Source organism: Saccostrea echinata, unplaced genomic scaffold, assembly GCF_033153115.1.
Source record: "Saccostrea echinata isolate AGI-Se365-2 ecotype Australia unplaced genomic scaffold, CSIRO_AGI_Sech_v1 ptg000054l, whole genome shotgun sequence".
Lineage (NCBI taxonomy): Eukaryota > Metazoa > Mollusca > Bivalvia > Ostreida > Ostreidae > Saccostrea > Saccostrea echinata.
The window spans coordinates 52,459,214-52,580,786 of NW_026889803.1; the positions used below are offsets into that span (position 1 = coordinate 52,459,214).

The 121,573-nt window shown below is 33.1% G+C and overlaps 8 protein-coding genes across 9 annotated transcripts; 4 read left to right on the plus strand and 4 right to left on the minus strand.

The window, feature by feature from the left end:
- Window positions 1-1,302: 1,302 nt before the first annotated feature.
- On the minus strand, window positions 1,303-12,703 carry LOC133205615 (P2X purinoceptor 4-like). Its single transcript, XM_061341455.1, has 11 exons — window positions 12,537-12,703; window positions 11,908-12,061; window positions 11,628-11,699; window positions 11,076-11,151; window positions 9,937-10,021; window positions 8,958-9,044; window positions 7,913-8,057; window positions 5,332-5,462; window positions 4,732-4,891; window positions 3,139-3,240; window positions 1,303-1,387 (listed from the first exon to the last, which is right to left on the minus strand). The coding sequence occupies exons 1-11, from the start codon at window positions 12,665-12,667 to the stop codon at window positions 1,322-1,324; spliced, it is 1,209 nt and encodes a 402-aa protein (XP_061197439.1). The 5' UTR covers window positions 12,668-12,703; the 3' UTR covers window positions 1,303-1,321.
- Window positions 12,704-12,769: 66 nt separating this feature from the next.
- On the plus strand, window positions 12,770-19,659 carry LOC133206027 (uncharacterized). The gene is made up of 3 exons (XM_061341931.1): window positions 12,770-12,855; window positions 17,857-18,073; window positions 18,163-19,659. The coding sequence occupies exons 2-3, from the start codon at window positions 17,881-17,883 to the stop codon at window positions 19,059-19,061; spliced, it is 1,092 nt and encodes a 363-aa protein (XP_061197915.1). The 5' UTR covers window positions 12,770-12,855; window positions 17,857-17,880; the 3' UTR covers window positions 19,062-19,659.
- Window positions 19,660-35,777: 16,118 nt separating this feature from the next.
- On the plus strand, window positions 35,778-37,647 carry LOC133205008 (potassium voltage-gated channel protein egl-36-like). Its single transcript, XM_061340749.1, has 2 exons — window positions 35,778-36,230; window positions 36,754-37,647. The coding sequence occupies exons 1-2, from the start codon at window positions 35,778-35,780 to the stop codon at window positions 37,645-37,647; spliced, it is 1,347 nt and encodes a 448-aa protein (XP_061196733.1).
- Window positions 37,648-51,559: 13,912 nt separating this feature from the next.
- LOC133172227 (electron transfer flavoprotein beta subunit lysine methyltransferase-like) lies at window positions 51,560-53,134 on the minus strand. The gene is made up of 3 exons (XM_061307077.1): window positions 52,818-53,134; window positions 52,235-52,365; window positions 51,560-51,944 (listed from the first exon to the last, which is right to left on the minus strand). The coding sequence occupies exons 1-3, from the start codon at window positions 53,087-53,089 to the stop codon at window positions 51,607-51,609; spliced, it is 741 nt and encodes a 246-aa protein (XP_061163061.1). The 5' UTR covers window positions 53,090-53,134; the 3' UTR covers window positions 51,560-51,606.
- LOC133172226 (switch-associated protein 70-like) lies at window positions 52,325-59,653 on the plus strand. 2 transcript variants are annotated; one of them, XM_061307076.1, is made up of 10 exons: window positions 52,325-52,430; window positions 54,920-55,100; window positions 55,649-56,209; window positions 56,469-56,615; window positions 57,487-57,598; window positions 57,770-57,942; window positions 58,047-58,109; window positions 58,241-58,407; window positions 58,648-58,846; window positions 59,113-59,652. In XM_061307076.1, the coding sequence occupies exons 2-10, from the start codon at window positions 54,933-54,935 to the stop codon at window positions 59,587-59,589; spliced, it is 2,067 nt and encodes a 688-aa protein (XP_061163060.1). In that variant the 5' UTR covers window positions 52,325-52,430; window positions 54,920-54,932; the 3' UTR covers window positions 59,590-59,652. The 2 variants fall into 2 exon arrangements, with proteins under 2 accessions (XP_061163060.1, XP_061163059.1); XM_061307075.1 differs by lacking the exon at window positions 52,325-52,430 and adding an exon at window positions 53,473-53,523 and having other exon boundaries at window positions 59,113-59,653.
- A 776-nt stretch (window positions 59,654-60,429) lies between these two features.
- On the minus strand, window positions 60,430-70,318 carry LOC133205950 (splicing factor ESS-2 homolog). The gene is made up of 8 exons (XM_061341849.1): window positions 70,130-70,318; window positions 66,657-66,816; window positions 66,329-66,442; window positions 65,771-65,916; window positions 64,968-65,088; window positions 63,974-64,329; window positions 63,645-63,760; window positions 60,430-61,066 (listed from the first exon to the last, which is right to left on the minus strand). Exons 1-8 carry the CDS (start codon window positions 70,235-70,237, stop codon window positions 60,745-60,747), a joined length of 1,443 nt encoding a protein of 480 aa, XP_061197833.1. The 5' UTR covers window positions 70,238-70,318; the 3' UTR covers window positions 60,430-60,744.
- Window positions 70,319-77,839: 7,521 nt separating this feature from the next.
- LOC133205009 (uncharacterized) lies at window positions 77,840-88,905 on the plus strand. The gene is made up of 16 exons (XM_061340750.1): window positions 77,840-77,870; window positions 78,463-78,546; window positions 78,668-78,729; window positions 79,169-79,244; window positions 80,956-81,073; window positions 81,360-81,535; window positions 81,694-81,909; window positions 82,013-82,264; window positions 82,588-82,869; window positions 83,918-84,091; window positions 84,294-84,484; window positions 84,772-84,937; window positions 87,628-87,843; window positions 88,073-88,216; window positions 88,304-88,569; window positions 88,804-88,905. The coding sequence occupies exons 1-16, from the start codon at window positions 77,840-77,842 to the stop codon at window positions 88,903-88,905; spliced, it is 2,556 nt and encodes an 851-aa protein (XP_061196734.1).
- Window positions 88,906-88,987: 82 nt separating this feature from the next.
- Window positions 88,988-105,317, minus strand: LOC133172425 (retinal-binding protein-like). Its single transcript, XM_061307306.1, has 14 exons — window positions 105,090-105,317; window positions 103,112-103,180; window positions 99,910-100,014; window positions 99,549-99,618; window positions 99,385-99,428; window positions 99,102-99,164; window positions 98,708-98,896; window positions 97,274-97,349; window positions 96,902-96,982; window positions 96,708-96,791; window positions 96,027-96,133; window positions 94,171-94,310; window positions 92,300-92,448; window positions 88,988-90,235 (listed from the first exon to the last, which is right to left on the minus strand). The coding sequence occupies exons 2-14, from the start codon at window positions 103,124-103,126 to the stop codon at window positions 90,066-90,068; spliced, it is 1,293 nt and encodes a 430-aa protein (XP_061163290.1). The 5' UTR covers window positions 103,127-103,180; window positions 105,090-105,317; the 3' UTR covers window positions 88,988-90,065.
- Window positions 105,318-121,573: the final 16,256 nt, after the last annotated feature.

The following is a 121,573-nucleotide window of genomic DNA, read 5'->3' on the forward strand; positions in this document are numbered from 1 at the left end:
GTTACATGGTAATTAAATGCTTATACTCAAGTATTTTATCATATTATTCTTCAAGCAAAATAACATTCATGGAAAATGGATAGGGATATTTTAAATTCATATTGGATATTGTTCGCTTAAAAATTTTGCTAATAATTCTTTACCGTTGATTTTTTTTTTTTTTTTTTTTTTTTGTTTGTTTTGAAGTTCATTAATGGCAGCTTTAATTTGAGATGGAGTCATGAAAGTGTTGAAAAAATGGCAACAGCAGAAGAATAGAATATGAATATTAAGGGTAATTTATCTGCAAAATCTTCAGCTACATATAGAAAAACAGCATTTCTAAAGTATAATACAAATTACCACTGTAAGAACAGTACCCCATTGCATGATTTTAACGTATTTCAAATATGTATAAAATCATTTTAAGTTTCAAAAAAAAAAAAACTCTACAAAAAATAAACATAAAAGTAGATAAAAGTACATCATTTTGATATGAATATATATAGATCCCTTCATGCACACTGTATTTACTGTTTACTTGGCATTCCTTGAAGATGACTCAAAAGATATATACTACTTGCAATTATCATCTACAAATAACTAGTTCTACTTTCCCATGGCACATAAACATTTTCTGCAAAATTAAAAAAAATGTGTTTAAAGTGTGGTGTTCTTTTTTTCACATTCTAGCCTATAAAGTTTGCCAAAACACAAATATATACTCACTATTTTAATACAAGTTGTGTAACTCTAGTCTATTTCCTGCAACAAATTATATGGAAAATGTATCAAACATGAGTGAAAGTGATACATGTAATGTTTTTATATTACTCAACTTCAAAGACAATATATATACCTGGTATATAATTAAGGACACAAGTCTTAATGAAAAGTGGATTTTGTAGAATTTTTTTTCAGTCATGGAATCTGTGTTTGTACATAAGATTACACAAGTATATACATTGTTTTTTATAGTTGCCAACAAGCTATATCCAATACACTGTAGTTTATTTTTCCTTTAAAATGAAGCTCTATCATTTTTCAGTTTAAGAAATTTAAGTCCTGAATTCTTAAAAAAAATGAAATGACTTCATTTGTAAAAAAAAAATCACTTTCCAAATATTGTCAATGATCTTGATGAATAAAAGTAGTAAAATGTTCTGGCAAGCAGATACATGTACTAGTAAAATACTAGGGCAAATGTAGGAAAACATGTAGGTGTTGCAGATATGATTAATAAAATGTGACCATTACAAGCAATGCTTCATTTCATTTTAGGGCTGGGTTGAAACACAGACATGTAACATATTTGACACCAACCTAGATAAAAGCACCCAATTTAAAGGTCATTGTCTGATGTTGCTTGATAATTTGGCATAGACCTCTCGTCTTCATTCACAAGTCCCTAGTGAAATTTTGGATTGTATATTATACCTATCAACACTGACTGACTGTGTTTAGTAATTTACATGTATGTGTAGAATTTATCTTGCATTTTTTGGTTACTTATGAATTTATTTAAAAGAAAATGATTTGTTTAATATTTTGAACACAATGAAAATTTTCATTGATAATAATAGGCTAAACCTTTCTAAACACAAGTATAGATGAGAGGCTTTTTTAACTTAATTTTCTAATTCATATATTTTCTATACTTGGTCATATCAAAAAATTTTGAGACGTGATAAAAAACCTTGAATTATATTACCTAACACACACACACACATATATATATATATATATATATATATACATACATACATACATACATACATATATATATATATATATATATATATATATATATATATATATATAAAGCACTAAAAATGACCAACGACACGAACAATAATAATTGTCAAAGAAATCTGGAATGCTATGAATTGTGTCCGTTCTATCGGGTGTACTCTGGTCTTCACTCTGGTGTTCAGTAGTTTAGTAGTAGTGCTAGTTGTTTTTGTTTCTCTATTTCCTTTGTTTTTATGACTTCTTAACTTTTTTCTTTGTCCTGAGGAAGGGACAGGTTGTCCCGAAAATTTGACAATTATTATTATTCGTGTCGTTGGTCATTTTTAGTGCTTTATATAAATTTCCTTCCGTGACCTTGTAGCTACTTAGTAGATCCGACACTTAGGATATACAGTGTTGTTGGTTTTTAGTGCTTATATATATATATATATATATATATATATATATATATATATATATATATATATATATATATATATATATATATATATATATATATATATATATTCCCAGGAATTTTCTGTTTTACAGATTGAACAAGATTTATATAATTGAAAAATGCCTTGAGACTATGAGAGTTGGGTATTCTGTTTTCAAGTACTCTGAGGTTTTAAAAGAAAAAAAGAAACTTGAAATAAGAAAATTACATTTATTTATTTACTTGTAGCAATTTTACATTTTCAAGTTGTATCTCTAATATGTCCATGAGCTACAGGCACAAAGTCTAGATTGACAATTATTGCAAATCTTTCACATAGCCTAATGCTGAAATAAGGAACATTGTTTGAGAATATCTATTCCTGCTATTTTTAAAATTAAATAGTAATTTTCAAATGAATCTCTTCAATTAAACTTTATTCCAAAAAAATAAGTTCTTCATTGTTGTTCCCGAAAAAATTCATTGAAATCATGAATATTAGTCTGACAAAAACTAATTATCCTCATATTAAATATTAAACTTCATATATTTTTAAGTGGAAGGTTCTGAGATTCAAAAAAGATAAAAAAAATTGCTGTCAGTGGTCTTCAACACTGTAGAAAAGTAGCATTTCTTGCATTTTGATATTTGTGATCAATTTTAGACTCCTCTTGTCAATAAAATATAGTAATTAGTTGTCTGATTTTTTTCCTTATATAATTCATAGAGAGGAATTTCTTACACATGTACTAGTATACCCTCATGTAAAAAGCTATATATTTTTCATCCTTGATAAACATGGTAGAAACATGTATATCTAAAAGGAGTCAATTTAAAGATATCATATATATGATCCTTCGTAATTCATGCTTGTTTGTGTGTGTGTGTTTTTTTTAAATCATCTCACTACTGTTACATTTTTTATAACAGTATAAAGATGTTTCGCGAAAATAATGTACTTTATAAAAAAACATATTAATGCAACCTACTTTATATGCATCATCTCCAACAACTTGCAAGTATTTCTTCTCCTTGTAAAGATGTCTGGCCTTTAGAATATAAAGTACTGCTATGTCACAAATGACTGTAGCCTACAAAATAAGACATAAAGTTCAAGATTACACACTTATTATAACAAAATATCTAGAGATTGAAATAATTGCAGATTAATATATTATACATGTATATATGTAAAGTAGATAAAGAGATTCACTGACCAATATGCTATTCATAAAGTTTTCTATCAAAATTTGGACAAATATTATTTTCCTTTACTATATGTTCTGTCATTTGTAACTGATCTCAACTACAACCTTTATGTCAATCATGTTAAAGTTTCTTTAATTTTTCTAATTTAAATTTTTGTTTTACATTTAATAGTATATACACTGTACATGCAGACCTGTACAAATTGTTTTATTCAGAAAACTTATATTGCAATCCCTTCTTGACCCCATGTACCATGAGTTTAAACAATTTGGAATCTACATGATACATTAAATGCAAATATCATCACTTCGACATATATTTATTACCAGTACATTGCCCTTAAGACTGTTCAATGTTTTGGTCAAAATTTCTTCTACAAATTTTTTACAAATTTTACCCTTGCCTCTTCGGGGGGGGGGGGGGGGGGGGGGGGGGGGGGGGGGGTAAAAAAAACTAACAAACTTGAATTTATATCTGGGTCTCATTTATGATGTATAGTGAAATATTCTCACAACTGGTCTAGATATTACTGTATAAAGGTTCATTTTTGCCCTTCCACACACATAAAAATTTTGCCTCATTTTAAATTTGCCTGACACAGTTGTTTTACAGAAATACATTGCAACTCTGTCTTCTATAAATTTGCACCGTTCATGGTAGCTCATTCGGTAGAGCACTCCCTCCGTGATCGGAAGGTCATGAATTCGAATCTCAGGCGGCTGACCTAAGTCGATAAAAAATGGGTTGCAACTGTTCCTTCGCCATACGCTCGGCACTTTGAAGTGAAAGTTGCGGGTCCTTCAGATGAGACCTTAAGAACCAAGGTCCCGTGTCACGGAAGCATTGGCACGATAAAGATCCCTCACTGCTCAATGGCCCTGAGTGCCGAGTAAAGGTAAAAATTTGAAGCCCTTCACCGGTATATGGTGACGTCTCTATATGAGTGAAAAATTCTTGAATGGGATGTAAAACAACATACAATCAATCAATCTATGAATTTGCCTCATTTTAAATTTATTCACTTGTGAGGATCAGGGCAAAAAGGGGTGAAAACAAAAATAGGGCAAAAAAAAATCCACATAAACAGAACATCTGTTTTTAATCTTTTTATTTCTTCCATTATTTCCTAAATATCTCCCTTAGGTAAGGACATGATTCTTCCTTAAATCTACTCTTTTACCCTAAATTTCTGTGAACCAAATTGATAGTTCTGAAATAAGACAAATTACATACAAAAAGCAATGACGGATTACAAATAAGAACCATAAAAAAAGGCTTCATATATGCTTTAGCTTAAAAAACTGTCAAAATGGTTAAGTTAAACTTTCTTTTAATCATCCATTCATTCAATAAATAAAAACTCAATGACTTACTATGGACAAAAGGGCAAGACCACTTCCAATATTGGTAAAAAATGGAACAGGTGCAAATTTGCGCCCCTGACCGGACACAGAAATCACAAACTTTATTCCATAGGCTTTATAAAGTGTCCTGTATTCTGTTCCATTTTCAAATTTAAAATTTTTGGAATACCTACAAAATATGTATTCTTGGCTTAAATTATGCTTTAAAGTGAATATTGTATTACTCATAGTCTCCTGTAGAAAAAAAACCCACATAAAATCCAGGAAATACATGAATATATAAAGGTTTAAAATTTAAACAAGGGCACTGTAAAGAGGAGCATCCCCTCACAAGGAGCATATCTATAAATCAAGTCAGCATTTGACATCGATTCCGATGCAAATTATGTCACTTCCATTTTGCACAAGGACAAACTTACACATACACACAAGCGCGTAACTATATCCCCTCCAACTCCACTGTGAGGGGATAAAAAGAATACAATCAACATTACACATTTTTACCACCTTTTCACAATTAATACATGCATTATATTTGCAGACTATAATCTTAAACAGACTTTCATTGGAATAAATACATAGCATTATAGCGTAAAAGAGAGAGGGCACCTGAAGTTGTATCCCTTAGATATTTTGTAGGTACTACTGTCCAATCTCCTGAAGCTGTATTCAGGTAGACATTCATCCACTGACAAATCCAAGTTACAGTTCCACTTTATCTTCACTTGAATCACACCTCCCTAGTCAAAATAATTATATTCTTAATCAAAGTAAAATAGAAAAAAAAGATTAAGACCTATACATTTAATTAGAAAGAAGAAATAATGCTCAAACCATAAAACAAATATCAATACAAACTCTGACTGTCTTTCATTGAAAACCCACAGAGTCCTATTTCTACCTATTTCTTGCAGTAACACAGTTGAAGAATTTATGTTTATATTTTCAGCATTGTTGACATAAAGATTTACAAACCATATTTTCACGATTTGTAATTTTAAAAAATATTAAACATTCAGCCCCCCTTTGACTTTAGGGATTAATTTTAAATTGGAGGGGTTCTAAATACATGTATATAATTTATTATGGCCGTGAAATACGAACCACCCTAGTTTTATTGTTGTGCTAACAAAAATATTACCCTGCATTAAAACTACTTTATGTGTATACAAGCACCTCCATTCACTCAAGGGATAATATGGTAAATTCAATTAACTACTTCAATACTCATCCTTCATTTTCAAGAAATGAGTTTTGGATAATGAAAACAAAATACTGAATTTCAACCAGAGTGTGAATGTAAATGTTTCCATTATAAAACTTACCATAGTAAATTATTCAAAAATGCATGGGCTTTTTTTATATTTATGATTGAAATTTTAAAAATATGTGTCTGAAAGCACTAGAACTGAATTACCTCTGTAGCTAATTCTTCATATCTACCTCCTGCACGATTACAATATCACTCAACACAAATATAGGACAATACTTCGATACTGGATCGTCCAGATTGTTTCGACAATTTGACAACTCTTCATTTGATTGAAACCCTAAGACATTTCTCCTGCAAATGCACACATTCACCTCAATTCAATAGTAAGTTTTCAAAAATTGAATTAAAAACAAGACAATCTCCTTATCAGCCAAACAATTTTACTGCTTAATCTGAAAAAGAAAGAAAACTGTTGTCATCTCAAAAACCTGCACTCTGAATATTTTAAGTGTGCACTAAAATTAAGTCTCCTCTTTTAATATACTTGACCAAAAATATAATATATTTTTTTCTTCTTGCATTTAAATTATATATAATCCTCTTTTTATGGGAACATTCTCAAGGAAATTCAATGAAATGATACAAATTAATGATTAAGCCTGAATGACGGTGATGTTCAATTTTATTTAATGAGAGGCAATCTTTACATTTAAAGTTGTGAAACCAAAAAGCACTGTTTTTTCATGCAGGGTGAAATGTGCATATGCAGGAAAAATAATGTTTTTTTTTTTTCATTTAAAGCTAATTAGTCCATAAACTTAAATTATAAATACACTAGACTACAAATGACAACATTCTGTTGAACTGGTGAAACTATGTTTAACAGGAAGGTAGTTTATAGGCCATAATACATTTTTCATCTAAATTCTTGGATTGTTAATCATAATAATTATATATGTTTTACACTGGAGAATGCTGGTCTTATAGTAGGTTACTTTCTTAATATGCATGAAGACTGTGGATTTATATTTTTCAAAAAAAAAAAAAAAAAAAAAAAAAAAAAAAACAACAAAATAACTTTACAAAAGAAATTCACTTCCACGTCTGCTATATTTCTTCACTGTTCAGTTCAACATAGATTACAGCTAAGAAATCATCATTTTAAAAATCTAAATCTGGACATATCACTTTTTTGGAATGGTATGTGTTAGCTGTGATACTGAAACTGCACCTTCAGAACTTTACAAAGGAATTTTCTTGTCACACTCTGTTCGAATACATAACCAATTCAAGATTGGAATTAACAAATGCAGCATTCACAACTGTATACTATGGTTGAAACATTTGAAAATTGCAAAAAGTTATGGTATAAAGAAGCAATGCATCTTGTTAATAAAATAAACAAAATTAAGTAGTTAAATAAATATCAAATATATATGTAAAAATCATTCCTATTCCTTCAGTGAACAAGGAGATACTTAATATATATACATGTACATGTATACGACCATGCTTAAAAAAAATGCTTGATTTGTCTCTTTCTTTTAAAGCAGCATGTTGGAGGGAAAAGAAGATATTTAATATTTATCTTAATAAGACAATTAAACACATCTGATCTAATCCAGCTGTATAAGAGAAAAAAAGTTCAAAAGTTTGACAAAGAACAAAAACAGATAGCAATGGATCACTACAAAGTGACAATTATGAGCCCTAAAAAGTAGATTTTTTGGATTCTTTTCATATCAGTAAGTTCCAAATTTCTTTGAGATGATGATTTTAAGAACATACTCAACTCTGTGAAGATTTTTGAGATGAATAATCATTAGTTATGCAAATGCACTTTTGGTTAACTTCAAAATAATAAACATGCAACTATAACTAATGTCTTAACATTTTGGTTTTTTTTTTCTTCTTGATCTCACTGATCAAAATCAAAAGATGTACAATGGCAGAAAATGATTCAGATTTCAGATGTACCTCCACTGCTATATCACGGTAAGATCCACTATTAGCGCCCTCTACAATGGACTGAAGAGTAAAAATTGGACATCTTGAGTTGGGTCCTCCATCATATCTACAGTTCTGTAGATATTCATCACTGACATTGTCTGGTAAATTACGCCTGTATCATTTAAATCTTCATCATTATGTGTCATCCAACAGAAAAAAAAAATATTAAAAGGGAAGATCAAAAGATTCATGTCTGTCTAATAAAACAATACTTAATTTACATGGAGGCTGTAAAGATACCTAATAATTTTGGTGTCCGACATCGATAATTATATGCAAAAGAGTACATCAAATGTATTTGTACATAACACTTTGTTATTAGTTTTTGAAATTTTTCTCCTTACGAATAAAGAAATGAAATAAAAGTTATTTTTAGTGTGATTAACAATAGTACTTGATAATCACATTTGAACCAACATTCTGCAAGGGATATTGGCTTCTTGAGGAAAACAAAGTGAAATTAGTTTTTTTTGGTCAGACATAAAACCTTTGTTCTCGCCCTAACATACATGTACTATGTTAACACAAATCAAGGGTTCCATTGTCAAACAGTATCTTTTCTTGGGATCAAAACATAATCAATGGTGAAAGCAAATTAAAGAAAGATGCTGCAAGGACAGTCATTGAATCATATTATACAAATCTAGTCAGTCAAGAACATCATGCATCTTAAACATTGTACATGAAAAGGTGTATATTTAAAATTGGAAATACAAATGTATTATCAATATACCAAAACATGCTTATCAGAAACACTTGCTGAAAATAATCATTTGTCATCGAGAAGTTCAAAGGCAATAAAATATAAGCAGATAATCATATTAATAGATAAAACAGAGTGATTTTGGCTATTCCTGGTGGTTCATCATCATAACTATATTAACCTTGTTTCACTCTGCATTTCATGAATAGGAAGGATATTTTACATTCAACATACTTAGTTAAGGATTATTCAATAGTTAAAAAATTAAAATTTCATGACAAAATGTACACTTTACAATAAACTACCTACCTTTTGACATTATATTTTGGAAATTCTATGTTATTTTTAATGAATACGGTAAAATCTTTAGAGTTCTCCAAAATTGCTGGTTTTGGTCTGAAATACAAAATTAGATTTATATTTTTAGCATTTCTACTACAGCACGAGTATGCCATAAATGTTAAATTTTATTTTCACAACACTTTTTGATGCTTTTAAAGTGGCTTGGTCCAATTGAGGTGCATTTTTTCTTACACAATAAATGTATATGTTTGCAAAATATGTGCAAAAATAAATCATGTGACTACTTTCGAATTTTTGTTTTTCATTTAACAACAAAATTTATCAAGAGAAATCTCAGCATAAACTATGTCGCCAAAACAAACTCCGGTAGTTCAATCAATGTGTTCTGAATGTCAGTTCACCCCTGATGATTCCAGCAGGTACTCTTCTGCGTGCTTTCTTAATAAATATGCTGCTTTTGGACCTTTTTCCACTTTGGGGTTCTTTTTTTATGACAATTAAGAGTCTGTCAGGTATTTTTGACTACCACATGTTTGTTTGTCTTCCATCGTGTGATTTATTTATGAAGTCACTGCACAAGCTTTGCATTCTCTCTATATTTTTTTGTTATCCAACAAAAATTACTTTTTTAAGATTTAATATATTAATATCTTTTAAAAGAAACTGACTCCGAGAATATAATTTTTATAAAGTGGAAACTGTTTACAGAGAATTATTTTTTATGAACAACCAGAAATATCTTTTTTTACCATAACAATTGGACCAAGCACCTTAATCTATCTAGCAAGCTAACTTGAAAAATAGAGAGAGATATCAATTTTGTACAGAAAATACATTATCAATTCAGCAAAATCATACATATTACTTATACTTTTAGGTTTGCTGGTTGTAAAATTAAAAAAAAATCTTTGAAGTTACTTTATCTTGAATTAAATTTTAGCTGACTGTGAATAGAGGAATAATGAAAAAAGGAAACCAAACCTACGCCTTTAAAGTCCCATTTTCTACTGGACACCAGGCAGTAATTTCACAGGTGTTTACATCAGTATCACATTTTCCTGTTAGAACTCCTAAAAATAAAATACAAGTTAATCAATTTATTGAATAAAAATATCTCATATTCCATTCAGAAAAATTTCATGAAAAATGTAGAAATATATTCATAGTACATTAATGTCCTAGCTGCCCATTGGTAAAGGTAACTTTGAATGTACCTTGTTTCTTTGGTCAGAGATACATGTAATAACATTTTCATTTTTTTTTTCACATACATAAGTACAGTTGTATCCTTTTGTAACAAGTTATTTACTGATGATTCATTGTATCTAGATCTAAGTGATCAAAGAAGTCTCATTGATTCAAGTTCATTCTTTTCATATATGTAGCAAATTTATATAAAATCTCTTAAGTATAGGTATGGTTGAAATGCTCAAACAGATACCTGTCACTGTATGGAGTTGTAATTATTTATTTGAAGTATAATTCAAGGACAAATAACTATGACATCATGCTCTTACCAATTTGTACCAGTGTTTAAAGTTTGATGAAAATTCTTTGATACTGAGCTAAACACAAACTGAGAAATAGTGAGATCATGGTCATAGGGACTGTCAACATCAGAAACAAATTAATATATGACACAATTGAATTTTTTTCACCAATATCTTATCTTTGTTTTGAAGTTTGATATAAAAAAATTCTTGAATAGTTTCTTTGAAACTGAGCTCAAAATGCAGTGTGAAGGGTGAAAAGACAGAGAAATGAAGGATAGAAAAGATTTTTTTGAGTTAAAGTGAGATTTAAAACACAAAATTGTCTGTCTTAAAAACAGTTTGTTTGTATGTTGTTTAACTTCCCTCTCGAGAATTTTTCACTCATATGGAGACGCCACCGCTTGCCGGTGGAGAGCTGCAAATTTTGTCCTATACTCGGCACTTATGGCCATTGAGCAGTGAGGGATCTTTTTCGTGCCAGCACCTACTGCGATGCAGGACCTCGGTTTATACGGTCTCATCCGAAGGACCGGTCTCCACGTCCCACAGTGGGATTCAAACCCGCAAGGTAAGGATCAACTCCTTACTCCACGACTCTAGAGCGCCACGGTACAACAACTTATGCCCTTACCATTTCCTACTGGAAGTACTGTTCCATTTTTACAGTCTGTGTCTGAAGTGCAATTGGAACCTTTTATTGAACTATCCTATAAAAGAAATAATTTTTAAAAATATCTGTTCATTATAGTTGCTAAAACAATTAACTATTTTCAAAATTGACAATTTAACATTTTGAAATTCATCACATTTTTTCTGAAATATGTTTAATTTTTTTTTTTTAAATGAGTGAGTCAGGCGACCAAATGAATCAATCTTGCAAATGTAGAGAAATATAATACCATAATATTTAAGTAGTTGAAAATAAACAGTTAAATGAATATATTTTATGTTCTTATTTATATGTACATTATTATGTACATCTCACTCTAAATCAATGTAAGTACTTTACTCAGTTCTATTCAGATTGCAATTTTTATTCAGTATATATATATATATATATATATATATATATATATATATAATATATATATATATATATATATATATATATATATATATATATATATATATATATAAAACATCATCATCATCTCATCAAAACTGCATGTATAGCAATACTCACCTCTGGACATTTGCCAATTGATTGGAAAGGAGTGACAATCAAATTTGTAACAACAAAAAAGGCATTGTTCTCCTGAAAACAAACATGTAATTTGAAATAAAGTAAGAATTACACTTAAATATTTCTTTTTAACGAAATTTTTAAAATATTTCACTTTTAAAAATGTAGGTGCTGGCAAAACAATTTCTAAGGAACATACTTGAGCAGATAGAAGTTTAAAACAAGATCTAATTCAATGTTGTTTACCCTTCCTCATTCACAACACATTGATTTCTGTTACCTGAGGGGGTACAATATAGTCTGCCACATCCCAGATGCGTTGGATGTCAGGATGAATTGATTCATCTACCATGACAATTCCCTTGACTTTTGTTGTAACCACACTCTGCACATTGTCAAAGTCTTGATAACCCTTTTTGAAAATGATGGCATACCTACAATTTGTCATGGAAAACAATTGTTGTAATTTAAAAAACATATTCAATAGTTTTAACAGTTTTTTTTCTGTGATCTTTCAAATGAAGTTTTTCGATCCTGCCTGTTATTCATGCCAAGTGATCAATAGTATTAATGACACCATCTGTTATTCACATTATTACAATTACTGACTAACTTTCATGGTATAGCAACAAACAAACTTTTTTCCAAAAAATCATGTTAACAATATCTTAAGTCATGTTTACAAAAGTAAAATGAACAAGTTTAACCAAATCAATTTTTCATTCTCAGTTTCACAAAAATGTCCTAGAAAGTGATAAAATGTTGCATAGATTTATAAGGGTGATTTCAGAAAGGTAGAATTTTGAACAAAGTAGAAAATTTATAAATTCTTAATATTTTAGAAATTTGATATTTATAAAAGAATTGAACACTTTCTCTTTGTAAATATCACACTGTTACATTACATACCCGATGACGTAGCCGATGATACAGAGCTGAATAAAACGGTTTATCACACCAACCTTCTTGCTTTTTATGTGGACGATTCGTGGAGTGTCATACTCAAAAAACACGCCAATGGCAGCACGAATATACTTCATGATTTTAAAACGAGCTTTCCTGCTTTCTCACATGACTTTTCACGATGACAGTGGCTCAGATAAGGACGGATCCCGATCTCGACCCAAAATAAGTAGAGCAGACGACCCGGTGTTGTTAGTGGCCAGGAAATATTTACAGACGAACAAAACTTAATTGGAAGCAAAGGAAGATAAACTAGTCTATATAGGTAAACAGTACCTTCTTCTAAGTCTTTACTGGATGGGATATGAGGGGAAAAGCTGTGTGATTTAGGCCTTACATTAATATAATTGAGCTCAGCGTGTGAATATTGGGTAACGTAGAGAGTTCTTTAAAATGTCTTAAAAATTTGTTTCCTGTCACTTTTATTATTATTGCTTCTTTCAAATAATTAGTGTCTCTAATTCTGAACAAGTTATAGAAAGGCCTATATATAAATGTCGGGCTTGGGTAGGTTGACGCTGTGCACGTTGATGACAGTATAATGTATTTATTTATTAATATAAACTGTTAAAAATATGATCCTTCGTTTTATTATTTGCTTTGAAAAATATTAATTAGACAATTCTCATGAAATCAATAATATAATCATAATCATGTAGTTGAACACTTGCAAACACCACCATGATTTTGTATGAAAAAAGCCCCCACATGATCATGATGGCAAGAAAATAAAGATAGAATGAAACATCAATTTTAACGGATGCAATTCAGCTAAATTTACTTTGGACACCCCGAATAGGGCCAAATCAATATATATTCAAATATGAATTACCTATAGTTTCAAGTATTTGTACTTATTTTTAGCTCACCTGAGCCGAAGGCTCAAGTGAGCTTTTCTGATCACATTTTGTCTGTAGTCCGTCTGTCTGTCCGTCTGTAAACTTTTCACATTTTCGACTTCTTCTCAAGAACCACTGGGCCAATTTCAACCAAACTTGCCACAAAGTATCCTTGGGTAAAGGAGATTCAAGTTTGTACAAATGAAGGGCCACGCCTTCTTCCAAGGGGAGATAATTAAGAATTTGTGAAAAATTAATGGCATCATTAAAAAATCTTCTTCTCAAGAACCACTGTGCTTGAAAACATGAAACTTATGTGGAAGCATCCTCAGGTAGTGTAGATTCAAGTTTGTTCAAATCATGACCCCCGGGGGTAGGGTGGGGCCGCAATGGGCGATCAAAGTTTTACATAGGAAATATACAGGAAAAATCTTTAAAAATCTTCTTCTCAAGAACAGCAAAGCCGTGATTGGTCAGATTTATATGGTAGCATCCTCAGATAGTGTAGATTCAAGTTTCTTCAAATCATGACCCCCGGGGTCGGGTGGGGCCACAATGGGCGATCAAAGTTTTACATAGGAATATATGGGAAAATCTTCAAAAATCTTCTTCTCAAGAACAGCAAAGCCAAGATTGGTCATATTTACTTGGAAGCATCCTCAGGTAGTGTAGATTCAAGTTTGTTCAAATCATGACCCCCGGGGGTCGGGTGGGGCCACAATGGGCGATCAAAGTTTTACATAGGAATATATAGGAAAAATCTTCAAAAATCTTCTTCTCAAGAACAGCAAAGCCATAATTGGTCACATTTACATGGAAGCATCCTCAGGTAGTGTAGATTCAAGTTTGTTCAAATCATGACCCCCGGGGGTCGGGTGGGGCCACAATGGGCGATCAAAGTTTTACATAGGAATATATAGGAAAAAATCTTTAAAAATCTTCTTCTCAAGAACAGCAAAGCCATAATTGGTCATATTTACATGGAAGCATCCTCAGGTAGTGTAGATTCAAGTTTGTTCAAATCATGACCCCTGGGGGTCGGGTGGGGCCACAATGGGCGATCAAAGTTTTACATAGGAATATATGGGAAAATCTTCAAAAATCTTCTTCTCAAGAACAGCAAAGCCATGATTGGTCACATTTACATGGAAGCATCCTCAGATAGTGTACATTCAAATTTGTTCAAATCATGACCCCCAGGGGTCGGATGGGTCCACAATGGGCGATCAAAGTTTTACATGGGAATATATGGGAAAATCTTAAAAAAAACTATTTGTTAAGAATAGCAGAGCCATGATTGGTCATATTTATATGGTAGCATCCTCAGATAGTGTACATACAAATTTGTTCGAATCATGACCCCCGGGGGTCGGGTGAGGCCACAATGGGCGATCAAAGTTTTACATAGGAACATATAGTAAAAATCTTTGAAAAAAACTATTTGTTAAGAATAGCAAAGCCATGATTGGTCATATTTATATGGAAGCATTCTTAGATAGTGTACATTCAAGTTTGTTCAAACATGACCCCTGGGGGTCGGGTGGGGCCACAATGGGTGATCAAAGTTTTACATAGGAATACATAGGTTAAATCTTTAAAAATCTTCTACTCAAGAACAGCAAAGCCATGATTGGTCATATTTAAATGGAAGCATCCTCAGATAATGTAGATTCAAATTTGTTCAATTCATGACACACCCCCCCCCCCCCCCAACCACTTTTATATTTAAACTTTTCAACCTTTCAAGATTGAAGTGATTTCTGCTTTTTCCTAGCCATAGTGCTCAGGTGAGCGATGTGGCCCCTGGGCCTCTTGTGTTTAAAGGTTATGCAGGGGCAGAGCGAACAATTTTTGAAAGGGGGGTTCCAGGGTGCTGACCCTCTACCCCCCCCCCCCCCCCCCCCCACACACACACACACACACACAGAGAAAATTCTTAGGTTGTGGTAAATACCGGTAAAATCTTTGTTTTACATACATGTACGTTGAAATGGTTACCCTTCCCTCCTCTTCACCAGTCCGAATAAAAAAAAAACTCATTCCAAAAAAACCACTGAAGTCTTAAAATTGAATGCATTTGCAGCATTTCCATAATACTAATTAGTAATACATAGAATTTTTCTTTTAAGAATTTGAAAAACTTTTTTTTTCTTCGGAAGGTTTTTGAAAACCTATAGAAGTAAAACAGAAAATGAAATATATAATTTACTGTGGCCTTGCGCATATTCCCTTTATTGACTTATTTAATTTAGTTCCTTCAAAAACTTATCCGAAAATGGTACGTATATACACAGGTGCTTGTGGACAGGACCCCCCCCCCCCCCCCAATCATACCCGCGGTATTATAAAATAAAACGTTAATTCTACGTTATTTTTTGGATTTTTCATATGGAATACTTGTAAATGTGTACTAGAAGATTAATTTATGGAAAAAGACGAATAAAAATGTCCTTGGACCAGGGTGTATATTCGGAGGGGTGGGGGTTCCTGTTCACAAGCACCTGTGCGTATATATAGCCAAAGACCGTCGGAATCCGATATCAAATTAAACCTCGCATGTTACTTATCATACATGTAGATTGAAATAAGTAGAATATTTTATTCCATTCAGACACCCATAAATAAAAAACTGAAAGAGAGGAATAGAAGCTAAATAGAATGTAAGTGGGGGAAAGAAAAATTTATGAGACTTCATCTAATAGCAAGTGGAATATGACCAACCGTTCGAGTTGTTTTGAACAACGTACGTGAGTTAGACGTACAAATACATGTATCTATTCCAGCAAACGTTTTATCCTCTCTCTCTCTCTCTCTCATCTCGGCAAAAAATAAAGGGGGGTCCAACCCACAAAACCCCCCTCTGGATCCGCCATTGTTATGTTTAAACAAAAGTGGCAGACAAACCCCCTCCCCTTGCCCCCCTCCCCCCCCCCCCCCGGTGCCTGAAAATGCAGCTGAGCATATTTAGTTTGAACATTAAAAAGTGGCCACGCTAGATTTCTGAATGCTATGAATGAATACCTATATACCTTTGAATACCTCTATATATATATATATATATATATATATATATATATATATATATATATATATATATATATATATAGAAAGCACAAAGAAATTCACTTTTATAAGGATACCCACTTCCGCCCCAGCCCGGGGTTGTTCCTGTACTGCTAGGAGACAGATTCCGGAGGACGGTCGAGAGTTCAACCCCGGGCTGGGGCGGAAGTGGGTATCCTTATAAAAGTGAATTTCTTTGTGCTTTCTATATTAATATTTCTTCACTTAGGGCAGTTATGTTAGTTTAAGAGTTGTTGTAAAATGTGCTTTATAAATAAAAATTAATTTCATTACAACGTGTATTGGTAACGATCCTCTAATAAAACTAATGTCCAAATAACTGTATTTCACCTCCATTCTAAATGACCGTGTAGTGTAGAGCAGCGCCGCGAGAATTCCATCGGCATCGAAAGCAAGTTTTTTAACTTGCCTAAATAGCCGAGCGGTCTAGCGTGCTGTTCTTGTACTGCTAGGAGACAGATTCCTTAGGTCGAGAGTTCAACCCCGGGCTAGGGCGGAAGTGGGTATCCTTATATATAATATTTCTTCACTTAGGGCAGTTATGTTAGTTTAAGAGTTGTTGTAAAATTGCTTTATATATATATATATATATATATATATATATATATATATATATATATATATTTATATATATAAAGCACTAGAATGACCAACGACACGAGCAATTAAAAATTGTCAAATTCTCGAAACGCACTGTCCCTTCCTCAGGTCAAAGAAATAAAAGTTAAGAAGTCATAAAAACAAAGGAAATAGAGAAACAAAAAACAACTAGCACTACTACTAAACTACCAAACACTATATATTTACAATGTTACATGTTTGTTTTTTTTATTTGAAGTTTATAACCAGTTGTAAAGAAAGAAATCCGCACCGCTATGAAATACGTCCGATCTGTCGGGTGTACTCTGGTGAAGTGCGATTTACATAATTGAACGGATTAATTATCGACAATTAATTACGACCATGTAGTAAATCATACAATGGACTTATAATAAGTGTCTTGGAAATATTTTGTATATAACTATTTATCTATAACTTCACGTTTTCATTACAATCATTATTATCATTATATTACAGGGAAAGGTTTTTTTAAGTTGTTAGACCTTGTAACCAATCCCTTTGTATTTCTTTTACAATAAAATATTTTGAAAACAAACATCAATGTACTCACTGTAAATTGTAATTTTTACCATTATTCCTATTCCAGGTTTTTTTTATGAGTCTTTGCATTCAGCTTGCCTTGCACTTACATGTAAAATAAAGGATATCAATCTTGCATGCAGCATGAAGTCTACAGCCATTGCTAATACTAATAGCTCAGAATTTTTTTTGGATTCTTATAGTTCGTTGTCGCTAGAAAGACCAAAATGGAGTTTGAAATTGATAGCCAAAATAGTCTTGTTTCTAACTTAAAACAAGACGAAAATGGAAATGAAGTGAAATCATTGATGGAGATTTCTAGCAACCCTCAACTTGGTCAAGGAAGGGAAGAGGAAAATGACAGAGAAAACAAAGCACCCAGTACAAGTGACATGAATAGCAAACAGAAAACTAAGAAAGGTAGGACATGGTTAATTAATCAGCTTTAATAACTGAATCAGGTAAATCTATAATAAGAATCAAGTGAAATTTATTTTGTCTTTTTACAGTGAAAATACCCCATCATAAAAGCACAACTGACCAAATGAAGAAATGTAAGAGAGAGAATCGTGTAGGAAAACCCGAGAGAACTGCATGTAAAGGTACAAAGTCGAAAATCAAGATTGAAAGCAATGGAAACAATGACACAATTTCTGTCAGGAGATTCGAAACAAAATTGCAAAGGTTTTGCAATGTAGTGCAAGTTAAGAAAACAAGGGCAGGAAAATTACATTTTTTTACGGGTTGTATCCCAATTTTTTTAATGTGTGGTACAGAACAAATGTTATTTTTAAATGAGACAGTGGAAGACACCGTCGTCTTTTTCCTGATGAAAGAAAATGGCCAAATAATATCTATTCTTACAGATTTTCTTCTTCCTGGAAATTACCTTATAAATAGATTTTTTTCTGATAACAAGTTTGACTCTTGTCCAGATGAATTTTTGAACTTGTACCCCGAAAGCAGGTTATCATTACAAGTGAAAATACTGTCTCCATATTTATCTTCCACAACGGACCCAATAAAGGGTCACCATTTCATTATGATTGGTCATATTACACAGGAGCCAGTTCATTACATTGTTGACGAAAATTCTAACCTGAAAGCAGTGGTTGAAGAATTTGAAAAGGAGAATTTGGAGAGTTGTTTTGAAGTCTCCGTGGAAAAAGATGCTAATAAATGTGATCATCTGTTTTATTGTATGACTATGTCCGTGTTGAGGAAGGTAAAGGCACAGTCTGGCGTCAGAAAGAGAACATTTCAAATGAGGATACAGTTTATTGACGAACTAATGTTGAAGAGAAAAAAGAAAAAGTCTGGAAACAATCTAAAGACAAAGGACGTTGTAGAAGTCACAGGGGATGATAAAGAGGAAGATCTATCTGAACTTGAAGATGATTCTATATGATCAAAAGAGGACCTAGAACAAAATCAGTAATGTGTTGGGAGGCGATTAATTTATACTGGAAGAGTCTGTGCAGGGTGTTTACATATGATGAAATAAGAAATGATTCAAACTTGTTTTACAGTCACCCTCCACTAAAAAATAGGAATTACAATGCCTTTAATAATTATATGTTTTTTTTAAAAATTATTTTTATTGAAACATCTGACAATTTCAAATCAACATGTATAATTTTGACCAGATTTGTGCCAAATTTCCTCTCTGATATTTTTTATGCATGAAAAGTTTTACTCTGAGTTACATACTGTATTTACATTAATTTTATAAACTTAACTCTTTGTTTATTGTCACAGCTCAGCTTACAAATGGTGTTACATACACTAATATACTTAGTAAGTATATATCGACTACGATGATACTTTAAATTTCTGTTCGAACAGGTGTGATATTTATTTAAAAGTATGTAATTTGTACTTAATCAATACTTGACTTTGTTCTACTCAATTCTTTTACCTTTATGTTGTATATGGTCTATGCTTTTACCCCCATGTTGTATAGTCTTTGCTTTTAGATTTATGTTGTTTGCCTTTACTTTGATGTTTTATGCCTATAAAAAGAATAAATTGAAAAAAATTACTCATTTTCAATTTTCACTGTAATGAAAGATATTTTGACTCAGTTATTCTTTACATGGTATGAAAATGGAATATATTTAAATGTCAGGTTAAAAAAAGTGAGAAATAAAATTCTAGTGAATTCCCTGTCAAGAAGAGTAAGGTTGGTGGATTAGTTGTACTAAATGGAAGAATTGCTCTTCATTATATGTTGTATTCTGTCTGTTACTTAATCTGTAATTTATTTTTATGCCCATTGGGCCCTGATTTAAGGAATAGCTGTCTAATTTTTTGGTTTCATGACGTGATCAAGCAATTGGCTTGTGTGATAATTTGCATAAACGTCGAGTGCGTTTATGCATAAAATTATCACGCAAGCCAATTGCTTGATCATCGCCATGAAACCAAAAAATCTGACAGTTATTCCTTATATTTACACGCTCTTTAGTCCGTAAGTTCACGTGCCACAAGTCCCACCCACTTCTGTCTCTCTCTGCCTCGACCCTCACGCGATTTTTTTTAACCACGCCTATCGATTAATCAGTAGCATTATGTAGAAATCAAGTATTTTCACTATTTGTAGTTTTATCTCTCACAGAGAAAATTAAAAATGTAAATACATGTATTTGGTAATAAACCCTATTCTATTCTATTCTATAATCATGCCATCTGTCTGAACTAATAAAGCAAATAATGATTAAGCGAAATTCAATGCTCTAAATATATTATCGGTAATTAATGAGAATAAAAACGGACCCTTGAGTACTTCAATAATTTTAAATGATGATGATAACTTCTTTGTTGACTGCCAGTTACGGCTGTTATCTGCTTTATACGCTTCTTAACTGACGCGGGAGCCTTGAACAGCGGCGGGGACGACTTTCAATTACAGAATACCAGAGGATTGCGTTAGATGTGACTGAGACACGAAGAGAACAGTATACAGTCACATCAAGAGCCACTGTAATGTAATATTATACTTTCATGTAAATTAGTTGAATCTGATTCTTCGAGAAACATTTGTTAAATAACACTATTACCCGCTGATTAATGAAGCCACGCCCTCCAGCATTGCAACAGTCAATATTACTTGACGGCGAGTGATATTCCAAAAAATATTGACTGCGCAGAATTTATGCGCTCAAGGTTCACTGTAATATGTATTTGTATAAAACATTCAATATAATATAATAAATATTGCATGTAGTTGATTGTAACATTGAAAAATTTCACCCCTCGAAAAACATTGTCAACCTCCGCTGCGCCTCGGTTGACAATGGTTTTCTTGGGGTGAAAATTTTCAATGTTACACTCAAATACATGCAATATTTATATAATGTGCATTCAAGTTTACAGGAAATAAGAAGGTTGAGTACTGTAAATCTTAATTTGAGAGAACTTTATTTTAGCATAATTTAGCGAGAACGTCTGCTCGCGAAAATTTCATTCTCGTTTATATTTCTGTAATTAAATAAATATTTTAATACAGCAATTACCAACATTCGTGGAAAAAATATTATAAATACCATACAACTATCGCAAAAATAAGGTGTCGCAGAAATTTTGGTGATCTACCCAAAATAAGACGATTGACCTTCCTTATACTCTTCCTATTTAATAGGTCAAGACCACTAGATTTTCTGACGTCAGCATAAATTTGCAAGTTAAATTAGGTATCTGTTTACTTTATCGAACAACCGATCAGCTGAATGAGTCGCAATGCATTATTGGCTACTACAAATTTTAGTACAAACGCAATGTATTGAAAATGAATAGCAATTTAAACTGTCCCTTGGAAATTCATTTTCCATTCTTTTTCGATATTTATGAAATAGATATTGAAAATGGTGTGTAATCTTTCATTTCTATGCTCACATTTACAAAATTTTGTTTATCAAGCCTTATATGAACTTGTTTAAATAATGGACCAGCGTAAACCAGCGTAATGGACCAGCGTAAACCGTACATGTAAGTGCTATTGTGTAGAAGAGGCAGTGAGTATTCTTTCGTATGGTTTTAGAGAGCAAGAAAGAAAATTTTAATTGACAGAATGCGCTTTGAAATATTTTTACGGTAATTTACACAATGCTTAGAATATAAAGCTTTTTTCTTGGTAATAGATTATGATCATATTATATTCCAATGCCATTTAAAAAAAAAATAGTACTCATTTGCGACTAAGAATGATTTCTTTTTGATTTTGTATTGACAAACAACAAGAAAAGCGTATTTTTCTGTCTTTGAATGCATTTGTGTATCTACATATATCTATTCATGTATGTCGATTGACGAAAGTAATATCTTGTATTTAAGGTATTCAATGTATAATGACTCTATTTTGTGCCTAATAAATGAATGGTCCGATATTTTTAATCATGGGGGCATTTTGAAGGTGTTATTAAATAAAAATACTCCACCAAAGGAATTTACAAAATTTTTATTATTATCAAATAAATTTCACCTTGAATTTTACATTGAAGTCTATGGGCAGCGCAGGTTTTATTAAGGTTTTACAAGAGAAATACCGACATCTTACGAACGAACGTAACCAAAAAAGGGGATCGTTCATTGTATTCACATTTGCATTATTTAATTCTTCAATGTTATTGCGATTTCAAAAGATAAAATCCCCGCAGGATACCTCAAAACTACTTCTTGTCGTAGTCGCTACCGTGACGCTACAATACATTTCAATGGACATTTAAACGAGCAAAGGTGTTCCGAAAAGGGAAATACACATGTAAAAGAAAAATGAAAAATGTCTCATTTTGAGGCATGTAGTCAGAGATTCTGTCTTACGAAAACGAAAAAGAGGGCGAGGGAGAGTTAAAAAAAAAATAAACATAAAACAATGGCCTTTTTATTCATGCTACTGGCTAAACTTTGGACATGTAAATCATATATGGTGCCAATTTTGATGCACCAGAGGCGCATTTAAAGTTACATAGTGAGTCAATATCATGGGTTTCTTTTAAGTTTTCTTTTTCGTGTTGGGGCAAACTAAAATTAGTTTTACTTATATTTTTCTCCACAAAAGTAGATTTTTTAGGTTCTGAAACCTGTAATTTTCTTAAATCTAATACTTTCAAGAATTGAATTAAATCTGCATGTGTCTTGCAAAAATTTTACTTCTGTCAGTTTTCCCGTTAGTCCTTCACAGTGTCTCTTTAAACAAATTATGTCTCTTAAGTAGATTCCTTATTTTACGCGAGTACTTAATATCGCAAAATGGCCGAAGGGCGTCAAATCGCGAGAACAATAATTCGCGAATGGGTGATTTATTTAGAGATTTTACATACAGTAAAGCACCATAAAATAAAAGCGAGTAATTTTATTTCGCGAATGGCGCTTCTCGCGTAATTACGCGATAATTTATTCCTCGCGTATATTTAGGAATCTACAGTAATGCTCATGCTGAATCGTTGGAAATCCGAAATATTTAATTTAAAAAAATCAAAGAGCTGAAAAGGGGGGGGGGGGACAAAGACTGGAGCAAAATTACATCGAAGGATCGTATATATCTAAGAAGAAGCTTTATCAACCGAAAAATTACGAACCGGCTTTTTTTCCCACGGATTCATGATATGGTTATAATACATGTACATGTATATTGAAGCCGGGTTTAATTTTATTTTGATAGTTTTCTTAGCCATTACAAGGAATTATCATCTCTGACAATATCTGTGTAGAAAATTAATCAATAGCCATTCCTGGCGTGACATATATGAGAATGTTTTTGTAAATGAAACTCACACACACTCATTTTAAAATATTCAGTTTTTTACAAAGAAAAATGCAATGCAATTAAATCAGCTGAACAGAAATTGGCCTTAGTAACCCCTGTCCACATGAATGCTGCTTCGGTGAGTAATTTCCAGACACGTGGTATCAACCAAATTAGGTTAGACCATCTTTAAAAAATTGTTTCTTTGCCCTCACCGACTGGCTAAAAATGACCCGACTCAAAACTTGTTTAATCAGGGGAAACGATAATTTTTCCTCCTGAATTTTCTTTCTCCATCAATAAGAATGGTGACATTTTCTGGAAAAAAATTTATAACCTATCTACCGACCCAATTTTTATATGATAATGTATAAAGAAAATTTTTTTCCGAAAAAAGTTGGACCACCCCACATGAAAAAAGGATTTTCGAGTTTAAACCTCACCCCCTTTTTTTCTCTGGCGCCCCAAACCCCTCCCACTTCTAAAAACGAAAATTATATGTTTCTAATTCGACTAATGAATAATAAATAAATCTGCAGCAATATAACTTTTACCAGAAAGAATTTATGACTGTTTTAAAAAATGAAGAAAAAAAAAATATCAGTAGAATCAGTGAAAACTCGTCTGTTCTGTTTATTTGCCTGTGTGTGCAGGTACATTTGAAGCATGCCTTGACAACTCAGTGAATTAGCGTCATGCACTTGATGTCTTCAAATTATTCACAATTAGAAAAACTACAGTATCTTTTTGTCAGTGTACTTGAATAAATCAAGGATTTTTTTTTCTTAGAGGTGACGCAAGTTATAATTTCGACTATAGTTTTTTTTCTGTACATTAGAGCTTCGGTCGAAATTACTCTGAGTGCGGGGTCAAAGTTACCCTTCACGTATACAGTGTATCTTGTAATTTTATATTCTGACGAATAATGCATGCTTAACAAACAATGATATAATGGTACATAGCTTGAGTACAAAGAAAATTTAATAAATATACACCACCCAGAGGGGCCTGCCCCCACCTTTTCCACACATTACTTTTTACTGTTGGAAATGTTCATTGAAAGGCTCGTTGCCCCCCCCCCCCCCCCTTTGTTGCATTACAGTCAAATAAGGCTAATGTAGTAATGTATGGGGAAAAAATGGTACCGAAAGAAGGTTTTTTTTTATTATTATTTTGCTTGTCAGGTTTTTTCAGGTAAGTTGAATTTTTTTCTCTGGCTGCCCCCCCCCCCCCAGCTTTAAATCTGTGAACCTACCCAAATACATAATTTGCAGCTTTTATAATCCTCATATCTATACAGATATAACATATATCATGAAAGGCAGCCGAAAGATAAATTAAGTGAAGATTGCAACATAATACATCATCCAAGAAGATACTGTCTATCATATAAATGCTCGTTTATTTTTTTGAAGTGATATTTCACATAAAGAAAACCCTTTATGAAGTTACTTTTTCTTTTACTAGATACGATATGGGGAAAAAACATTGCATATGCATGCATTGCCCCATTCCACTTTTATAAGGATTGTAGTATATGGATCGTAGTATTCCATGTATTTAGTTAAATGTAATGAAAATGGACATTCAATTCGATTAGTTGAGCTTCGACCCCCTCTCCCTTCCCAAGTACACAAACATCTACGCGCGATCACTTTAAAAATATTACGTTTTCCGGAGAAGTGCCAACTATTTTCTGATTTTTAATGGTTGATTTCTGAAACGTTGGAAAACAATGCTACATCGTATAATTCATTACAACAATTATTGTCCATTGCATCTGCTCTCTCTCTCTCTCTCTCTCTCTCTCTCTCTCTCACACACAAGCACATAAATGTATACTTTCAAATACAAGACACTATATAATCGCATCATCTGGTAACTTGTTGCCTTTGCATGGATTTATACAGGGTGTGAGTTTAGATTTCATCCATGCTATAAAACGTAACTTTCCCCAAATGAACACAGCTCACACTAGTATATACGTATAACCACTGACGCATGACAAATGTGTTTCCTAACCCGTCATAGGTATTTTGGCGTATTTTCTTCTATTTGTCCGCTTTTAATTACATTGTAAGTGATTACAGAAAATTAGACAGAAGAAATTATCATTTACAAAGTCATTAACATACTGTCCGGTCTATTATACACATATACTTAATTTTTCTGATTTATTAATTTTAAACTAGGTGCAATAACTGGTCCCGGGAAAACTACCAAGATACGGGAAGTTAGGGCGAGTTACGTTCGTTCGTAAGATGTCGGTTTTTCTCTACTAAGTTATTGCAAAAAGTAATTTGAATTTCATACAGATCTCTTGATGGAAATATGCATAAACTCTCTATTTATTAAAATATGAAATAAAATAAATCATATACCACAGATATTTTGACAAAATTAAAATTTTCTTTTTTTTCGTCAAGGGCAGATAATCCTTTAAAAAGTTTTAAGGTGCAAAATGGCCAGCTTCTTTCATGATATCTGTAATGTGAATTTTGTTCATTTCCCTTTCATCCTTATCTAGCAATGCATTTTTAACTAGTTTAAAATGACCAAAAATGGTTCAGAATCCATTCATTATACACTGAATACCTTAAGGTTTTTTTCTTAAATCTAAACATCAATACAAATTTTGTGTTTATTATTTTCAAAACGAATAATTTTAATGTATGCATACGCCAAAGAGTTTAGAGTTTAGACGGTATTTGACGTAACTATTAATCATCTAATACTACTTCAATATTTAATGTTAGCATTGAACGTTGTCTTTGGTATATACTCTTTAAATTTCAGCCATATAAAGTGAAAAATAAGTTGTTAAGTTTTTCCGGTGATCAACTAAATATTATGCACTATAACGACGAAAACCACATGTACATGTAGCTGTTAAATCGTAATCACGTAGTAGAGAAAAACCGACATCTTACGAACGAACGTAACTCGCCCTAACTTCCCGTATCTTGGTAGTTTTCCCGGGACCAGTTATTGCACCTAGTTTAAAATTAATAAATCAGAAAAATTAAGTATATGTGTATAATAGACCGGACAGTATGTTAATGACTTTGTAAATGATAATTTCTTCTGTCTAATTTTCTGTAATCACTTACAATGTAATTAAAAGCGGACAAATAGAAGAAAATACGCCAAAATACCTATGACGGGTTAGGAAACACATTTGTCATGCGTCAGTGGTTATACGTATATACTAGTGTGAGCTGTGTTCATTTGGGGAAAGTTACGTTTTATAGCATGGATGAAATCTAAACTCACACCCTGTATAAATCCATGCAAAGGCAACAAGTTACCAGATGATGCGATTATATAGTGTCTTGTATTTGAAAGTATACATTTATGTGCTTGTGTGTGTGTGAGAGAGAGAGAGAGAGAGAGAGAGAGAGAGAGAGAGAGAGAGAGCAGATGCAATGGACAATAATTGTTGTAATGAATTATACGATGTAGCATTGTTTTCCAACGTTTCAGAAATCAACCATTAAAAATCAGAAAATAGTTGGCACTTCTCCGGAAAACGTAATATTTTTAAAGTGATCGCGCGTAGATGTTTGTGTACTTGGGAAGGGAGAGGGGGTCGAAGCTCAACTAATCGAATTGAATGTCCATTTTCATTACATTTAACTAAATACATGGAATACTACGATCCATATACTACAATCCTTATAAAAGTGGAATGGGGCAATGCATGCATATGCAATGTTTTTTCCCCATATCGTATCTAGTAAAAGAAAAAGTAACTTCATAAAGGGTTTTCTTTATGTGAAATATCACTTCAAAAAAATAAACGAGCATTTATATGATAGACAGTATCTTCTTGGATGATGTATTATGTTGCAATCTTCACTTAATTTATCTTTCGGCTGCCTTTCATGATATATGTTATATCTGTATAGATATGAGGATTATAAAAGCTGCAAATTATGTATTTGGGTAGGTTCACAGATTTAAAGCTGGGGGGGGGGGGGCAGCCAGAGAAAAAATTCAACTTACCTGAAAAAACCTGACAAGCAAAATAATAATAAAAAAAAACCTTCTTTCGGTACCATTTTTTCCCCATACATTACTACATTAGCCTTATTTGACTGTAATGCAACAAAGGGGGGGGGGGGGGCAACGAGCCTTTCAATGAACATTTCCAACAGTAAAAAGTAATGTGTGGAAAAGGTGGGGGCAGGCCCCTCTGGGTGGTGTATATTTATTAAATTTTCTTTGTACTCAAGCTATGTACCATTATATCATTGTTTGTTAAGCATGCATTATTCGTCAGAATATAAAATTACAAGATACACTGTATACGTGAAGGGTAACTTTGACCCCGCACTCAGAGTAATTTCGACCGAAGCTCTAATGTACAGAAAAAAAACTATAGTCGAAATTATAACTTGCGTCACCTCTAAGAAAAAAAAATCCTTGATTTATTCAAGTACACTGACAAAAAGATACTGTAGTTTTTCTAATTGTGAATAATTTGAAGACATCAAGTGCATGACGCTAATTCACTGAGTTGTCAAGGCATGCTTCAAATGTACCTGCACACACAGGCAAATAAACAGAACAGACGAGTTTTCACTGATTCTACTGATATTTTTTTTTTTCTTCATTTTTTAAAACAGTCATAAATTCTTTCTGGTAAAAGTTATATTGCTGCAGATTTATTTATTATTCATTAGTCGAATTAGAAACATATAATTTTCGTTTTTAGAAGTGGGAGGGGTTTGGGGCGCCAGAGAAAAAAAGGGGGTGAGGTTTAAACTCGAAAATCCTTTTTTCATGTGGGGTGGTCCAACTTTTTTCGGAAAAAAATTTTCTTTATACATTATCATATAAAAATTGGGTCGGTAGATAGGTTATAAATTTTTTTCCAGAAAATGTCACCATTCTTATTGATGGAGAAAGAAAATTCAGGAGGAAAAATTATCGTTTCCCCTGATTAAACAAGTTTTGAGTCGGGTCATTTTTAGCCAGTCGGTGAGGGCAAAGAAACAATTTTTTAAAGATGGTCTAACCTAATTTGGTTGATACCACGTGTCTGGAAATTACTCACCGAAGCAGCATTCATGTGGACAGGGGTTACTAAGGCCAATTTCTGTTCAGCTGATTTAATTGCATTGCATTTTTCTTTGTAAAAAACTGAATATTTTAAAATGAGTGTGTGTGAGTTTCATTTACAAAAACATTCTCATATATGTCACGCCAGGAATGGCTATTGATTAATTTTCTACACAGATATTGTCAGAGATGATAATTCCTTGTAATGGCTAAGAAAACTATCAAAATAAAATTAAACCCGGCTTCAATATACATGTACATGTATTATAACCATATCATGAATCCGTGGGAAAAAAAGCCGGTTCGTAATTTTTCGGTTGATAAAGCTTCTTCTTAGATATATACGATCCTTCGATGTAATTTTGCTCCAGTCTTTGCCCCCCCCCCCTTTTCAGCTCTTTGATTTTTTAAAATTAAATATTTCGGATTTCCAACGATTCAGCATGAGCATTACTGTAGATTCCTAAATATACGCGAGGAATAAATTATCGCGTAATTACGCGAGAAGCGCCATTCGCGAAATAAAATTACTCGCTTTTATTTTATGGTGCTTTACTGTATGTAAAATCTCTAAATAAATCACCCATTCGCGAATTATTGTTCTCGCGATTTGACGCCCTTCGGCCATTTTGCGATATTAAGTACTCGCGTAAAATAAGGAATCTACTTAAGAGACATAATTTGTTTAAAGAGACACTGTGAAGGACTAACGGGAAAACTGACAGAAGTAAAATTTTTGCAAGACACATGCAGATTTAATTCAATTCTTGAAAGTATTAGATTTAAGAAAATTACAGGTTTCAGAACCTAAAAAATCTACTTTTGTGGAGAAAAATATAAGTAAAACTAATTTTAGTTTGCCCCAACACGAAAAAGAAAACTTAAAAGAAACCCATGATATTGACTCACTATGTAACTTTAAATGCGCCTCTGGTGCATCAAAATTGGCACCATATATGATTTACATGTCCAAAGTTTAGCCAGTAGCATGAATAAAAAGGCCATTGTTTTATGTTTATTTTTTTTTTTAACTCTCCCTCGCCCTCTTTTTCGTTTTCGTAAGACAGAATCTCTGACTACATGCCTCAAAATGAGACATTTTTCATTTTTCTTTTACATGTGTATTTCCCTTTTCGGAACACCTTTGCTCGTTTAAATGTCCATTGAAATGTATTGTAGCGTCACGGTAGCGACTACGACAAGAAGTAGTTTTGAGGTATCCTGCGGGGATTTTATCTTTTGAAATCGCAATAACATTGAAGAATTAAATAATGCAAATGTGAATACAATGAACGATCCCCTTTTTTGGTTACGTTCGTTCGTAAGATGTCGGTATTTCTCTTGTAGACCGTCATGTTTTGCGACTCATTCAATTGGTAGGAGAATTTGTTTGACGAAAACGTCGTCACGCGATGAAAAATGCCTTCCATAAAAGGTTTGTTTTGTTTGTTTGTTTTTAACGTCCCTCTCGAGAATTTTTCACTCATATGGAGACGCCACCACTTGCCATGGAGGGCTGCAAATTTATACCTATGCTCGGCACGCAGGGCCATTGAGCAGTGAGGGATCTTTTTTCGTGCCAACACCTACTGCGACACGGGACCTCGGTTTACACGGTCTTATCGGAAGGACCGGCCTCCACGTCCTGCAGTGGGATTCGAACCCGCGACGTAAGGATCAGCTCCTTACTTTGCGACTCTAGAGCAGACGCTCTAACCACTGCGCCACGCGGGCGACTCCATGAAAGGTAGTGTAGATGCTCATAGTTTTCACTGAACTCAGCTACTCTTTTGTTGGAGTGTGTCGGATGAAAGGATGTTTAATTAATCATTATTTGCTAAAGTAAAAATTTAAAGGATCGATAGGCCCCGCTTTCACGGTCTGTATTCGTACTGAAAATTATTTAACTCACAAATCTGTAAACTTGAGAAGTGAAAGTCTGTCAGAAAAACGTTAATAATTAACGAAGAGAAAGATTTTTTGAGATCAATACGTGTACCTTATTCAGGAAGTCAGTTTCTACGGTAATTATTTAAGCTTGAAATGCTTAAAAATTGATAAAAATGTTACAGATGAAATATGGAGATAACTAACAGTAATCAAGCTTAAAAGTCCATTGTAACAAAAATCTGGGAAAGAGCAAACTCGGACCTCTAAAAACATCAGAGGGATCAGGTGCCATAGAAGAGTAAACATCCCCTGTCGACCGGTCACCCCGCCATGTGCTCATTGTCATGATGGGGAAAAACGAGAAAATCCGTAGACAATTCAGTGTTTAAATAATGGCCCAACAATTAGTATTAAAAAAACGTCAGTCAGCATTCGACTTAATGATAGATTGTATTTGCAGATAAGGTCATTGTATCCGGCATAGAACTTGCAAAATGATGACTTTAAACGAGACTGATGTCCTTGTTTCATCAACTTGTTTGTCAGTAGCTTGCTTCGTTTAATAAATTGTTCGTACTTGGAATATGCTCTTGTGTAACGAATTAACTGGGAGATATAAACCCCATATGCAGGTGATAAGGGTATATTGCTACATAAGTAAGGGAAGTTAACGATAGGAAAGTTGAAGTCATCACGTTTACCATAAAGTTTTGTTAGCCTGCCATTAACGTCTTTTTCTAATAAAATATCCAAATATGAAACAGATGTGTGAGACTCTGCATGTGGTATCTTTTATTTTAGATTCACTCGGATATATCGAGTCGACATATGAATGGAAGTTAATTGATAATACGTCTTCTTCTTCGAATGTTTAAGTTTTTGAATAAATTCTGCTTCATATGAATACAAAAACATCGTCGGATACCTACGGATGATCTCATCTTTTACTCATCATCCGAGGGCAAACTAGCCGAAAAATCGTCGTATGTAATTAAAATGCGCGGGTCATTTGATTGGCTGCTCCACAGAGTCGCGATGGCAAATCAACATTACTTATGTATGTTCGGCAATGACAAAAACCTTTCCGTAGTTAAAGAGGTTCGTTCCTGAACTTTTGAGCAGATTTTTGTCTTGACCTCTATTTAAAAAATTCTGCACAGTGTTTTAGTTCTTACAAGGAATTTGGATTCTATAATGCTAATTAAACTATATTCAATTAAAACCCCATATGATTAAATTCCATACCAAAAGCATTAAGTGAGGAACTATTTTTTGTGGCGGAAGGGTTTTTTTTTTTAAAGAAGAAAATGATCTTTTTTTTTTCTTTCGAAGTATTTACAGTAAAATTGTTTTAACTTAAAAGTTTGGATTACTATCTTTACCTGCAGCCTGCACATAGAGTTTGTGCAGTGAAATCTTTTATGCTGGTCCTAAATTATATATTAAATTAACTGTCATGAATTCTATAATCATATTGACAAATATAGCAAATATATTGTGAAAGTCCTGGGAAAAAATTGCACAATTTAAGCTTAAAATTAAAAATTACACTTTTTTAGTATTTATCTAAAAATTTATATCACAGACAACCCTTTTAATTTTCTCTTCTGAACATATAAGATAATTTTAACCATTCGGCTTAAATTCAGAAAAATGTCATTACATGTACTTTCAAATGATTTTATTGCTTGTTTTTATTTAGCGAGACTACAGCGGGATAAGGTAAATTATTCACGGAAATGTGGCTAGGAAGTGACTTCCACGTGGAGACATGGTAAACATAAAAGTTATGTTGCGTTTCAGTTTTCACCATTGTATAATTTTTGTAGAAATGTACTTCAGTCTCTCTTGAATTCATTCAAACTTCAATAAGTACTCGTTATGAAATTATTTTCTGCAGTTATGTATTTAAATTTCTTTTTGGACAAACATACTTGCATTGGAACTGGGACTATGTTTTTTGGTGTCAGATTAGCAATTGAGGTACGAACATGGCTTAAACTGAAAAATCAGCTGAATGAGTTGAATTGCATTGTGGGTTACTACATATACTACTTGAATGTTACGCTTAAGAAAGTCGCCCGCGTGGCGCAGTGGTTAGAGCGTCTGCTCTAGAGTCGCGAAGTAAGGAGTTGATCCTTACGTCGCGGGTCTGAATCCCACTGTGGGACCTGAAGACCGGTCCTTCGGATGAGACCATATAAATCGAGGTCCAGTGTCGCAGTAGGTGCTGGCACGAAAAAGGTCCCTCACTGCTCAATGGCCGTAAGTGCCGAGTATAGGACAAAATTTGCAGCTCTCCACCGGCAAGTGGTGGCGTCTCCATATGAGTGAAAAATTCTCGAGAGGGACGTTAAACAACAAACAAACAAACGCTTAGGGAAAAAAAAACAATTCTACAGGCGATCGGAAAGGCACAAAGAACTTTTTTTCATGCATTTCGTAGATGAAAAGTGATTTGTCCATTTTCATTCTAGTATTCCGATGCTCACAATTACAAACAATTCATTTGTCAAATAAACGTAGAATTCTAGCTTTCTCAAAGCCAAACTGTACTTTAAAGGCGATTTAATTGCGTCTGTATTCATTTGTTGTACTATCGATGAATACAATTGTCAGGTGGGTTCCCTGGCCAAAAACACATGTGATCACGGGTATTGTAAAAAAAAAAAAAAAAAAAAAAAAAAAAAAAAAAAAAAAAAAAAAAAAAAAAGAGAAAAACTTTGTTGTCCATTTAACAATTTAAATGCCTAAGAGATGCTGCTCGTTTTACTTAACCTTGAAGTGCTGGTGTTCTGAACGTGGCACAGACCATAGGGGCTTGTCTTCCGGATTGTTAAATGTAAAATAAATTTTAAAAAATTTGAATCTTCTTTAAATACATTGTACACTTAAAAGTTATTTAAGATAGAGATTCTGACACTTTCAGTCAAGAAAAAAAACACGTTTTAAAAAGACGTACCACACGTATATACATAAGTCTACAAGGGACGAAAGCTCTCGTCTTGGAAAATATACCCCAACCCACTTCAGCGCCTATATCTGGACTCTAAAGCATTTATTTATTTCGTTGTCATGGTTCTTTCCCCTACAGGGATGATTTTCCTAAATGTTGATGCGTTTATCAGTCGTCAACACGCGTTTAATCAACAGAAAACGGATACAATATCTTCGATTTGGGGCTCATTTTTCTAAATCGACCCGGAGACTACATTTTATTATGTATACATTTTCTAGTTAACAACGTACATGTAACAACAAATTGCAAAGGCCCGTGACATCTTTCAGTTTCTAATAATTGTATTTTTTTTTTCTTTTCATAAAAACATTTTTTTGCTTTGTTTTGTTTGTTTTGTTTTTTTTTAATTGATTTTTGCAGTCCATTTAATTGACCTGAATCACGTGTTCGAAGTAAAATGTAAACATGTAGTTGTCCAGTAAAGTGCTAGCATAAATAGCAAACTAATAAACGTATTTTCAAAATTGAAGAGTTCCAATTTTCTGATTGGTTGTATATTTCAACAAATTAGCATATTTTACGACATTTTGCCGACTTTGCCCACGGATAATGGGTATTTTAAAATGAGATCACCCGTGGGTATCGGACGATGATGCAAAAATAAATAAATCTAGACTACAGGCACATCCGATATACCTACGATATATGCCAGTGTATTCTTCAATAAATAATTGTTCTTTATGAGAAAAAAAAAAAGAACAAATGATTTCCCGGATATCAGAAAATAAACACTAGTCTGACGAGTTGTAATTTACTGTCTTTTTGTTAAATAGAACAAAACAACTTTATCATATTCAAATATTTATAGACATGGCAATTAGTAGACCAAAGCTTCTATTGATCGTGTTAATTACAATACAATGCAAAATAGCCAATTATAACGATTGTTCTGATTCTTTAGAAAATATTCAAGATGTGATCGATGGGGGTGAAAGTGAAACACTTTATGTCCATTTTGCTAGTATTGCATTAATTGTTAACGTTTGTCTGATTATATGGGAGAAAAACAGCTCCGCGAACATTACAGGTAAATATCAAAATTATGTTGCAATCTATTGTAAAATTACTGAGTAGCCTCATTTACGAATTTAAGGAATGTTTTTAAGATTGTGTGAGTTAACGGTGTGTACATCACACAGACTTGTCACGTAGGCAATATATATTTCACAAAGCGCACTAGCGTGCAAGTCTGTGTGATTTACACATCAATAATTCAATCTTTAAACTTTAAGAACATTCCTTAAATTAACATATTACATGTTTAAAAGCACCAAAAAATATTCTCAATGTTTGAATTTCTTGCTACCCGATATTGTTTTATTTTATTAACGTCTCTGCAGCCTTATTCTTACTTTATACTTTGGCGCGAGTATCTCATGTATATTTCTACGCGTGAGTATACACGAAAATGGTTAAAGTTGGTTAAGTAGGAAATACAAAGCAAATGTAAATGTATACAAATGTACTGAATTCTTTAATTTGCTTCTATATTCTTTAAAGCAGAAAAAATTGAGATTCAACACATATTTCTCGTTAAAAATTTTTAAAATTGAAATTTTATAGAAAGACATAAATAAGATGTCTGCATGTCGTTTATCCATTTGGTGCCGTGAGAGAAGATTTTCCCTGTATTAGCTAATCAAGTCACATATAAAGTTTACTAGTAAAAGAAAAAAAACATTTATAAATCGATGCCCATTGTATGTGATTGATATGGAAGTGAATTCAACGAGAGATGTAGATTAATCTCTTCCTATTCACTGGAATAATAGACTGGAGGTTCAATTTGAAAAAAAATATAGAATACAAAAAAAGAATATTAATACAAATTTGCAGCACAATGCTCATAATTCAACAATGCAATTCCACATTTAAACTACCACATCATATTTCATTGTTGCGCTATTTAAAGAATATTCTGTACAAATTAAATCTAGCAGTGTCTTTTATTTTTGTATGTGTGTGTCACTATTCAATAATTGTCCATTACAAATTTGTGTTAAAATAAAACATTTTCTTTGTTAAGAGAGTACATGCACATTCGATGAAAAGCCGCCCCCCGAAAATATGAAGAAATAAATGGATTTTATGATGCCAGGATTTGGTTTTCAAATCAAAATACGTTATAACCTAAAACGTTTTACACCCCCCCCCCCCGCTTTTTTATTGTTGGATCTCTTATCTGGTTAAACAAGGGTGAGTAGTGTATATGACACAAGATTGTTTTTTTTAATATATATTTTACATATATTTTAATTTTCGAAAAAAAAAAGATATTGAAAGAAGCAATTATATCATGCATATAAAGAAGCAATTATATCATGCATATAGTGTAAAAACTTTATACTTGCACAGAATAACCTATAGACTTTCTCTACTTTATTTACCTTTATTCCACTGTAGAAAACATGTCGGATATTATAACACTTAATGTTGGAGGAACAATCTTTAAGACAACGCGAAAAACTCTTCTGAATTTTCCATCGACTCGTTTAGGAAAATTTGCCTCGGGAGTCCATAATCTGGATACTTCATCTTTCGATAGAAATCACATCATTTTCTCAAATGTTCTGGATTTCTACAGACAAGGCGAGCTTCATCTGCCCACAAGCATGTGTGCTGCTGTTATAATCAAGGAGTTAGAGTACTGGGAAATAGATCAGAGTCATATTTCTGAATGCTGTCTGAAAATGCTTACGGAATACGAGGAGAGTCTGCAGAAACGAATAGAACTGAAGAAGAGTTTAGATGACTCAGAATTTGATTACACGTCTAAGGAATTAGAGCACAACAAAGTCAATCAAGTCCTCAGACACATCTGGCTGTTTTTAGACCGTCCTAATTCATCCAAATATGCATTTGTGAGTTTACTTTGTATTTTCTTCCTTAGATTTTAAGAAAATTTAGAAAGGATTTCATTTTGATATAGCATGTTTTATGAATAGTCTTACAAAGTAGATATATAGACATGTACATAATAATACTTATTACATGTATATCCATTTAACCCGCGGATATCACTCGTTACATATATTCTTTTTTCATATACCACTGTTATGACGTCACAATGGTTTTTGCATGAAAGTGATGAATTCAATTAAAATAATGTCATAAAAACAATGTAAAAACACTGATAGTTATGTTTAAAACGTGAAAAAAAGAATCTTCTATGATTTATGGTTGGATATGATTTTATCCAACTTGTTGTGTGCTTTATATCCCCTCATCAAGGCTCAGGGATAAAAAAAAAAAAACCGCACAGCTCGTTTGATAAAAATCATATACAACCACAAATCATGTGAGATCCTATATAGCAGCTTAAATACATGCTATATCACTTAAACATATACAAAGGCTGTTGCATGAAATGACTTCTATTTTCAGATGTACAGTCTTTTGTTCATGCTAATAACAGTGTTATCCGTAGCGTTGTTCTGCATGGATACCCATCCCTATTTTAGAGACCAGTACCAGACCTTGGATGAAATTCGATCACTTATGAATTTCACGGATCTGTTCGATGATGTTAATTTTGATAACCCAAAAGAGATTGTATTTGTCACTACAATTACTAATCCCGGAGTATACAACCTACAGATTGCTTGCTTGGCGTTTTTTACGCTTGACCTTATAATTCACTTTGGCTCATGTCCTGCAAAGAGAAAGTTTTTTCGGTCGCCACTCAATTTCTTAGACGGGTTTTTGGTCTTCTCTATGTGGACAACAACTATCATGGAATTTGAAGAAATATGGAGCGCTGGGAGAATAGCGGGCTTCTTCTATATTGTGTTTAAGCTGTGTTCTGTTTTCCGTATGTTTCGACTTCTACGGTTAATTCGTCAACACAATGGTCTCAACATGCTATTCATGGCAATAAGAAGTAGTAAATGGGAAATCGGACTTTTACTTGTGGCTTTCTTGATTTTCTCAACGTTTTTTGCGGGATTTGTTTATTATGCAGAGTACAAAGAACCAACTACATTTCCAAACGTTTTTGATAGCATATGGTGGGCTATCATTACCATGACAACCGTAGGGTATGGTGATGCATATCCTAAGAGCGTTGGTGGGAGAATTGTGGGTACGTTTTGTGCTCTTTCGGGTGTCTTGATAATTGCAATGCCGATTGCTATTATTGCGTCTACGTTTAGCGATTTTAATGATAAAAATAAGGTACGGTTGAAGGTTCAATCGTTTAAGACGCGCAAAAACAAGATCGATGTGTGTGAAATGAAAAATGAAACGAGGGAAAGTTCATCGTTACATTCAAGGTTTTAAAATTTAATTTTGTTGATGTATTGGAAACAAAATATTAGAATGTGTGATACATTGCCTTCTTTCAACAAAATATGTATTTTGACCCAGATATACATGTGCAATTGGCGCCTAAAGAGGGTATGAAGATTGTCCGAGACTTTTTCTACCCATTAAGTACGAGTACGTATATGAACCGGTTTTGTAAAGTAGGAAATTTCTTCCATATCTAGCCCCCCCCCCTTCTCAGAATCTAGGGCCCGTTTACAAAAAAAAACTTATGACTAAGACCAAAATTTTAGTCGTTGATATTAAAATCATGCAAAATTATTGATTTTTGTTATAAATTGCTTGCATAAAAATATCTTTCTAAATTCTCTTAACAAAGATTAAAAACTTTTTCAAATTAATGTAAAATACAATGTAGAATGTTATTCGGAAAATACATTTTGGTCTTAGTCGTAAGTTCTTTTGTAAAACGGGGCCCTGTAACCCCCCCCCCCCCCGGGGGGGGGATAATTTCACACTCTAGCCACATTTTCCCCCTCTTTCTTTCTCACAACAGGATTTTCCCCATTTGATAGATGCATAAATCAGATCGACAATATTTTGGCTAAAAGTTTTTATGAAAGCCGCCTGATTTTTTAATGCAAGTCTTTCCACTCAAGAATTGTTCGTATTTAGAATGAAATCTTATAGTTCAATTCATTGAGTCTCAACCCAAAATTTTAACGCACAGGAAATTATAAAATTAGTCACTCAAAGATTTCTCAACAACTCTCTTGGCATTACCTCTTGGGACCTGTTTGTTCATGAATTTTAAAATGTATATCAGGCCATCTTTAGAGATGTTATCAATTGGTTTTCACTCTACCAGCCAGTATTTATGGATGGGTACTTTTTACAAAGTGTGTTTAAGAAAATATTTGAATTTATATTATTGATAGGTTCCACATACCATTTTTGAGTATTTGAATCGAGTAATTCATAGGAAAATTAACAAGACGTGTTTGTGAAACACTGATGCCCCCTTATGGAGCTTATGGTGAAGGTTAAAGTTTCTCAAATGCAAGTCAAACTCCAGGTCAAAAGATCAAAAATGTTGATACCCAAAGAAGGGTCTTGTCTCGCGGAATATACCTGTGAAATATGAAAGCCTTAACACCAACCGTTGAAAAGTTATGGTGAAGGTTAAAGTGTTTCAAAAGTAAGTAAAACATCAAGGTCATATGGTGCCCAAGAGAAGGTCTAAAAAAATTTAAAAGTAGGTCAAATTCCAAGGTCAATGGGCCAAAGTTGTTGGTATCCAAAGGAAGGTTTTGTCACAAGGAATGCACATGTGAAGTATGAAAGCCCTAGCACTAATTGTTCAAAAGTTATGACCAAGGTTAACGGTTTTTTCGAAAGTACACCTCTGTAATCAGACTACAAGGTCAAACGGTCAAAGTTGTTGGTGTCTGAAGGAAGGTCTTGTCACAAGGTATACACATAAGAAGTTTGAAAGCCCTATGACAAACTATTCAAATGTTATGGCCAAGTTTAAATTTTGATAAAATTTATGCTAACAATATCCATAATAAACGATAAACATTTTAAACATAAATAAAATAATTAAAGTCTGTAAGTACTTCTGCTTCATGCACAACGGAACATTGAATGTTCTTTTTTCAACGATAATCGTCGTCATGTAGTTGTTCAGAAAGCACTACAATTCGTTATCAAGAAATATACCGATGTTTCTAGGACTCATTTATAGGTCAGATAAAGCGTTTCTGACCAAAACTTCAAGAATCCGACTTATATGCGTGTATATACACTGTACATTATTTGTTTATGAATATATTCATGCTAAATAATCCTTTACCAAACTTTTAAAATTTATCTTTTTGACCAACTATTAAATTTGCACCTACCCCAAGTCTCATATCTTCAATTCTAATTGCATCATTTCTAAGTAATTTCAAAGTCTTGGTACATGAGAACCAGATTAGATTATTAGTGTTTATTATATAATCACATTGATTTACACTTCTTTCCATGTGAATAATTTTTGTACCTTTTACACGATTAACAAAATACTTCGAATTGAGTACCCATTCAAAGTTCTTGATTTTTAATGTGAATGGTTTTGTTTCAAACATTTTCAAAAGTGAAATACTAAAATTTGACCATTGAATAAAATTAATATTTTCAAGGCGTTTTATATTCACTGAAAAATAAGAAATGTGTTATATGTATTTGCAATGTAAAAAGGAATTTGCTGTAAAATGCCCCTTCCTTTCACGAAGAGTGTTTAAAAATACCCCTTTAGATAGCAAGAGTGAATAAACTATCCTGACACTGACTAAAACTGCCAAAGTTTCTCTACGTTGTTAAAAGCCACGTTCACAATTTTTAATGAAATGTCTGGAGATAACGAACAGTATTCAAACTAAAAAGTTCACATTAAACAATACAAATTTTGGAGCAGAGCAAACACGGACCTCAAAGCCTACGCCACCGCTAAAAGGCAAAATGAACAAGAGGCCCATGGGCCACATCACTCACCTGAGCACATTGGCTTGGCAAAAGCACAAATCAGTTCAGTATTGAAAAGATTACTGGGGGGAGGGGGGGGGCTTGAATTTTAAACTACCTGATGATGCTTCCATGTCAATATAACAAATGGCTTTGTTGTACTTGAGAAGATTTTTTAAAATAATTTTCACATATATTCCTTTGTAAAAATTTGATCCCCCATTGTGGCTCCTCCCTATCCCAGGGGTCATCATTTCAACAAACTTGATCTACGCTACCCGAGGATGCTTCCATATAAATATGACTCATCTTGGCTTTGCTGTTCTTGAGAAGAAGCTTTTTAAAGGTTTTTCCTATATATTTCTATGTAAAACTTTGATCCTCCATTGTGGCCCCGCCCTACCCCCGGGGGTCATGATTTGAACAAATTTGAATTTACACTACCTGAGAATGATTCCATATAAATATGACTCATAATGGCTTTGCTGTTCTTGAGAAGAAGATTTTTAAGGGTTTTTCCTATATATTTCTATATTATCTTTATTCCTATATATGTAAAACTTTGATCCTCCATTGTGGCCCCGCCCTACCCCGGGGATCATGATTTGAACAAACTTGAATCTACACTACCTGAGGATGCTTCCATGAGTTTCATCTTTCCTGACCCTGTGGTTCTTGAGAAGAAGATTTTTAAAAATACTATTAATTTTTCACTAATTCTTTATTATCTCCCCTTGAAAGAGGGCGTGGCCCTTCATTTGAACAAACCTGAATCCCCTTCACCCAAGAATACTTTGTGGCAAGTTTGGTTGAAATTGGCCCAGTAGTTCTGGAGAAGAAGATGAAATTGTGAAAAGTTTACAACGGCGCCACGACAACGACAGACAACGGACAAATTTTGATCAGAAAAGCTCACTTGAGCCTTCGGCTCAGGCGAGCTATAACCAAAGAAAATATACTATAAACAGAAGTCCATGATTTGCAGCCACTCGATTTGATTTGTAGCCACTCGAAGACATGATGAAAAGAAAAGTTATTTTACTTTTGAACTGGTAAAAAGAAACCACGTGTCTTGAATGTAAATGACAATCGCATTGACAGGGGTGATATGTGTTCCAGGCTGTGTTTGGTAAGTACAACATTTAATGAAAATTATAAAGAAGAGGAGTACTCTATACTGGTTCAAATAAGAGATAACTTACGTTTCAATCTAAGGCCGCATTATGACATCTGGAAGACACTTAATCTTTTACCAGTTCAGAAAACTAATTGAATATCTTGGAAAGTTCTTAATCACATACATGTAGTTATATTATTTTTCTGCAAAGCTCTTTCGATGGACACACTGTTTCAGTGTAACTTGGACTTCTATTGTTTCCTTCTGTTCAGGGTGACTGTGGTTTGATCCATCATTGATAAGCACTACAGGAGGAAGCTTGTATATCAATTTCGGGAAGGAATTTGAATAAACAATATATGCATATGAAATCTTAACTTATTATTTGAAAATATTAGCCATAAGAAGTTCTGAAGTCCTCTTCTCTACATCAAGGTTAATTTAAAGTTAAAACAAGCCAGTTCAAAGATTTGTGGTCCCCCGCTTTCGGTGTCATAGTTGTTGGGATGCAGTTGTTTATGGTATTTTGTAACGTGTTTTTGTGTCCTATTTTGTCTGTCCATCATATAAAAAAAGATAAATTTTTTGAATAAATAAAAATTACTGCAAAGATTACAGCTTCTCAAAACTACAGCAAACTTCAAGATCAAGGCCATGATGTAAAATATCATAATACAAGTCAATCCGAAAGGTCTTGTCAGAAATAATGCACATGTGAAAAAACAACATGAAAGCCCCGTCTGTTCTGGAGCTAAAGTTATGGCCAAAGATAAAATTTTTGATATGTAGATTATACATGTACTTCTAGCTCAAGGTCATGAAGTAAAATATGATGAAAGGTGTTGTCAAAGGTAATGTACATGTAAAATGTTAAAGCCCTATCCTCTCCATTCAAAAATTATTATCAGTGTAAAAAACGTTTGAAAAAAGATTGTACGTTAAACTTTATGGTCAATGTAACGAGGTCAATACCAAAGGTTATTTGAAAAGGTATTGAAATAGGTAATGCACATGTCATATATAAAAAATAATCGTCTCTCACTCAAAAGTTATCAGCAATTCAAGTATGAATGTTCTATCTTCTCTCCTTTAAAAGTGAGCAGCAATGATAACATTTTTGAAAATAAGGCCAATCTTTAAGATCAAGGGGTCAAAATCATAGCATGTCTGGAAACCTCTTGTCAAAGCTACTGTACATGTCAAACATAAATGCCCTATCTTTTTTTCATTCAAAATTTATCATCAATATTAAAATTTTGGAAAATAAGGTCAAACTTCAAGGCCACGGGGTCAAAAATCATAGCACGTTCGAAAACGTCTTATCATAGGTATAACACATGTCAAATATGAGTCCTTTTTTTCATTCAAAACTTATAACCAATGTTATTATTTTCGAAAAGTGGGTCAAACTTCAAGGTAATGGGATCAAAAATCATAACATATTTGGAAAGGTTATGTCGCAGGTAATGTACACGTAAAATATGAAAGTCCTATCTTTTTCTCATTTAAAAGTAATGACCTAGGTTAGAGTAACATTATTTTTTAAAGTAGATTAAACTTCAAGGTCATGGGATCAAAATCAAAGTATATTCTTGGATAAGTATTGTCACAGGTAATGAACATGTGAAACATGAAATCCCTATCTTTTTTATTTAAAAGTTATGACTAATTAAGGTTTAAGTTTTTGTGACAGACAGATTGACAGATATGAATGAGATTTGATGTCCCCTTGCTTTCACAATAAACGGTTGACAAAAACTAATTTACTTTTTTATTGGCTTTTGAAATAAAATTGAAAAGTATTTCCTTTTATTAAAAAAATTGATACAAGTAGATAGAAGAATAAAGTTTACTTTTTGAATTTCTCAAGTTTTATCATTATAAAAATGAAGAATTTTTAGCAGCTCTGGCTTGCTTATCGTTTGAAAATTTTTACAGAGTTAAAACTGCGCACCTTGATACATGTAATAAATATAAAAATCGATGTCATAGCCGTCATAACCAAACTGTCGTTTCACAAATTTTAAAAATATTCCCCATTACACAAAATACAGAGTCCTTTCTAAAAAAAAAAAAAAAAAAAAAAAAAAAAAAAAAAAAAACAGCAACAACAACAAAATCCCTTAGATCCACATTGCTGAGATTCTAATGATATTTAATGTTACGTAAAGATTGTGTGCATTGTTTAATAACAACCAACGTTGACATTCCAAATCGGTCTGTTGTTTATCTTCCTCAACAGAGGCTTTCTTTTCCAAAAAAAAATCTTATTCTATATGTAAATTAACGTCCTACAAACTACCGCCGAAATATGGCTGAAATATTGCCGACTCGGCGTAAAACAATAATAATCAATCCTACAAACTGATAGTGCGTTGTGATTCAGGCTTTATTAAGCACACGTCTAGTTTTCTTGGGGAATTTCCGGAGCAAAACACAGAAATTAATCATTGGGTGGCCCTCAGGGAAATCGTTTGACGTCTAAATTTTACAATATCTGAGAACGGAATTATTTGACAAAAACAACATGCTTTCATTGGACCGATTGGTGTTTTTTTTTTAATGAGATTTATTTTTTTCTATTTTAAGTTAATAGTCAAACCCATCATCTTAAGATCTACTCAAACTTTTTATTTAGTTTTGCAATTCTTTTTAATTGGCAATATACTAGCATTTATGTATTTAATATAGGAATGCATTAATACCCAAATGTTTGTTTGTTGTTAAACGTCCCTCTCGAAAATTTTTCACTCATATAGAGACGCCACAACTTGCCGGTGGAGGGCTGCAAAGTTTGACCTATACTCGGCACTTAGGGCCATTGAACAGAGAGAGGTCTTTTTCGTGCCAGCACCTACTGAGACACGGGACATCGGCTTATACGGTCTCACCCGAAGGACCGGTTTCCACGTCCCGCAGTGGATTCGAACCCGCGACGTAACTCCTTACGCTGCGGTTCTAGAACAAACGCTCTAACCAATGCGGCACACGGGCGACAATGTCATTATAATCAAACCGACAATTTCTCAAAGCATTCCTCATTACACTAAATACAGAGTCTCTGGGCATTCCTCATTACACTTAATACAGAGTATGTGGGTTGGGGCTGAATCCATATATTTAAAATAAAAATCCCTGCTATCTATCTTGCCGAGATTCTGTTGATATTTAAATAACTGTATATACATGAAATATGCCTGGAGATAACGAACAGCATTCAAGCTCAGATTCCATTAAAACAATGCAGATCGGGAGCAGTTCAAACACGGACCTCCAAAAACATCAGAGGTGGGATCATGTACTGTTACCTATGGAACCTCAAATTAATATATTATAATATGTGTACCTATTTTTGAATAACAGTACCTATTTTCAAATAATTAACCTATCTTCAGAATGATCGTATTTAGATCGTAATGCAATCAGCTAACGATATGTCACTCGTCTGTTTTTGAGAAAAGTTTCTTCAGAACCACTAATTTCAAAATTATTTACAAATAATGAAATATGAAGATAACGAACAGTATTCAAGCTCAAAGTCAATTTAAACAATACAAATCGGGAGCAGAGCAAACACGTACGGACCTCCAAAAACATCAAAGATAGGATCAGGTGGATGGAGGAGTGAGCATCCCTTGCCGATCGGTCACACCCGCTGTGTGCTCCTTGTCATAATCGGGGAAAACGGGAAAATCCGTAGACAATTCAGTGTGTAAATAATGGCATAACAATTAGTATGAAAAACTTCAACCAGCATTTGACTTCATGATAGGTTGTATTTGCTGACAAGGTCATTGTATGACATCATAAAACTTGCAAAATGATGAACTCAAACGAGACTGTTGATATCCTTGTTTCGTCAACTTGTTTGTCAATAGCTTGTCTTGTTTTAGAAATTGTTCATACGTAGAGCATGCTCTTGCGTATCGAATCAAATGGGAGACAAAACCCCCATATGCAGGTTATGAGGGTATATTGCTACACGAGTAAAGAAAGTTGACAATTGCAAAATTGAAGTCATCACGCTTTAGTGCTAGGTTACCATTGAAGTATTTTTTCTAGTAAAATATCCAAATATGAAACAGATATGTCAGACTCTTTTGTTTCAAACCCACTGGGATGTATCGAGTCGACATATGAATGGAAGTAACTACCTGTATTGTTAATTAATGACACATCGTCGATATACCTAAATGTCGAGTTGAAGGCCACAGCAAGTGTTGATGTTATTGAATAAATTCTGCTTCACATGAATACAAAAATAGGTCTGTTAACAAAGGGGCATATTGGTACCCATGGGAATTCCAACAGATTGCTAAAAGACATGATCTCCGAAAACTACATAGATATTGTCAATCAGAAACTCAAGCATCTTTTTAATATCAACTTCAGAGTACTTGTGTGTACAATCAGAATGCTTTTCAACGAAATAATTTTACAAATGACCAATGACAAGGTAAGTATATAATATAAGGAAAAATTATCAAATCTCCAATATATATTCAGAAAACGCGAATAAAAGCTTTAGCTATGCATTTCCTTATTGAAAATTGATCAACAAGTACATATATACATGTATTTTAGGAGAAAAAACTTTAGATATCCAAGCATTTGGAGAAAATTGATTTTTTTAAAACTTTTATACGGAACTTTGGTTCTTCAATTAATTTCAATTGTTTTATAATACATAGTGTAACAAGCTTATGCTATCAATAACAAGACATCATATATCACTTTCAATTTCATTTCATGACAAAATTATTATTTAAGAAAAGAAAAACATTGGTGTCTAAGGCTAGATAAACGGAAATTCGATTTCCCTAAACTTAATTGAATTGTATTTTATCGATCTTCAACTTTTAAAACAAAGGTATAATTTAATTGAAGCTGTCTATAATTGAATTGAAGAAAGGTCTAATTAAATTACAGATTGGTGCAATGCATTTGAACTCAGATTCAATTATTGAAAGATAAGTATATTTATTAAACCTAACTTTAATTATTTTACACCTATCTTCAATTTATTTGGAGATAGGCTCAATTATTTGAAGATAGGTACAATTATTCGAAGATATAAAGGTGCAAATATTTGAATATACATGTACATTTGTTTATTTAATGTTCCATACTTAACTCTAACACCAACCCTTGTTGAAAATTCCAAAACGTATATCGTTATCGACTTCCAGGGAAGCTTTTCTTTCCCAAAACGTCTTGTGCTATTTGTACATATAGATTAACCTTCTAGAAAACTGATGGTGTGATGTGATTCAGGCTTTTTCAAACACACGTCTAGTTTCCAATGGGGATTTCCATGCAGAGCGCAACACAGAAATTATTCATTCGGTAATATTAAATGCTTGTCGCCCCTGAGACTTTGGGGGGAATATACAAGTTTTCATGGAACTACTTAGAGTTATTTTAAATCAAAATGATCTTTTTAGTTTTTCCATATTATGTGAATAATTACACCCATCATCTTAAGATCTACCTAAACCTTCTTTTAGTTCCTCACCTCTTATTGCCATTATGATTTGATTTAATATTCAAAATACTAACTTTAGTAATATGGACTTAAATTGAGAAGCAAAATCAGCATGAGAAATACTAATCTTAAGACACACTTGTGGTGTTATCATCGATATATTTTTCCCGGATTTTATCGATTGTCTAGTGCTTTTGCACTGTCAATCTAAATCCTAGCTAAGACTAAAAAGATTTAAATAAAGATTCTGTTTACTATCTACGAAAGCCGGATAGGCTCATTTTTGACAAGACAAAAAAAAAATTTAACTCGTTATAACGAGATAATTATCTCGTTATAACGAGTTAGTATCTCGTTATAACGAGTTAGTATCTCGTTATAACAAGTTAATATCTCGTTATAACGAGTTAGTTATCTCGTTATAACGAGAAAATTATCTCGTTATAACGAGTTAGTTATCTCGTTATAACGAGTTAGTATCTCGTTATAACGAGTTAGTTATCTCGTTATAACGAGTTAGTTATCTCGTTATAACGAGTTAGTTATCTCGTTATAAAGAGTAAGTTATCTCGTTATAACGAGAAAACTATCTCGTTATAACGAGTTATTTATCTCGTTATAACGAATTAGTTATCTCGTTATAACGAGAAAATTATCTCGTTATAACGAGATACTAACTCGTTATAACGAGATAACTAACTCTTTATAACGAGATAACTAACTCGTTATAACGAGATAACTAACTCGTTATAACGAGATACGTTATAACGAGATAATTATCTCGTTATAACGAGATACTAACTCGTTATAACAAGATAACTAACTCGTTGAAACGAGATACTAACTCGTTATAACGCGATAATTATCTCGTTATAACGAGATAACTAACTCGTTATAACGAGATAACTAACTCGTTATAACGAGATAACTATCTCGTTATAACGAGATAACTATCTCGTTATAACGAGTTCATTATTTTTTTTATCTTGTCAAAAATGAGCCTATCCGGCTTTCGTAACTATCGAATGCCGTAGACAATTTTTAAATTTGCAAACATTTCCTCCCTGTCGTCCAGATTGAGTAAGATTTATTTCAGTGTGGAACATCCCAATGTTTGTGCTTCCATAAAAGAGAGTTTATGCGACGGGCCATACCCTGACTGTAACCCAATTTTCTTCATCTTGATTTTCTTTCTATCATTGTCTCTTCTTCCATTTTCCTTTCCCTTAATTTTTTCCACAGTCGGAAAAACACAGGCAAACATAGACAATAAAGATATTATTTAAGATCTCACCATCTTTATATACATGTTTACATCTGTTTAAAGATTTTTTTTCCTTTATCTACATTTCTTTTTCCTTTTTTCGAAATCTTTTATATTGATTTACTAACAGACGCCATTTTCAAAACTTAAAACATTTTATACATTTGTACAAAAGAACATGCACGATTGCATTGTAAATCAGTCTGTCATTGTAAACACAGCTCATCAAACTCCTGATCCTCTCTGTATGTACCATGTTAAGTGAATATCGAATATTTTAAAATACATCTGTTTTTAACTGTCTGTGTAAAACGCAGGTTTGATATTTGGTTGCAATTCACATATACGACAATTGAAAGCTAATTAGTCAAAGGAACTCAGACTGTCCCAACTGATCGTTTTTAGTTTTGTTTTTGGTATGTCAACGATTTCCTTTTATACAGTTTATCAATGTATGCAATTATGTATTTGATAGAAGAATACAATGAGTAGTCATCTATGAAGCGCATCTGCATTAAATGTGACGCGTCTAGGTTACGGTGTTCAAAAATTACGTGGTTCAACACGCAAAACATCTCGTATGTTTTATGGGGAAAAAAAGAAAAAACCCAAAAATATATACTAGAACAAGGTTTACTTCATGAATTTCTAAATTTTTATATTTTAACACCTCTGTAGTGCATGTTTGTCGTGTGTAAATGTTAGTTAAAATTGCACAAATTGATTTTATGACTGAAATTTACTGTCTTCGATATCGAAACCAAACTTCTCAAAGCATTCCCTATTACGCAAAATGTTGGGCTATTTAATTAAAAAAATCCCTTCGATCTACCTTACCGAGATTCGGATGATATCTGAATGTTACGTCAATATTGTAAGTATTGGTTTAACTCTTACATCAACCAATTACGAAACAGACTGCCATTTATCGTTTTCCACAGAAGCAAACCTCTTGCGCTATATGTAGATCAACCCCCTACAAAATTCTATAATATGTAGATCGACGTCCTATAAACTGATGGTATGATGTGGTTTTGACTTTATCAATCACATGCTCAGTTTCCGATGGAGATTTCCAGAGCGCAACATAGAAATTAACCATTGGGTGATGTTCAGGGATATCACTCAACGTCTCAATTCTGACTAAAACCCATCATCTTGAGGCCTATATTCAAACTATTTATTAGTATTTATATTTGTAACTCTTATTAAGGACATATTAGAAAAATATACAAAGCCAGGTGAATTTTATGAGGAAAAGCAAAATCGTAAAAATTAGCCTATGTGCTATGTGCTAATTTTTACCATTTTGCTTTTCCTCATAAAATTCACCTGGCTTGGTATATTTTTCTAAAGTTTATATTACACTTTTAGCACCAAGCTAACATATTCTGAAATTTATTTTCATCTGTCAACTTTTACTGAATGGGATTTGTCCATATTTGTAATTTTATTGAAGTATCAACTAATATTTTCCAAGTGTCATTTCTTTTATGCAAGAAAATACAGCAGGTTATTGAGTAAAATTTAATGTAATATCAGTTCACTCTGTGCTCCTTTAGAAACATTTTTGAAGAAAAAAAGAGGGTAAATGAATGAAGATTAAACAATTTTACCATTACTCTGGTTGTGTACTTTTTGAGGGAAATATGGAAGGTATTTCATTCTCCAAGTCTAAGGAGAAACATTCAAAGAATTATCCACGTTTCTAAAACTGAGATGATATTAAGTCTCCTCCAAAGAAAAAATTTGTTTGTGTCATCTGTCCTTAATTGACAATAAACATGCATTTCTGTATTTAATATAAGAATACAAAGAGTACCCTTATGAAATTCAATGTGTAGTGATCATAACCAAACCGATGTTTTACTTCTCAAAGCATTCCTTATAACACTAAATCGGAGTCTGTGGAACTGAATCATTTTTAACTTGTCGAGATTCTGATGATATCTAAGTGTTTCTTCAAGATTTGTCTACATGCACTGTTAAAAAGGGAACAGACCCGTAAGAAGCAATTTCAGTTGGGGGTGGGTGGGATCTCTACCTTACATATACGCAAATTTATATAGGCTTATCTTTAATTGGGGTCAAATGCTGGTTTGGGTCTCAAGGGGTGATACTTATGCCACTAGGTCTCCCCACTTCAATGCCCATCGTCTTTAAATAGGTTCTGCTAGGTTCACATGCCACACCTCCTCGTGGTGACCCTGGAAATGCTTTAGTATCTAAGTGGCAGTGGCAAAAGGCGAGTGTCCGGCGCATTGAAATAACTGGAGACCGTGGCTAAGGGAAAGACACCCTAACAGAAAACCACTGGCCCTCCGAGCCCCGGGGGGGGGGGGGTAAAAAAAAGTAGTGTTACGGAAATAGTAACGAGGAATATCTCTGTACCTGTGAATGAGAGCCTTTCTGGGACCAGTACTAGAACCAGTATGACTGTAGGTAGTGAAAGCCATTGAAAAACTACCAACATGAGGAGGCCCTCAACACGGCCAAGACCAAGATCAGAATAGGATTTTGGAAAGTATGTACTGAACGGAAGAGAGGAAGGTCCAAAGTCTCTTGGCTGCGAATTGTAGAAGCCGAACTTAAAGAACAAAGGAGAAGTTGGAGCACACTACAAAAGCTAGCCAGTGACAGACAAGGACGGAGAACCCTCGTTACTACCTATACGCCAAAGGCGTCACGGGCGGTAAGTAAGTATCTTTAATTCATTTAGACCTATCTTCAATTCATTTGGAGATAGGTTCAATTATTTGAAGGTAGGTACAAATATTTGAAGATATGAAGGTGCAAATATTTGAATATACATGTACATTTGTTAATCTGGTGTTCCATATTTAACGCTTACGCCAACCTTTGTTAAGAAATCCAAAACGGTCTGCCATTTATCGTGTTCAACAGAAGCAAACATCTTCTACTACTGTATATATAGATCAACTTCCTAAAAACTGACAATGTTATGTGATTTTGGCTTTATGAAGCACACGTTCAGTTTCCGTTGGGAATTTTCAGAGCGCAACACAGAAACTGACCATTGGGTGGAGCTCCGGGATATCGATGGACGTCTCAACTTAACAATCCTTTGGGGTGGGGTGGGGTTGCGAATGAATGTCTTTGTATACAATTGCAAGATTTCAAGGGGCTTAAATAATAAATATTTATATATATGATGTGTGTTTATGTGAGTGTGTATATATTGTTTCGTAAGTGATCTTGGTACTTTGAAGATAAACTTTATATCATTCCATAGAGTCCCTATCAGTAAAGTTAGATACATGTATTTGAGTATTATCTACGTTATCATTATATTGATTTTTTACAGCTGTTTTCTATAGATCGTTTTGCATTTTTTTTTCTGTTAAACGAACCAGACCAATGATCCTTTAAATGGGGAACTTGTATCCGGAAGTTAAAGCTTTGATGTTTGACAAAGCTAAATTGTGTCCTCGTTCAAACTAAAAAAAAAAAAGCAAACAATAAAGTAAGTATTTCTATGGTAAAAAATATTCAATAAACGAACTAAACATGAATAACAAAATTTTGCATATTAAATATGGATATCTACTGACTCCAACACAACAATAAGCCTTCTACACTTTAACACTTGAATTTCCACACTGTTCCCGTAGACATGCCACTGTTTTCTCGGATACAGTTTTCCGGAAGTGGACACTGATAAAGACTGACCAGATTCCTCCTCAGAGGATGGCTGACCAGTGGTAGCCGACCGGGGTCACCCACTAACACCTCTATTCCTCCCTTGGACAGCTTAGGTAACCAGACGCTAAACCTGTCCACAAAATCCAAATCATAGAACATGTCACCTAGAAACACAATATCCCAGTCATAAAGTCTGCTACCAATGATGTCATCGGATGACGTATCCACGCAGACTCTGTTCAGATCACAGTTCATTTTTACAGCCTCTATGGCCACTAAAAGTCATAAAAAAAGAATATGTATTAATACAAATATAATTTTGTTATCTTAATTGACCAAAATCATCCTTCCTTTTCAATTCATTAATCATCACAGTATTGAATGTAATTTTAAATTACACTTGAATTAAAGTGGAACTTTGAGCTATGATGTATACAGCTTAAATCAGGTGCCGTGAAATTATTAAAGTTAAGAGACGGAAATAAAAGCTCTCTTCTCCATGGTAATATTTTTACCAACGCTATAAAAGAGATGAAAGGAGAGGAAGTTAAAATAGTTTATTCACCGTGGTCTGTATCGTTAGCACAGACAGTGTGAGCGCCGGACATCTTACTGGCGATAGCGGAAGCCCCGCATCCACTCCCGATATCAAGGACTCTCTTGTCAGTAAACAGTCGTGGATTGTCTAGGACAAACCTACAAAATCACAAGATACAGGCTTACTCATCGCTAATATGAAGGGCCTGCTAGCTTTCAACATGGTAAGTTACATTAATTTTCAACAATCATTGATACTATTACTCAAATATTACTTCTTATAAGCTACTGGATTAAAAGAAATGCATGAATCAACAAATTCTTTTCCCTTTTCTCTCTTCAAAATTGCACAATAGCTCATGTTTAATCGATGTACAAGATACGATGTAAAAACTTTCGATAAGCTGATGCTAGAGATGTTAACCAGAGATGGTGATGTAATATTTGAGTAGTAAAATTGTGCCGTCGTTTCCTTGTTTGCACTTCTGTTGATAAGGACTAGAAAAGAGCTTCAATGAATTTATGAGATTTTACGGAAGTTAAAAATGACATCGATGATAAATATGGATCATGTTGCTATTTAAGTAAACGAAGATCTTCATAAATTAAACCTTGATAACACCTGTCCCCCCGGCCAGTAGAAAGCCCAGAATGGATCAGTGAACGGCGAGTCCTCTCCTCTACTGTGCCATAATGCACATTTTGGTGTAATTAAATGAAGTTGTATCTCTGGAGTCATGTGATCTGTTGTCACTTCCGTGTGTGTTCGAATTAGTTGTCGCACCTGTTCAAAGGTTTTTGAATTGGAACAGAAGCATCTAGTGACGGTCTGAATTTGTGTAGAACTCTGACCAAAGATTACTGATGCCAGTTTCAGAGGCATTCTGACGCGTTTTCCATATCAACTACATTAAGTATTGTAAATAATCTGCAATAAAAAAAAAGTTTTATGAATTTAAAATCAATGCGCAAGCATTTGGAGCGAGATTGGATTGAGGTCGTAACCACCGCACACAGAGAGAGAGTTTGACTTTGGAGCAAAATAACCTTACCTGAGGCCATGAGAATTAATTTGAAACAACTCGTGTGTGTGAACTGACGTACTTGATGACAATGCTGTTATGCGTAAAATGTAAATGTTTTGGTTGTCCCTAAATCTAATTATATCATCCTTGGGCGCATTATAATATCCGTTCAGTAAGTACAGGGGCTCGTGAGATCATTAGACTTACATACATGTTGTGTTCTTAATGGATGATTGATGAACTTTAACTGAAATTACCTACATTTCGTCATGTTTAATATCATCTCGCAAAGGTAAGTTTTGAACAGAGAAAATGGCGACAGGTTAACAGGGCACAAAATGTGTTAAAGCTGGTCCTGTATATGGTATTATAAATACAAACTATACAAATAAGTCCAGGTCGTGGTAAGAAGGAAGTTGGACGCATGGATAAGAGTTTTTCTTTAAAATTTATTGGTGGGCGATTTAATATGTTTAAAATCGGTCAAATTCCAGAGGTACAGACAGGAAAAATATGAGAACAATGAAATGTTTGTACGTGTGAAAGATTTGCTTAAACATGTTAATACTGATAACAGATCTCTATGTACGTATTCTTTTTTTTCCATATTGACAAAGTTAAAATACACTTTGCGAATAGATAAAGCAGTTCTTTTCCCTTCGATTGTATTCACTGATATAACAATCCCGATTTTTTTCTCACTTTTCATCCCCTCTGTAAAATACTTGTGTCTGTGTACACCAATCATAAATGATAATACACGTATTGAATATTACAGCGAATTTTAACTACTTCCAGTATATATCATGCATAATTTACATTATTGGAATGATATAAGAATGTATTTTTGAAAGAAAAAAAAATCCTTGTTTCATGTTTTATTAAAAATCGCGATTGTTAATATTTAATCTGGCCTGCATTTGAGTGTATGTGGAATGTATTTGTTTTGTTTGTTTGTTTTGTTTGTTTGTTTGTTTTTTTTTTTACCATGATTTACACGTGATAAGTGAAATGAGTTAATTCGTCACAAGCTCCGTAAGCGTACATGTGAATACTGCAACAGACTTATAGTGGGGTACTGGATTTGTATCTGTGTACATGTGGTACATGTTAAACATGAAAACTGAATGTCGGTGGGTTGACGATCTTATTATTTATTTAAAGTATAACTATTTACCTTTTGAATTTGATCCGCTCCCCAATAAAATCTATGAGTCACAATATCCTCGCTATATTGACAGTTTCATGCAGAAGAAACGGTCTTCTGTCTTCAAAATGTGTAAATGTTGTAAATATGAGATCCATCGTGCCACATCCTGTTTTTAAAAGAAGAAAAATGTTATATTTCGTTCTGCCATGTGTTACGGTAATCTAAATCAAAGGGGGGTTACTCTAATGTTTCAATTGCCGGAGGGCGGATCAAAGATTCGATAAAGTATTTCATTTGATTGAACAGCAAGCACGCTACTATAGCCATCCATAATACATGTTCATTATTGAGGATAGATTCGAAAAACGACGGTAAACAAATGGAAATTGCACATAATTTTGTTTCTCACAAAAAATTAACTTCTCCTTCCAAGCCTATATTCATGCAATCTTATCCTGAGCTAAGATAATTCAAAATTCTCACTGGGGAAATTTTGAAAAGGCAAATGATTTTATGTATATGTGTTTTTATTTTATAGATCTATCACGGAAATGTTAAAAAACAAGAAGTCCATTAAGCAGTCATCATTATCTTCCTCTGACGACATGGTGGCTCACTCCCCCCTGAGATCCCCCACTGAGGTTAACAAACTCCTGTGGTACACCTTCAATACACTAGTGGACTCGCATGACGGCACCGCCCACATTTCAACGCTAAAGGTGACTGTAATTTACAACTTAGCTAGTGATGTAAATTTACGTTTATATTTGATGATCTCTCTTGGGTCTCGAATCACATGAACATTTATATATATATATATATATATATATATATATATATATATATATATATATATATATATATATATATATATATATATATATATATATATATATATGTATATGTACATGTATTTATAAATACACGTTTTATGTGATCTTGCTAACCTTATGGTCATTAAATGAATGTTATGATATATGCATAATGATATACAAATATTTCTTGAAAACTATACATTTATAATTTAAAACAAAAAGCATTATTTTCTCACTCTCAATTTTGTTCGTCCCTTTGATGTGTTAATTAAAGAAAAAATAAGTTAATTAAGCAAACAAATTAATTGTCAGACACATCGAAATATGTATAAAAAAAAAATGCATGTTTATTTTTCATTCATATATTACATGTAGAGCTGACTTGTCATAGTGCCGATTTTGCCCCCATACCAGCCCTCTACAGTGTGAGTTCTTGTTTATTCTTTGCATAGGTCCTGATTTCAAGTCTCGGTAGAGTTCTGGGGTTTGAAAAATCGGAAGAGCTTCTGAATATTGAGGGACGGAATAATATCGACTTTCCTTTGCTGTGTAAAATAATAGATAAAGAACTTCTACAAGTCAATTCCAATACTCCCCCAAAAGGAAATGCCGAGGACCCTTCTGAACTATATAGAGTCTGTTGGAATATTTACTATGATCATCACTACACAAAGTCCGAATTCAATCTTTACAAGTCTGATGAACAAAATCTATTTAAAATGTGGATGATATTCATCTTGCTGTCTGAAGATGATGAAAATGGTATTCCAAATGGACCACCGGTCATCGATCGTGAGGAAATGGGAATCCTTTTCCGGTCCTTTGTATCGATATCCGGACTCGCTGAATTAGAGGACAAGATTCAAGAAGTAGAAACTGCAACAGGGAATTTGAAATTCATTGAATTTAAGGATGTATTCATTGGCTTGTTTGGCTCGAAACTTGCAGAAAATGATTTGAAATTTTACCTCACAAAAATTTACGAGTTATACATCGATGACATTTTTCAAAAGGTACCAAACAAATTTTATATATATGCAAATGTATATTGTTCAGTTTCCGAAGATCAAATATATTTCGACGAATGCATGTTTATGGCAATTAAAAAAACTAGAAAGATATTTAATAGATATAAAAATAGAATAAGTTTTCGATCCGTTTTCTTTTTTTTAAATATTATTGCATGAAGATGTGTCTTATATTCTTACTTTTTTAAAATCTACGTATGTACACATGATAAGTGAGACAATTTTTCCGTGTTTGTTCTTATAGGGCATGCTCTGTAAGAGAGGTCATCAGGTGAAGAGCTGGAAAGATCGCTGGTTTGTCCTCAGAAAGAAGACTCTGAAATACTTCCCTAATTCACAAGAGAAGGAACTCAAAGGCTGCATTAACATTGTCAAGGACTGCAGAATAGAGGTCAAGCACCAGTAGTTTTAACAGACATTGTTTAAATAAATCGTTCCCTGTTTATGACAGGAATGACAGATTTACAATATAATTTAAACAACGTTGCTTTTCTTTTGAGTGACAGATAAACATGTACCCTACCAGTAATATCAAAGCGACGAAAACATATGCATTCACAGGGTTCGGTAACACACTATGCTTGAATATTATACTTTCATGTAAATTAGTTGAATCTGATTCGTCGAGAAACATTTGTTAAAAAACACTATTACCCGCTGAATAATGAAGCTACGTCCTCCAGCATTGCAACAGTCAACATTGCTTGACGACGGGTGATATTCCAAAAAATATTGACTACGCAGAATTTATGTGCGCAAGGTTCACTGTAATATGTATTTGTATAAAACATTCAGTATAATATAATAAATATTGCATGAAGTTGAGTGTAACATTGAAAATTTTCACCCCTCGAAAACCATTGTCAACCGAGGAGCAGCCGAGGTTGACAATGGTTTTCTTGGGGTGAAAATTTTCAATGTTACACTCAACTACATGCAATATTTATTTACTATTATCCGCTGAATAATGAGGCCACGCCCTTCAGCTTAGCAACAGTCAACATTGCTTGACGACGGGTGTTATTCCAAAAAATATTGACTGCGCAGAATTTATGCGCGCAAGGTTCACTGTAATATGTATTTGTATAAAACATTCAGTATAATATAATAAATATTACATTTAATTGAGTGTAACATTGAAAATTTTCACCCTCGAAAACCAGGCAATGTATGTTAGCGCCCCCCTGTGTATGCTTTTATATTTTGAGTTAGTAGATTTAACACTAAACAGGACAATTAAGATTTTTCTTCATAATTGACAGGTTGTGTCAGATAAGGGTGGATCAAAGCCAAACCGATTCATCATCCATACTAGTTCCAAACCTTACGAGTGTAGTGCTGCTGACACCCGTACACGGTCAGAATGGGTCACGGGTCGGTATATTAAAGAAAACGTAATGTTTAACACTTGCGTCACAATGATTACGTCATCGAACAAGTCCTAACATGAATAAGTTTTTATATGTCTTTATGTTTTTAAAAAATCCACATTTTATGACATATTCAGATAGACAATCTTCAGAACACCTTTATTCTGTTCTACAGTATTAAATCTCGCCATCAATAAATGCGAGGACCCTGAATTTCACTACCACAAGCACCAATCCAAACAGAGACAAGCGCGAAGACGGGAAAAAAGGAAACGTGAGGAGGAGGAAGTGAAAAAGAGGCTGGAGGACGAGGAAACCCTCCGGCGTCTACAGGAGGAGTACACTGAGGTAAATATCTGACCAAACCTTTCCAATTTATAGATGTACTTTTGTATTCTGAAGGGCTTTAATTATTTGGTGCTATGAATATATTATACGTGAATATTTTTAAGCGTCATCGACAGGATGAAATGCGTCTTCGGGAACAAATGGAAGCATTGGAAGCTGAAAAACTCGTAAGTATAGATGTACAATCTGTTGTTATTTTGAAATACTTGACAAATCATGCACGTAAAAGTACATACATGTTTAAGACACATATGAATCATATAATACTCGGATCACCTAGATTCTTTGATACACATAGGCCCGAGAGGATTTAGAGTCACGGTTGCTGAAGGAGGCAGCATTACGTGAAGTGGAGAAACGTCGCCTGCGAGAGCTAGAGGAAGTCAAGAGAGAACTGCAGCGCCTTCTAGAGGAAGAGCGGCAAGCAAAGCGAGATGAGGAAATAGTCCGCCAGTTACAAGCAAAGTAATAATATAATTGTGCAATATACACAGCTAATTAGTATCAGATGAAGAAATAAATGCATGCACTGTCCCAGATTCCCACACCAACTCAAAATGGTACAACTTTCAATAAGTATTTTAGCTCTTTGGGCATACACATGAACCAATTTACACTGTATTGATTGTGGTACTTTAGCAAGAATCATAATTTCAAGGTAAAAATTCTCAACGTATTCTAACAAAGCTGTTTGTGTATTGACAGTCTGTTGGAGGAGGAGTCCCAGAAGCGAGCAGAACTAGAAAGACTGCGCCAGGAGCAGGAGGAATTACTTCGTCAAGAACGACAGGAACGGGAGGGTCTGGAGGGGCTGAAGGAGAAACAGGAACAGAACCTGAGGGAGGCCCAGGAAAGGTTACAACAGCTAGAGATTGAAAGAGAGGCCGCCAATGCTTATCTACAGGTGCGCAGGGTTCTATAATAAATTTATTACCTCTAACTGTATACACATGTATATTGCATGAAATGTCATACAGGTATAGTTTCGTTTACCTAAAATGATAAACTGTGTAATAATAATAATAATAAAACAATAATGTTTTTGATTTTAATATGAAAATTTAACCGGTTTTGAAAATTGAATTACGTATATATGAAGAGCAAAACGTTTGTATAAATGCTTAAAGAAATAAAAAAACGATTGTATATTATAATTTTCTCTCGATACAGGAAGCAACAAGTAAGCTAGAGAAAGCTGAGAAGGACCGTACAATTGCTGAAGCCAAAATGAAACTATGGAAAACACCGACAATAGGTCTTGCTCGTCCAGTACTTCCAAAAACTGATCCATTTGTGACACACCGTGGGGAGGGGGCATTTTGCGATAAGGATTTTTCAAAGAAAGATGGAGAAAAAAGTGATCATCAAGAAAACAAAGAAATTGAGAATGAAATGGTCATACATAAGCCTGAGCGAAAAAACAAAAACGTAAAATCTGACAAAAATGTGAAAATGGAAAGAAATGGTGATAGTAACTCAAACACAAGCAGAAACCTAGATACAATACATAATGGAGACACGAGCAATACAAATCCTGAGAAATTCCGTGATAGTGCTTCATCTGATAAGGAGAACCTGGCATTGGAAAATCAAGTCAACCAACACCCTGACGAGGGCCTGGAAACAGAGCTTAAGATCACCGAGTAATTCAAACTCCAGCATTCAGACTCTATCAATACCCTGTCAGGAATGACATAACATTTTTAATTTCATGAGGCCTTGTTCTAATTAACTTATCTATTAAAATTTTAATTCAATAATAAAATCTTTTATAAAATTATAAAACATAAAATATTTTAGCTATATACAAGTGTTTCAATTTCCCTTCTGAAGAGAATAACGGTGGGTGAGTGGAGGCAAACGTTTCTATGATGAACACAATACATATCAAAGGGATATAAGCCTTATTTCATATGGACCATATAGTTTATTCTTATCATGAATACAATTTATCTGGGAAAATCCCCAATTTCAATACATTATCAACCTAGTTCCACTCTTGGGTCTTCTGTCCCTTGATCCAATGGATATGAATTTTGTAATTTTATAGAGAAATAATTGTCAATCTGCTCATTATCGTCTGCAAGTGGTTTGCTTTGTAACTACACAGTGAACATTTCCATATGTCTTTTTATAAATTTTCAAACCTTGACCACCAAGTTTTTCCACTGAGGCAAGAACCGTAGAGGCACATATTTCTCGAGAAAACACAATTATTACTTGATCATTGCAGAATTGGCTTGAAATAATAAACTTCTCATGCATTGAATAGGAATGATAAAATAACAGTAAAAGTCTAATACACTGTGATAAGACTGCTACACAATTTCTAGTTTGTAAGTTGTAGATTTTGGGAGATACTAATATTGAGAATTTCAATGAGTGACTTTAAAAGTCAAGATCCTGTTTCCCTGTATATCAAAATTGAGTTCACACAAACATTCAAGTTTTTTCTTAATTTAATACAATTATTTAGGGCGTTAAAATTCAACTTAAAATCTATGATCTTCTTAAATTATTTTGATGTACATGTATTAAAAGTACTTTCGTATACTGTTGACCAGAAACAGAACATTTGCAATTTTTTTAATTTTAACTTTAATTACATAAAAAAATTCAGTGTTATCTGCTTTTTGCTTTACATTGAAAAGGACTGTACATAATGATGTGCATGTTATTCACAAAACATCATTCTGTAGCACACTGAACACAATATGTTGCACTGCTCTCTTCACCACAACTTCACTGAAAATTTTCATCATGAAATACTGGGTAATATCCCAGTGATTCAAACAGCATACTTCAGAAGAAATCTGCAGCCTTAGGTCGCTTGGGGAGCTGTAATAGATTGTCTGTGAGGGACTGAACATCCCCACCCTCTCTCTTACTGCCTGGTGTCCGCACTGCTGATGGGGTGCCATTCTTAGGGGTACGACTGGGGGTAAGACTGATAGGTGTCTTATCCCCAGGAAGTCTGTTGGAGGGAGAAGGGGTGTAACTGGCTCGAAGAGCTTTGTCTGTGTTGGATCGGATTCCCAGTCGTGAGTGAGCTAACCTCTGGGCAGCTGGTGACATGGAGCTTATCCTGTCCGATGTACTACGTCCAAACTTGGGTGAAAATGGTCTGAAAAAGATGAGAATTGTGTACATGTAAGCAGATGACTTATGTTAATGATATCTAGAAATATAATCTTTTTGTTGCTGTATACAATAAAACACACTTACAGTGAAGTGTCAGAGATGAACAAATTTGATTGTTATTAATGTAATTCATAATTAAATATCTGATAAGTTCATAATAAAACTTCAAGGAATCAAAATCAATTTATTATAAGCTAATTCATTATATCCTGTTCACTGTAAATCAAGTTTACAGTACATGTACAACCTTTACAAGGTGTCTATGTATCTGAGTTGGCACAGATCTTTTGTTGTCTATGGTAATTGTTAGTGCTGTATTTTCATTACTTTGTGGGGATCAAATTTCATGTTTTTGGCAAGATCGAAATACAATTTAATTGATACATTTATGTAAATTCATCACGTTCATTGATAGCTACCATGTCCTATTAATTTGAATAAGTCTCATTCACGCTACATGGAATGTTTTTGAGAAGCAGATTTTAAAGATTTTTCCTGTATATTTTAAGAACTATCTTTATTTCCTTCATCCAAAAATCTCATAAATTAAAACAGAAATTAGTATAAGTTTAAGAGTTATCTGGCTTTTTGTGGTCAGCAAATGAATTGTACCTATTTGTACTCATACCCTATATCCGTTTTTTCCCCGTGTTTGAAATTTCGCGAAAAAAGGGTAGATTTGTTCAGTTTTTATTTTGCGTAAGTTATTTTGTACGACTTAAAAAAAATTAAAATGGTAATATTTTTATGGCACACAATAATCGACATAAATTCTGCCTGTTTTATTTTTTGTGAATTAAAAATGATCGTAAAAATGTGAAAAATAGATTATTGCGAAAAAAATGGATATATGATATATTATTTGATACTCAATAATCTTTAATCAAAACACTTTCAGTGGGTATTTCCTAAGTAAATCTTTACCCCTAATAACAACCCCAACCTAGCTAGCTCAACTGGTCATGATTTACACTAATATTATACACTCATTAAGGAAGCTTTCACTAAAGCTTTTCTGGACCAGAGGTTCTTGAGAAGATTTTAAATGACACCAACATATTTTCAGTATTTTTTAATTATATCTCTCCTTGAAAATGGCCTAGGCCCTTAATTTGAACAAACTTGAATCACATAAACCTAATTATAAGGATTCATTGTGGAATTTCATTTAAAATTGACTGAGTGGTACTGGCCATGAATATGAAAATATTTACATACATGCGTATGTAAATACGTCTGACATTCATCCCTTAGAAAATCTCAATTGGGCCTCTGGCTCTGGAGATAATTATGGATAAACTGAAAGCAATCTCAACATAATTTATTTTCAATTACTTAAAAATTGTTAATTCAAACAAGCAACCATGAAAGCTTCCTTTTGTGGAGAGATCAGTGTAAAATAAAGTCATTCCTTACAAGTACATTTATACAAGTATCTATGGTACCAAATAAAAACAAGAGGCCCATGGGCCACAACGCTCACCTGAGTAACTTTGTCCCTGCTGTTCTTCACCAGACTTTCCCCCATGTAATACACCTATTGTGGTCCCATCCTATCCCAGGGGTCATGATTTTAACAATTTAGAATCTACACTACCCAAGGATACTTCTACATTAGTTTCAGCTTTTCTGGCCCTGTGGTTCTTGAGAAGAAGATTTTTTAAGATTTTTTCTATATATTTCAATGTAAAACTTGGATTCCCTATTGTGGCCCCGCCCTACCCCCGGGTGTCATGCTTTTAACAATTTATATCTACACTACCCCAGGATACTTCTACATTAGTTTCAGCTTTTCTGGCCCTGTGGTTCTTGAGAAGAAGATTTTTTAAGATTTTTTCTATATATTTCAATGTAAAACTTGGATTCCCTATTGTGGCCCCGCCCTACCCCCTGGGGTCATGATTTTAACAATTTAGAATCTACACTACCCCAAGATGCTTCCACATTAGTTTCAGCTTTTCTGGCCCAATGGTTCTTGAGAAGATTTTTAAAGATTTTTTCTACATATTTCAATGTAAAACTTGGATTCCCTATTGTGGCCCCGCCCTACCCCCAGGGGTCATGATTTTAAAAATTTAGAATCTACACTACCCCAGGATGCTTCCACATTAGTTTCAGCTTTTCTGGCCCTGTGGTTCTTGAGAAGAAGATTTTTAAAGATTTTTCCTATATATTTCTATGTAAAACATTGATGCTTCCATATAAGTTTCAGCTTTACTGGCCCTGTGGTTCTTGAGAAGAAGATTTTTTAATGACCCCACCCTATTTTTGTCTTCTCTTGATTATCTCCCCTTGTGAGGGGACTTGGCCCTTCATTTTTACAATTTAAATTCCCCTTCACCCAAGGATGCTTTGTACCAAGTTTGGTCAAAATTGGTCCAGTGGTTCTTGAGAAGAAGTCAAAAAAGTGAAAAGTTTACAGACGGACGGACAGACAGACGGACAGACGGACGGACGGACGGACGACGGACAAAATGTGATCAGAGAAGCTCACTTGAGCCTTCGGCTCAGGTGAGCTAAAAATCAACATTTAATATACCAAAACGTTTTTGTATACTTACGATGCTAATCTAGCCTGAACACTGCGGAGAGCCTTTTCCTTCTTGTCTCGGTGAGATTTACTGGCTTTCTCTGCTAAATCCATTGCTAACTGATCCCTTTTGGGAATTTCTGGAATCTTAACAAAAAAAAATCTATATAAGTAAAAGTTCAAGGGAATATTAGGGACATACATAATACAATTTTTCTCCATGAATATTGGTTCACTTATACTAGTGGTACACCTAATGTACCACTAGTATACTACATACTAGTATACTAGTGTACTATGTACATCATATACATATAGTAATCTAAAATGATATTAAAAAAGACTTATATTTCAAAGTACTTTAAATGCTGGTCCAGATCCAATAAGTGGTGTTTCCCCACCCTCCAATCTGAATGGGGTACTTTCAATTTCTCCCCAAGTCATCAAAGGAGATTCATCAACACCTGGAGCTGGAGAGGGAGTTCCCACAAATCCATAGCCATTCACCCGCGGGGACTCGGCTGGAAGTATTTCCTTGCCATCATGTCCTATTTTCCCCTGATTGATGATGGCCTTCGCTGAGGCAGCCTCTTTTATGAGAGCCTGATTTTTGTTTTTGTTCCAGGGACAGTGTGTAAAGCGTGTGTTCTCATGTACTATTTTTCTTGGTTTTTTCTGCTGAGCATCTATGATTTCTTGTGCACTGAAGTCTGCACCTAAAAGAAGAAATTGGCATATTTCTACAATAACCTGTGCATTTGTATATACTGTATCATATTTTTATCAAATTACTCATATTCATGACTTTTACTTTTATCTTTGAGATATCCAAGTGTTTAATAAACTCAAAAAAGTAGTTGGGACTATGGACTAGCTAACTTAGAAAAACAAATGATATTTTGACAGAAAGGTGTTTGACACATCAAAGTTCAACTCCTATACATGATATAAAAGATATAACAGTTCAACTCTCACAAACTGTGATAACCCCCTTCCCATCTTCGCTAGCCAAGGGTTTCCGATCCAAAGTAGATTTCGGATTGGAAACCCTTGGCAAGCGAAGATGCCCCCTTCCCAACCCTTCAATAAACATTTCTTTTTATTAACAAGTTTTTAAAATTTATCAGTAAAATATAAAGTCTAAATCTTTCATAGTTATGATCATTATGTAGTTCACTAAACTGTCTAACAATCTGCTTTTCTTTGTCCATGATCATTATCCTACGTGTTTGAACAAAATTTCTTCAAATATATATCACTTGAGAAGTTTGATAGAACATGTATGTCTGAAAGAGTCGATGATATGCCAGTACCCACAGTCCCAAACATAAGACCAGAAGTCACACAAACTTACCATCAGGAACGTACATCAGATTGTTACGAGCCTGGTATTTCCATGTGTCTACGCCTGCTTGGGGAGCTTCTATTGCTGCCTGCTGTTCTATGCTTGGTAAAGCAAGTCTATTTTCTTCTTCCTGTTTACATGTAGGTACACAAAAGATTTTTTTTAATTCTGAAAAAGCTCACCTTTAACACAAATTAAGACCCAAGTTCATTTAAATAAAAATACCAAAACAGAGTTTTCAGTGATTTTATATCTGACAGCATCATGATATGAGTAATTTATCAGAAATTTTGGAAAATCATATACATGTAACATGTAAATCAAAGTATTCAATCTATTTCTTAAATTTAACATTTTTGATTAGGTTCATATAATGATACTATGAAAACTAATATGTGCATTTTTTTTTTAATTTCAAGTTTGCCAATCAATTTTCTATTCCAGTAATTATAGTAAAACAAATTCATTTAAACAAGTATCAAATGCTAGAACATAATCAAATATGAAGACAAATGAATCTAGCCAGTAATTACAGTAAAACAAATTCAGTTGAACAAGTATCAAATGGTAGAACACTGTGAAATCACAAATTTTTGTGGGGGGTAAATTTCTTTGTTTTCATTGTATAAAGAACCCATGAATTCATATCCCCCATAAAATGTGAAAATTACATACTGCTTTATAATGTTTCTTCTTTTTGCATGAAATCAAACCTCCTTGAACCAACTATTTTTCCTCAAACCACAAAAATTTCACCCCCATGAAAATAGTTGATTTTACAGTAACCAAATATGAAGACAAATGTATCTTACTTGTTTTCTACTACTTTCATTCTCAAACAGCCAAGCATGTTTTTCTCTGTGTTGTTTTTGTGTCTCCTCTAAAATCTCAGCAAATGATGCATTGTCTTCACTTGTGTTTTTTGACATGTATGCATCAAGTGATAATTTTGGTTGTTCTGTTAAAAAAAAACAACTTTCTTTTTAATTCAAATTATTCAGACAATTTGTAATTAAAGAAACTTAAAACAAGTCCCTTCATAATATTGTTCATTTTAGAATTTATATATATTTTTCAAAATTCATATAATTATTCATTTAGAGGCATAATTGATCATATTTAAGCCTATGACTACTTTTCTGGTCATTTTTAAATTTCATGTGTGTTCTATTTTATTTCAATGATTCATACAGTCATTTTGCATTTAACATACACACAGAAAAAAGATGCAGACAAACACATCTACATACTCTTGGTAATACATTTACAACATCATCCAAATTTTACATCTATAAAATCTTATTTTTTTTCAAACTTAATTGAAAGAAAAAGAAAAAAAAATATTGCTGAAAAAAAAAATCCCTACTAACTTTTGTTGCTTGTTTCATCTTTCTCCTCTTTATTTTTCTCTTCATCTATTTTTTCTGATGTTGGTCCATCATTTTGTCTAATATCTGGTGTTTCAAATGTTGCAGGTGAATTACCTGTCAAAAATTACAAATCAAGGTAACATGCATTTACTTACAATTTTGGGATACATGAGGTATCACATTCTATTTCTAAACTGATTGATAAATTTCATTAATTCATAAATATTTTAAATTTTCCTTACTTTAAATAACAAGAAAAGGATGTGTACATTTTTTTTTTTTGATTTTCAGTACAAAAACAATTAATGAAAATTTGTTCTTAACTTACAGTCTGTCCTGTTTGTGGCAGGCCTTCCACCAGTAAACTTAAGCTGAAACTTTCGTAGTTTTACAAGGTCATTTTTTTCTAGAGCTTCAAAGTATTCTGCTTTGGATTTTAAGTCAGGAAGATCAGGAAAAAAGTCTTCTTCTATAATGTGTTCAACATCCTGTAAATCCGAAGTAAATCATTCATAATACAGACGAAGATGAACTGTCAAAACTTGCCCTGACATTTTAAGCAGGGAAAAATACAAGTCATTACTTGACTGCTCAAGGTTGTAGTTTTTTGGTTAATATACCGTTATACCTTTACAAAAAATAAAATAATATGCTCAGCATCATGCACATCGTGTGAAACTGCTAAGTGAACCTTAAATCCCCCCTCCCTATGTTGAATTATTTTAAAGGACCATATACAATCCATAAGGACCTAAAAAGAGCAATAAGGAACTTAAATCGATGACTATTGGATTGAACCAAATAAGCATATGCTAAATTATAAATCAGTCTACACAAAAACTCAGTGGTCCAAAGACTGAGGCCAATGAATTTGAGGTCAAGTCAGTGAAAAACAAAAATCAAGAAGTCTTCGAGTTATTTGCAAAAATTTGCCATCAGAATCGAAATAAATAGATAAATGAAAAGCACCCAAAGTAATTTAAGTGTCAGGTCAGTATACTTTGTTTATTTTTAGAAGAATAGAATGATAACAATACATGTACCCATTAATGATTATATGAAATCATTTCGTGATTACATATGTACTACAAAAATTTTGTGGGCCAGTAAATTTCACTGTGAGCCAGTAAATTCTGACATTCACTGGTCCTATAAGCCAGCATGTTTGAGGAGTTTTCATGATCATGAAGACTATTAATTTGACTTGTTCAATAATTAAAAAAATCATGTACAATATACTAAAGAAAGATAAGCGATGCAAATTTCAATAGTATTGACTATGTATGAATGCAAAATTTTTAATTATCTACCATAATTAATCACTTTAATGTTCTATTTCATTATATAACTGGAGGTTTTATTCCTGATTATTTGAGTTCCTTTGGGATTCTCTTGGATATCTTTTGGGTCTTTTGTACTACTTGATACTCCTGGGTACTTTTAGGTAGATCTAGGAACCCGGATGTGACAAATGTTAAAACACTATTTATCTTTTAATGATGTATATCTAACAAGGATGTGTCACTTTAGCAGTCGCACCGTCTGACAGTCTAACATGTTACAATCAAACAGAAAAATTCTAGACAAAGGTAAAATTACAATCAAAGATCTTGTAGGACTAAAAAGTTAAAACAAAAACCGTAACAGTGAACATGATTACGTCTATAGTTATCCTTAATTCTCATTATATCGCGGGTTCCATTGTATCGTGGTATTTTCCAAAAATTAGGATACAATTAATTCATATCCTTTTTGTTGATGGACTATCTGTCTGTCGTCTGAATGTTGACTTTTGTGATGGTTAAAAAGTATAGAACACCTGTTGGAAAAATATTTATTCAAATAAAACGAAATTTTACATTCCCGTTTTTATTTTATTTAGACCAATGAATATATAACCAAGTAAAATCCATAATAAAGTTCATATTTTGAAAGCCTTAAGTTTGTATTATTGTTAAGATTTTCAATATGTAGATTTACATCATAAAATAAAAAATAAAAATTGTACTTTGTGACAGTGCCAAGCCTCCATGTTTTTCAATACCGCAATACAATGAGACAGTGGTTGTATGTTCGTTCATCCTAAAATGCATTCGCCCTCGACGCCGTTCGCCATCACTCTCGTTCGCCCAGAGTACGTTCGCTCTAAAACTCGTTTGCCCAAAGTCCATTCGCCCATAATATGTTTAGTCAGTTAATTTTTCGTAATTTCTTTGATTTTATTGGATTTTATGAATGTTTGTATAAAGTATAATTTATTTTACATGAACATTCAGTATAGATAAACATGATGAAGAAATTTTTAAAAATATGTTAAATAATCGATGTGATACTTGTTGATTTATAAGCAATGTTATACAACTAACATTATATTAAACTAAGAATAAAAGATTCGTCAAAAAGAAAATATAAACCTTTTATTCAGAGGCTTATCCCCAATTAAAATAACCTATATACATAATTAATTTCAATCTCAATTTCATTAATTATTTTCTAAACATACGTACATGTTATACGAACCTTAAAAAAAAAACAAATGAAGAAAGTGTTCCCTAATTTACGGTAAGTACTAAATTAACAGCAATTAAATGTTTATGATTAAGTCTTTGATAAACATTAAAATCAGAAAAAATGTCAATACTGAGGGAAATGAAGTATGCTTATTAGATCTTTTAATTAAAAAAGAAAAGTCTTAAAATTCAATGATAATGTTGACATAAATTATTTACGATAGGGCGATCGAGATATATGTCAAACAGGGTATAGGGGGAATAAGAATTATGGCGAAGGACCCTGCACAAATGGACTCATGCGAACAGATAGATAGGGTGAATGGACCCAATATCCTCCACTTTAGGAGGTATATAAGTCTTCCTGTTTTAAAAATAGATTACAAAGTAAACGAAGAAAGCTGAGAAAATAATTAGTCACTAAAAAGTTAGGCCATTTCGCACTGAGATGGTTCGCGCCAGGATGATTCGCGCCGATTTGGGCGCGAAACATCTCACGTTTTATTTTAAATATTTCATCACATTTTCATCCGTTTTAAATTATTTATCAAATATGATATAAATATTTTGTGTACTCAAATTCATGACTTAATAACGTCTGCTATAGTTAACGGATCGTACGGTGCCCGTTTGCTCAGCGTGTCTGTTCAACAATTAAACAGTGTTTCAATGAGGATTTCATTGTAATAAGTTGGAGATCAAAAGGTGAGAATTTAACATGTTTAAGTTGATGTGTGGGTTGTCCAAGCCAGCAATAATTACTTAATTAGATGGCGGTATTATAATTATCTACTTATACGTAATTAGCACGGTTATGATAATTCATAATTTTGCTATGTATGTATACTTCAAACACAGACATAAATAATTTACGTCTCTGCTTCAAATAAAATCTTCTTAAATTTAAAAAAAAATGTTCCAAAAATATCTATATTTACATATATTTAAAAACTAAACTCAGTAGCACATTTATGTACTTGGAGTGAAACATCGCGGGGCGAACCATCTAAGTGCGAAACAGAACGGGCGCGAAACATCGTGGGGCGAACCATTCATAGGTGTGAAACATCCCGTTACCTTTGATGAAGAGTTAATGTAAGAATTTGGAATAACTTTTTTACGTAATAGAAATAAAAACCGCGATATTATGAGACACCAGTATACAAGCCATCTGGTACTAACAAAATATTTTTCCCGGATTTCTACTTCACTATTCTTAGTACATGTGTACGATAAGTATATTTACGTTTAACCAAGAAAACATCAAGAAAAAAGTTACAAATAAAAATACCTTTGTGTATGTGTCTTCGTCCAATATTTTCTGTGGTTTCTTCTTCTGTATAACAGTGATTGAACTTGCTGGAATAACCTTAAGTGGGTCTTTCTTTTCTAAGGCCATTCGTACATACTTTTAATATCTGATCAGAATAGATTCCTCTGTCATAGAACCCTATCGTACGGCCTACGTAGACCTAGAACTCAGTAACTGTAAGTCAGTCAGTAGAAGACCAGGTGATATGTTTTGGTTTTTTGGGCCGTCGACGTCACTGGTGCGCTTTGAATTAAAAACGTTTCAATCACGTTGATGTATTTTAAAAGTCAGCATGGTAGCGACTTGCTCTCCGGATTATGAGTTCTCTATACGCAAGAAAAAAAAATTGGCGCAAATATAATATCAACAGTTAGACCTTGAATCTATACAAAGTTGGGAATGACTAATACTATACATGTCTCTGATACATGTGTAATGATGTTCATGCAAGGGGGGGGGGGGGTGGGGGGTTAAGGGATTTCGAATTGAGGGTGGACTTTTTTAATGGGCAGGGGGTATGGGCCGCCTGAACTGCTTATTGCCCCCAGTAGGTCCAGAATAAGATACTTTTGGAGGTCCAGGGGCAAAGCCTCCGAAAGTTCCTGAATTTTAGTGTTTATAAGACTTAAATTTGACCTTATAATTAGCCATCATACATGTGGGTGTAGTTACACCCCCTCAGGCAAACACAAACACATTTTAGTGTTATCAATTAATCAAATTACGCAAGATTTCTCATCAGAAAATTTCTATCGAATTTAATTTGAACACAACCATGAGCTGTGATTTGATCCCATCTACTTAAATTGATTGGATTTTAGCCACCCCTATTTTCATCGTATGTGATCACGCCTCTCGCCCCTAGTCATACGTCATCTTTTTGTAATTATAAACATTTGCAAATGAATTTTACTAGATATAAGCAAAATAAAATAAATAAATAAGAAAAAATAAAAATGATGCACAATTTCTGAGTCAGACTGTCTTTCCATGCAATGCAAATGCCGAAGCCAAGGGGGAAAAAAAATACAGTCAAGTAAATTACTTCAATATCTTTGAATTTCATCCATTCCTGTTCTTTTAGTAATTTTCATGGCATGATCTGTCTTATATTTATTTATTTCTTATTTAGAAGTCTACCTGACCATTAAATACTTTATTAAAAAATACTCTTTGCAATATACTTTACTTTAAATATTTTTGTTTTGTTCTTTTATTTAATATATCTATCAGTTACATTTTTTACGGTGCTTAATTAACATAGGTGAATAATTAAAGGGTATTACGTTCTCTCAAAGTAGAGTAAAATTTCCCTACATGATCAATAGAACCCTGCCCTAGCATCAGACAGCATCAATAGATCAACGTTTTCAGAGCCCCACTCTAACACCAGAACCCCTGACTAACGAGTCAATATTTTCATAATTTAGGTATAGAAGCTCCTTTACTCTCCATAGACATGCACTTGTTTTGTTTGCTTAGTTCCTAATAGCAGATAAGATCAGAACCCCTGACCCAGGGGCCATAAATTTCACAATTTAGGTAGAGATACCCTTGCTCTTCATGACAATCCATTTAGTTTGTCTGCAAAATATATATGGGAGAGAAGATTTTTTAAAAAAAAATATGCATTTTCACTTTATGACCAATAGAGTCCCACATCAGACCCCCTCATCCTGGGGTAATGAATTTCACAGTTTTGGTAGAGGCTCAATGCTCATTACAATCATGCCAACAGTTGGACTGCTTGAAGTCCAGGTATAGAGAAGACGAATTTTGTAGATTACACTGATTTTGATAGTTTTGGCCTTACCCCTTATGCCCCAGGGCAAAGGGGCCATGAAAATCACAATTTTTGTTCCACTTTACCCATATGCTATAGGCAAAATTGACTGGAAAATGGTTCAACGGATCCAGAAAAGAAGCTGAAAATGTTCAAAAGTGTACGATCTACGAACGACAAAAACAGTTTGAAAAGGTCACCTGAGTCACTCAGAAAATGACAAATCACCATATTATAGAGTCAACGGTAATAATGTCAAAGTATCAGCATACAAATATAAGTATCAATATATATAATGTCAAAGTATCATCATGACATGGAGAAGAATTAGCGTATAATGTCAAAGGAATGAAATATGGATATAACGAACAGTATTCAAGCTCACTAGTCCATTCAAACAAGCAGAGCAAACACGGACCTCTAAAAAACATCAGAGGTGGGATGATATGCCATGGAGGAGTAAGCATCCCCTGTCGACCGGTCACACCCACCGTGTGCCCACCGTCACGCTCTGGCAAACGGAAAAATTCTTAGACAAGTCAGTGTTTAAATGGCCTAACAATTAGTATGGAAAAAGCCAGTCAGCATGACAGACCGCATTTGCCAAAATGAATGAATGTCAAAGTATCATCATGAAATAATGAATGTCGAAGTGTCGTGAAATAATGAAGATCATAAGATAAAAATGAGGGTGTATCTGCAGTATATTAAGACCAATAATCAGCATATAATGAAGTATCATCACAACATGAAATTTATCCAACATGAGGCAGTTGAGGCATTCCCTAGGATCATATTGCTTCCAGCATGACTTTGCTATTTCCTTAACAGAATACAACGAGCCCTAAATTAAAAAAAAAATTAAAATCGTGTTTAGTTAGATAAAAAAGAAAGGATTAATGCACAATGAATTATAATCAAATAAGGCGTGGGCTATGTGTCTGCTTTTAAAAAAAACTATTCATAATAAAATCCAGGGTGTATACACTACCACCAAAATGTTGAACAAAACCAGTTCAAGAATTTTGATGTGAATTCCGGCGGAGATATAACTCGTTTTTCTGCCCATTTGAAAGGGCGATAATATTGTGTTATTTCTCATCATTAGTTTATCGAAGGGTTGTTCTATTTAAACCTTATCATTGCCTTCCCCAAACAACGTGACCGTCTTGATAGGCGATCATTGGATTGGTCTCCCGTTATGACTATATTAGGGCGCCAAACAGGATGAATCATATGACCATTGGGTGGACCTTTTCCGGCGGTTTCCTTAACAATCACAGGCGCTGCGTGTTAAAAGTTACTACACAGAACTATGCACGCCGAAGCATGTCATCTTTTTGTGGAAAATAATTGATCTTGTAATATTATTTTTAAAAAAAATCGCAGTGCTATTCTGAATATTGCATGGGAGCAAAAATAAAAACAGCTGCAGTATAATGTTTTTTCCAACAAAGTAATAATTGTATATTTGTAATATTAAGATAATTTTTATATCCAAGTAACATTTGTAAATATTACTGGTATCGTAGTTACAATATATATGAAAAAAACATTAATCACAAAAGTGGAAAAAATGCATAACATATGAGATTTTGTATTTTTGAATTTTCAGAATCAACGTATCATTACCTAATTTACATGAAAAATACACTTGACATGGACACGATTTGGGAAAATGCATGTTTTCTAAAGGATCCTTAAAAAATTAACAGCAATATTAATTTACTGTAATAATTTCCCACACATTAATTGAATGTATATTAATAATTAAGTTAGTTTTCATATATACAATTAACATTTCAAAAAAGTACTGCAATACATGTACAGTGTATTTATTTATAATAATATTATGCACACGATAGGAGGTTTTATATTTTGAATTTCAGAATCACCATAGAAATATTTAAAATACATGAAAAAAATACCTGAAAAGTATTTTTCTTAAATAAATATTGATTAAAATTAGAAATAAACTTATCATTTCTTGGCTTATTATATTTGTATGTATGTTATAAGCAGCACTTTGTGTTAAGTCAACATAAGAAAAGATACACAAACACTTCTACATATCTTGTAAAGCATATCGAAATTAGATTTATTTCATTTACATTCAAGGGAGATTCTCCGTGAAATGTTGAATATTCATTGTGACTGAAGTTAAAAATAAAGTAAGTGTATGCTGAAAACGACTCTCTCAATAACATTTCATAACTCGTGCATGTTGGTTAAAAATATATATTGACAATATCTATGTGGTTTTTGGAGACCAGGTCTTCCAACAATCTGTTGGGATTCCCATTGGTACCAATTGCGCCCCGTTGTTAGCAGACCTATTTTTGTATTCATATGAAGCAGGATTTATTCAAAATCTATTACATGAGAAAAAGAAATCTCTTGCTATGGCCTTCAACTCGAAATTTACATATATCGACGACGTATTATCAATTAACAATAGTTATTTCTTTTCATATGTTGACACGATATATCCCAGTGAGCTTGAAATAAAAAATACCACAGAGTCTGACACATCTATTTCATATCTGGATATTTTACTTGAAAAAGACGTTAATGGTAATCTAACAACAATGATAAACGTGATGTCTTTAACTTTTCGATCGTCAAATTCCCTTACTTATGCAGCAATACCCTTATCATCTGCATATGGGGTGTATATCTCTCAGTTGATTCAATACGCAACTGCATGCTCTATGTATGAACAATTTCTAAAACGAGGTAAGTTATTAACAAACAAGTTGATGAAACAAGAATATCAACAGTTTCATTTAAAGTCATCATTTCGTAAGTGCTATGGTCGATACAATGGTCTTGTCAACAAATACAATCTATCATTAAGTCATATGCTGACTGACGTTTTTCATACTAATTGTTAGACCATTATTTACACACTCAATTGTCGACGGATTTTTCGTTATTTACCGATCATGACAAGGAGCACACGGCGGGTTTGACTGCGAGGATTCTCACTCCTCCATGGCACCTGATCCCACCTCTGTTTTCAGAGGTCCATGTTTGCTCTGCTCCCAATTTGTATTGTTTTAATGGACTTTGAGCTTGAATATTACAGTTCGTTATCTCCATATTTTATTGCATATTTATATACTTATCAAATGACTCTAATGACCACGCACGTGATAATATTTAGGTGAGACCTGCTGAACGACCACGCTTTTGTTCACATGAAATCTGTTAAAATTCCATTTATTACTGAATTTATTTTTGTAAAGGGTGTAGGGTGTTGTGCAAACATTTTTTTTTTTGCACATTTTTTTTTTCATTTGGTCAGAGAACTCGGGATTACCAAATTGTATTTCAAATAATTGACTTCACTTCCTACCGTTAGATCGAAATTTTAAAATTTGTTTTAATCATCACCATTACTATAACTTTGGCTAAGATAAAAAAGTATATTCTTGTGCCAATTATTTTTCTCTATCGAAGTACATGTTCATGTATAAAAAAAATTTTGGTAAACAATAAAGGTGAAAAAATTATAGCATAGATTCTCTACTAGGCTTGATAAATGGATTAAGGAGAATGATTTACTGCTGCAAATTTGTTAAGGTTTAAAGATCATCAATGATAATTAGCACATTATTTCTTGTCGATATAATTTGTTTACTAATATACAAATATTGTACAATATAGTCTTTGTTTCTAAAGTTCATTATTTCAGCGTTCCAGTTAACGGAAGTAAATTGATTTACTCTACCTACTGGATTCCAAAAGTTCATAAAAATCCTTACAAGTACTTGTATTATCAATTATTTCTCTGGATTATACTTTGATTTAATTAAAGACGAAGACTTGATAAATTTCAGAGGAATTTAAGCTAACTACACGAGGTATTACGAATCAAATCTTTGAAATACTTTTTATTATTATCATGATTTTTTTTTAATGAGTAGAGGTAACACCTACTGCAAAGAGAAAATTTCAATGCATTGAAGGACTTGAAGGACTGATATAACATATTACTAATATCTTTATTTGAAATATATCTATAAATGAAAATATACGGATAGGTAAAATCCATTAAACTGAAACTTTGGTAAACACGTTGGTAAACAATTATATAGTCAAAACTGAATTTGTTTTTCAAAATGACAGATCCATTTTTACGATACAAATAGAATAAACCTGATTATTTAAAATGGTCAAGAAAACCAAATCCACAGTGCTTGTTTTTAAAATCATGTTTATCTACTGCCAGTATCTATATCTATTCATAGTTCCTGATATTGTTTGTCTTTTTGGCAGCGGAAGAGATAATTCTAATAGTTCTAGATTGACTTAGCTGTGAGGTTCAAAGATAAAACCCCTCCCCAAACTATTCTTGATTACTTTCTATAAACAGAAGGCGCACAAGGAACCCCGTCACAGTGTACATATAAACATTCATCCCTACTTGTATCGAATTTTTCACAACATGACACTTCATCAGCAATGACATCAATTACTCTCCCTTTTATGTTATAAATGTTTTACTCAACAAGTGCGATGATGTTTTTATACTTTATGCTATTTATTCTTATTCGAGGAATCTCAACAAGGGTAAGTTCTTATAATATTTCAGATTATTTATAAACAAAATAAATGTTTCCATTTATTACTTTGAATGCTGCTTTATCTTTAAAATTGTGTAAATATTCTTTCCTTTGAAATTGAAATTGAAATTCTTTTAAATTTCAGATTCATCAAACTCATCATCATAGATATCACATAGGTATGGATTTATAATAAAATTATAGAAGTAATGAATCAATTTAACTATCATATTAATGTGAACAAAAATAGCAGGTCTTCGAAAACTTTAGGGAAGATATCATTCGGTATGTGTTAAATACAAAGAGCAAAATTACTAACATATCACATATCAAATTAAAATAAATGTATCTTTTCAGATATCAATTTGTAATGAAACTCTGTAAATTCATAAGATAATATATATATAATTTTGTCTCTTGGTTTATAATTTTGCTACCCTTTTTTATCTTCTATTTTTCTTCTCTTAGTAAATGTTTCTCTTTCGCAATATTTTCTCTAAACTATTGTAAGTAAATAAACAAATTTTCTTTTATGTCTTGTATTTTATTCCAATTTTTTGTAGGAAATATGTCCCCTGCATTAAAAGCAGTTTGATAAAATATTTACAATTTTCTTTTCGTAAAAATGCCCAAACTCTGGATCAAGAATGAATTTCTCTTTTCTGACAGATTGTATTCGATAAAATAAAAGGTATTCATTTTTGAATTATTACACTGGACGTGCAAGACAATTCAAACATTAAACATTGATTATATCATAAAGTTGTTGAAGAAAATTATTTCACTTTTCGATATTTTTCAAAACATCAAGAAGAAGAAAAAATATATGTTATGTTAGAATATTATTCCTAACATTTTCACTTGTATTTTATGAAAAATAAATTTAAAGACTTATGTGTCCTCTACAAAATTTAGAATTTTTCAATTCAAATTTGTAGAGGACATATGTACTGGAGGAAAAGGCTGATTTTTGCATAAAGTAAAATTAAAAGTCAGATAAACGAAAGGACAGGGGGTGTTGATTACGGAATCTAACAATCCTATTTACCTAATCGCCATGTGACAAAATCATTTAGAAATTCCTTCCAATTAATTACTGATAATTTATCTTAATGAAGGGCAATGGAAGCAATTGGCTCAAAGTCCATTATAGACCCAGTCCTGGAAATAAAAATATGTGAGATATAAAGACAGCGTATGACGTCAGTAGTTAACGTAAATAGAAAGTTGTACAGATTTAACAGAATTTGAACTTATCAGTTGAAATATTTAGCATTTAATTGCGATCTTAACATTTATTATGTAATCAGCTACAGACTTTAAATTTAGGGTATGAGTATGCCTACATTCTTTGATGTTGTATTAGACAGTAAATGACCTAGTGTGTATATATCATGAAAAGAAAAGATAAAATTAAAATTAGAAATAAAATTTTAATATTATAAACCTTCAAAATGGATCTAAAAAATAAATAGTTGAGAAAAGAATTTCCCAGCTTACATGTGGAAGAACTTCTCGTCTCTTGTTTTCTAAATGCATAGAATTGTATTTAAAACAAATCATGGCTTTAAATTCAGTAACATATATCATTGTCATGTTTTTCATCTATTTAACATGTTTTTCATGTATTTAATATTTAAAATACTTTTTGGTGCAAAAAGACGATTTTATTAAATATTTAGTATTAGTATAAAAGATTTTTTTTAAAAAAGGTTTACAAACCTTTCTGGTGAAAAAAGGGCTATATATATTTCTCGCGCATCTTGTGTTTGACAATCATCATCAGAATTTCAATGAAAAGTGTAATGATTTTTGTTTTATTGTTTTGCATGTTATCCTCATAATTTCACAGTATTTGTCAAGGTTTAGCAATAAATTTCTGTGTAATCCGAAAATTGGTTTTGCATTCCTGCACTTATATTTTTGGAAATTTTGGTATTATTATCCCTTTTGAATTTCAGCTCAGAAACTCCATGCTATATCTCAATGGCTAGATGGTCGCTCAGATTCTACTATTTACGATTACATCTATCATGTAAATGCGGGTAAGGGTTTTTTTTTCTCCCTGATTATATCAAATAACAATTTGATACATTGGTGATTTTTTTAAAGATATGTAATGCCAAGAAACAAACCAATTTGTACTTATACTGTTAATATTTTCAGGAGCTGGTTTAAATCTATTTGAGGGTGATATTAAAGGATACCATAAACACCATCATCATTCTGTAAGTAAATTTATACCAAAAGCTTGGGAAATAATTGATATAGGCCGCTAAATTTTATGTTAGTATGTACTAGTATAATGTATGTGCATTATTATAGCAATGACATAAAACAATACTTAATCTGCATCTAATCAATGTGAAATCGTCTTCATGTATCATACATGTACATCATACTTATTAAAAAAGTTGGATGTGGATGAAAGCTCCATGTGTTATCGTGTCACCCAAAAATGACAGAAAGACAGACAGACAGACGGTAGAAATTATGAATATCAGACACGAATTTTGTATTTTAAGGAATACTAGTAATATCTACAAAATTGAAAAAGAGAGCGTATGGTCTATAACAAAACTTTGCCATTGCATTACGTTTATAGACTGCTATATTTAATTAAAAAAAACAAGATTGGCAATTTCAGGTTGCTTTTTATTTCCACAGAATAGGGCAGCAATAAGAAACAGCAGCGCTTTATGGAACACAAGAATAGTTCCCTATGAATTTGATCCTATTTTCAGTAAGTCACAATGATAGATACATCGTCTAAAATTCTTTATTTATATATTTTACGATTCTTTTTTTTTTAGTTTAAATTACTGTAATTAAATGTATTCGTCGTAGTGCCTTTAACTACGACGATGTGTAACTATTTATTTTTAGTGAAGAATATAGGGAAAATGAAACTTAGGAATCTTGAAATAAAAACTTTATTTTAGATTTTGGAAAGTGATACATTGTAAGATGTGACATGTTAATTTAATTTTACTCTCAAAAACTAATGTAAACCAATTGTTTCTGTAAAAATAAATGATATGCTCCAACTTCATTAATTTTTACATAAGCTTTGACAATTAATCTTGAAATTTTGATACCTTATTCATCAAGTAAAATACTTCTTATAATCATTGAATAGAGTATATATATTGCTTGTATCTGAACTAGCATTTATTTTGATGCCAATTTGATGACAAATTATGATATGTGGAATTGTTGTCATTATTAATTTTGTTTTTATATCATTTTATTTTATATCATTTGTTTTTATTGTCATTGGCCATTTGCAAAACTATTTTGTTAAAAAACATTCTGATTGTACACACAAGTACTCTGAAGTTGACATTAAAAAGATGCTTGAGTTTCTGATTGACAATATCTATGTGGTTTTTGGAGACCAGGTCTTCCAACAATCTATTGGAATTCCCATGGGTACCAATTGCGCCCCGTTATTAGCAGACCTTTTTTTGTATTCATATGAAGCAGAATTTGTCCAAAATCTTATACGTGAAAAGAAGAAAACAGTTGCTGTGGCCTTCAAGTCGACATTTAGATATATCGACGATTAACAATGGTTATTTCCATTCTTATGTCGATACTATATATCCCAGTGAACTTGAGATAAAAAATACCACAAAGTCTGACACATCTGTTTCATATTTGGATATTTTACTTGAAAAAGACGTTAATGGTAATCTAACAACCAAGCTTTATGATAAACGTGATGACTTTAACTTTTCAATCGTCAACTTCCCTTACTTATGCGGCAATATACCTTCATCACCTGCATATGGGGTTTATATCTCTCAGTTGATTCGATACGCAAGAGCATGCTTTACGTATGTACAATTTGTAAAACGAGGTAAATTATTGACAAACAATTGATGAAACAAGAATATCAGCAGTCTCGTTTAAAGTCATCATTACGTAAGTTCTACATGTATGGTCGATACAATGACCTTGTCAGCAAATACAATTTATCATTGAGTCAAATGCTGACTGACGTTTTTCATCCTAATTGTTAGGCCATTATTTACAAACTAAATTGTTGACGGATTTTACCGTTATTTCCCGATCATGACAAGGAGCACACGGCGGGTGTGACCGGTCGGCAGGGGATTCTTACTCCTCCATGGCACCTGATCCCACCTGTGATGTTTTGGAGGTCCGTGTTTGCTCTGCTCCTATTTTGTATTGTTTAATGGACTTTTGAGCTTCAATATTACAGTTCGTTATCTCCATATATTTCATGTAAACATTGTATGTATTCTATGCTCCTTGACAACAGGTATTTCTTTCAATTCTGAATCATTGAAATAAATATATATGTACATTTTCATGATTTACTTGTTGTTTTCATAGCTTAACAAGTAAGCCATGAAAATTCAGTTTCAGTTCCGTTCATTGCTATTTAAAATATGTGTATATATTAAGGGAAAAATTCAAACTTGCAGAGCTAGAAGACAGACAAGATGTCTTAAAGGCAATAGAAGATTTCCATAACAATACATGCATCAGATTCATACCGCGAACAACTCAGAAAGACTATATTGTATTTAAACAACTAAATGGGTACGTGAAACTGAATAATTGTCTTATATGGTACATATTTCTTTTCCAAAATTAAATGCATATAAAATCTGGGATAATCTATCGTTATATGGAGCAAAAATTTGGAATGCTATAATGCACAGTGCAAAGTTTGGGATATCTGCAAGGAAATGGTTAAGCTGCTTTTACTCTAGTAAAAGGACTTTTTCAAGTAAATTTCAATTTAAATATAATTGAAAAATACACAATTATAAGTATATAGAAGACATAACTTTAAATTATAGTATTATATCTTTCCCTGGTTTAGGTGTTTCTCTAACATTGGAAGACAAGGTGGTTCACAGAATGTCTCATTGGCTTCAGATTGTCTGAAGAAGGGCACAGCCATCCATGAGTTAATGCATGCTGTAGGTTTCTTTCACGAACAAAGTCGCCCCGACAGAGACTCTTGGGTTCGGGTGATTAAATCGAATATAATCCGTGGTACGATGTCCAGTATATCAGCAGAATAAAATATCATGCAGCTTTGTATACAAAATAATCTCCAAATTGTTGGCTGTAAATACAAGTTCAAATACAAATACAAATAAAAATACAATGTTCTAAATTTCAGCAAGAGAACATTTTTTTCACAATTGTAGACAAAGTAAAGAACTTTGATAAATTAAGTTCAATGGAAGTGGATACCTTAGGTATTACGTATGATTACGGCAGTGTTATGCACTACTCCAAGACAGCGTTTAGCAGAAACGGCAATCCTACATTATTACCCATCCGGAACACTAAAGCGGAAATAGGTCAGAGGCACGGCTTCAGTCAGCTCGACATCGATAAAGTTAACACGTTATACAGATGTGGTAGGTCGCAGTAAAAGCTAACTTTGCCTTAATCATAACACTTTTTACAATGATTAATCAAAGCAATTGTTAGCGTTTTCATAATATTTATTTTTCCCTTTAGGTGACATTGCACCCACGAATCCAACATTGCATCCTACACCGGTCCATAGTCCCTCAATCTCTATAAGTGGTCTGATGAATCTTCAGTCATCTCCTTGTCAGAGTAATGGATGGCTACCCTGGTCGAAATGGTCAAGATGTGACTTAAATTGTCAGCAACAACGCCAGAGATTTTGCAGACCAGAATGTTCCGATCTCCGGGATTGTCCTGGCAGCTCGAGGGAGGTCCAGAATTGTCAAAACACTTGCAGACGTATGTGTTTCAGCATGGATACTTTTGAAAAAGATATATTTTAATTAAATTTTCAGATATTGTTGTTAGAAGTTGTGTTAAACCAATTTTTATTCTTCAATAATGAATAATTTGAACTAGTACAAAATGTTCAGTATGTTAATTACAAGGAAATTAAATAGCAGACTAATAAAATGCAATGCTTCTGCTTTTCGTGTTTTGAAGCATTCTTTGGTTTATAATTATGACAAAGATATTAACACAAAAAATAAATAGTACCTCAAAAATAGTTTTTTATTTATTTATTTATTTATTTATTTATTTTTTTTTTATAATTTTGATAGGCGCTTACTATGTTGGATGTTGGAAAATAGATGTAAGCAATATGACCATATCATCAGCTGGAAACTTCCGCGGTTTAATTTTCGACCAACTAGAGATCGTGAGGAAATGTGCCGATATTGCAGCGTCCAATGGTTTCTCTGTGTTTGCCATGTTTAACAACACCGAATGTCTAACAGACGACAATGCCTTTAGAACTTTCTCCTTGTTAGGTCTGTCCAACGACTGTGGAATCTCATCTATGGGAGGAACGCACGCCATCAGTGTCTATACGTACGAAAAACGTACGTTTTTGTAATCAACTGCAAATACTAGACCATTTATCACAAACATGTTGAGGTTGTTCGTCAAAAACACCATGTCCTTCTGTTTGTCTGTTAGTCTGTAGACGAGAGGTTAAGTAAAGCATCAACCTCTGTTGCCAACTTATTGCTAGAGATGTTCTGGCCAAACTTTCAAATAAAATGCATGTATGGATGTCTAGTACTAATATGATACGTGCTTCGGGATGCTAAATCTAGCCTACATTTTATGATTTAGTGATTCTAAAAATAAGTAGATTTAATAAGTATTTTTTTTCACAGGAAATATGCAGTAAAATCGAAAGTTTCTCATTTGGTAATTGAAATACATTTACTAATATATCAGATGATCAACATTTTGAATGTACCCGGAGAGTACATAACGTAATCTCATTAGGACAGCTCTACTTAAATATTTGACAACCATTGCTTTTAAACATAAAACAATCTAACATCAACCAGAATGTAGTAAAATTTCCATTTTATAATATTCAAAAAAGTATTTACTTTTTAAAAAGAAAATTCTAAATAAATATTTCAATTTTATATGGTGTTTATGTCTCCCAACTGATTCAATACACAAGAGCATGACCTGAGTATGATCAATTTTTCCCGAGGCACAGACTGACATGGATTTCAACAACCCTGTTTAAAGTCAGCTTCTCGCACATTCTACGGTCGTTATAAAGACATTGTTTGTAAATACATCCTATCGTTGGCTTGTATTTTGTCTGACATATTTCATACCATTTGTCATTGTTTTATACTAAATTTTACGATGGAATACCCCGTCTACCTCATCAATACATAAGGCCCACGGAGGGTGTGACCGGCCCAAAGGGGATGCTTACTCCTCCTAGACACCCGATCCCATCTTTTGTGTTTCCAGGGGTCCGTGCTTTTGCCCTGTTCACGATTCATTTTGTTTACTTGATTTATGAGATTGGTCACTGTTCGTTTTCTTCTCCTTTTACACCATTGCTTATACATGTACACGAATTAACCTTGTTCGTTGTTATTCTTCTTCCAGATATGAATGGGGGATGGGGTCCTTGGGGAGGTTGGCAGCAGTGTGATCATAGCTGTGGGGGAGGGAAGCAGTATCGATACAGACTCTGTAATAGTCCTCCGCCTGTGGGTGATGGTGCACAGTGTCAGGGAAGTGACAACGAAGAGAGAGAATGTAATAAACAGGATTGTGTTGGTACGTACACTCATTTAGCTGTGTATTGGGCTTTGAAAATTATTTTTCATTCGAGTGATATCAGGAAAGTTGTTGGAAAATCGGATAATTTTATTATCCGGAGGGGGGGGGGGTAAATGTGAAAAACCTTCAAAGTGTCCTTGTGATCAAAATTACATCTAACTTCTATATTCATCAGATTGTTATGTGAAACTTTCTTTAGAAAATCCAATGTGTGGGAAGAAGTTTTACACAAGCGAGTCTGGAGAGGGTGGAATCATTAATCTTAACAACTACAACAACTCCATGGAATGTAACTATGAAATCGAGACACGCAGTCTCTTTAGCATCTCTCTCCTAATCACCAGAATGGACATCGAACTAAGTGCAGGTTGTCAATTCGATGCCCTTATGGTAAGTGTGCCAGGGTAAGAGTTGATAATGAGAACAAGAAATTGTTAGTCAAAGTCACATGTGTATTTAATTATTTGAAAAGAACTTTCAGTACATATTGTATTAGAATCAGTTTGATACAGCGTGTTATTCTTGCATGAAAGGTATTACAGTGTCTGCGCGAATCTTTATGTTTTCTTTTGTGCGTATGTCTAAAACACTCTTAATTCATTGCTTATATCTCCAAATAAAGACTTTAAAAATATCAATGCTAAAAGACACAAATAATATTCCATATAATGCCGCAGGTATACGATGAAGGAAATAGTTCGAGTTTAATTGGAACGCACTGTGGTAACATCAATCCGTACCCGATGATCTCATCCTCCAATAAAGTCAAACTTACATTCCAGTCAGATGAGACCATCACCGGAGCAGGGTTCACCATGTACTACACCATCAATAGCGGACAAAGTAAGGTTAAATTTATAAAATTTCAATAACATTGGAGTATGCTGATATTAAACCTTCAACCCGAGACCATATGACATATTTCTTTATGTGATATGCTGTGTAAGGTTGTTTTTGGGTGAATTACAAAAATAATGACGACCAAATTGAATTTTTTGGAAAAAATTCAACTAACCATAACAATTTTTCACTTATATCATCATACTGTACATGAATTCTAGTCAGAGTTCCTGAATTGGCAATAGAATAGGCAATTGCATTAAAAAAAAAAGAGAGATTTTATAAGTTAAAATTTATTTGAAAAAAGAAAATATTACTACATCTTAAAAGACTTTCTAAAATACATCAAAAGAAATTATAGTTTTTTATGCTTCAGAATGATATCAGGGACATAAATGATTAGATCAAAACCTTGATTGAGTTTCTTCTCTTGTATATGTGAAAGAAATTGGCTTTTTGATTGTCATTTTACATTAATTTTTTTTCAATTCTGGTTTGAAGTTTTAATATGAAAGAAATATGATACAATAAATTCCCCCCAAAATTACTTTTTTGTCCATTTAAGTTATCTTTTTAAATCTTACCAAAAAAAGAATTTTGATATATAAGTTTTCTTACAAAAAAATACTAGATTTTGAAGTTATCCTATTTTACCTTATTTTGTTGCACTTCTGACATCTGATATTTATTTTGTTAAACATAGATTTAAAATTCTAACACATAACTCATTTAAAGTTTGTAAATCAATTCGTCGTTTTGATATTTTTTATCATTTACGGCAAGTTTTTCATATTTTCAAGACTTTAAAACACTATTATTTGCTTGTGTAATATATATTTCAAAACATATGTTTAGTGATGAAAACTAACCTATGAAATGACTGTGAAATGTCCAAACAATATCTGCAATTTGTTGATAGACATAATGATGTGAACTACAAATAGTATAAAACTTGCTGAAATTTATTTTTTAGCAAAAGAAAGATGAAGTTCATCGATAATTATAAAACAGTTTTGCTGCACTCCTGACTGCAGTAAAGATTAAAACTATAGAACACAAAACTTCATAAACTGTTGGCAACATCAAGTGGGAAGGAAATTGTACAATATTTATAGTCCAATACTTTATGGTTTAAAAAAAGCATTTAAACTTGGCTTAATATCTTGAATTATTCCCCATTTATGTCAAAAAACTAGCTAAAATATATTTAGAAGATAAAAGTATATTTTACAGTATATTTTCCTACACGGGACAAACACTGTAAGCAATTGAGGTCAACCAGAAACATTCTATTCATTGATTTTTTCATTATATTTATTAATATTTGATCAGCAATAATTCAAACATTTTTGTTGCACTCCTGACCAAGAGCATGCAAGTCTTCAAAGTAGAATTTTGAAGCATAAATTACATCAGTACATGTTCTGTTGTTTCAGTAAAGTTGAGGTGGAATTACTTGAATGTTAAAACAATTTTTGAGTGTGTGGTTTTTTTTTTATATTTCGTAAAAAAATTCAAAGAGGAGATAAAAACACAACTGGATTGATAAAATTCAAAAAGAGAGAGAATTTAATAACAAAACTGTCAATAATTTAGTACTAAAATATTCAAGCTCAACATTGATTAAAGAATATTCATGAGTATGAATAGAAGTCTTTTTATCAGATAACTTGGATTTAAAAAAAATATGTTGTACTCAAGACCAGAGAAATAAAGATCTGAAACACAGACAGACCTTGTAATTGATAGGTCTATTTGGTAAAAATGTTCTTTGTGTCTTTATGTTCCAAAATAAAAATCAGAGAATCATATGCTGATAGTTTTTCCATACTGGGGAGCAAAACATCAAATGTCGCACTCCTGACATAATTGGGCATGCACAGATTTTGATTCTCATTAATGCTGCTTGTGATTCAAATAACATTTTAAAAATTTATATGATATATCAGTTATTATTTTACACTTTGAAAATTCTTCTTTTTTCTTACTTAATTGTCACAAAGATTTTTAAGATCAATGTTTTTGTTTTTTTGTTTTTTTGTTTTTTTTTGTTTTTTTGGCAACACTACATTTTTTCTGTTGCACTTCTGACATGGTATAACATTTTTTTCAGCATCAGCCATGGCCACAACTTGGTCAAACAAAAGTTGCAACAGTCTACATTTAAAGCTCAATACTTTGAATATTATCAGGAATGTCTTTATATCCTACATAAATCATTATTATTTATTTCGCAGATAAAAAATATTGAATTTTCAAAATATCACAGAAAGGTGTTGCACTCCTGAGATTTTCAGCATCATTTTTGGGCATAACATTTCTGTGACTTGAGATATCAATGAGATATTTGGCAGGTATTTAGACAATGTCAAAAGACATATGCTGAGATGCAGAAATTCATTCCCATTGCCTGTATTTTTAGTGAAGATTGATAAATATGTGTCTGGTCATTTTTTTTTTTAAATTCACCCATTTGGTTTTACCTCTTGTTTTTTGTCTAGTTGTCTGTCTGATTATCCTTCACGTGTGGTCTGGACCAATTATCTTTTTTTCAAAATGTCGATAAACGTAGAATTTTGAACATTCAATCCTTCAAACACACTTTGTGAATAATTAAATCAGCTTGTCAGATTGTGTTTGCACGTCTGTGTGCATTGCTTTATATCATATTTTGAACAATTTATTTTTTGCAGAGAAGACTTGTATTGAACCAGTACCTACAGCCCATTGTTTTGTTACATACAGCACTCACTTTGTGGGAGATACAGTGACCTACCAATGCCATAATGGCTATCAATTTAAAAATCCAAAACATCCAGCCACCCTGACCTGTTTAGATCAACCTGCTTTTGCAGTGTGGTCCGACATGTTCCCTGTTTGTGTCAGAACTTTCCGTTCATCAAGGATAAGTAAGATTCTTATTTCTTCGTCATACCTTAGCATGGGTATTTTGTTTGAAAATCTCTCAAGAATTTCTTCTGAAGCTTCATAGACATTTGAACAAAACAATGATAACTGATTCTATGTTATGGATGCTGTAAAAAGCACACGTTAACAACAAATTAGGAATACGAATTAAACGCACTTCTGTTAACTTTTGCCCTTCTGATGAAGCAGCTTTATTAATATTTAATAAAGGAATTCCAACACTCTGTGACTTTGAGGGAAACTTGTGTGGATTTAGTCAAAGTTATGAAGATTATTTTGACTGGTGGGTTGATAAACCAAAAGACACGCAGTACCTACAAAAACCACGACTTGACAATAAAAATTCCACTAAAGGTAAAAGCCTATCGAATATTAATAATATACATAACTACTTTCACCATTTTTTAAAATTTACATTTACTAACAATTTTCCTTTTGTAGGAAGTTTTCTTTACACGGAATCGTTACGCCGAGGAGCTTTTGATGATTATGCCGATATATTTTCCAAAACTTACGAAATTCAATCTGCAAGAGGGTATTGCTTGGCGTTTTCCTACTCCGTCTATGGTAGTGACGATTCCACCCTTAAAGTTTATGTCAAAGATGTGACATCAGAGCTTCTATCCAATCCACTTACTTTAACTTCAAAACTATATGATGATTGGGGAAAAACAATGATCGATATGTATCCACAGAACCATTTTCAGGTATTGTCTTTACCTGCTCAGAAGTTTAAAAGTAAAAAAAAATGTTCGTTATTGTAATACTCTTCACCCAAATTTTTCAGAAATAACACAAATATATGCGAGAATGCAATTTTCGCGAGCAGATGGTTTTGTGTAATCACGCAAAAATAAAGTTCTCGCGAATAAAAAGTGATTTACAGTATTTTTTCTTTCCGCACATTAAAATAGGATGTAACGACATGATTTTACTTTCAGATAATCTTTCGTTATACAATGGGAACCGGATACGGAAGTTCTGCTGCTATTGACGATGTCATACTACATGAAGGTTCATGTAAACAAAACTTAATCAAATAATCAATGTAATAACATGCGTGTTCTCTTCTTTTATTTCAAAAATCAGAGAATATTTTCGATAATCATATCTAAACATCTTTCATAGATTTAATCAATATTTTTGGCAATGTTTTTCAAGTGCATTGGGCATTTTATATATTACTTGATTAACTAATGCATTTAGTGCCTAATGAGCCTTGAAAATAGCGTATTAAATATATGTTAGTGTCATTTAAACTTTATTATAAACATATTACACATAAAAATTCAAATGATATATAATCTTATAATTATATGTATACTAAACGAAATTGAATTTCAGCTATGGTTTATGAAAACACAGTTCACAATATAAATAGCAACAACAGATTTCTACAAGCAACAAGACAAATTTTTAAAAATCACGTGTGAGGGTAACTAATACTCATTGCTCAACATGTTAACATTCAGGACAATTTACTCGTTTTTTAAAACAAAAAGCAAAATACGTATGAACTCATCTGTTATTGAGTCACATTTTATATACCAGTTTACAATAACCAGATACTGTAGACGTACTCTTTCTGCGTGGGATTAATTTACGCTATGTACACGGTCATGAATTTTATTTATCACAGCGTATTTAAAATGCAAATGAAAAATTCAATTGCATTTTTTTCTACACGCGGAATGAACAGAAATCCCGGCTTTGCGGAAATATGACCACGTTCAAAAAAGTACGTTTGCAGAAATCAATTTAAAAAAAGGGGGGATTCCTTAAATAGAAATTGCTTTCTGAGAAGCATCAATTACAAAAAAAGCGGCTGAAAATGAATTGGCATTACAAAGACATATCATGCGTAAAAAAAAAAAGTTTTGCATTTTTCTTTAATTGAATGCTTGATTCATTTAAGTTCATTAAAATTTTTTATCCATCTGTATGAATGAATACTTACTGGTATGTTCAGTTAGATTACAATTCCTAAAGCTTATTGAAATAATGATGAAATAATATTTAGTAGCAAATAACATACATTGTATGGTATTGTAATATTTTGAGGCAGCTATACAGAAAGTGGTACATTTATTAAGGAACCTCTGCATACAAGAGATTAGAAAAATTTGTTCTTTTGATCATTTCCAACTGTCACTTTACAAGTGCCCAGCAGATTACTATAAATGGTCCGTTATCACATGTAAAATTATAAGTGTGTGGTTTCAAATTTCCTTGATAGCGTCTCCCAGTTGCCTTGTTCTATCAGGCTGTTGATTTCTGTTGTTATAAGAATGTCATCTGCGTAAAGCACCTCAGCATTGTAGTATATTGTCTTATTCCTTGTCCAGCTGAATGAGTTGTCAAAGCAAAGAGTATCTAGAAATCAAGCACAGGTAGTGAGTTACATATACCAGTGCAGATAATAAATCAGAATTGGTACAAAGTTTTTACGTTGTTTATCATGAAGCAAAGAGATTTCAAAATGTATGTGTCGTTCATAATTATATTTTTATTATAATAAATTGTATTAACTAAAAAAACCAATTAATAAATATATCTTCATTTCGGCGAAGGAATTTGCTTGAATTAACTGGTATTTGTTTTACGTTATATATTTGGAGAAAGACCACCAATCATTTGTATGATTGTGTGTCGCGAAACTCGTGGATATTTCTCGCACGCGAATAAAAGTTGGTTTACAGTTATTTAAACATTCTAATTATTTCTGTTCGAGTGATATAATGAAGGATAAATTGTTCTAAGTATTTGAATTTGAAGTGAGGTAGACATTTTAGGCTAAGAGAGAGGGCTTAAATGTAGGGAAATGGTCTGAATGGAGAGCAGGAATATCTGTTCTTTTTGACATACGATATAGGTGAAGGCAAATTAAGCTGAATGTATATAGTGAAGTCTAAATAAGCTGGTTGATAAGCTTGTGCGAAGGTTCAGTGTGAAGAATCTCCAATGGTGATCATACGGCAATGAACAAGGCACGCGGCTAACAGAGGACTAAAGAAATGCAAAATTCCATCAATTTGTGGTTTTTTAAAATTGATTATCTCCTATTTTTTTTAAAAAAGAAATCCAAGCAGACATCCTTCGCTCAAATGTCTTTTTCCGATTTTTTTTTCAACCTCACTCATGCGACCTCATGCGAAAACAAGCAAGGGTCGATTAATCGTGAAAAGATTACACAAGTCACACACATATTCACTATGACAAGACACAATCATGCTTTTCCGCAGGCTTTATAATATAAGCATGCTTTCTCTAGTTTTATAAACGTACTCTTTTGGTTAAGCTCGTATATTATAATAAAGAATGGTACTAAACAGTCGAGAAGAATTACTGAATTCTATTTTATCTGAAATGCAAAATAATACTTGGGTTTAGCATTTAAATACTGAAGGAATATCTGGAAAGAACATAGTATTTCAACTGGTATAGAAATAGTTTTTTTTCTATTTATTATTATTACTACATCAATTTTTCAAATATTTGAAGAAATCATAGATCCAAACCCCAGAAAGTTGCTAAATTTTTTAGAGACAAAAAAGAAAGTCATTCATTTTTGATCAATTATTTGGCAGATCACAATTATACACTTTCATGCAAAGTATAACATTCATTATGATATACCAATATCATAGTTCAGAATTCAAAAAAGTGTCGAAAACTTTCAAAATATGTGCACCGATGCCACTGTTCTATCAAACTTCAGTTGGTTGGTACGATATTCAAAGTTAATGAGATTCCAGTTTTACATCTATAGGGTTAAGTGCAAAAGAAAGGCAGTAAGAGTCTGATAGAGATAACAATACCAATTGAAGACAAAGAAAATAAAATGTACATATTATATATATTCTATATTCTATAAAATAAAGTAACTGGATTGTTTAAGACAATTCTTTTTTTTCTTTTTCGTTTTGATTAAATTTTGCATAATTTATCTACATTCATTTAGAACACTCAGATATATTATATTATTTATACATGTATATCTATCACCGAGTCTTTGGCGAGGGGGTAGAAAACACAATTCCGTGTATAAAAACCATATCCAATCACAGAACATGGAAATTCTTGTTGTTACGTTTAAAACTAACTTTATGGTTTCTGTCCCTTTTTCTTTACATAACATTATTTTTATTACATAACAATGTCAACAATTTTGCACCTCTAAATTAAGTGCATGTAATATAACTACGATAGATGAAATTGCTTTTATACAGTATGAATGTATATATGCTCTTTCCTTTTCTTTTACACTGCATAATTATGTTATTTGAATTAACATATCCTACAGGAAAAATATTTGTTACACGATACAATTTAATGGCTGTACCTTTCAGTTTTCAAATAAACAAACTGCTTCTATCAAGAAAAGTTACGGTGCATATATTAGTTAGTCATCATAAGACAATTTGTGTTCAAACTTACAAGTTCCCGTATTATCACATATATAACTTCCATCCTCTGCGACCACGTGACTATTAACACGTGATGATGGTACCACTGGAACAGTACCACTGGAAGTTTGGTAAAGGACCCCAAATCCTATATCGTAGTTCTCTGTCTTAAATTCCCACCTAAAATATTAAGATGTATACATTTAATTAAAAATAGTTTGGTTGAAATGTTCCTTACATGTACTTTCCAACCAGAAGTCTCTGATGAGACTGTAGCTCTACTGGTCTGTTTGTATAACAAAAGAAAAGTAGCACTTGGATTTGAAACATTGCAACATGCAACAATAAATAGAATTATGTATCTTAATGTAGTCTACTTTTGTGACAAGTTATATTGAAATCAAATGAAAACTAGGAGTAGTAGCGTTTTGAAAGTATTTCACGGAAATTTCTATTTTTAGTACGGGTAACCATGACAACACCACTCACCCAAATAAAAAAAAAACAGAAATACATATTATGTATCGTAGTGTATTCTAACTGTGTGCCAAATTAGATTGAAATCAGACCAAAATTGTAGGAGGAGTAGCGTTTTAAAGGAATTTCACAGAAATTTCTATTTTAAGTAACCATGGCAACACTGTTCATCGAATTCAAAAACCAATGCAATAAATTATGTATCTTAGTATAGTCTTCTTGTATGCCTAATTATATTAGAAGCAGACTAAAACTGTAGCAGGAGTAGTGTTTTAAAGGAATTTCACAGAAATTTCTATTTTTAGTAACCATGGCAACACCGTCCATCGAAATCAAAAACCAATGCAATAAATTATGTATCTTAGTGTAGTCAACTTGTGTGCCAAGTTATATTGAAATCGGACCAAAACTGTAGGAGGAGTAGCGTTTTAAAGGAATTTCACAGAAATTTCTATTTTTAGTAACCATGGCAACACCGTCCATCGAAATCAAAAACCGATGCACTAAATTATGTATCTTAGGGTAGTCTACTTGTGTGCCAAGTTATATTGAAATCGGACCAAAACTGTAGGAGGAGTAGCGTTTTAAAGAAATTTCACAGAAATTTCTATTTTTAGTAACCATGGCAACACCGTCCATCGAAATCAAAAACCGATGCACTAAATTATGTATCTTAGTGTAGTCTACTTGTGTGCCAAGTTATATTGAAATCGGACAAAAACTGTAGGAGGAGTAGCGTTTTAAAGGAATTTCACAGAAATTTCTATTTTTAGTAACCATGGCAACACCGTCCATCGAAATCAAAAACCGATGCACTAAATTATGTATCTTAGTGTAGTCTACTTGTGTGCCAAGTTATATTGAAATCGGACCAAAACTGTAGGAGGAGTAGCGTTTTGAAAAATTGTTTACAGACAGACGGACAGACAGACAGACAGACAGACAGACAGACAGACAGACGGACGGACGACGGACACCTTACTATCGCATAAGCTCTTCTGGTCTCTGACCAGTAGAGCTAAAAACAGGCAAACTTAAAGATGTTAATTACTTTCAAATGAAAAGGTTTTTCTTTGTCTGCAATCACAGCTTCTGCAAAGAACAGCGGTCTATATACTCAGAGTTACTTATGATGGCAAGAATACAAACATGATCAAAGTAAATTGTACGCAACGTTAGTTAGTATATATTAAGTTTATTTTTAAATTTGATAACGATTATATAAATTGTCACTAGTGAAGATTGTCCATCGATCAAAGAAATCGAATTTAATAATCTGTGTTCCTTTTCGCAAATGCCTTAAAACTGGTTCAGTATTTCAGGAGGAACACGTTAGGCAGGTTTAGGAAAAAGGATGGATTGGTTTGGATTACTGATTTTATTGTAGTTAACTTCAAAGATTTGTCTTTGTTAAGCTATTCTTACTTAAGTATACTCCCTGGACGATTCACTTGAACATCTATTGTAAGCTTATCTCCCCGAGGTACTGTAGCAGTCTGCATTTGCTCTTGAAAGTCGGCGGTTTGCAAGAAATATTTCTCTGGCACATCTCCTCCATAGCAGATCTAAAAGTGAGAATAAAAAAATCTACATTTTTTCGTAGGAACTGTAAAGAATTTATTCGATTCGGTATCCCAAATCTTACCTTTAACGCCTTTTTCTAGTAAAATTTCCAAATATGAAACAGATATGTCAGACTCTGTGGTATCTTTTATTTCAAGTTTACTAGGATATATCGAGTCGACAAATGAAAGGAAGTAACTATTGTTAATTGTTAATACATCGTCGAAATATCTAAATGTCGAGTTGAAGGCCACAGCAAGTGTCTTTTTCTTCTCATGTATAAGTTTTTGAATAAATTCTGCTTCATATGAATACAAAAATAGGTCTGCTTATAACGGGGCGCATTTGGTACCCATGGAAATCCCGACATATTGTTGGAAGACCTGATCTCCAAATACTACATAGATATTGTCAATCAGAAACCCAATCATCTTTTTAATATCAACTTCAGAGTACCTTTGTGTACAACCAGAATGATTTTTTACAAAATAATTTTGCAAATGACCAATGAAAAGGTAAGTAAATTTACGAGTTCCATTTTAATTGAAAAAGCAGCTGTCTATGATGTCAAAAAGTCTGGACCTTAATTTATCGTGGGGTAAAGTTTTGCAATTTCAAATTTTCTTAAAGTTCCTTGAGTTTTTAAGGATCCACATCTGATTTACACCTCTTCTCGAATATATTTGTTGAACAGTACTCCTGAAGTTTCTCCTTCGCTGCTATTAATATTTTAGTGAGGAGTAAAGAAATAGGCTTAGTAAAACATTTACTGGAATCCGGTATGTATCTTTATTTGTAAGGATTTTTATGAAGTTTAGGAATCCAGAATAGGTATGGTAATCTTGCTACGGTCGTAAAAATCAATCAAACAATCAACTAAATTTGATTTTAATTTGATAAAGTTCATTATGTAGCTGAAATATTCACCTTTTCGTAGTTGATTTGATCTTGACCTCTGACTCATTTCAAGGATTTCTTCGGGGTGAAATGTGAACCAAATTTATCCAAGTGCAAAAAGTAGTCTAAACAAGGATTTTACATACAATCTACTTCGATCTTCACCCCTGACCTTAAAACTTGTCTCAACGATATATTGACCCTTACATTGCACATCCTTTACCCAGTGGCACTCCTTAGGTGAAGTATGTGCCACATTGGGACAAATAAAGGGAAAATATGTTTTGGACAAGGATTTCATACATTGTTTTGACCTTTATCGTTGTCCAGAATGTTACATTAAGGTCACTGTGAAGTATGATTATGAATAAATGTTCCAAAAATATGTACTTCAGATAAAGATGTCATGCAAAGAACTGCTCTGGCATTGCCCTCTAAACAAGAAATTTCAGTCTGAAAATTCACTGTACACTTTTTACCCAAGGAACTTGTTAGTATTATCCATGTTTAACCAATTGAAAAAGTGTGCCAAAGATTTTCCCCCCAAAAATACCTGTTTTGACCATTTATATAGAAACTTGTAGAACAAGATCCCTGCACACTAATTTCCTTGGGCAGTCTGTTCGTGATGTAAAAGTCAGACTGGGCAAAGGGTGGTGAGAAAATAAGCTCTGGACAAGACAGACTTATCACTATATAGAGCGCCCGCAAAGCATGGTCCATATTATTTTACTAATTTACATAGAAATGTGCACAAGGAATGTTCAGTACGTATACTCGTTTTTTTAAGTTGATGTCGCAGAGTTTTGGAAATAACCTACCATGGTTTTGCATGTTGGATCTCCGTCAGGGTCCGTTAAAGTACCACCATAACACGCTGGGAGGTCAGAAGCATCAATGTACCTTAACAGGTACTCTTTATAATCACCTGCAATATGAAGCGTGGATAAACCTTATAATCTCTTACACTGATGCGTCAATATACCTCAACAGGTACTTCTTATAATCCCTTACAAAATTACCGTCAATAAACCTTAACAGCTTTTCTTGTAAAAACCAATATGTAACTGAATACTCATTTTTAATCCCTTACGACAGAAGGTTTCCATATACTTCATCAAACCCTGTATTCCGTATAATGTCTTAAGACATCACTTCCACAGATACTAATCCCTTACTTGAAACATAAACAAACCTCAACAGCTACTTCTTATAATCCCTTACAAAATGAAATAACAATATCTTCTTATAATGGCTATATAACATTAAGCACCAATATGCCTTAAAGGGTACTTTTTATATTCCTTACATCATGAAGCATTCGGTAGCCATTATAATCACCTACAACTAAATCAACAGGTCTCATTTATATAATTTCAGGTACATTATACCGTGGAGTTCACAGCAGCGTTTTATTCAATTCAGAACATGATAACAAAGCTCCATGTAAAGGAAAATAAACAAATTTAATTTACACTGCTTATACATTTATATATACTTACTCCCAATAACATGAATTTTCTGCTTCATATCCTCACTAATCAATGGACGGGCTATCTTATATAAAAGTGGAAATATTCCTGGAGCTGAAATGTTTAAATGATTAATATTAATAATAACACTCTGGTTCTCCAATTTAAATACTTAATATTATATCTCTGCAATAAAATTAAATGTATGTTCTAAGAGATATTACCGTTTATAATGAGCAGACGTCGCATCATCTCTGGATAGTTGTCTTCTAAAACTTTGACCAAATGAAGATACATTTTAAGTCCTGCAACACAACAAAGACCGTAAATCAAAATCAGTATACAAAGTGAAATGAAAAGGCATCTATAAAGGAACAAGCCCAAAAAAGTTATTATGAGGGCATTTGTGGAAAAAGTGATTAAATTAAAACTCAAGCTTTATAGTTTTTATTTCATTTAACAAGCTAACTTTGAGGATATCCATTAATAATTTACTGATAATCAATTAATAAAATAATTTTCGAAGTTTTCAGAATACGTAAAAAATTTATAAATCTGAGAAGGGGAAGAATTCTATATATATATAAAATGCTTACCTGGTCGCCAAAGCATCCTGGTTCCAACACCTGCCATGTCAAACACAACTGTCAATCCATCAACCCGGTATCCACGCTAAATTCATTTGTAAGTAAAAAGACATTTTAAAACAAGTGTCTTATTACAGATCTACGTCATTGTTTAAATTTGGTACAGTTTGTTCCTAAGTAGGAAAGGTTATCAAATTCATTTACATTTTTTTTTTAAAAAAAAAAAAAAAAAAAGGTTTCCACCAAAAGACTAGGAAAAAGGGAGGTTTCTGCACTTAACTTCTACTTTTGATTATCTTTAATCATTTGAACTTGCTTGAAAAAATTAAAACATAAAGTAACAGGTCACTGTCTTTCTTCTGGTCGTCTATACTTAGGTTCATTCTACTATACACTTATGCAAGATTGCTGCACAAATTAGTGGCATTACCATGTAATCGTATTTCTAGTTTATTCATCTTGCTTAGTAAGATGTAACACATCTTGCACAACGCCTATACTTTTGTGACTTGATGCATCAAACCCATGCTTAAATCAGATTACTTGGTTTGTTTTGAGACATATGGGAGTGTGTTGATGTTCTGGCAAGTTTTAAGCATGGATTCCTAGTCGAGTTTCAGATATCAAGAACATGACGAGAATGTCACGTTATCGAAGATTACCCTTCTCCTTTTTCAACAACATAGTACGAAATGTATGTTTCTGTAATCACATTAAAAGAACTAAGCCTCTTTGTGAGTAAATACAGTAGAATCTCGTACAACATGACTATGAAATTCCTTGACGATTTTTCTTAAATATAGCAACAAAATGAATGCTTGATTAATAGCAAGTCATTATCGTAGAAAAAAAGATCTGATCTCCTAGAAGAGTAGAAATTCAACTGTTACTATTTGGATTCTGAGCTATAAAAATAAGATGTACTTTCGCCATTGCAGTATGAAATTAAATGAACAAGCAAAACAAGGTTAAACATATTTTGGGGTAATTTAAGCATGTTTTTTATGTCTAAGTTGCATCTATAATAAAGGATACCATATTACTTTTTTTAATCGTTGAAGGATTATTTTCTTCAGAGTATCACTTACTCCTTTGACATAAATTATCGTAACAGGCAATGCAATCCCAAGTTCAACGTTACCCACTTTTAATCAACTTGCCCAAGATATTGTATATCACCAAACCTTCGCAACACCTTATTTTCGCGAGATAGTTATCTGATTATTATGTTTTTCTTTTATTTTAGTTACAGCAAAACAAATTTTTCACTAACTTTGGTTATACATAGATATAAACAAACTTAATGAATGCAAAAATTACGAGAATGAATTTTTCGTGAGCAGACAGTCTCGTGTAATAACTCCAAAAGTGTGGTTCTCGCGAATAGGAAGTGATTTATAGTACCATAAGAAAGAATACTTGTAATGCCGAGGCTATGCCTACTTTTTTACTTTCCTCTTGCCAGTCACGGACGGTACCCTCACATTGTTGTATTTTGGCCTTCTCCAAGTCTGATTTTCTCACTGAACACATAAGACCCTTCATATCCAGGCGTCCGTACGGTTCTACACGAACAGGGGATCCGTCCTTGGCATGGCCACAGAACCCTCCCGTAAGGTATTTACAAAGCACCTGTCAAAAGAAAACAAAATATGTACTTTTTCTCTCAAGAAAAAGACACACAACCCCATTGGATGAATATTGCCACGTGTTGCTTAAAAGTTATATTGAAATCAAAGCTAGGAGACCTGTATAACGTCATAAATGGTGTAACAAAATCAGTTGATATTACATGTAAATTTAACTTATTTTTAAAATATATAAAAACATTTAAAACCTCTGGTTGCTTGTAGTCCTCTAAGATTGTATCAACTTTCATTTTTTCTCGGAATGCCATACTCTGAAATCAAAAATCGTCAAAGTTACGTCATCTTTGTGGCATTAACCGTATTTCCAAATACGGAAGCTATTTTCATTCAGTATATTTAATTATGTAAATTAAACATCAATTCCGTGACAATTGTAAATTCCTGATTTCTTTTCAGTTTGTATGAATTCTTGATCAAGAAGAAGGTATTGGATGATTAAACCCATTCTCTTTATTAAAAATACACTCGTACCGTTCTGAACATCTTCTCTGCTTTATCCACGTCATAACACCTTGCTGTAAAGTAATAAAACGGGACTCTGATTTTAAAACATAAAATATTATTTGTAGATTTTAGAAAAAAGACAGTAAAATATTATATGCTTTACTTATAGGATACAGAAATTGAAGTCCTACCTTTGAGCCATTTATGCAGGTAAAAATCGTCATGGTCTGGCTTTATCAAGTCTTGTACTTTCAACTTGAACTAAAAGCAGGAAACTTGATACAAAAACATCCATATAAAATCAGATAACCCACTATCATATAAAACACTCCACTAACCAGAGTATGCTGTTTTACCATTCCCATTGCACAAAAACGTTGAGTATTGAGTAAATATTAATAAATCTTAATCCCACGATAAAAAATGCACTATTTACTAATTTAAAAGTCTACCTCGTGACTAAAGTGTGAATTTCTAACCCCCCCCCCCCAAAAAAAAACCCCCCAACAAATTAATATTTTACTAGATAAATTCTTGCCCCCTTTCACTTACTTTGTCTAGTGCGATCTCCTCCTTGGTTTGGTGGTGTGGTAGATAAGTGGTGTCTATACTTAGGTCCTTGGTGTCCGTGGTTACCAGTTGACCACGCAGTGAGTACTGTTGAGACATAGTGACCGCCATATAAAATACATATGTATACGTAACACTGACACGTTAACCTATCCTCATGTCTAACTACATCAGATACAAGGTGATGCGACAACAGTTCTATCGAGAAAGACTAGTGTATACATGTTTATTCATTATCGATTAAACAGGTTTGCTAGTCAATAAACCACGTGATTGCAAAAGATTTTTCCCTTTTTTTAAGTAAAAAAAATGTTACTATATTTATTACGAAAGCCTTGTAGGGTCCAATTGGGTAGCAAAAAAATCTTAATAAAAAGTAGGAATAACGAGATTAAAATTAAAGTCGCCATAATTAGATTAAAAGTCACTGTTACCTCTCGAAAAAGTCATTATTACAAGAGAAAAAGTCATTATTACGGATTAAAAGAGTGTAAACAGAGCTTGAAAAGTCGTAAAAATGAATGAGATAAAAAGCCTCCATAGCGAGAAAAAAAATCCTTTTACCACTTTTGAAAGTCGTTTTTAACTACATGTACTTGAAAAAGTTGAATTTATTAGGAAAAAAAAGTCATAATAACGAGATAAAAACCATTATTACGACTTAAGAAAGTTGTTATTACCATTTCATAACAAGATTTATTTTTTTTTATAAAAAGTCGTAAAAACATTTTTTAAAGAAAGAACGACCTTTTAATCTCGTTATTACAACTTCTTGTTTCGTATGACGACTTTATTCTACTATAAATTCCGACTTTTTATCTCGCAATATCGACTACCTTAAAGCGTAATTTTTTTTATAACGACTAAAAATCTCATTATTACGACCTACTATTTCATAATAATGAATTAATTATTTTTTCTCATTTTCCTAATTTGACATTACCAGGCTTTCATTTTACTAATAATATTAGTGCTATGAAGTTTCAATTTTTTCATAAACAAAAAATTGGGAAAATATGAGCTATTTGACAGATTGTGATAGATTCTACCTGTCAACATTTGCATGGCTGTGTGTGAGAAAAGACCTCCACATTTTAAGAATGTATGGAAAAACAGTTAAACGGGTATTATTTCTAGGCATTACCGAGGACTATTATTCGTAACAGTGCCCTTTTTTTCAAACTAGAGGAAACGATTTGCCAAATTAAGGACAGTGAAAAAAAAAAATCAAACTTAAGAACATACCAACATACTAGTATTTTGCAAATTAATTTAGTTTAAAAAAAAAACGAACTTTTTTTTATACGTAAACTTACTATTCTATTTTTCTGACCAATGCTAGCAAAACTAACGAAATATCTTTGGTAAAAATACCTTTCCTATTAAGAAAATGGGCGATCAAGGCGAGCAAAATGCCTATTATGCGACAAATTTGAAAGTCAAAAAGTACATTTTAATTATGAAAAAATTTTCTTTGATATTTCCTTTAACATTACCGTACTATACTTTTTGTAAAATCTCCACAAATCGCAACAATCTCACAGTGATTTAATTAAGGGAGCCGACTGGGGTTTTATTGTGTGAAAACTACTATAAAGAAACTCTCTGGTTTTATACCATATGTACCTTATATAGACTTCTGTATACAAACCAAGTTTAGTAAAAATCTACCGTCTGGTTATTTTTAGGGACCGTCTCAAAATAAGAGGTACATTTACTATAGGATTATGTAGGAAGATACCATTTTTTCGCACTTAGGAGCAAATTATACAAATGTTACTATGAACTTTTTGCTCAAATTATATTATTTGATGGGAAATACTATAATGTACATTTTATGCAAGAAACACAAAATTCTACAGTCTGGTTTCCAGAGGGGACATCTCAAAATGTCAAAATTCATGATATTTTCCTGTTTTTATGGAGTACAACAGATCATGACAGATACCACAGATTTACATAAAAATAATAAAAATGATTGTGGGATTCTCAATTTTCTATGTTTAAAATTTCAAGAGCATCTGCATCTATTTTATACTTTTTATTTTATGACATAATTAATGACCCCGCTTAAAGAACTTCTGTTATTCATAACGTCAAAAACACACTATTACGACTTCTATCTACACTGTACCAATCATTTGAAAAATCGCTTAAAAAATCAGTTATTTAAAAATGTAATTAGTTTTTTTAACCTGAGCTTTCCTAAATTTGTTAATTTTTTTTTTAAATTATGCAAAAATAGTTGCTTTAAAAGAGTTTATACGCTTATTTTACTATGCTGCGCGAAATATTGCACAATGAAAACCCCAGTCAGCCCCCTTATATACAAACTATACCTTAAATTTTACTTTTATGACACAAAATTCTTATCTTTCGGAGAAATATTTAAGTCCATTTAGTCAAGAGTCATGTCATAAACATGATTTAAATCTCAAGGTATAGCGTACAGTGGTTAGCGTGTTAGTTTCGAAGGAAAAATAATGGATACTCTGAAGGATTTTTATTGCTTGGGTTCGACCCCAATCTATTACGTTTTTATCATAGAATTAAATTTCCACAGAAGATCGAACTTTGTCATTATTTCATATATTTCAAAGATAAGACCTTCACTCTAAACACTGATTTCACAAACTGAATAATTATGACTTTTATATATTTAAAGCTATAGGCATTTTGCACGCCTTGTTCGCCCATCTCCTTTATTTTTTCTGTATTTCTGACTCTATAAATAACTAAAAACTTTATTAAAATAAAATACAAGTGATGGAATTACATGTACTTTCTATTTCAATGTTTCAATTCAAATTTAAAGTAAGGATAAAAACCGTATTTTAAATCAAATCAAAAACATGAAAAAACCTCGAAACTAACACGTCCCCTCCGGTAATGAATAACTCTTTAATTGCACCAAATTCTTACATACCAGGCACTTAGCATCAAGGGGGGATAGCCCCCCCCCCCCCACTTTTTTCCAAACATAACCTTTAACTATTGAAAATATGTTCATTCTTTTTTTTTTTTCGTGGCTTATCAAGCTTTTTCAAGTAAGTTAATTTTTTTCTCTGGCTGCCAACCCCCCGCCCCCAACTTTCAAAAACGATGCTACTTTCCTGCTTATAGAGAGAATTTAACAAGCTATTTTAGATCACAAAGGAGGAATAGCTCATTTTGATAATTTTACCTTCTTTCTGCTCATTCTGAATTCATTTTCAATTCCTTCTCTTCATTGTCCGCCGTCAGTACCTGTAAACTGTGAAAACAAATTACCGATTTACGTAGTTTACGTATTTATTGAGGTTATACATAGATATAAACTCTTCGTTTTTTTTTCCTAGTCAACGAACATGTTCAAATAGCCTTGAATGAGTCTACATTGCATAGTTATCATAGTTATTTTAAGAAAATGTAGGGGGAAAAACATATTACTGTGGGCTTAAATGACTCTTTATTGCATGAATATCCTTTTTTTTTAAATGTAGGAAAATAGAAAAAAAAATATTCCTGGTGGTTTTTTCTATACTATATCATTATCAAGTCAAAGTTTAAAACAAATTATTGGCCTACCTAGATGTTTGATTCCTACACAGACTAAAAAGATATTGTCGGGAACTACAATCTTTGCCCAATTAAAAATGCTGAATCACTTAATATCCCACGTGAACGATAATCGGCAAGGAGAAAAAACTTTTTTTATTTTAAAAATACCATTTTAACCATTATATACTCATAACTTGAACAGACAGCTTCAACTTTTAACCGAGAGAAGCCATCTTGTGTAGAATAGAGTTCACATGCGGTATCTTTTGATTTCATATTCTTTTCACAGTCGGTAAAATTTAGTGCACCATTATGATGACAGAATAAAAAGGCACTGCGATGTGGTTTTATGAGAGTGCAATTAAACCCCCGTCCTGGGTCGACTCCCGGTCATGAGGACCAAGGGGCAAACAAGGTCAAAGCTGAAATACCTTGAAGCTATTCGTTTTGGATCCTCTTTCCTCTATTTCATTACGTACACTTATTATGCACTACTTTTAAAATTCGTTTAACCTCATTTCTAAGTGTTACTTCATCCTAACCAGTGATACTTTATACAATTTTGGTAAGTTGCTCTAATTCTTGACATGGACAAGACGCAGGAGGTCTTCCCAACACAGGGCAACCACCTGTTGGCCACAGACGTGTTAATAGCTGGGGCTTTTAAAAATATAGGTGGTCATGAATTGTAAATAGTGTTGCTTTCTATAACCGACGTCTGATCCGCTCTGGTATGTATTAAAACGGCTTTTCGTTTAGGAATTGGAGCAATATTACGTTCCCGTAAGATTTTGAGACATTCTTAATCTGTAAACAATTTATTGAATCATCAAAGTAAAATCGGAATGAAATTAAGATTTTTCTTCTGATAATGTGACTGTGTTTGTACTGTTTCCTTGTATTTCAATGTTAAATCTTCAATAAGCATTACTTTGTTATTCTTTTTGTTGAATAAAATGTTAACAGTCTCGCACTCTTGATTTTACAAAGCATTGTGCAAAAGTACATACCAAAAGGATGTTAGAATTCCAAAGAAAAACAATTTTATCGTGTACAGATTTACTGAGAATAATACCCGAGTATCAGTCTATTCGACCTAGGGGCTTAAAATATAATTGCTGTCATACTAACACTAACAATAGACAAACTCAATTAATTTAAGATTTTTTTAAATGTTTATTTTTCTTTCAAATTAATATCACATGTCTCGGCGGTACTGGTAGAAATATGTTACCAAATATTACATAGATATTATACACAAAAATAAATAGACATAAAAAGACATTCAAGAAGCATGGAAATGAATTGAATGAATCTTTTACCCGAACGGCAAAAATATTTCAGTAATGCTGAACAAAAGTTACAAAACTCTTCAAATTGATTGAACATTTTATTCATAATGAATGTGCTTTAAAAAACAATGTGATTTATTAGTAAACAGAAGTTTGATAGCTTCCTACATTCAAACGCCAAGTTGCTATAAACTATATATTGTACAGGTCTATTTTGTACATAGTGATTTTACCCGAGTTCAGGATTTGCATTCGTTCAAATCTTTATGATAAATATGCGAAAAATCCTTACATGAAAAAAAAACTATAAAGACTAGACACAAGACTTACCTATATCTTTCGTAACCTCCAGTCAATCTGCATTCCACATGTCGTCTGCAATTTATCCTGACGCAGACGACAGGGTCATTAAACAATGATACCTAATACAAATGTTTTGGTCATTGGTCTCCGGAAACAAATCCTCCGGCTAAATCTTTTTCATTCATTCAGTGATAAGCCATTTGTGCTACAATAAAAAATATTCTGCTAAAAAAATTAATAGAGCGAAAAGTCCCAGTGTGAGAAATAACAGTCAATAAAAGAACATTTTAGTAGAATCAGTGAACCTTCACAACAATGTTTAAAATTTGAACACGCAACTATATATAACTGTAGCCTAGTTATGTAAGACCTTTAGTCCTAGTTTTCATCTGGCCCCACTCCCCACACCGTCAGTTCTGTCTTTACATAGACAGCTAGGGACCCTGTTCATATTATTTTAAATTATAAACTCCTCCAATTTTTTGATAGAGACACATCACATGCATATGACTAGGTTTCTGAATGTCTACATTTCTGAGTAAAGAGGTTTTCTTTTTTAACTGGAACTTAAGAATTGGTTTCTAACACGAATAACACGTTCCTGTTAATTTTTACCCACAAATTCTGTAGATTAATATCTACAAGTCTGACTTCCTTATCTAGAGAGTAGATGCGGGACTATTTATTTGTAGTTATTTACAATTCACTGAAGGCGGGTATGATGCCAAGAACTCATAAATCAGAGTAACCACAAGTGAAGCGATAAAGAAATACATTAAATATAGCTAAATACAGAACTAATAGGACCAAACTTATTGTGTGATCAAAGTATATTTATTAGCAAATGACTGGGATGAATGATATCCAATTATTGCGCATAAAAGGCGTCATAAATTCTTTTCAGTTCTGCATTTTCGACATCTTAAATTTTGTTTAGATTATCCAAATTGAAATGCACATTCTGTTTAGGATAGGTATTCTTGTGAATGTACCCTGGAAGCCTATCGAGATCTTGGTGTGAATGGAATATATGAGATACGAGTTCCGAGTGTAGGCGCTCCAATTTATTACAAGTAAATTCAGGAATACAAAAAAAGATAGTTTGGAGCTTAAAGTAGCACTCGTGATTCTAAGGGTTGGACTTTCTTTTGCTTTCGTCTCAAACGGGTGTTGCTAAAACGCGGAACGGAAAACGGAACGGAAAGTGCGATTCCAGGTTAAATCCCTTAAAATATAAAAAAAATACCAGGAACAGTATATATCATATAATTTTTTTCATATTTAATCCTTAATTATTAAAATACGAGTTGATTTAGTCATGTTCATTCTCTTATTTATGAAGATGTCTGAACATAGACAAAGGACAGGGTACGGAAAACGGAACAGAAAATATCTAATGCCGTACATATATACATGTCACATGTTTTGAGCGAAAATTTCCATAATTTTCAATGCATATGTACCCATGCACCTTAGGTGTTGATAACGTACATCTCTGTAACCCCCCCCCCCCTATTAAAATATAAATAACAACTTTATATTTTCTCGAAAATATGCCATTTCCCCATCAATTTCATCTTGACGTTATTCTGTGGAATGTTTGTGCTGTTTTGCACAATTTGGTCATATAGCATGTATGCTATCTTTCTTAAATCCCGGTTTCAGGTCCCTGTGCACAGCATCAACACTCTTGTAGTTGTAATAAAATTTTGTTTCCTTAATGCCAGTGATCGTTGTCTCTAACACAAATGTATAGCATTATGTACTCTGTTTTTCTCTTTCTTTTCGCCTGTTTCAAAACAACATTGCCCCTTTTATTATCAATAATGATGATTTTGTCTTTGACGAATAAGCCATTTTTTAAATTCAGATTTGGATGAGTGATAAGTGCAGGCACGGATCCAGGAATTTTTTCCGGGGGGGGGGGGGGTTCCACCCCAGTCAAAAAAAAAATTCAAATCTAGAAAATTCTTGACAAGCAAAAAAAAAAAAAAAAAACAAAAAAAAAAAAAAAACAAAAAAAAAACAAAACAAAACAAACCGTCCTTTCCCAAACCTGAAAAACCTTTTTCGGGGGGGGGGGGGGGGGGGGGTAGTCGTTGACTTCTAAAGCTCAATACTTATGACTTTTCGTACCAACTTTATACAGATCCGCGTTTTCGAGGGGGGTCCGCGTTTTCGAGGGGGGAGGGGGGGTCCAAGTTCACTTTTAGTTGGTTTAGTATATACATTTAATAACTCTGCAGGGGGAAGGGGTCTGGACCCCCCGAACCCCCCCCCCCCCCCTCTAGATCTTCGCATGAAGTGAGACATTCTGATAGATAATAGGATGTGAGTCTAATTACTGTGTATTTTATTGACCATTGCATGTATATATGCCACATGTTTTGAGGAAAAAAAATCATGAATAAATCACATTGTTACGATAACTTTTAATTAGATATGATCTACATGTATTAGATAAAGAATATTGCTTCCTAAGTCTGAATTATACCTGTACTTAGTGAAAACTTCACATCAAATTTTCCGTTTTCCGTTCCGCGTTTTAGAAACACCCGTCAATTGAACTAAAATATGTGACTGTAGATTTAGGTAAAAAAGTAAAAACGGCCAAAACTTGGGTGTGACGCTTTTAATTTGTCTTTTGGTTGAACAATATAAGTACCGCTTCCAAACACCATTGCATCTTGTTTGGCATGCCAAAAATGTAAGTATAAACTTCGAACAGAAAAAAAAATCAATATCACGTAGAATATTTTGTAAATTAAATTAAAATATATATTTCCATGGGAATTCTGACATATTGTTGGAAGATCTGATCTCCGAAGATTACATAGATATTGTCAATGCAGGGTTGTCCCTAAGGGGGACATTAAACAAGTAGAAGGGGGTCTGGGGTTCCTCTCCTAAGAGGGGGTTGAGGGAGAATACCAGAATAACCGGTGGATAATGTCATAACAGCCGGGAAAATTCCGGTCCCCGGGTCTTAGGGACAACCCTGCAATGAGAAACTCAAGCAACTTTTTCATATCAAATTCGGTGTACTTAAGTGTAGATTCTTTTTTTTTTAATGTTTGCAGATGACCAATGACAAGGTTTGCAAATTCATGTGTTCCACTTTTGTTGAAGAAGCAGTATTCCAATATAAAACTTTGATCTCCTATTGTGGTCCACCTTACCCCTGGGACCATTATTTGAACAAATTTGGATCAGCCTACCTGAGGTTCATTGCAGCTTAATATACACAAGTACTAATCATGACCTTGCTGTTTTTGGAGGTAGATTTTTAAATATTTATTCCCATATATTTCCATCTAAACCGTTGACACCGGATTGAGGCTCCATCCTACCCCAAGTTAAGGGCCATGGTTTTGAATGAAGTGTCTGAGAATTCTTACATCTAAATATTGTAACGTTTCCGGGTTCGTTTATGGGATGTGGCTGTTCTATCTGAACAATTTAATCAAGTAAATTTTTCTGAGATCTCAATCATAGAATTTACAATATCTCTGCCGTTTCTCTGGAGAGCAGGCGCCTTCCAAGGTTTGAAGTGCATTAGCTTCTGACCTTCAGCCAAACCAATTCTTAATACAGTATATATAATTATACACTACCAAAGTCTAGAAAGCCTATTACAGGCACGTAAGACTTCATTCAAGTATCACTCACAGTACCCAGCACGTTTGGCTCTTCTGTTCTAAACTGTCTTATGACATCAGCCGTCAGCAGCACCCTAACTAATCATCCGACTGTCTCAGTATATATACCCTTCTTGTCACATGACCTGCTGAGAACCGAACGGAACAACGCAAAGAAACAGGAAATCATCACAATGCAAATAATGAGAATCGGAGGGATACTTTGATCTCGATTACAACTTCGCTTCATTACCCACGCCTCCAGGAAATGCCTCTCAAATTCCTCTTAAATCACAAACAACAAAACTGAATGTTTATATATATACATGCATATTTACCATTTTCTACAAACGAACAAAATCAGGCAAATGACTATTTACAATATGTACAATAATTCGCATAATATTTACTTTGTATTCTACAATAAAATCATCATGCCAAGCAGGTAATATTAAGCGTCTCGTACGCGTTGGCCTGCTTTTGAAGTGCATACAATTCATCATCTGCGGCAAATTGCTCATTACCACTGTCTACAGATCAGTTTTCTGTTTCATTCTAGATCTCGTGTTCATCCTCAGAAAACTCTTTCTCTTTACCTCTCAATATTTGAGACCTACACTTTCGCATAAGATCGCAATGAATTACACTTCTATTGCCTCTATATCCGCATGCTACTGTGTAAAGAAAATCGGACAATTAAGGAACCCTCCAAAATGATCTCAATTTTGCAGGATAGCCACTTTTTTTACACAAGAATTTTTCCCCTGGTTCAAACGAGGACCATGCAACTCTGGTATCATATCTTTTCTGGCGAAGCATTTCTCTTTCGGTATGCTCTCCAACGATTTTGTGCGCAGTATCCAAACGTTCACACAGAATCCAGACCCACCGATTAGACGGTATATCTTTTATATCCGGTGGTATCTCGTACATCAGATCTAATGGAGTGGTTGCCTCCCGCTCTAGCACCACCATGTCTGGAGAAAGATGTGTTGTCTCATGAACTGTGAATCTGTAGGCCATTAATACGAGGGGCATTTGAAAAGTCCTGAGAACTGTTTAATAAAATATTTACCATTTCACGAAGTTAATGAATTTGATACCATTGAAAAAAACTGGACAATTTGTACTTATTTCGACGTCACTTTCTTTTTCTATGACGTAATAAATCCGAAAATGACCTCAGAATCTCGAATGTTAAGCATACTGGAAATTCCCGTTTTTTGTCCACATGAGAACATCAAAAAGTGCTGTCAAAGGCTTCTTTGAAAAGATATTTTAATGAAAATTTGTATGAAGGTAGAGTAAGATGGAAGGAATAGTACTGTATACTAACCATTCCATATCTTTTTCCTATTATTTCAACTTCGGAGCTCCAAACATCACGGTTGCTTTTGACTTTCGACTAAAAAAAAAAAATAAATTTCTTTGCCATGTACAATCTTATTTATTTTCCATGATTTAAAAAATGCAAATATATCGAGTTACGGTGGGGTTACAAATACACAGGCGCCCTGTTGGTTTTCAAAAGAAAATATGGGACGCCCTTAGCTTAACCTCTCTTGAGGTGTAATATAATAATAATTCTTTATTGCATAATACACCCATATGGGTCAAGCAATACAATTCATAATAAGAAAAAAAAAACCCAAAGAACAATGAATGTATTTATACAATAGGCGCAATTTAAGTAATTCACTCCTTATATGTTACACCGATGTGGACCTTTTATTTCTTAATTCTAATGATTGTTTTATAAAAGTGAAAACAGCCGGTATAACTTCAATTGTTGGGCTAAGTATATATTCAAGCTTCTGTATGGGTGATTTGAGATAGAATGAGGAACAATTATCTAACATGGTTTTTATAAGTATATTCCTTGCTTGTATATTCAAATTACATTGTAAAAAGAAATGAAATTCATCATCAATAGCATTACATGAAGTGCATAATCTTTGTTGTCGAGGTATTTTCTTATGTCTACCAGTTTCAATCAGTAGGCAGTGGTCACTTGTTCGAAACTTAGTTAGTAATTGTCTATTCTTGAAACTATTATTAATTCCAGTTAAGTGTGCCGTTTCGCATTACGTCACGATCTTTTTCGACAGATGCACCCAGCGTAAACAATTCACGCCCCCGCTGTGTGATTGGTCAACTCATTTTATCAACATTGACACAGGAATAGTCTGTTGCACGTGCAACCAATCAGGGATAAGAAGAAACTTCCAGTAATATAGCTTGCGGTTAGGAGGCGTGTGCTATTTACGTTGAGCGCAGCTGTCATCATAGGTTGTGACGTAATGCAAAACGGCACACTTAACTGGAATTAATAATATTTTCAAGCATAAGATATTCTTCCATATCAAGATTGTGATTTATTTTACTGTACAAATACAGTTTGGAGTTTTCTGTGAATTTGGATATTTTTTCCATAGTTTTGCCTTTATAATTATCTAGTACTATTTTCTTCAACTTCTTTTTAACCGAATTTCGAATGTTGTCAAATTTTTCATTTTTTTCCTGTAGTCATTGCTATTTAAATTATTTTCTTTAAATATAGACAGTGCGAGGGTATGCCACGAGTAAAATCCCTCTTCATGCAAAGACATATTGATATTATATGATTCTTCAATCATGGGGTTTACATTCTGAGAGTTTAGTCGTACAAAGTACATCATAACCTGAGTTTTAATAAAAGAAGAAACTGGAAGTCTACCTAGTTCACACAATGATGAAATGTTGCATGCTGTTTTGTTGAGTCTTAGAACTGTTTTACAATATCTAGCATGTACTTTTTCATAGATTTTTCTTGTAAAGCGAGATTATCACATGAGCTGTTATTTTTCATTGCTCTAAGTATTGCTCTGTATGAAGGAAGATAATCATCCATAAACCAGATTTCACTATTAAAGCATAAAATAGGGCGAATAAGAGTGTCAAATAATTTACAAGACAAATTCACAGGTAATTGTGTGAAATTGAAGAAGATTTTTCTTAGGGAAAATATTACTTTTAAACCTTTCTTAGACAGCTCTAGTACTCCTTTGTTTAAACTACCTTTGTGATCAATTATTGTTCCAAGGAAATTACATTCTTTTACTTCTTCAAGAGGGTGATTATCATAATAAAAAACAGGAGTTGGTTTATATATTTTTTGAAAAGTTAAAACTTTAGTTTTTGTAGTATTAACAGTTAGTTGCCAATTTAAGCAATAATTCTGCAATTTGTTCAGTGTATTCTGTAAACCAGTATGGGACTCTGAGAGCAGAACAAGGTCATCTGCAAAGCTTAAACTAGATACATGTGTGTGTTTGAGAATAAGTGGATCACATGACTGATCAAATGTGTCATGTAGATCATTAATAAAACAATTGAATAATGTTGGACTTAGACTATCCCCATGTTTTACCCCTCTATCAAGTTTAAAATAATTGGAATGAGTGTTCTCAAATTTAACAGCTGATTCACATGATCTGTACATACTTTGAATAACTTTAAAAAAATTTTGACCAATTTGATTGTTCATTAATTTGTATAAAAGGCCATTATGCCAAACAGTGTCAAACGCTTTGCGCAGATCTACAAAGCATGCATATATTTTTGTTTTATTTCGAACAATATATTTTGTTATTAAAGTTTCAAGAACAAAAAGGCTGTCTGTTGTTCTGTGATCTGTTCTAAAGCCAAATTGTTGTTTTGAGAATAATTTATCATAATGTATCATTAATCTTTTATTAAGTGTAGCACTAAAAAGTTTTGCTATGCAGTTCTGAAGTGAGATGCCTCTGTAATTATTTAGGTCATTCTTATCTCCAGATTTATAGATTAGAACAATGAATGATTTTCTCCATGCCGATGGGTATTCTCCAGTATGCAATATTAAGTTAAATAGTTTATCTATAGATTTACAAGTAACCACTGAGCTATGTTATAATATTTCATTTGGAATAAGATCTGGTCCTGCACTTTTATTGATTTTAAGCTTATGAATTAAGTTCTTAACTTCAGTGATGGTAAATGGTTGGTCAGTAATTAGGTTTTCTTCTAAAAAAGTTCTATACTGAGTTACATGATCTTCAATCCTTTTCTGAAACTCTTTATTGTTTTTTTTTTTTTTTTACATATACCTTGAGTCTTACAATGGTTTATAACTTTATTGATGTTAACTAATATGTCTGCTGTATTATTAGAGCTTTTATTTCCTTTGAGAGAATTAAGCACTTCCCAGTATTGTTTGGGGTTTGTTTCTTTCCAATTCAATAATTTATCATATAATTCTTTCTGGAATGAATACTTTTTTTGTTTTACCATTTTTTTCATTTTTTTACAGTGAGTAAAATAATCATGCCTAATTTTTTAATTAAAAGGTTCATTTTTCATCTAAGTTCCTAACATTGTCACAGTTTTTTTCAAATCTTTAAGCTGAGTGTCAAACCATGGGTTTTTTTTTCTTAGCCTTTTTTTTCTTACAATTGATGATTTTACAAGATTTCATTGCTAAATCTTGTAAAATTGAATTCAGTGCTTCTGTAGCTTTATCTATACCTTCTGCATTTTGTTGATAATTTGTATTTTCATAAGATAAAATTTGTTCTAATAATTTTGGATCAGACATAGCATCTAATAATTTAGTTTTTGAAATATTTTCCCATTTATACGAGTATTTCAGAAATTTCAACTGTAAAGCTCTTGAGCTAGAAGTAACTTCACTATTTAGCTTATTGCACTGAATATACACAGATATTTGAGCATGATCTGATAAATATGTGGGATCAGATACTTGAAAAAAATTTATATTATTTAAAAGGTCCACATCGGCCAAAGCATAGTCAACAGTACTAGCTCCATTAGGTTTATAACAAGTAAAATTACCCACAGAATCGCCAACAAATCGACCATTCAAAATACGAACCTGGGAGGCAATGCAAAAATCTGGTAATTGTCTACCCTGAGCATTAAAGACTCTGTCTACTGAGAATCTAGGAATATCATGATCAACATTATAGTCATCTGGTAATAGGTCTTCTAAGTTTGTAGATAAGCAATTATCATTAATAATACAGTCATCATGATCTGAAATTCGTGCATTTAAATCTCCAAGTATAAGAATATTGCAGTTATTTTTAGATAATACTTTTGATACTTCAATTTCTAGTTCAGAAAAATCATCATTGTAGTAGACAGAGTTCACAGGTGGGATATAAAAAGCACACACATAAAGATCTTTTGAAAAATTAAAAAAAGTTTTGTCTAGTTTCAACCATAATCTATTTTCTGAAGATGTTGCATCTTTGATTTCAGTTATTCCCTTACGTTATATAGTTTTCTATGCAATGATGATTCCACCACTAAATCTCTTAGATCTTTTTTCTTCTTTCTACATTTTTGTAAAATATTATATTGTGGTATAGAAATATTAGGATCAGTACCTTTCCAAGTTTCAAGAAGTATATTGATGTCATGTTTCAGAAATGATAGAAAAAAATCTTCATTGCATTTGTATCCCAAGCCTTGAACATTCCAAGATGATATTGATAAATCGTGTATATGCATCACTTAATGCAAATATTCTTCAGTACTATATGGCACAATCATGAAACATTGGTGCATCTATTAAAATTATGTAATAAGTAATAATACACTTTCAAGTCCACATACACTAAGAAATATTGTCATCGATATACATATAGAACATGTAATAATACAGTAAATGCATCCCCTGTGTACAAATTTTACACATAAAAAGAATCTCCCTAGTTTTACATATGAAAGAAAGAAGTACACTTTAAAATGATGAAACCTAGATTAGTTCCCCTGTACATATGAAAAGTAAAAACTTTGAACAAGTGTATTACTAGATAACATGTAGTCTAATATATAGGAAAAATGAAATATTAACTACAAATAACATTATGTGCATGTTACGTGTATGAGTAAAATACATGCTTTGTTGATCAATACATCATTACAAATAACAGAGTAATAGTGGGTATATGGTATACATTCATGTAATTCATGTATATATGTATGTCATAGCCATATTTTTTAGTTACAACGTAAGCACAACTCATAATTATGGATTAATTATAGTCCAGTCCCAAGGCTAACCGTAAAAGTCTCACATCGATATTGTTTGGAATTCTGTTCGATTCGCGATAGTATGAGCCCCTCTTTTCACCATAATTTCTAGAGCTATGATAATGGTTCGGAAACCTTCCAGTCCAGGTTCGAGGTATTGTATTTTGACGACGTTGGTAGGGGAAGGAACTAGACTTGTTAAAGGAGGAATCCTTATGTGAATAAATGTCTTCCAATGTTCTCTTCCCAATCTGTTCTGTAAATGGGTGGCTTCTTTCCAAGGTGTTAGCAAAATGATCATTTTTCACACCTATTATAGGATTCACAATTTCCTTGATATTTTGCACATATTGACTAGTTCCGATGTGTCTATTTAGATGTATGCCATCAAATAAATGGATGTGGGATATGTTGCTGTGACTTACATATTTCACCCCCTTCTCTGCACATAGATCCTTCAACACAGCATTAAACTTCTCTCTCCTTGATTCATATATCCTAGATTGGGCTGTATTTTCATAGAATCTTGGTAATATTTCATTTACAACTATTTCACTCTCTGGTAGAAGTTGTTGTGTCCTCTGTATCAAGGCTTCAAAATCCTGAATAACTTCATCTGGATCTTTATTTTCAAGATCATTAGATCCAATCTGTAATGTGATCACCTGAGCTTTCACTTTTCCCTCCTCTAAGAATTTCATTGCCCCATAAATAGTTTTGTCTCTAAGGGTTGTAACTTTGGTATTCCTGTACTTGTAGATAAGTTTTGGTTTTAAGTCTCGTACAAGTATTAGCTTTCCTAAAAAGCTCGTCTGACGTGAGCAAAAATTTATTACGCAAAATTAGAATCAAGAAAAGTCAAATCCAATGTTATCGACATGATTCCGAGTCCAGAAATAAATTATTTTGCTAAGAAACAAAAGTTCAATTAAGTGGCATCAACATAGAATAAAACTTGGACACAAATTTGTTCCATATAAACTATATTACTTGTAATTTCTTTTTTTTTCCATGGCCGTAGGAATTGGGGGAGGGGAAGGATTCGGGGACAGTACCCCCAATAATTTTGATGATTTATATAGATAGCTACTTTATGCTTAAATTGTGTACCCTAAACCATGTTAGTAATATAACGTCTGATATATCTTTTATATGCTCGGTAAGGAATTTTTCCTCGATAGTGCCCACCCTAATCTGAAAATGTTTGGCTGTGCACCCCCCCCCACCACCACCACCACCGCCACTGTAAAATTTATTCCAACGGGCCCGGCTGTTCATGGATACATTATAACCGGTGCTTTTGAAAAAAAGTTACAACCCATAAAAAATGTATACGTAGACATCAATAGTTGAACAGTTTTGAAAATTATAAAATATTTAATTAAAAAAATAAATGTGTTAAAAATGAGCTAACATCTTTTAACGTGCAACATCTATTTTTCACTTTGATTTTTTAAAGCTATAAATAAATCAAATGTTTGCAAGTCATGAATATGTTTCGAATTTGTTAAAATTATAAAGGTAGAGAGGCTAAGTATGTATTGAAAATAAACATCCATTAGTTAATCTGATAAAGATATTCGACTAGTGTTGACCTGGCCAGTTTCACTCCTGCTGTTTTGCTGGAGATGAATTCGAGAATGGCTAAATGTTATGTAATATGTAACCTGTAATGTATAATGTGATATAATAATGACATCAGGTCCAATGCTTTGCATAGTTTGTTTGGGTGTTTAGCATGTTTCTTTTACTTCTCATAATCTCCAATTGATAGTTAAGATAGTATGAAGTTTCCAAGATCAAGTTATCACAAGAATTCTATTGAACGACTTGACCAACAAGCCTTGGCTAAATCTAATACTGTCTGACGCCATGACGTCAGACAACAATTGAACTCCCCACTATCCAGATATCGTTTTCATGATTTGCCTTCTCGATAGGTAGTTTAGGAGAAGCCTGGTTCTGTCTCTTTGGAACAGAGTGATCGTTACTTATCTCATCATCACTGGAAACATAATGAACCTTACTTTTGTCTGCATGATCTTTTATTGAGTCCACTGTACTTTCCTTTTCCTGTGAAGTTTTCTGTGCTGTTAATTTTGCTGCCTCGTCAAGCTTGTTTTCTAAATTGTTCACTTTTATGTCAATAACTTGTATTCTCTGCTTAACTTGTTCAGTTGTAGCGTTGTTTTGATTTAACATTTTTTCAAGTTTCAGCTCTCTTTCATTTGCTTGGTCTAATTTTCTCAAGACTGGACTGTCACGCTCTTCTTCAGAAGTTTTGTCTAGTTTCTTTTCTAATCTCTGAACTGTCTCTGTTAATGCGTATATTTTTTCATTGTATTTCATATGACACTCAATTAGCTTCATTTCCATCTTGTGAAGAGCATGTAATATTACAGACATAGTTAGTTCATCTTTTTCATTTGTTTTGTTATTCACTTCAAGTTCTTTTGAAACATCAACTTCTGGTTCTATATTATCAACGATCTGATCGAATCCTTTAAGCAATGTCTCACTTTCATCTAAAATTGTAGACTGACTGTCATTAGAAAGTGTAGATTGACTATCGTCCAGAATTGTGGATCGACTCTCATTTTGAACTGTATACTCACTATCATCTAGAGTTGGTTTTTCAGTTAAATTCGATTCTCCACCGACATCTAGGTTGGGCAGTTTAAGAGAGGGCAATTTTCTGATTTTTTTTGTCAAACAGTTTTTGGGGGTTACTTCCCTTTGTACATGTATCAATGGTATTCCGAATTTGTTCAAATTCTTTTTGTATCCATTTTTGACACATATTTCCCTGTACTAGGCAAGGATTAGTGGTATAATACAATGTAATTGTATTAATTTTCACATCTTTCGTTTTTATTTGAACGATAGATTTTGCAAGTGCCGGGTGTGGTAGTTTTTCCTCAAACGGGTGCTTCTCGTCTTTCAGAGATAATGGCGAGGGTTTCTTATCAAAGTCTGACCATTCAACATTCACATTCTCATTATCTCCTAGGTCTAAAAAGTATCTATTTAGCAATGCTCTTCTCCAGTACAAAACACTTTTTTTGTTCAGATCAAAAGTTATTTGTTTACTGTCACGTGTTTCGTGAACTTCCACCGAACTTTCTTTGAAAATCCCTTTTTGAGCCATGGTAAAGATAATATAAGTATCTCTAAATAGCAATGTCTTACTTGTTCTTGAAATAGTGCTCTAAATAAGCTTCATAAGGTCAAATACACCATGTGTTTCTGATTCGCCAGTACGCGCGCAGTTCAGCTGCTGCTTGCCGCTGCCGCCATTTTTTTTTTCATCAATCCCGCAAAATTGGTTAAAACACCTGACAAATTAATGCCAGCAAATTCTTTAACACCGTCCACTATTCTCTTGTGATTGTCAACTTAGTCATTTTCTCACAGCAACATCCTTTTTACGCAATATTTTGAGCGAAATTCGATAATAACATGCTATGTTTGACACACTCTTGAAACCACCTCAGAACTATTGGAGGTCCTGAATAAAACTCCAAATGATAGACTGTAGTCTACGTAAACATTCTCCCAGCTGACAGTTGTGTCCGTTAGCGTGCATCCAAGTAATGAGCAAAAGTTGACTTAAAAATTTTTATTTCGCTGAAATAGTGTCTCTTTTACGTCATTTTTATGGTTAATATGCTAAACAAACGATATTCTGACGGCATTTTCGGAGTTATTACGTCATAAAAATTACAGTGACGTCACAATATGTGTATATTTTTCTGATCTTTAAAGACTTTTCAATGATACCAAATTCATTAAATTCCGCTAAACGATTAATATTTATCATACAGTTCTCAGAACTTTTTCAAATGCCCCTTGTATGTAAGGGAGATTAAGAACCCAGTCACGATGGTTTTCTTGACATAGGTACTCAGTATAGAGAGCAATGTCCGGTTAAATCGCTCTACCATCCCCTCTGATTTAAGATGGTAGCTAGTACGTGTTTTCTTGATTCCTAGTAACCGACACATTTCAGAAAACAATTGCTCTCGTATTGACGACCTTGATCAGAATGTATTATTGAAGGCACACCAAGTCTAGCAATTACTATAGTACCTGTTCCATTATTGTGCGTGCTACAGTTTCGGTTCCATATCTGGTAGAGCGAATGCCTCTGTCCAGTTCGTGAAGTAATTGGACACTACCAGTATATGGCGATTCCCTTTATCTGTTTCCGGCATCTCACATGATATATCTGTCGCAATTCTTTCTATGGGAGTACCGGATCATACAACCTGCATAGCATCTCTTTGCTTAAGATTTGGATTTTTCGCTTAGTACACTTTTCACATCCAGATATATACTGATGAACGCCCTGTTTAACTTCTTCATTGGATAAATGGAGAGGAATTCGTCTATCTGCTTGCTTAATAGGACGTGTTGTATGCTCAGTAGTTATTTTGCGTTTCACTACATTGGTCCGCCCTAAATCATAATTTGAGGTTGCGAACAAATCCTGATGTTCATGTAGATATCTTTCTACTTCGACAACTGCGACGAAAACATATTTATTTTGCACCTGTTTAGCAATTCTTTCAATCAATTCGTAGTTCTAAAGCATTCTTATTCACATCCTTAACAGGAGCTTTCTGCTCTTCCACTGCAATCATTTTTGCAATAAGAGTACCATTAATTACAAATTTGTTGAACATCGTCTGTGACATTCAAGAGGTATACAGGCACAGTATTATTTCCCTTAACTAATATGCGACCTACTTCTCTGCCTCAACCAAGTAGTCTGCACTACCGAATTTATTTTCTCCCGGGACTTTTGCTTGCTTCACTTCTAAGTGGAATGCACACGTAAGAGTTTGTTGTAACTCTGTAGCAGATTAGCGTACCTTCCCATAAAAATCGACATTCTTCATTATTCAACTTTAAAGAGCTTGATCGAAGGTCTATTGCTCCATTACAAGCTTTTAAGAAATCTAGTCCAAGTATTCCATCGACAGCGATATCTGCCACTTTCACTTTGAACAGCATTCTTCTTTGATTTTCCTATTTGTATGATGTATTGGCCTATCCCAAACTGACAAAGTTTTGATCCACCAGCATTCGTTATTATTTACCCATTATCTTCTAATATGGGTTTGTCTGTCAGCTGATCATATATTCTCTTAGTCAGTAAAGAATGCGCCAGTATCAATCAAAAATTTGGTTTTCACGCTATTCACTTCAACATCTATGAAAATGCCTTCTTCTTCACATAAGTTGCCTGCCCCTACATTCTCAATAATACTTCTAGGTCTTTTCCTACTACGAATTAATTCTACTCACATTGCACTTTGCGAAATGACCATTGCACTCATCAGCAGTTTCTCTTCTCTTCATCAATTTGGGACAATTTCTACAAATATGTCCCTACTCGGAGCAATAGTAGCACTTTACATTTTCACTATTCCGTCTGTTAGCAAATCTACGTCTCCCAGGGACATTTTGACTTACTCTACTGGGGTCCGTTTTACAAAAGAACAAGACAAAAACTTCAGTTGATTGTAAAATTTTGCAAAATTAATGAATCTGTTTAAAATTGCTTACGTAAAAATATCTTACTACATTCCTTTTAAAAAGATTAAAACCATTTTCAACATGAAGTGAATTAAAAAGTTACAAGCAGAATTAATTTTTGGTCTTAGTCGTAAGTTCTTTTGTACAACAGGCCCCTGGTACCTTTCTCTTGAATGCGCTTTTCTAATGATTCTAACTTCGTCTGAAGTGTTTGCATCAATTCATGTAAATCTTTTGAATGCGATCCGTCTTTCTTGTAGGTTTCATGAAATTTACAGTGTGACTGTGACCCCACTTTTCAGTTCTGTAATATGCATCCAATTCAACACCGAACCGAATAGCCTCGATTAAATTTTTAGGCCTACTTTGTTTGATGCGCAAGCACTTTTCAGAATCTGCTTGTGCATCTATGAAAGCCTCTTTTCCAAGCGTTTCTCTTACTTCCATTGATACCGAGGGATAAGCCAAACAAGCGAGTCTTCTGATAGTTTGTCCCAACTCTGACAAAGTCTCTGATGCTGATGTCTCTCTTTTACTTTGGCGCAGTAAAGTTCTGTTTGGTTTAGCGGTGCAAATCTCTCCTCAAGCGCTTTAACCTATAATTCGTACTGCTGACCAGTCTCTGAAGAAATATTCACAAGCAATCATTGAGCAGCACCTTGTAGTAATGAGACGAATAAATAGAGTCCCTTTTCTCTGTTGGACCAATTATTAATTCCTGCGCAAGCATCAAAATGAGACTTGTAATCAATCCACGAATGACTTCCGTCAAATGTCGCAGGCTTTACATTACACTTTGTAGCTTCGTTATTTGCCTGTTGTACTGCGGAACAGTCTGGGGGGGGGGGGGATTCTTTATTTTGTTCCTGACTCTCACGAGGTGATTCTTTATTATTTATTTATTATTTACTTATTATTTGTGCAGCAGGCCTAACTCGATATTGCGCTTGCAATGGTAGTTGAGAATGCATACTCAGTGGAAATTGAAAAGGAGAATGCACAAGAATCTCATTCAACACATAAACTGGATGCTGATGCGCATTTGACAAAATGCGGGGTGTTTTCTAATAGACAATGGAACCGTCGCTTCATATTGTTGCTCACTCGCAGCATAATCTGTTGTCAAAAGGGGTGCATTTGGTCCAGAAGTCAAATTTCGCTGCGCCATTTTTCTTCTTACTGTCACACCATCTGTCTATATACTCCTTCCCAGGGTTTTCCGATTGCTGTGCATGTGTCTCTCCTTCTACAGGC

Excerpts from the sequence above, each read along its gene's own strand:
- LOC133205615 (XM_061341455.1), bottom strand. The coding sequence starts at position 12,667 with ATGAAGTATATTCGTGCTGCCATTGGCGTGTTTTTTGAGTATGACACT. Across the intron at positions 8,058-8,957 it reads CCAAAATATAATGTCAAAAG|GCGTAATTTACCAGACAATG; the intron begins GTAGGTAGTTTA and ends TAAATGATACAG. Across the intron at positions 4,892-5,331 it reads TCTAAGGGATACAACTTCAG|GTATTCCAAAAATTTTAAAT; the intron begins GTGCCCTCTCTC and ends CATATTTTGTAG.
- LOC133206027 (XM_061341931.1), top strand. The coding sequence starts at position 17,881 with ATGGAGTTTGAAATTGATAGCCAAAATAGTCTTGTTTCTAACTTAAAA. Across the intron at positions 18,074-18,162 it reads CAAACAGAAAACTAAGAAAG|TGAAAATACCCCATCATAAA; the intron begins GTAGGACATGGT and ends GTCTTTTTACAG.
- LOC133205008 (XM_061340749.1), top strand. The coding sequence starts at position 35,778 with ATGTCGGATATTATAACACTTAATGTTGGAGGAACAATCTTTAAGACA. Across the intron at positions 36,231-36,753 it reads ATTCATCCAAATATGCATTT|ATGTACAGTCTTTTGTTCAT; the intron begins GTGAGTTTACTT and ends TTCTATTTTCAG.
- LOC133172227 (XM_061307077.1), bottom strand. The coding sequence starts at position 53,089 with ATGCCTCTGAAACTGGCATCAGTAATCTTTGGTCAGAGTTCTACACAA. Across the intron at positions 52,366-52,817 it reads GGGGGACAGGTGTTATCAAG|GTTTGTCCTAGACAATCCAC; the intron begins GTTTAATTTATG and ends GTGATTTTGTAG. Across the intron at positions 51,945-52,234 it reads TGCTAACGATACAGACCACG|TGGCCATAGAGGCTGTAAAA; the intron begins GTGAATAAACTA and ends TATGACTTTTAG.
- LOC133172226 (XM_061307075.1), top strand. The coding sequence starts at position 53,501 with ATGTTTAATATCATCTCGCAAAG. Across the intron at positions 57,943-58,046 it reads TACAGGAGGAGTACACTGAG|CGTCATCGACAGGATGAAAT; the intron begins GTAAATATCTGA and ends AATATTTTTAAG. Across the intron at positions 58,408-58,647 it reads GTCCGCCAGTTACAAGCAAA|TCTGTTGGAGGAGGAGTCCC; the intron begins GTAATAATATAA and ends GTGTATTGACAG.
- LOC133205950 (XM_061341849.1), bottom strand. The coding sequence starts at position 70,237 with ATGGCCTTAGAAAAGAAAGACCCACTTAAGGTTATTCCAGCAAGTTCA. Across the intron at positions 65,917-66,328 it reads AGATGAAACAAGCAACAAAA|AACAACCAAAATTATCACTT; the intron begins GTTAGTAGGGAT and ends TTTTTTTAACAG. Across the intron at positions 61,067-63,644 it reads GTTCAGGCTAGATTAGCATC|ACCATTTTCACCCAAGTTTG; the intron begins GTAAGTATACAA and ends CATCTTTTTCAG.
- LOC133205009 (XM_061340750.1), top strand. The coding sequence starts at position 77,840 with ATGCCTACATTCTTTGATGTTGTATTAGACA. Across the intron at positions 81,536-81,693 it reads TAAATCGAATATAATCCGTG|ACAAAGTAAAGAACTTTGAT; the intron begins GTACGATGTCCA and ends TCACAATTGTAG. Across the intron at positions 82,870-83,917 it reads TGTCTATACGTACGAAAAAC|ATATGAATGGGGGATGGGGT; the intron begins GTACGTTTTTGT and ends TTCTTCTTCCAG.
- LOC133172425 (XM_061307306.1), bottom strand. Across the intron at positions 99,429-99,548 it reads CCTGCATAAATGGCTCAAAG|CAAGGTGTTATGACGTGGAT; the intron begins GTAGGACTTCAA and ends ATTACTTTACAG. Across the intron at positions 92,449-94,170 it reads CGTCCAGGGAGTATACTTAA|GTGGGAATTTAAGACAGAGA; the intron begins GTAAGAATAGCT and ends TTAATATTTTAG.